Genomic DNA, 121,896 nt, shown 5'->3' with positions numbered 1-121,896 from the left:
GGTTTTCAGCATCATCATCTGGTAGGAAAAATAAATAAATGCAAGCAGAAAGACTAGAGCCATTCTCATTTTGGTAATTAGGCGAATAATAATAGAGATCATGGTAACTATTCTTTCGCGTTTATCAAGTTCTGATCAATGCTAATTGATTTTTTGTTCCTTTTTCTTCTTTTCTTCTCTTTTTTCATTTTCTTTTAGGGCATGACTTGCCTTAAGAGTTGGCAAGCATTAGTCCCACGAGCCTTGAATACAGACCTGCAGCCAAGACTGGCCCTTGATACTAATCGTACATGTTCCCCGGGATTGGGGCACGGTTGGCATTTGGTATATTTTGTAATATTCCTTTCATCATTTGGTGTATACTGTACACGATTGTACTCGTATCGTAATCATATACACAAACAAAATTCACATGCATAACAAAGCAATATGAATGTATTATCATTTTCTTATAAAAAAGTACAACTACTGTACCCAAAATCTCGATCGTCGCCTGCTCCAAATCGATGCTCCCCTTGCCCTGGCAGATATACCATAGCGCAAAACTTCACTGAAGTTAACATCATGGTGAAAGGGGAGCTGGATGGAGGGGTAGGTGGGACTCGAACTCTCTTCCTTCATGAATCTTTTGAGGTTTACAGGTAAAACTGCTCTGGCTCCTGTGTTGATGATTTGATGCTATGCTACCTCGTCTTGCCTTTTTCTTTATCAATGTGCATTACAAGGTTGATGTCAAACTCACATACTACAGGTGCATGGTTTCACGTAGAGTGATCAATTGGTAATCAATGATTGTTCAAGGACATGAATTCATCTACCTCCTTATCCAGTGTCACTGCTAAACACTGACGCTCTTGCTTGTACGAAAATATTACGAGTTAATATCCGACATGATTGTTAATTAGTAGGAGATACTTGACATTTCCGCCAAATTTATACCATAAATTTCCTCAAGAAACTTCATCTAGTTCAGAAATAAAAATTCTTTCGTGTAGAATACAGTATATATACTATTACATTGATGATGCAAAAGACAGGTAAGCTTTTACACTACAAAATTCTTTCCTTGGCTTCTTAATAGTTCAAACTTTTAGGTGGATGGTAATCAAGATCATTGGTTTCTTGGATCAGAGAAGTACCAATAAAGGGGTGGTGCTTGATCAACTGAAAAGATGTTGCACGAGTCATCGGCATAACTTGAATGATTTTGGTCTTGCATTTTCATAAATTGCTGCTGGTAATCCTTCACCCTTGAATCCAACAAATGAGGATGGTAAACTGGGGCAGATAGAGAGAAAGCATACTGATCCAATCCATTGAATGTAGGGTTGCATGAACTTAATTTTGATACCAGTGGCTGCACATTCAGATTGTTGCTATCTTCATTCAAGACTCCACTTGAGTCACTGTCTGATAAGCCATCTTTCAAATCAAGAATCCTTTTAGTCTCAGATGACAAGTGCAAGTTTGTGTAGACTTCATGATTTGCATGTGTTGGCCCGAATTCACTAGAATCATTACACTTTTCTGAGGCCATTTTTGGGGAACTCTGTAAAGTTGCCACCTTTTCAATTGAATGATTGGTTTCTGTATTATCCTCTCCCAATTTTTCCCTTAGGCCCCTTAACTGCAAGATAAAACACAAGACAGTAAATAGTGATACCAACAAGAATCGAATATAGCCCAGTAGTTAAAACTCAAAGGGCTTTTGTTCTCTGCTCATCATCCTTATCTACTTCCTGTTTCTTCCTTCCCACCCTCCTCTGCTAAAAGATTAACAAAAAGATGTTAAATGTACAGAACATACCTCGGCAACTAAACTTTCTTTCTCTTGTTCAACTTTACTATAATTGAGTTGAAGGGCTTCATAATTGGCCTTAAGAAGGTGATAATCCCTCTCCAGTTGCTTAGTCTTCCATCGGGCGCGGCGGTTTTGGAACCAGATTGCAACTTGTCGTGGTTGGAGGCCTAATTCTTGGGCTAATTTTATTTTTCGCTCAGGGTCAAGCTTGTTATCAACCTCAAAAATCCTCTCGAGTGCTTGGACTTGATCAATTCTTAATCTCTTTTTCTTCCCATTGCTGCAGTTGTATTCTTCTATGCTGTCTTCATCATCTAAACCATCTAGCATTGCCTGGAACTCATTGCTGTAGCCCACATTTTCCCTTGTATTGTTCTCTACTTTCACCAAAGCATGATCCAGTCAATAAGATTCCTCAGTGGATGGTCAGAAAAACATGCCAAGAAACTATAGAAGAAAACAAAGTTACCAATTTCTGCTGAAGCACAATAATACTCTAGCTTCCATAATTCTGTGAGTAGCATGCAAATTAAAACGTTGTAATTCTAGTTTTCTGTTTCCTTTCTGATTATTCTTTTAAGATTTTCCTAAGCTGGGAGTCCAAATTATTGAGGAACATAAGAGGAACACCGTTGGAGAGCAGAAAACTTTGCAGTAACTGATAGAATTCATAATGCAAAATTACCTGAAGAATCAAAGCAACTGAACCTGTTCATAGCTGCTGTCAGTGATAATCTTCAATAAAGAATACGAAAAAAACCACGCTTCTTCCTTTTGGTTCTCCAAGGAATGCACTCAGAATGCAGGACTAACTCAGAATTGTCAACTTCATAGTTCACATGTACATGACATAAATTGATGCATCTTCCTGAGTATTCTTAGAAGGCTTCTGGACTGAGAGCTGATTTTCTAAGGTATGGACATAGGTCAAGAGGGCCTATAAAGTAAGAGAAGAAATTGGTGTTCGTGATTAGCCAATCAATCCCAATAGAACAGACGAAAAGGGCGAGGCATTTTGATATGCTTTTCAGAAGTCTAAAGGCTCTGAACAATAGTAAAGTGTGGTTGTTGCTAACCAGCTATGTGTCTCCTTTTATCTGATGCGAAACGAGTCATTTGTCCTTTTGGATTCAACCGTTGTTTGGTACTTTTGTTTCACTGTAATGCTTTAACGAGTGATTATGTGAGATAAAAAATGGTTAAAAGGATTTTAAAAAAGGGTAATTGAAAAGGAAAAATCACTCAAAATATTTTTTATATTTCGTCAAATGGAGTTTTTTATCCTTCACTTTTAAAATGACAAATTTATGTCTCTCACAAAATTAAGTTGATAAAATTTGGTCACAATTTAGATTTTTTTTTACCATGTTTTACCCTAAATTCATCATGTGAGCAATACATAGTCAATTTTTTAGGAGAAAAAAAAATAAATCTCAGTTATAGTTAAAGAAATAATTTGATTTATATTCATTTTTACCCTTAAAAAAAATATAGGATTTGACTTGAATCATATTCATTTTTTCTACTAAAAAAGTGGGATTTGGGTCAATTTTTATTCATTTTTGCCACTAAAAAAGTGAGATCTGACATTTTTATACATAAAAAATGATTTGCATGTTGGTTACATGGTATGTTTTAGACTAAAAAGTGAACGGAAACTTAGATTGGAATCAAATTTTGTAACATTGAATTTGAAAATGATGCAAAGTTAATATTTCAAAAGTGAAGAATGAAAAAATTCATTTAGTGAAATGTGAGAGACGTTTTGAATGAGTTTTCTAATTGAAAAATACGTATAGAGATTCTCAATCAAATTTTGCTCCAAATAATTGTTTTCCAAAATGACCCAAATTATTATTTTTCTTCTTTCCTTGAATATCATTTCTCATTTTTTGAGGGGGAAATAATTTACTGTGTTTTATTCTTTGTTGTTATTCGGATTCTAAAGAAGCAATCGAGCATCAAAGTCTTCGTGTTTTTTCCCCTTTTTGAAAGTAAGCATCGAACTATTTGAACTATATTTTGAGGCTAGGAAGAGAAATACAAATTCCGTGACAGCAATTTAACTTTTGTTTACGAAATTTTCCAACCAGGGATGAGAGTAAAGCTTGATCCTTGATTAATCACGTACTGCAGAACCAAATAATCAATCAATTAAATGAAGGTGAAGTTTTTATGATTAAAAACAGGAAACATAGAATTGCCATAAGCTTTCAATATGTGTCTGATTTTCTTCAATACATTCTTGATCATCACTTTCCAATTAAACATGTGGCGAATGGGATGATATTAGTGAAGGAAAATCATCATCAAATAAATTACATTAAATGGATGTATAAATAAATAAAAAAAACTAGTTTACCGCATTGAGTTAGCAGGAAAAAGGATAACAAAATTGATGGTCAGTTGCAAAAATAGGTAGCCTTAAAAGGCCACCATAATAGACAGTTTGGTCAATGCATAATTGGGATTTTAAGAACATGTTCACATCTGATTCCTATCATGCATTCATTCATAATCCAAGCTCACATTTGCAATAGAAATCCTTACACCAGTTGAGTTCAGAAGCCAGGCTGTATGCATGGCTTGGTAGAGCAGAATACAGAGAGAGAGAGAGAGAGAGAGAGAGAGAGAACTACATTACTTGCTATTTGCCAATAAGCCATCTGCCAAAACTGAACTTTGCTACCAACCTCACATGGTGTGTTATTCTCTCTACACAATGTTTCCACCTTTCACTCACACTGCAGTGCACCACATGGTGTGCCCCCTTTTCTTGTATATTTTGCTTATATTTTCATGGCTGCCAGTTGGATAGAGTCTTTTGTAGCAGATTTTTGGCCATAAAACATTACCCCAATGGCATCCTTTACGTCACAATCAATCGAAAGCCTACTAGAATCTTTGAATTTTAAGTAGCCAGTTCTATAGTGTTCATTGCAACAGTTGAACGGTTGATTTGGATCCTTTTCCTCCAACACAAATTTTTTTATTCTTGGATGTTCGCATCTTTTGGAAAATGCATGATGCGTGACGCAATTGACGTTTCAAGAAGAATGAATAGGGTTTCCAGTGACGAGCCTAATGAAGCAACTTTAAAGGGTCCATATTCATTTCGAGCAATTGCACAACTATTGTAGGTTTTGGATGTTTAAGGATATCTGTATATCCTTCTTACCAAGAGACGTCTAATTGCGCCTTCAATTTTTTGTCGACTACTAATTCATTGCTCTATGATTGATCAGGGCCAGATTGGATTACTAACACAGCAGTGCTATTCATGGTTCATTCTTACCTTATATATCCTGCATAATTTTTTATTATCTGTTTGCTACTTGGTCATCTTGTTTGTGTGTGTGTGTGTGTGTGTGAACATTAGAAAGTCCTAAATTCTCAAGAACTGGAATTCTCGTTCAAAAGGCAAAAGATCAGCCGAAGAAGTCTTGTGTGTGGTAACCCGTGAATCATGTTGAGTGGATTACACACACATTTTTCTTGCATGGTAAAACAGTTTAAAGTTTCTGCCATCCTTTTGCTCCTTGTCTCATATCCTTCACTCAACATGTATGGCCTCATGTCAGAGTTCACTTTGCTTTTCCATTGCCGACCAAAATATAAAAGAGAAAAGAAATGAAATGAAAAAGGAGAGCAAGAAAAGATTTCACTTTCGTTCCCATGGCTGTGAATATTAGGTGACAGGATCGTTACCTAACCCTTGACTATCCGTATTAATTCTTGCACCTCCTTTTCTCTTCATGGAAGACTTCTGCTGATGAGACTTTCTTCAAATTCTGCTTCCAAAATCGTTACACCACCCCAGTTGAACTGACCAAAAATGGTTCTTTGCGTGAGGGAGAGATGAAATTTGCTAGAGAAAGGAAGACATGCATGAACTTCAACAACATAGTTGGGGATTCAACTAATTAATGCTGCAGCATTAATGGTCCAGAAACCATAAGAATCTAGACAGCAAGGAGCCGGTTTTTCTTCCCTTTCCTTGCAATTTAGTGCTAACTTATTTGCATGGTCCTGAATACGATTGAAAATTAGGAAATCAATGCATCTTAAATGCTGACGATTGACCACAACCGGATTCTTTCAAAATTTTGATTAGCCATGAAATTGGTGCAAGCATAGACTTTTTCTTTGGTTGTGCCTTACAGGTCTGGAATAATTACACAGATGGGGTTCATCTGCACTAGTTTTCTATATGTGTTTAGACGAAGTATTATTTGAAATAATTACTATACTAATACTTTTCCTGTTGTCATGTATATGAGATAAAAAAATAGTTCGAAATATACAAATATAGTTCGAAACATGATTATGAAACAAGCAAAATAATATAGGGAAAAAAAAAAAATTTGTATCCAATCTCTTTTCGGTCGGTTTGTGACTTCACTGTATTGATACATGAGAAATTGACAATGAATTGAAACCCTTCAGATCAAAGGATTTGAGCATAATCGAATTTAACTTCTTCAGTGAAAGTTCCGTCCATTTAGGAGGCTTAAAACGCAGTACTGCACATTTCTCCGTCGCAAATCTACCATGTCGGTTCTCCAGATTTCAGAAGGGAAATCCAACTAATAAGTTCATTTTGCATTGTAGAATTTTTCTAGGTCATGATGCAATTCGTATATAATTGGGTTAAATCCACACAGTCTATACTGAATTCAGGCAATTGTCAATCAATTAGACATGAATGCTCGGTGCATGACAGATTAGGTCGATCATAACAGGAAAACTGGTGCTTCAATATGAAGCAAGTGCTAAATTTCTATCTTTTAGTTACGCATTATATATATTGTAGGTATGGCTATGGACAACAAAGTGGTTGACTTGAGAGAGAAATTGGAAGTGAAGAGGGAAACGACAACGATGCATGTACTGATAGTAATATGTTCGCATATCTATCATCAATTCGGCAAATTTTGCAGTAAGAAGCGATGTTTGATATCTATATATGTCAATTCCTTTTTCTTTTAAGGGTATCAGCTGGGTTCTAAATTTAACCAGTAAAAATCCCACAAGCAACGAAACACTATTTGAATTATCAATTGTATATGGAAAAGATAGCATGCTTTCATATATCATCCCAACAAAGTTAAGTGGTCTGAAGGACGAAGAAAGTGATGGGATATGTCGTCAACTTGTAGCTGCAAAGCTTTGTGGTTCAATGCGTTTGGACTCCTCTACTGATTGAAAATGTTGGGTGTTTCACAATTAACTTACCAAAAAAAAAAAAAAGGGTCTAAATGGTTCTGATAAAGTAGACTTTTATCAGGCTCCCAATTAAAGGTTCTGATAAACTAGACTTTTATTAATCTGTCCTCAAAGAAATGTGTTTGACTTACAAAAAACTATGCATGCTTACCTTTTCTCTTTTCATTTTGTGTTCTACTAGAGGAAGGAAGAGATGAAATTTAAGAAGCAAGAGAGGAAGGAATATTTGAATCTAAAATCTCTGGATTCTGGAATTTTGAACCTTAACTATTAGAATAAATCCTCTTTAGTTAAATGTCCTTACCTAAATTTCAGAAATTAATGCCGGAGTTCAAATTAACTGAAATAAATTTTGACTTCCTGTGCAGATTTTTCCCATCAAATCAAGTTTAGCGACCCATCCTTGCATGCATAACTTACAAACATATGCATTCTCAATATTTTTTTTTTCTAGTTGACTCTTTCCCACAAAAAGTGCAGTGTGTTTCAGCACCATGCACAGAAGAATGACCACGAATGCAGTAAACTAGGACACACTCTTCGAAAGCACAAAAATCTATGCTCGAAGCTGTATAGAATTGAGGATCAAAATTTATCAATTCATTTGCTCCAAGGGAGTATATACCATCCACCATTTGTCTGCTCAGATCAATTAGAGACAGATGCTCCTGCATTCAGCAGTACATCACAGTGCAGGAGCGTATTGGCCAGAAATTTGTTTCCACCGTACTGTCACGAGCATGTATCTAACATCTGTATCGGTTAGGTGCTCAATGAAAAGTCAATACCAAAATTTTTGAGCTTTTTCCAGCATCAACTACCGTATAATCACTTGCATGTGTCTTAGCAGCTATATTTGCTTGAACTGTAGAATATGTACTCCTACAATGTTGAGCTTTTATCAACATCAAACCTTCATCTCATGACAACATGAAGAAATGTCGATTCCTGCAACCTCCATGGCATTGCAAACCCATTCAGGCACATCACCTTTTGGGAACTACATGACCAAATTAAAAGATGTAAGAACTATAAACACAACTCTGTGTCAAGAAGCAGATTTGAAAGCACTCCTATGGATTGGACAAAATGTGCAAATCTCAAAGTAAATTAGCTAAAGTCATAAGTAGCAAAATAGTAGATCAACGTTATTCTCAAAGTAGCAGAATCGAAAAAGAGACGACGAGAATTCAAATAATCCACCAGGGTGCTATTGAATTCTATTTGACCAAAGATTGATCTAATAATCTTCACATAATTGTGGTGAATAAATACATATATCAGGCCTCCTAATAATTGGGTGTAGTGACTATGACGTAACTATCATCATGAGGAGCATCTGGTTCATTGGTATCCCCAAATTATAATTGTATCAGAAAGTTACTTTTAAGGGTAAATGGATTGCATCCGTATTTGTCTGTTATATACGTTTAAGTACTTAATCACTAGATGAGTATGAGAGAGGGTTCTCAGGTCACTGATGAAATTACTTATTATCCTGTTCTCTTCCAGTCCCTTAACCTTTGTTTCTAATGTACCATATTTTTTGTTAAGCACGAATCCCATTATTGGCCAGACTTAACAATTCTATCTGAGACACAGTACCAAGAACAATGCTTTTGAAAGAGACAGGAGAAAATATAGTAAATGTGGAAGACTAAAGTACCATTGTCTGCAGAAACTTGCAAACAAACCTGCATTAGCAAAACGAAGGAACAGCGTAAATGTATTATAAGAGATGGATAAAGGGAAAAACAAATAAAAAAGAAAAAAACCAACTGAATGCATCAAGTCAAGGTCTTTTCCTGATCTTTGAGGAATACCCCAAAAAAGAGACCATAAAAATAAGTAAAATAGTTTAAGAAATTAAAAGATCACATACTCTGGAAACCGTCCTTCAACAATTGATGAGTGTAGATCTCTGCTAAGCTACAAGATTCGAATAAACTTCATTATTTAGTCTTCAAAGTGATTGTTCACGGAAATAAGATGACTTAGTTATCTTATAATTGATACCTTCATCATGTAATATAAATTGTGATATGAAAGAAGTTGAGATCCCATAGCATCTTTTGTTACTAGGCAATGAATGTAAGCCCTTGTGTAATTTTTACAGACCTCCAGCAAAGAGACAGAATACCAACATTAGAGACAACTAAAAGCAAGAAATTAAGCATCTCTCCTGGACATACCATACACTCGCACATGGGATCAATAGGACGTATATCATTAGCCATTGCCTGGTGTTTCAGTTTCAAAACTCCCTGGATCAATGAAATATATAGAATCAGTACCAAAGATCGAGGAGGGGACTCATTTCTCCATTGAAGATAACAGCACGTTTGTTAGGCAGGAAGGAGAAACACAACTTTATCACAACCTTGTCAAATTTGTTAGGCCGAGAAAGAAAATCAAAAACAAAAGACTTCTTAGTTCAGTTAAATATTTGAATGACCTACATTTCCTTCTCAAGAAAAGCATCTTCAAGTCCAATTATCAGTATACCAATGGAAGGCTTTGATAACATATTACACCCAAGCATCTCAAATATATCCTCAAGGGAATTGCATAAGCCACATGGTAACAGAAATTATTTACTTGGAACTGAAAATCGTAAATTGCTAGTCTCATAAAGGAAAACCTAGACATTTAATGATGGTTTAGGATATCCAATTAATGGGAGTAAAAAAGAGTCCTATTACATGTTTCAAGTTCATCAACTCTGCCATTCTTGACCGGAAAGACATTCTAACTTCATCCCTGGAAGATTTGACTACTGATTAATAAGACAAATTAGATAAAAATGAAACCAGAACTATCCAGATTCTGAAGTCGATATGAGAAAAAAGAAAAAAGCAATTTTCAAACAGTAAGTGCCAAGCTTAAGTAAGAGCGAATACTTCTTTTAACTTGATAAACTGTTTGAAATTGACTTGTTCTTGTATAAAGGAGTTGACGTTAGGGTCAAAAGAACATATGCTCACAAAGGCATAGAGACACCAAAGCTTCTTGTCAGTGACAAAAAGATAATACAAAACTGCACAGAGTTCACATAAAGGTCAAAAGAACACATGCTCACGAAGGAATAGCACCAAAGCTGCTTATCAGTGACAAAGAATAATGCAAAAAGTAGCAACACTATGACAAATCTGCTGAAAAGAAAAAGAAGAAATTTTTTATCCACACAAAGCTACAGACTCCTGAATAAGCATATGTGGGACTTTCTGTTTCAATCATATGTACCAATGCAGAATTAAATGAGATAAGAAGCAATCACCTCTGGAACAAGAGCTGTGCCAAAGCGAGCTGTACGAGTGGGATACACGCAATCATACATGTCAGCACCTAAAGCACTACAAACAACAATATCTAGAGGGTAACCAACACCCTGTGGGAAAAAAGTAAACCAGATTTAGTTCACAACGAAATTAAAGTGGTAAAACAAAAATCATCTCTGGATGAGTTACATTGCGAAATCTAATTTTACCATGACATATCGTGGCTTATCCTCAGGCAATGCAGCAGTACATTGAGCAACAACACGCCAAAATGAATCTTTATCTTCACCGCCTGCAAGACCACCAATAGCATAGCTGTGACAGAATTAAGTGAAGTTATTTCAACCACTCGGCCATTGAATTCCAACTTCTTTAGTTAGATATAGTTGCAAAGACAACAATTGTTTCAGAAGATATTGTGACCATGTTGAAAGGGAGCCTAAGATACAAACTTGCAGCATGACAGAATAAATGAAAGGGGGAAACAAAAATAGATTCACCTAAAATGATGATGGTCACTGAAAAAGAAAAAAGAAACTCTGTAAATTTCTGATCAGAACTAACCAACCTAATATGCAAGTTTTGCTGAGAAAAAGTAGCATTTTCAATAGGTTGCCAAATACAGAAGGCTACCATTAGTTACATTTTTAGTAAAATGAAGAGACCTCTAGATAAGTAATGAATACAAAAAAAAGGTGCTTACATACCCAGGCAGATTACGTTCAACCAAACCTCTGACACATATATCCCTGACACAAACAAAGTTATCCAGAAAGCTCAAGATTAGATTAGGCTAAAATCATATGACAACTGAAAAAATCGAAATCTTGCAAAACTGTTACTGATTAAACTTCAAGTCACCTTAATACTGGATCTAAACCACCCTGAACTATCCCAAATAAATTTTGTTCATTTGGCCTCTTGTGAGCTGTCAATTGACCACATTGTATTAGTCTGAGCTTGAACAAAATTAAAATTCTTGACAAACACACTTGACAACGACAAAGCAAATGTCTAGCTATTTTTTATACTTCCCCCTTCACCTTCTTGCAAACATATTGTTTGTAACATCTGAATGTGGTACAGGAGATGATAGAGGAAAAACATAAATATTGGAAACGTTAGTCAAGAAAAACTACATAATCAAATTGATTGGTAAAAACATGCAGAATTCAAATTCAAAAATGTTGATTAGCCTAGCCAACAGATAAAAGGTATGTAGATGAACTTGACATTCACAATCAGCTTGTCCGCCACAATTTGACATAATTTCTAAGCTTGCAGGAAAACCAATAATATTTTAGCTACTTAGACCATACAACTTATATTGACAAAGGCTATGCGTAAGTAGAATAGGCTCATCATATGCTGTCAAGCATATTTACCTGCTATGCACCTGTCTATCCAACGAAGAGTGCGGTACATTGCTTCTTCAATTCGAGGCCCTGTGATAGTGGTTCGCACAACATCATCGAGGGCCATGATAATATCTGCTCCAATTCTGTTCTGCAATCAGTTGTATGCAAAACACAGTACAATGAATTAGCAGTAGCCTAAGGGCCACCCAACTGCATGAAACAAATCAACTCCTAAAAGTCCAACAGCAGGAAATTACAACTACAATTCCTCACATAAATCCATAAGCAATAAGTAGAAACTAGTACCATCCTGCAATGATATTGCACATGCAGAAAGAAGCTCATGTGCTACTATTGCATGTACCAGGAATTGATCGTCCTATAAATCTAGAACAGAAAAGCTGTTAAGAGCTCAAACATTTATTGTGCGTGCTATTAAATCTAAGTAAATCAGTCCACCCAAAAACTGGATTCAGTAGTCTAATCAAATTTCATGTCTTAATGCAAAAAGTGCAAGCATTTATAACTTTGTACAGCACACAACAAGATAGGATGCATGCCAAACTTGCTTCTCCTGCAAGTCCTCGTTACCAATAAGGGAACTTCCTTAACAATATATTAACAGTTCATAGGTATCAAGCATCACATATTAAGTGAGCATAACCTGCTACATAATGAGCCAGAAGAAGAAAAAGTGGACCTACTTGAATTTGTATTGATTCTTCGGGTGTAAGAAGCATCGGTTTCCCATCGACAGGTGACTGCAACAAGCAGGAGGGAGAAAATGAGACACCACTTAACAAGCAGGGAGATCTCTCAAAGCAGTCAAATAAGAAATAACAAACTGCACTTGTAGGAAGAATAAATTGCAGGCAGGGATGGTTAATTGAAGTTTTGAAGGGAATAGGCTATACACAACAACATTGGTTAGGAAATCAATTTACTTCAGAATGACTGACTCTAGCACATGAGTATGGCAGTGAAACATGGAAAATCAATAAAAAGAAAATATATGAGAAGATTTTACATACATAGTTCACATGAATAGGCTCCTGGTATGTTAACACAAAAGGCAGTGAAAACTAGTGTTACAGAAAACAGGAAAAAATCAAATGCTACAATCGAACCCTGTTGGAATCTCTGGTTCATCATGAATCATTATTGAAATAGGGAAGCAACAAGATTTACCTGAAATGTGACACCCTTTTCTGTAATGTCAGCCAAATGCAATAAGGATACCTGAAAACAATGCTATCATTAGTTCATTCACCACATAAGGATGGTTAGTCATACATCCTAGAAAGACCAGCAGACACCAGAAATAATTTTGCCTTTCTGATGATAGTGCATCAAACATACTCAGATCATGCACTATGCATGCATTGCTCCAAAAGCAAATATATTCAGATCATACATAAGGAATGTGCAAAAGCAAGCCAAATTCAGAAAAGCTAGGAATGCCATGATAACACTGACAAACTACAATAATTGCAAGTCAGCAGAACAGGCCAAATAAATGCCCATACATGCATATGAGAAAGAGATACTAAGACTGAGACTGAGACTACCATTTGGAAACCACCAGAGTCTGTAAGCAGTGCCCTTGGCCAGTTCATGAATTTGTGGAGACCGCCCAACTCATCAATGAGCTCAGAAGTCGGACGTAAAGCTAGATGATATGTGTTCCCAAGTATAATTTGACAACCAATTTCCTCCAGCTGATTCTTCGTTAAACCTTTTATAGTTCCTATAAACGTGAAAACTCCATTTCTTACATCAATCAACCAGCAGCTTCCTCTTGTTAGCATAAAATAAAGTTTCAATTGAAGAAAGTTGACTAGGACAAGAAGCTAACTCATTCATATCGGCGTAACTGTATAAAACACAGATTTGGAAAATGCAAGTGCTATAAGATATATGCTGTTCACTTCTCCGTATTATTTGTACTAGAACTTTGATGCTGCAAGTTGAAATGCAATGCAGGTATTGACAAATGGATCCTTTAGCCTTTTCAACCATAAATTTCAGAAAATAATTTCTTAGACTTGCACGCTTGAGTGTGTGCGCATGCATGAGAGAGAGAGAGATGTGTGTTGCAAAAGTTTGAGGTATAGGTCTAGAGGTACTATCAACATGATTTTAAAATAGAAGACAATAGTATGATCACCCCAAAGTCGAACCTTGGGTACCCACTGGCATAAACAAAGGTGTCTGGCACAGATAGTGAGGGAGAGTGAGTTGAGCTGCACGGGCACGATTAAACCTTCCAAGTACCTGATTAGAAAGAAAAAAAGTGCAGATGCACAGCTCCATAATCAAGCCCAAAAAATAATAACAATAATAAAAGAACTATATACACCAAAAGGGAAAAAAAATTCAGGAGATCGATAACACCTATCTGTAATGCATCTCCATCTAACCATCAAGCAAAGATGACAACCAAGATCACTAAAGATGCTGTTTGGATCATTTTTCAAGTAACAAGCCACTATCCAGCAAGTAGATAGAAACTTATAATTTGGCTTTTTAGCACAAACAGTTTTGATCTTCTACCAGTATCTTCCACCTGACGCCTCTTAATCTAGATGTATTTTCCATAAGAAAGGCCCTCTTATAGTCTAAATATGCTTATGTACCTGAAGAAAAAGAGGCACAGCCGGTATAGAACAAGCTGAAAACCACGCCATTCTGATTGGCAGAGTTTAACAAGTCATAGAAACAACTGGAAAACAAAAAGTATATTACGAAAGAAAATATTCAAAAGAACTAAATGAGCTAGCGAAGTATACCCCAGAAGAAAAGAAACAACCAAATACCAACTACATTGTTATCTGATTCACATATAATGTCGGATTAGATAACGTGCTAAATTACCAGGATAAGAGCTACTTTCAAATAATACAACATACACTTCGAATTTATGTAATGGATTTCCGAAAATTAGACAAAAATTCGTAAAAAATGTATGGCGTTCCTTTTATATCTTTTTTTTCTTCGTAGAACTAAAATGTAAAAGTGAGAGACAAAAGAGTTACCTCAAACTTAAGAGCCATTAAAGCACCAGCTTCCTTGTTCTTCAGTGTGCAGCAATCTATACAGAAACCACACGAATAAAAAGTAACGACGAAGAAGAGTTGTAAACTTGAAATTTTAATTGTGATAAAAAACTAATTACCGAACGTAATAGATTACATAATGCTACTCGCAAAAAGGAGAAATAGCTTAGTTTCTTGTGAGATATGAAAACGCAGGAGGAAATTCAGCTGACGGAATTGAGCGGCGGACAGGGAACAGGTGGCGGCGGCGTTGAAGTGAAGCGCGAGTTGACCGTTAGCAAGTGCCCTAAACTTGGTAGACCAAAGCGCGCCGGCGGCAACTTGATTTACGTGGTTTATATACGTAAAATACATATTGCTTTCTGCACTCTTGCCCCACAAGCTATGGGTATTTCGTTTTTAGGAACTCCCGGCAAAATGGGCAATTCTTCTTCCAATTTATTTGCATCTATGGCCACAAAAATGGTAAGTTCTTTTGGTTCAAGACCTTACAAGAGAGCGGGAAGGAGGAGAAATGAGAGACTTCTCATGAATTGAATACATGCGTGACCAATGTTCTATATTAGGTAAAGTAAATTTTAGGACACAAATAAAATGTTGAGATGCATGTACCATAAGTATCTTGAATTTTTAAAAGGAACCCTTTTGATTCTTTTTTAATATCTGTATACCTTATATAAAGTATTAGTACCATTACATTCGCACATTTCAATATTTGATGATTAATACAAATTTACATATTGTTTTGTGCTCTTTTATTTCTTAAATGATTTTTTATTACGTATAAGTAAGGATAACTAAAGTTTGAAATTCTGAAATTTAAGAGGTTTTAAGTTCAAATTTTCTTTTTTTTTTCCTCACTTTTAAAATCTCGTTCCTTTCCAATTAGAATCATATATATATGTTTTATAAAAATCTTATTCCAAAAGAATCGGCTCTGTTTGGATAAGCTGTTTTTGGAGATATTTTTGAAAAATTTTACTATAACAGTATATATGAATTTTTTTTGAAATATTTGATATATTGTATAGATAAAATGTATTTTGAATTATTATGTATTACTGTAATATTATATTTAAAAAAATTATTTTAAAAAAATGACCGATCCAAACGGACATTTTTCGCTCTATTTTTGGCCTAAAAATGCACGTAAAGTGGAGCAAGCGAAGTCAACATTAGAGTAAATTTAGGCATTCCAAAAGATATATACTTGCTACTTGTTATGTGATGCTCCTAACTAGTTTTTCGTAATTATAGGAAATGGTATAAAAATGTCGTTACAAAAAAAAAAGTACTAGTACCATTTCTGATTTCTTGGCCAAATTGGGCAATTACTAAATTCAGAAAGGACACGAAAATCAAATCACGCCACTAGGGTAAGAGTAAGGCCGTAAGGGTAAGGGATTCTGACAGTAGTAAAAAGCATGGTGGCTCCACAGCTCACTTATTCAATTCAAACCCACCCCTGCTGTTTAATAGACAAACAAACAACTAACCAGGAAAAGTATTTAGTAGTACTACTCATAATAGACTACTATTCTCAAAATTCCAGCCAAATTAATTCAATTCAATCTCTTCATTTCCTACTCCTCATTTAACTTCCAGATCTTAAATCACGAAATGCTTGAACCTTTTACCTCCAAACCCTAGCTCCGATCCACCAAAATTTGGAGCTCAGGTGAAATTTCTTCCCATTTCGCATTCTGATCGATTCTGTCGTGATCTATTCTTTGCCATTGTCTTGTGCAAGTTTACAATGTTCGAGATATTGGATTGCGTATGATTGTGATTTTTGTTTCGTTATTTCCAGGTTTGAAAAGGAGCTCAGTTATCAGTGTTTGATCAATTACTTAATCAGAGAAGTGAAAATGCAGCGTCTGCCGGCGACAATTGAGGAACAGTTGATAGTTAAAGCAATTAAAGAAGAGTGCTTGTGGGATAAACTCCCCAAGAGGCTTCAAGCCACTTTCAATTCTAGAGACGAGTGGCACAGAAGGTTTATTTTGCTCAATAACTCGTGGTTTTGATCCTTTTTTTTTTTTTTTTTTTGAAGTTTTAATAGTTACCGAGGTAAATGATCAGAGAAAAGGTTCCATATTGCTTTCTCATTACCAGGTGAAGTACTTATTTTTGTGAAATTGTTCACTTCTTCGACTAGCTTGAGGGAAACTAGTTACGTACTGCATGAATGTGTGTTTATCGAGACATGGTAGTAGTGGAATGCAATGATCAGAAGTGCAAGTCCCGCAATGCAATCAAGGAGCTACTTATTGCATTAGATGTTGGCCGATATTTTTGGCAAATGAGTTGCGTGATTTTTTTTTTTTTTTTTCAACGAATGGACTAAATTTTGAATCTTGTGATAGTTTAATCAACAGCTGTGTCTGTACGCTTTAGAACTCTAGGGAGTGGACTGAGTATGGGCAACTGAGAATTGGTAATATTCCATGTGGTTCAAGAGCAAATTGAAGGACAAGAGTTTGCTGCATTTTCTGCGTCCTGGTGGTTGATTGATCCCGTCTAGCTTTTTACGTTGTGTGTTTTACATGGACTTCTTCAGCTTAAGAAGATTCTTGTTGGTAATAAGTAGAGAACATGCTCAAGGATACTTAGCCAACTTAGATATTGTTCTCGACAGCTTGTGATATGCTAACAGCAGATTTTTTGAAAGGGAAAAATACTGGAGCAGGCCTTAGAGTTGCTTTTAGTAACAGCTTTTAGCTTTCAAACACAAAGAGCAAAACCAAAACAAGTTTTTTAAAATTGTTCAATATATTTTCAAAGTTATCTTTTTAATTTCAAAAGAGGAGATGCTGAGAACATGACCTTAAATTTATGGCACTAACATTTATTCTCGGAAAAAAATTTCTGAAAATTTTTGTCTCAGCTGGGGGCATGACTTTCTAACACATGTTTAATAACTTGGTTGATGTTTGGCATCTGTTGGATAATAAAAAGTTGCAGGATACAAATATTTTGACCCATGTTTTGTTTTTTCCCTTCCCATCACATGCTTAAATGAATTATTTTTTCTTTTTTTTTTATGTTATCGTTTTGCTTTCTGCAGGGTAATTGATCACTGCATTAAGAAAAGGCTCCCATGGAATACTTGTTTTGCTCGGAAAGTTTGTAAAGAAGGTGAATACTATGAAGAAATGATGCGCTATCTGAGAAGGAATCTAGCGGTGTGTATGATGAAGGATATTCTTCAGTTCTTTGCGATAAGATAAAGCCATTAACATTTAGCTATTTATTGTACATTTAATTGTCTATCACAAAGTGATCTTGGGTGATAAAATAGCTTGTCTAAGTAAATAAACAAGCATTAGTAAGAGCACATAATTTAGTCGTGAGAATAGCTTGCAGAAAATTATGAAAGTGTACTTTTTTAAAGTTTAGAGTCATATTTGTTAAAGGCTGTCATGTCAATTTTGGGATGTGTGGTTCATATTGCACTGTTGATCTAAAAGATTATCACAATCCCCAGTTGTAGTGCTATGCGAGAATTTTCGAATTTAGGATTGATTCTCAAGAGATGTCAATTACCTTGGAATATTTCATTTAGATAATAGGTCTTATGCAATTGAACTTTTGTTTAAGTTATTAGTACACTAAGTAATATTTAGCTGGGACTGTGGATACTGCATTAGAAACTTTACAACTGACCTTGTGATGTGAAGGAATACATCGCTATTTATCAGCGTTGAAAAATATTCTTAGTAGTAGAATAAAGGAAAATTTTCTGTATACTACAAATTTTGAGTTCACAATTTGCTGCTTTTTTTTTTCCTGTAAGTCTTAAAATTAAGCTGTTCATGTTGTATTTGCAGTTGTTTCCCTATCACCTTGCAGAGTACATTTGCCGTGTAATGAGGCTGTCACCTTTCAGATACTACTGTGAGATTATATTTGAAGTCATGAGAAACGGTACTACCCACTAGAATCCTGTTTCAATAACCTTATATCATTGCTATTAGATATTGAGCCCATGGTAGTTGTTCAATGTAGTTGTTTTAACAAGTTATGAGTTGGATATAAACTTAGCGCTGAACTGAAAGTGCATCTGGTGGGAACTGAATATTGAAACTGTAATGCAAGGTTTAGTCTCCTTGATTGCCAGTTCTCTTCCTTGGAGGTAGTCAGCTTGATGTTCTCTAACTTGAATTAAAATCTGTTTTACATGAATGTTAGTTTTTAAGAGTGCTCAGTATCAATCTGCGCGTCCAATCTAGATTTTTTTTTTTTGGGTATCTCTTTTAATTTCAGCTTATTACTGGCTTTTAGTAGCATGGTTTTGAGCATTTGTTAAATTAGATATTTATGTTGAACTTTTACTGTTGGTATTGTTATTCTTTGTGGACTACAATACTTATCATTAGCGTTCGAAGTAGTCAAAACATGAACTGTTACTGCTACCTGTACTTGCTTATATGCCTAGTGAACCAATAGGATATCTTTGGTGGCCACATATAACCAGATCACCTGCTTTCAGATGTAGTTAGCAAACTATCAGGTTGGTGATATTTGAGAGTTAACCATCATATTGTACCTCTTGATATTGTTTTGATGCCTGACTATGATCTTTTGTGTTACCTGTTAATGTACTGGGAATAATTTTATACATACTTTGCTGAGAGACTGCTTAACACTCTCAAGCAACGCAATAATGAGAGACTGGTAATGTACTGGGAATAATTTTATTCATACTTTGCTAAGAGACTGCTTAACACTCTCAAGCAACGCAATAAGGAATGCTTAGCATGAGATTTCTTGGCATTTTTCATACTTATGCTTAATTATTTTCCAAATAAGCTGCACAATTATCATGCTTAATATCTAATTTTTCCTCTTTTTCCTTTTCCCTTCTGTGGCATTGCTTTATCTTGATACTTTCATTATACGTTTGCTCAGTCTCTTTCTTTCTTCTATCTGCAGAACAACCATATGACAGCATCCCAAATTTTAGTGCTGCAGATGCCTTACGACTTACTGGCATAGGAAGAAATGAGTTTATCGACATTATGAATAAGTGCAGATCTAAGGTAATTTCTGGAATAAGTTGCTCACAATATTGTACTTTGTAGTATGATCTTCTGTACATGTTTGCTCACCGTGGAGAAAACCGAATGTTCAATTTTCCCGCCTTGGTGCAGAAAGCATTGGTGTGGATGCATGAAATAAATTGCTACTATGAATTGTTTGGAGTCTCAATTTTGTCTCTTATCTAATTTCACTATGTTGATTCCATTTTGTATATTCGTCTTGGCACAGATAGTTTTCAAGCAGCTTGTCCTAGGTGAAACATGGTGTTGTCAAGCTGAGAAACATTTTTTTCCAGGATATTGATGTATGTCAGAGTACAATTTAGTTCTGTGCAGCTAATGAGGATTTTTAGCTTGCTTAATACTGTGTTGGGGATTCTAAAGATGGGATACAAGAAAAGGGTGAAAGGAAGAACTTTCTTATTTGATTAATCTTCTAACTGTAGTTTATACAACCATGAGAATTAAGAACCCTTGTTCTATAACTGAATTAAGGCTCTTCGTCCCAAGTTACCCCTTTTATCTCCTCAAACTAGATGCTTTCTGTAACTTTAAAATAAGCAATTATCATGATCTAGAGAGTTAAAAAGGAAAAAGATGATCAAGTTTGTGCATTAACTGACTCCTCTTTGCGTGTGTTTCCATCTACATGAAACTTTGAAAGTTAAAGACATGTTGGGTGAGTCTTTTGACGAGTTTGCTATATGTTATGAATCACTATCACACTTAAGTTTGTAAGTAACGTTAACCAATAGGATGCTTGTTTTTAATTCCTTTCTGCAGAGCTAGATTCAGTCATTTGTTGTGTTCTGACCCTGAAAGTGATGTTTAGAATCAGATGAAGCACCAAATGGTACATTATACCTTTTCTGTCAAAGGTTGTGAAGAAACATCACCATGATGGTGAATCATGTAGAATAAGTTTATAGTAAGAATGATTTTTTTGGACACTTAGACAATTGGTGAAAGATTAAAATGAATAAGAGACACTGTGAAAAAGTTAGTCAGTTCTTGATTGAACACAGATTCTTGGGTACTTGTAAAACTTTTCTGCTGCTGCTTATGGTATTGCACATCTCTTGTAAGATTAAAATGAATACGAGACACTGAAAAAGTTAGTTCTTGATTGAACACAGATTCTTGGGTACTTGTAAAACTTTTCTGCTGCTGCTTATGGTATTGCATATCTCTTGTAAGCTTGAATTGTTCATCTTTATTTTCTTATGTAACATCTGTTAGTACTTTTGAAAATTTTTTAAATTCACTTTCCCCGGCATAAAATATTAAATAACAGCAGTGAAGTACTTCTAGTCTTGATTGTTACAGCTTACATACTTTGATTGGGCCTCTTAATCAGTTTTTTTGGCCTTCAAATGCAATCTTTGATGCTTCTGCATGACCATATGTCTTATGGAGTGATTTGTTGCACAAGCAAGTAGCGAAGAATGTTGTGAAAACAATAACATAGGGATAAAATTTTCCAGCTCTTATTAGTGGTATGGCCTCTTGTATAGAATCACCACAGCCGGAATTGGTACTCAAGAGTTATTTACAATCTTCTTTTTAAAAGGCATGTGCTTCTTTACGTGGATTAAATCCTCTAACTTGATTTGGGTAAATTTGGAGTATTGCAGAAGATCATGTGGAAGCTTAACAAGTCAATAGCGAAGGAATTATTGCCTAGTCAGCCGGTGGACTTCACCATTGAGCCATGGTGGGGAGTTTGTCTCGTCAACTTTACTTTGGATGAATTTAAGGTGGATCTATGTTCAACTTCAGCTATAAAAAGGAGTTAATTTTTTTTATTTATAAGTCATTTCTTTGTATGAATGTCTGAGGACTGAATTAAGTCTGTTTTTAATCAATTTTAATTGCATCTGAAATTCTCGAATGAAACTAAATATCTATATGATATACTCTCTAATTCGTGATGTAGAAACTTTCGGAAGATGAGATGGCAACGATTGATAAAATCTGTAAGGAAGAAGCAAATTCATTCATCCTTTTTGATCCTGATATTGTAAAAGGACTTTATCGACGAGGACTTGTTTACTTTGATGTTCCCGTTTTCCCTGATGATCACTTCAAAGGTAATTTTTTATCTAACTCAACTTCTTTCTCTTAAGTGAGTCATCAAACTCGTGTCTTTGCATATTTGGATCACCTATTTTCCATTGATTGGACAACATGTAATTTAGGCCACCATTAAATAGACACTGAATCTTTGACTTTATATTTGATAAAAGGATAAATGCTGCCCACTTCATGTGAAGGACATGTTTGCATCTGTACTTTTGCTAGCTGTAGAACTGTAAGATGTGCTTTCAAATTTGAATTTATCGAATGTTATAAAGACACGAGGCTTGGGGAGCTTATGCTCTTGACTTGTTTTAGTATGTTCTGAATGTGATTTTTCTCAATTTAGAGTTCTTAAGTTTTTGGATTTGCAAGTCTTCTTCAATGACAATTCCTTGATGAGTAGGTTTGGAGATGGGTTTTCTTCTTGGCATAACTGTTTAAGACAAAAGGTGGATGAGGCACTTTAGTGCTTACTTTTTTATTTGTATGGATACTATCATGTTTGCACACATACTGAAAAGTAATGGGGAATTTTCATATACCGCTGCTTGTTTGGTAATGACCAAATTGCATACTGGAAAGGAGGGAATTTCAAATCTTTCCTTGTCATGGTTGTTGCATGAACATAAATCAGATGTAGATAGAGTTGTATCCTTATGCACTCAAATAGAGCCAACTCCTTTTCCATTTTATCTGATGTCTAGAGCTTTGTTGGCCCAGAATGGTCTACTAGAGTTAATGAGAGAATGATCAGGGCAGTAAACCTTGGTGCATACTTTTTGAAAAGAAACTATTCTAAGATGTAATAGCTCTTTTTCCCTGGACATACGTGAACAAGAAAGTATTACAGTAATCAGCTTAATTAACTTGTATCATCGTTGAATTAATTTAGAATTTCTTTTACATTTATGTCAACATTTTAGGATATGCTTTACAAGCCATCCTAAAGATTACATTCCTCAATCTAATGGGGCTGTCTGGAACCAAAATCAGATGACTTTTAATTCTCTTCTATCATTTTTTTATGCTCATCTGTTTGAGATTTTGAGTGTTGATATATGTCGTTGCAGTTTCCAGGCTTGAAGGTTTTGTTTCAAATAGAGAACAATCTTATGAAGATCCTATTGAAGAGTATGGAACTCATTTTTCTAAAAGGAGATATTGTCTACCATTTTGATTTGATTGACTCAGTATTGACCTCAAGATCATATGATCTTTATCAATCCCATCACACAGGTTGCTTTATGCTGTTTTTGTGGTCGCGAATGAGAATTCTACTGTTGCTGAATTGGCTGCAACACTACAGGCTGATCTTTCTCAGCTGCAGGCAGCTGCATCTTTTGTTTGCCGATTGGGATGGGCTGAAAAGTTAATAGATCCAGCATCTATTCTTCAAGATTCAAATGTACCTGGCTCTCCTAAAAGTCTGCTTAGTGATGAAGAGGATGCTATCATGGGCTCAGCAAATATGTCAATTGATGGCAGCGCTCCTCCACCCGGAGAAGTTTTATGGACTGATAATACTAGCCAAGCTTCCGGTTATACTCGTGTTGCTTTTGTGGTTGATGCTAATATCACATCTTACTTGATGATGGGATCTGTATCACCAGGTTTGATTATTCTTATGCTTTTGGTCTCTTCTTTGCTAGATTCTCACTAAACCCTGACCTGAAATCTTTTACTCCTCATGCTGTGTGCAGGTCTAAAATCTCATGCCGTGACATTATATGAAGCAGGAAAACTTGGTCATGCTAGCATTGTGGATCTTTGCAAAGATTTGAGTACATTAGAGGGTGCAAAGTTTGAAGGAGAACTTCAGGAATTTGCCAATCATGCATTCAGCCTACGTTGTGTCCTGGAATGTCTGACCTCTGGTGGGGTTATTTCTGATGAAAGAGACAAAATTGACATGTCATCTTTAAGTGCAGAAGAGGATGCTTCTTCAGTTATTGAGGCATTGACTACTGATGAGTTAGGAGGTTCTGATACAAAAGAATTTGCAAAAAGTACAGATGATTCAACTAATTTAAGCATATCGATAGAGGAATCTGGTCCTTCTGAACATGTATCTGAAAGTACTGGTAATGACATCTCCTCTGCTGTTATATCAGAAGGGAATGATTCCTTAATTGGGGATTCTGTTTCAGATCATAGCTCCCAGAAAAATGAGAAACCAGCATGGAGTGAAAGTTCTGATGGTGGAAAAGAATTGTCAAAGAAACAGAGGAGGTATCGAGTGGATATTCTTCGGTGCGAAAGCCTGGCTGCTCTTTCGCCAGCAACTTTAGATCGTTTGTTTTTGCGTGACTATGACATTGTGGTGTCAATGGTTCCACTGCCTCCTTCCTCAGTTTTGCCGGGACCAAAAGGTCCAATTCATTTTGGTCCACCTTGTTACTCTTCAATGACTCCTTGGATGAAATTGGTCCTATATTCTGCTGTGGCTAGTGGACCTATATCAGTTATTTTGATGAAAGGTCAATGCTTAAGATTGCTTCCGGCACCATTAGCTGGTTGTGAGAAGGCTCTGATATGGTCTTGGGATGGATCAACTGTAGGGGGTTTAGGAGGAAAGTTCGAGGGAAATTTAGTTAAAGGTAGTATTCTTTTACATTGTTTAAATTCGCTACTTAAACATTCAGCTGTGCTGGTGCAGCCTCTTAGCAGGGATGACCTTGATAAGGATGGAAAAACCATTACTTTGGATATCCCATTGCCCTTGAAAAATTCAGATGGTTCACCAGCTTGCATAGGTGAAGAGCTGGGGTTATGCCCAGAAGAGTGCTCAAAATTAAATGTAATGTTAAATGACCTTGCGAAAAAGATAGATCTCCTGACCATTGGTTATATTCGCCTGCTAAGACTATACAAAGAACAGGAACCTGAAAGCTCTATTTCTGATGATGAGAAATATGAGTGGGTTCCGTTAAGTGTAGAATTTGGAATACCACTCTTTAGTCCAAAATTGTGTAACAACATTTGTAAACGAGTGGTTTCTTCACAGTTACTTCAAACAGAGTTACTTACTGAGCATCATGATGCTATGCAAGACACGAGAAAGAGGTTGCGGGATATATGTGGCGAATATCAAGCAACTGGTCCAGCTGCCAGACTTCTTTATCAGAAAGAACAACCTAAAGAGTCATCTCGGCAACTAATGAACTATGCAAGCGGAAGATGGAATCCGCTTGTGGATCCTTCTTCTCCCATTTCTGGAGCCTCGAGTGAGCACCAAAGACTAAAACTTGCTAACCGACAGCGCAGCAAAACAGAAGTTCTGAGTTTTGATGGTAACATCTTGAGGTGTGTATTTAGCATTTTACTGTCTCTGTCCTGTCTGAATATAAAGTAACTTTTATAAACTCTACTTCATACATATTTTTGCTACTTTGTTTCTGGCACTGACATTTTATAAATGTGCTGAAAATTTTAAAGCAAAATGCTTCTCTATGGCATGTAGTGTATGGTCATTCAACTTTGCTGGTTAGCAAAAATCCTCTAAACAGCTGTCGATAAAATGCTGCAGAATAACAGGAGTTTGAGAATGCACATAACAATCTGCAGTAAAGCCTAGTATATGCCCTGCATAGTTTGGTGCGAACAATGTGAACAGCTAGGAATGCATAACGTATACATTTGCAACTTAATGCTTTTATTTTTTAATTGAAAAGTGAGAATAAGAGAACATAGAGTGTCAAAACATCCAGTGATGGCTGACCCTAAGGAATCTTAAATTTCCCATCCAATATTTGAATCTTGATGGATAATAGGATAAAATCTTGAGTTTGGAAGCAGTTTTTCCCTCATTTTTTAGCCCTAAAAAGAATAAATTTTGTATGGCATCCTAGAGCTGATTTATTTTAGTCCCTCTGACAAGAACCAAAATAAAAATGGAAGTACAATAAACTTATTGAATTTGAACATTTCCAAATGGCTTTGCAGATCTTATGCTCTGACTTCTATTTATGAGGCTGCTATCAGGCCTGATGAAGAATCACTTATTTTAAGCACCTCTAAAGTTGAATCAGATGAAGCTGACAGTAAAGAAGTTGTTCTGCCTGGTGTAAATCTTCTCTTCGATGGATCTGGATTGCGCCCTTTTGATATAGCTGCTTGTCTGCAGGCTCGCGTACCTGTCTCTTTGGTATTTGAGGCCTCAGCAGCATCTGCTAGTTCTATGGTCAAGTAAAACTGTGGAATGTGTTCTTTCATGGTTCTCTAAATTTGAATTTCTCCCAACAATGAGTAGGTGGGAGTGTTAAATACATCATGTGCTCATCACTGTATCGATCTGCTCAGTGTGCTTTGGATGGTGATGATGCAAAAGGTAGTATGGATGTCAAGGTGAGGACAGATGTTGTCTTTGGACATGATGTCAATTTTTTTGGGTGATACTTCTTTTAGAAGAGTATATAGACTTAAGTTCAGTAATGCGTCTTTTTTTGAAATGTTAGACAATAATGTGTAAGTGGCTCATTGTCAGTGCAAATGCATGCAACCGCACACATGCAATAGATCATAACAAAGTAGTTAAAACTGTGCTTGTGCAATCTCATAGCTTTATGTCATTTTCTATAACCAGGATTTTATGTAAAGAATTTGACACCAAACAAGGAGCTTATTCTACCTTTACTCTCCCTTTATCTACTTCTTGGTGCAAACAAGGACGAACAGAAGAGTCTATTTCAACTTTAATAGTGCACAGCATTGTTCCACTTCCATCAAGTAGATTATATAGAAGAAAAAAAAAGCTTAATCATTAAAATTTACATCCGCCTTTTCTTTTTGATAAAAAGATTACTGCTATTGCTGATCACAAAGTATCACAGGAAAATAGGGACATACCCTTATATAAACTAGAAAGAATAAAGAAATAACAAGAAAATTGAACAAATAATATCCAAAATCTTCTAAAATAAGTTGAATGGAGCTATTGTTTGCTAAACACTTGTTCTAATGTGATGAAGGTATATTCTTGCAAGCAGCAAGAGTGAATCTAATGCAGAAATGATCTTAAAAAGATTAGTCTGAGTAGGCAGAAGAACCATTTGATTTCTTGCCAGCTGTAGTTGATAACATAGCAGTAGCAAGGACTACTTGTCATTCTTTTGCCTAGCAATTTTTTGAGTTGCAAATGTGGTAGCTTTGTAGTTAGAAATGAACTTTTGGCTCTTGGAGTGTGTGCTGGCTACTGCTGCACTAAACCAGTGTGTGTCTCCTAGCATATCTTCTTGATTGAACCTGGAATATGTTCTTTATTGATCTTCTCATATGCTTATTATCCTTGTAACTTTGCAGGTGGTTATGTTTTCTGGCTGCATTAGTATAGGGTGATAATGAAGAACAGATCAGTATCCGTGCACATCTTATTTTAGGGGGGGTGCCCTAAATACATACACGTTTATAATATAACAGACATTTTGCTGAGCCAACCGGAGATGTTTTTACTTTTTTTTTTTTGCACGTATAATCCAATTGGATAGAATGCCATTCATTTGTAAAAAACCTTTCAATTGTTTTACATAGATAAGAAGAAGTGCTTTGCCTTGATCTTTGAACTGACATTATACTCTTTCAACTTTCTCAGATGGTAATCACTCTCCCAGAAAGGAAAAAGAGAAAGTATGATGTAGTTTTTTCACTAGACTATTTTGCCAAGTTATCATGTTTCCACTTTCCAGGCGGATGTCTTTCCAGCTCTTTGCTGGCTGTCCCATGTAGCAATTGATCTCTGAAATTAAGGTAATGCTAGGTCATATTACATTTTGCCTCGTAGCGCAAAAGATATAGGTTGAAGCATGTCTTCAAAATCAGCTTCCATGCATTTATGGGGTTTAGCAGTTGCCTCTTTCAATCTTTTAACGACAATGTGGTATTTGACTGTTTGCCTTGGGTCGGGAGCTGAGTGGTCAAAGTAATGCATTCTATTCGGCAATTCTATTCTTCTGGAGTTGAAAGATAGTCTGAGGTGTATTCATCTACTACTTTTTAGCTTCTGCATTTTGCATGGATCTCGATTTAAAAACTGGAAACTAGATGTAAGGTGCTTTCCCAAGTGTAGAAAACCACTTGCGAAATGATAAATATCAACAAAATACCTGGACATGCTAACCCTTTTTTGTAACTCTTGAGTAGATTATGAAAGGCTTGTTTCTATTGTAACCAAACCTTTTACCTTTTTTTTTTTTTGGTCTTTTTTGTTCTATACAATTATAGGGCATTAACACTATGATGTGCTTTCTCTTAACTCATTCCTTGGAGATGCAACCGATCTGAGGATCTGTTGAATTCCGGCAAAATGACTATTGAGCAACTTCTGACGTTCCTGCCAGTCCTTAGATACATAATGAAATGCGTCCGCACTAAGGTCAATTTAATAATCTAATTCAACACTTAAATTTAATGAATTCAAATTTTAACATATTTAGTGTATTTGATAACAAAAAATAAAAGATGCAAATCAGTTAAGTGATATTGAATTTCATAGATAAAACTTGTTTCAAAAAATAAAGTGATAACGATTCATTTATCATTTAGGGTCCGTTTGTTTCGGGTGAAAATATTTTCCAGGAAAATACTTTCCTAATTTCCCGTGTTTGGTTGCACAAAAGTTGCTGAAAACATTTTCCGATGTAAAATATTTTCACTCATCTTATGGAAAACAACTTCCCTTCCAGACTTACTGAAATTGTTTTCCGAAATGCATGCATCCCGCCTGTAGTATGTTCCAAACTTACTGAAAACATCTTGTAGTATGTTTTTTTTTTTAGTGTAAACAGGAGGACTCGAACCCAAAATCTCGTCCTTACACTCCCTCCTTCGTACCACCCAACCCAACCCTCCCCCTAGTATATTCAAAATAAAAAAAAAAACCTCATCCTATTCATCCTATGCTAGTAATTAATTATGTATAATAGGGACATTCTTTTCTAGAAAAACTTCCAGCAGTGAGAGTGCAAGATATATGTCACAATAAGCATTGCATGTGATTGATATTTGACACTAAATGGCCAGCAATTTGTTTATTGCTTAAGGAGATATTTTTTATTTATATATACATTTCTCCAAGATTTTTTAAAGTTAAACAATGAGATAAATTTTTTTATTTTGCATGGGAAGAAGTATGTAGTTATAATGTGTAGAAAGTAAAGATAGAGATAAAAGTGAAAATATTTCAAAAGTTAAACAAACACCAAAAAAATGAAGTAAGAAAATATTTTCAATAAGCTAACCAAACACCTGAAAATGATGAAAGGGAAATGATTTTCATAGAAAATTATTTCCACGGAAAATATTTTTCCAAGGAAAACATTTTACTTCCAACCAAACAGACCCTTAATGTAAAATATGTTCAAATTTTAAGATTTTAATACTTAATAATTTAATAATAATAATATAGTAAATTCACATTTTAGATCTCAACTTTCAGATTTCCTCTGAATCTCTATAAAGACGGTATTAATTAAACCATGCTCTAGTTCTTAAAATTCTTTCGACCGCTTCGCTAGAGAATAGAGATTTCATTTCTTGGTACCGTGACTAATGGTTTAGTAGATCCAATCATTTTGGGACGATGAATTAGGTTGGATTAGAAGGAAATGGAATAAAGTGGCACACTTTCTTGCAAAAACAGCAAAGATAGTTGGTAGCGGTTTTTGGAGTGTTCCTCCAGACTTTTTATGTACTGCTTCAGCAGCAGATTGTCAGTTGAATGATTTGGTTCCCATCCGAGACAACACCACATTAATAAGTTATCCATCAAATAACTTATACTATTTGATTTAACTGTACAATACATGTGCGACTATGTACAAGCCTGCAAGGACTAAGCGAAATCGTACCTGGTAATGTAGCTATGCAAGTCAGTGTAGCTTGGCGCCGAGTCCCACAGAGCTAACCTTGGAAGTGGCACCTCGAACCCGTGATGAGGTAGTTAATCAGCTTTTTCCTTCATTTTCCGGTCGTCAGAGTTTAACCGCCGGTGGAGAAAACCTCCCGGAAGTCTCCACTTTCAGGGTCCCACAGGTGGACGATATTTCCCCATAAAAGGTCTAATCAAGCCCACGTGTCAACTGTGAAATCTCTATGCCCCCCCAGACTCACGTCTCCGTTCACGTGGCAGACACCAAAAACTTCCTTCCGTGCCGCTCTCGAAACTTACCCCCCAAAAAAAAAATTGGTAATAATAAAAAAGAAGAAGAGGAAGAAGAAGAAGAAACAAAAAGGAAACGTCCAATTCCCATTACATCACTCGAACTGTCTGCTCATTCTAAGAAAAAGTACGCTAAAAAGCTAGTTCTAAAAGCCAGTTAGTTACCTCTTCCCTCCGTTCATAGATGCTGTAAAACTTTTTCAGATTCTTGTTGGGAAAATAAAGATGATGAAGAATATGATGGTGCTTTCCAGTTCTGCTACATTCATTTCTAGTAATATCTACCCTTCTTTCCTGTTGCCATTTCACCACTCCTCCTCCGTCATGGGGTTGGTAACGCTTTACTACTCTTTTTCCAAATTGTCTATCTTCATGTGTAATTAGCCTGGAAATGGAACTTTTGTTTTTAAAAATTCCTTTAGACAAAAAAGAGTAAATTTTTTTTGTTTTGGGTTTTCTCAGTTTGAAGTGTTGTAAAAGAGCATCGGGGGAAAATTCTTCCCACAGATTTTCTAGTAAGGTGAAAACGGCTTTGCTTATCTTGGTTTGGTCGATTATTGGGAATATAACATTGAGTTTATGTTATGTGATGGTGCATGACTCTACACCTCTTGGCTTAGGTTAGATAGAAGATTATGGCAAAATCAGATTTCCTGATGTATATGCTCCTCGAGCCCAACAACAACAGCAGCAATTGATTGAGGTACTCATAAAGTTTTTAACTTTATGTTTCTGATATTTTCTTTCAGTGTATTCATCGAGAGTAAGCTAAATGTTGATATTAAAAGATGCTATTCATAATTTCTGCATTTTCTTACCCTTCCCCTGAATTTACTCGAACCAAAAAAAATAAAAAATAACAATAAAAGGAGATTGAGAACTGTTATTAACTTGACTTTGTAACTGTAGGAAGAAGCTCCACCAATGACAGAGGTCATTCCCTCACTACGAGTTTCCCCAGGTCAGGCACATCCACTTGGAGCATCAGAGCTTGAGAATGGTGTTAATTTTGCCATTTTTTCTCAGCATGCAACTTCAGTCACGCTTTGCTTGCAACTTCCTCAGAGGTTGGGTCCAATATTGTTATTGAATTCCAAGGCTCCTATGTTTCATTCTTTTATTTTGGCTTTTGTAAACAGGACCTGTTCGCTTGTCTGGCTTCAGATTTGTCTATTTATATCTAAAGATTCTCGTCAATTTTGTATCTTGATGCTTAGAGGTAGACTGATAGTTGTAGTCAGTTGCTGGAGAAAAGGATTCTAAGATTATTAAATTTTTTTATATATTTGATCCTAAAGCAATGCTGCCCTTTTTCAGTATAATGATAATTTAAGTCTATGTAATCTCTGTTCTCAATTACTTGTATGCTGAGCCCTAAATCGCGATGCTGATATCTTGAGTGCAAATGATTAGGTTCCTTTCTTCTGCATTTGATCTGATTTAAGAACGGTTTCCATCATTTAACAAGATGACTGATATTATTGATCAAAAGTGAAATAAGATAGATAATGAAGGTTGACTTGTATATTTTCATGCTGGATTATTGATGGTATGATCCTTTCATTTAGTGCTGATTCTTACTCGATTGGCATACTGTTTAAAAGGTCAAAAGTTCTTTTATCTACTTCCTTTTTTATTTTCATAATCTTTCATGTGATTAGTCGGGAAATGCTTGACACCTTGCATGGAGAGATGATTGAATTGACGCTGGATCCTCAAGTGAATCGAACTGGAGATATATGGCACATTTGTGTTGAGGTAGGCTATGCTTCTGTTCCTGCTGCTTCTCTTTCTTATCATTAGTTGCAAGTGAATGTAATAGTTCATTATGCTTTCTTAAGCATGGTATTAGCATTAGGTTTGACTCTTCTTAGTAGTATTTGAGCTAAGGTGATCTTGTGTCGTAGGCTAACTGTCTAAGTTTTCCTCTATCCCCCTCCTTTTACTTTTAAAGTAGGGTGTAACTCTGTGCGCAGTATGGTTTATGGGATAGAGTTTACTAAAGCAGAAAGAAGATCCCAGGCAGTTACAGTGGAGAAGAAGAAAATATGGGTAGGGAGAGTGGGTTTGCACCATTTTCCAATTAGGTCGTATGTGTAAATATCCTCCTTGCCCGATCTAAAAGAAAATGACAGTTGACTTCAAAGTTGATGGACCATTTAGAGGGCTTCTCTATGTGCATTCTCATGAAGTCTGTCATATCAAAATCTCTGTTTTATTCACTCTTTTCCTTCTCCAGTTCCTTGTACCCTTTTTATTTTTTTTTTGGTATAACATCTTATGTCTGGTGGGTGCCACTTCATGTATCAATTTGCATATGTAGGATTTGCCTCGCAGCAATGTCCTGTATGGCTACTACATGGATGGTCCTAAAGATTGGAGTCAAGGTCATCGATTTGATAGAAGCATTCTGCTGATTGATCCCTATGCTAAGCTTGTTGAAGGCCGGCGAGTTTTTGGAGATCTTAACAATAGAGGGTCACAGTTTTTAGGAACTTTTGACTTTGATACCTTGCCATTTGACTGGGGTGATGGTTACAAGCTTCCCAATATACTCGAGGTAAATTGTAAGTTGCTGCATAAATAGATTAAGCTAATGAGATTTGAAACATGAGTTAGAGCAACAAGTGAATAGCTGCATGTTTATCATGTATAACTGTGAATTTATCCATGTTAGCCACTGTTGAACATTCATTCATTATGAGCTTGTACATTAACCGAGTTTTTTGTGGGTATTTAAACTATGGAGCAATGTTTACTGTTGTTAACACATGTTAATCCACTGAAGGATTAATCTTTGTTAGAACTTTGTGTAGCCATTGACAGAGAAATTTTGTTGAGCTACCTTCTATCATGGACCATTGGACCTTACATATATGCCATTGGATTTGCAGAAAGATCTTGTTATATATGAAATGAATGTCCGGGGTTTTACCGCTGATGAATCTAGTGGATTGGATCCAAGCATACGTGGCAGCTACCTTGGTGTGATTGAAAAGGTAATGTTGTTAAGCTAAGAATTTTGTGTAACAGCCAGGAATTTTGTTGTCCTTTCTTCTGACCTGATTTCTTGTTCCCTTTCTTCCCATGTGCTAGCTCTGGGCTTTCTTTCAGTTCTCCATCACTGTTTAATGTTGATCATGTAATCTGATCACCAACTAGTACTTCTGTCGGAATATATTCTGCTGATGTTATAACTCAAATTGTCCCTTAATTTGGTTCACATCTGGTTGTGTTAATCAAATTGGCGTGGTGATGGTAGTCTCTGTCGGAACTAGTGGCTCTTTTTGTTGTTGACTTTCATTTTGTCTCAGGGTTTGTAGTCTTAAATTATTTTCATGTTATGTTGTGTATTCTAACAAGCCTTTTCTTGTGAAGATACCTCATCTCTTAGAGCTTGGCATAAATGCTGTGGAATTGCTGCCTGCCTTTGAGTTTGATGAATTGGAGTTCCAAAGGCGCCGTAATCCTAGAGATCACATGGTGAGCTACTATCACCCTACCCTTGTGGTTTTGCTGAGAAAAATTGTCATCAGGTGCACAATTGTATATCTGCTTTATCTTTTTACTTGTCAGAGAATGAATTTGGCTAATGTATAATATTCTCCTTGCTATTATCTCTCATGTAAAGTCAAGCCTTCAAATATTGGTTGAGCACCCAGTTTGGTGTCCTATATCCTTACATCACCTACTTCGATTTATGCTTCATGCATTCTGAAAATTTTACTATTAACAAGTCTTTTAACACCCTCAGCCTCCCATGTTCCCATGTAATGGAACTGCTAGAACATTTGAGCTTTGTAATAAGTTGAATGCTACTTCTGTTTTTGTTTTTGGTTAACTTAATTATTGTGATTTTATGTCTGTTTGGTTGCTCTTAGTAACAGAAGACCGATGTCTTGTGATATCTGGGGATGACTGTAGTACTAGTTTATGTGTATGGTATTAAGCATATGTTATTGCTGTTAATGGACATGAATGCCAAGTTTCAATGGTACTTATTGACTTATATTTCTTTCAAGATCAACACGTGGGGTTATTCAACTATAAATTTCTTTGCACCTATGAGTCGCTATGCAAGTGCCGGTGGGGGACCTGTCAGTGCTTCTAGAGAGTTCAAAGAAATGGTCAAGGCACTACATGGTGCAGGAATAGAGGTATGGTCTCGTAATATCTTTAAATCTAGCAATGTGACGCTAAATTTCTTAGGTTTCTCTGTCTTGATTGCTTTTGTACTGAAGTCCTTGGTTCGCCATATACTCATCCTTTTACTTTGTACAGGTCATTTTGGATGTTGTTTATAACCATACAAATGAGGCTGATGATGAGAACCCATATACTACCTCTTTCCGTGGGATAGATAACAAGGTGATTGCATGGTGGCATCATAAAGTTTGAGAGGTTATTGCAATTATGACATGCCAATTTCATGGCATGCCTGATGCCAACTACATTTTCTAACTGCATGAGGAATGGCTAATTCTTCAAAACATTTACAGTGGAGACTTGACACCAGAGATATAAATACTGTACTAGGATTGTGGAATCATGGTTGAGATTTGGAAAATGACAAGACCCAGTTGTTTATCTACAGAAACACTATGCTGGTTGACAGGACATCCATTCAACAACAAATACTTAATATAGCAGATGCACAGCTACATGGAATCATGTAGCCTTTGCAGCGAACTTCTAGTTGTAGTTAATTATTAAGTTTATACAGTTTTTCTCATGAGGATTCGCTATTTAGGCTTTTGTCCCTTTACTTGGTTGCCCACATTTTTCTTCTATTCTTACCTTTTTTGCCTGATAAATTGCTTGCAGATTTATTACATGGTGGATTTGAACAATGGTGGTCAGCTGTTGAACTTTTCAGGCTGTGGTAATTCCTGTGTCTTTGTAATGATTTTGTGAAAGGTGGATGAAGGGCATCTATAATTTAGCATCTCTTTCTGTTTGTTCAGTAATTTATGATGGCGAGTTTAGTTTTTCCTACCCAACTTTTGCATGATATTTTTTGATGCAGAGACATAGGTGTCATTCCATATGACCCAAAGGGAAGTTATGCATGACTTAAGTTTCAGAAGTTGGAATTCTGAGTAATTAATATTATTGTAATACTGATGTAAGTAACAAATTTGCTTATTATCTGCAGCTGAAATCAAGAATAACTTACTTTCACACAATCTCCCCTGTAGTTTAATCCTTCTTTTTTTTCAATTCGTTTGAATCCCATGTGAGTGTGAAATACATGAGATTAATCATCATACTGCTACCTAGACATGAAATAGCAAGATGATTAACAATGACAAGCATATAATGGGGCATCATGACACAGAAGATTCCTGGACGCTTTGCAAAATCACTCTGATATTCTTTTCAGTGATGACATTATTAACTAATTGACAATTGGCAGATCCTTTTTTTTTTTCAAAAGGGGTGGTGGGTTTGGAGGCTGGGGACTTGATGGTAAAGGATTCTCCCAAAGTATGACCACTGTAATTGAGTCATGGTATAAGGAGCCTTAGAATCATTTTCTGATGCTTGTTTGATTGGACAACTGGTAAGGTGATAAGAAGAATTTACTTTCTACTATATTATTCTGGCTATCAATTTGCTATAGAACCTTATTCTATCTAAAACCTGTAACTCTTTGTTTTTAAGCTTTGTACAAGCTCAAGGAATTAGAAATCATTGGGTATTCTCTCTTTTTCTGTTTGTACTTGGTTCCTGTTTATATTATAATGCTTTTCTTTGTGAACGCCTTATTGTGTGTAGAAATATAACAGATACATCATATGCTATTTATCTGTGGAATACAGGGAACACATTCAACTGCAATCATCCTGTGGTCATGGAGTTTATACTTGATAGCTTGAGGCACTGGTACTTTCTCATTCTTTTCTTCCTCCTGGAATTTTTTTTTAATATTTTGTTTAATCCCTATTTCCAAGGCCTCCCATTAGACATCAGGCTGTCCGCCTAATGCAACACCAATATTGTTGTGGCCAGAAACTTTCAGATTGAAATGTAGTTGCATGACTCAGCAAAATGTATTCTGAAATTCTGTTCTTTGTTATAATAATTATAACTATTCAAGGGTCACAGAGTATCATATCGATGGATTTCGCTTTGATCTAGCCAGCATTCTTTGTCGAGGAGCTGATGGTTCTCCACTTAATGCTCCCCCACTTGTTAGAGTAAGTCAGTGGTACATATCTGATTTTACTTAATGTTAGCCCATCCTGGTATCTCTGATTTTTTGGGAGGAAATCTTTGGTCCCAAAAGTTTGAAATGGCAAATGTACTTTGAGAATTGTTGTATGAGCTGAGTAGCTAACTACAAGATGGCACTTCTTTCTCAATGTGTATACATGCTCATATAAGAAATACTTCAAGATAAAATCAATATAGTTCCCGAATGAATCTCTGCTGTGTGGTAATAGTTTGTGTCTTTTTCATGACACATCCATTTCTTGTGCTTCTGAAGGTAATGTGAAAAAAAAAAAAAAGAAAAAAAAGAGGGGATTCTGTACCTATCCACGCACTTCATTATAATCCTTCTGTGCAGGCAATTGCTAAAGATAGTATCCTATCACGGTGTAAGATTATTGCAGAACCTTGGGATTGTGGAGGTCTTTATCTTGTTGGAAGTTTTCCAAATTGGGATAGGTAATTGTACATAACCTCATCAACATTTAGTGGATTGCTGCAATTGCTGAACTTGTGACCCTGTCATAATCACTATATGAGACAGCTTTTAACCACTCCTGGAATTAACTGTACAAAATAGTCTCAGAAGATTCAAATGATGATTGTTGTATGAAAATTTCGAAATTATAAGGGTAATTGCTCCATATAGAGAACACTATTCTTTTTATTGGACTGAAATGTTGAAATTTTAGTGAAATCTATAATGCATTCTATAGGAATTAATCATCAATAGCCTGAACATTGATGAACTGGACTTCAGTTGTAAGAACCTGACTGCAGAATATCATCTATAAAGCATTCATTTCATATTTAACATAGCTTGAATTTTCTTAATCTTGTGCCTGTATCTGTTCACATGGATACTTCATTTGCAACCATATGCTTCTCGCTGGCTTGACTGTACTGGCAAAGCTAGTCTATTTTCTTGTATTGTATCCTTTATAAATTTCTGATTCTCATAGATCCTTGCTTATCTGTCTTTGTGTGAACTGAATCTCTGATAAATTTATCTTACTAATTTGTCTTCATAGGTGGGCCGAGTGGAATGGTATATACCGTGACGATGTTAGAAAGTTTATAAAGGTAATTTAGTGCTAAAATCTTAAATATTTGTCAGTAAACTTTTTGATGTCAAGCAATTTACTCAATATTGGTGGAACATGTTTCCATAATAAAGTACAGGAAATAATTGAAAGGGGATGAACTTCTGGTAAGATTATTGAAAAACTGCATGCATTCAACATATTTTGATTAGGTGTAATATGAGAAACTTTTTGTTTTGTAATTAGCATAATTCTTCTCATAGACATGCCCATATAAGTGTTCATAGTCTATAAACAATTTTATGCTTGTATTCTTCAGATTATGAAGGCCAAATACACCAACTTCCATATTATCTTTTTAAGTTCGAATTATGCTTATAAGTAACATCATAGACATAATTAAGCTCCCAGATGCAAGCAGTGTATGATATGCTGATCCAATGTTCCAAAAACCTAATATGCTTTTGTCCTGTTTCCTAACTTTATCATCTTCACTTTACCAGGAGAAGACATCCATCTACTTTTCATGCTTTTCCTTGTATAAAATGTATATGCACATGCATGCTTTTTAGTGGAGTAACAATAACAGATGAGGACTGAAAATGACTTGGAGGGTGAAAGTCCTTTTGCACGTTAGTTCTCCATTAGTTTCAAGAATTTCCATGACATGCTTGTGGGTGTTTCCCTGGTATATTCTTGATTTGAAATAATGGTACTTTTGCTTCATTTGTTATGACAGAGTCATTATTTGTCATGGAATTAAGTAGAGGTGAGGCAGGATGCTCCTATCTTTTTCCAGGCTAGATGGTGGTTTCTTGTAATGTTTTGCCCTTTTTGATTTTGGCCGTTGAACTAGCTTGAACACTATCTGCTATATTACAAAGTTTATGTTTGAAATCTTCTGGGAGTACAACCAAATAGGTGTATCAAGGTCCAAAGTTTACATATGCAACTAAGAGTTTATTGGTTTGCTTAAAGTTTTATTCCTTAATTGTTTATGTTTGGCCAGAACAATGGTCCATGTGTGGAAGAAAAGAATCTCTATGGACTTGATACATTGCTTCTTTGTTGAATTTGATACAAGATTCTGCTTGGTGTGTTTATTTGTAATCGTATGCTCTTGCTCTTTTGCTGAGGCTTTTTATTTTCAAGGTCTAGATTTCTCCATGTTTATGATTAATTGTTCTGCATATTTTCTTTTAGTACGGCATCTGTATCTTTGCTTCTAATCTTGCATTCTCCAATTGGAGCCACCAAATACATATGGCAAAAGAATAATTGATACTTGAAATATTTTGATATTCTGTTATTTATATTCTTGAACAATCATAATCTAGGGTGATGCTGGAATGAAAGGGAGTTTTGCAACTAGAATGGCAGGTTCTGCTGATCTTTACAGAGTGAGTGCTTTAACTTTGCCAACATAAGTCCAGTATAGCAACACACATTTATCTGATGTCTATGAGCACCTGTGCAGAATATAGTAAATGTCTTGCTTCTGCTTTGTGCAGAATATAGTAAATGTCTTCCTTGCTTCTGCTTCCTGCTAGGTCAACAAGCGCATGCCTTGTCACAGCATCAATTTTGTTATTGCACATGATGGGTTTACGCTATATGATCTTGTTTCATATAACACTAAGGTATTGGTGAAGAAAGTTGAGGACTATCTCTCTTACTTGTTCTGAACTTAAAATTCGAAGCTAATTCCTTCTGAAATTGCAGCATAATGATGCAAATGGAGAAGGTGGCAATGATGGAAGCAATGACAACTTCAGTTGGAATTGCGGAGCTGAAGGTAAAGTTCATATTTGTTTTTTGTACTCCTGTTTATGCTTATATTGGCCAGCATACAATTGCTGTTTATGCTTATGCCCGCATTACCAATATCTACAATTGAGGTTTGCTTTGTGAGGTGCAGCACAATTAATATCAGGAGGTCATTTGACGCTGGCCATTTTCATTTTAAACCAAAAAAGTTTTGCTGCAAATGCTGCTACTTGAATAGAACACACGTGCACACACAAGTATGTACTGTTTTATGTATGGTCTGCATTTCTATGGAATGTTGTTGCATAAAAACATTTGTGTACATAGTTAATTGAGCTCCATCTTTGTCATCTATTTTCCTGCGCTGGAATCTACTTTAGGTTTACTTGGAAATCTCTTGATAAGCAAGCTAGTAAAGAGAAAATAAAATGTTTTTACGAATACTGACGTCAAAAATGCTTGATCTGGTAGGAAGACCAGCCTAGATGTTGCATAAACTTATGTTAGTGATTAATGAGAGAAAATATCTCCATGTTTAGAGCACATTAACAGAAACACCTACATCTCTGATTTGTTGTCTAAAGATTATGTTTTGATGATTTCAATAATTCTTTGGTTGCCATTGTGAAGGTAAAATTAGTGAATTCCTACTTTCTGAGCAGGAGAAACTGCAGACCCAAAAATTCAGGCACTACGTTCCCGTCAAATGAAAAATTTCCATTTAGCACTAATGGCATCACAGGTACACCTTTTCTTTTTTGCAATAGTAGTTTTTAAATATTAGTGCTGGCTTAACCACTACACTGGAGTTGTAAGCTTTCTGGATCAGGCTTTTCACAAAGGTTTAGTTTGATATAAAATGGACGGTCCAGAACAGAGTTACCTTTGATCAGAATTCATTCAACTTACAAGTTTTCAAGTCGTGCATTCTCAGTGAGCTTTAAGAATATGATTTTGTCAAGCACCTGTTTTATTTCTCTTGGAAGATAATTTCTCGAGTGAATAGTTTTAGGGTTAATCACAATTAATCCCCTTAAAGCATACCTCATTTCTCACTTAAGCCCCTAACAATTTTTTTGTCTCACTTTATCCCCCATTGGACAAAATTATCCCTCTATTATTCTAAACTCTTATTTTTCTCTTTTATTTTTTTTCCTTTTCCCTTTTGTGCTCCTTGATTTTCTTTGCCTCTTTCTTCTTTCTTTAATTCTTCCTCTTTCCCACAAAAAATCTTCATCTTAATGATTGAAATTAAAAAAAAGGAATTGCAAAGATCAATTTTCTCCTTAAATGATTACAAAATATTCAAATCACTTCCGTAAAATACAATTTTTTTAGCCTTTCAATTCTTTTAATTTTGGTTTTTCCTCTTTTCTTTCTAGCTTCTCATTTTATTCTCAAGAAAATATCATAAGATGAAATTGTGACCTGATTAATAATCATCAATTGAAAATTGTGACACGTGGCATCATACAAAAAATCAAAATTGGTTTTTGATACCTTTTAAACCTTCACCCAAAAATGCAATTACAAATTCAAGATAAAAATTTCCGTTGAGATGGAGTTTTCTATCGGGAAGGATGAAAGAGAGAAGAAAGAAGAAAGAAGAAAGAGAAAAAGAAATAAAAGAGAGGAAAAAGGATAAATGAAAAGTCAAAATAATGGAAGGGTAATTTTGTCCTATACAGGGTTAAGTGAGCAAAATTAAAGGTTAGGGGGTAAAGTGAGAAATGGGGTATACCTTAAGGGGATTAATTGTGATTAAACCTTAGTTTTAATATCTGATTCCAACTTGAGGTTTACCAAGGCTGAGGATTGGGATTTAAATTTACATTATAGCTCTAGGTTTACCAATGATTATGGGTATTATGCCCTTGGGTCAGGTTTAATTCATTTTACTGCCAATTAAAAAGCAAGATGTGTTCAATTAATTCATGTTCAATGCTTCTCTGGAAATTTAGTGTTCGTATTGACTATTAAAGCTAGATGCTGTAAGATTGAACTGTAAAAAGGTAGAAATTTGTCCTCAAATTACTTGGCCCCAAGATTATGCTTCTTACAGAACTCAAATCTTATTAGTTACAGATTTACATGGTCTTGAAATTTTTTTATCTCCAAGTATGTTTTGCAATACTTTGACCAGAGTCATGAGGTCCACATTCGGTTGCTGACTTTTTGTCGTTCTTTAAGAAAATTTAGATGACAGAGTAAATACACGTTGTTAATCATGTTCCTGGACCCTACTTGAACTTTCTGTTTTTCATCTGCTTACTTTGCACTAAATGATATTCCTGTATATCATGTATGTGCCCAAGGCAAGCATTGTTCCATAACACATCGAATGCAACTTTTTGGTTGAGTTTGTGGGTGTTGATGCACTTCTTTGGTTGCATATAACCAGGGGGTACCAATGATGCTCATGGGGGATGAATATGGACATACTCGTTACGGTAATAACAACAGCTATGGCCATGATACTGCTATCAACCATTTCCAGTGGGGACATGTATGTTGTGCAAAAGACATCGTGGGTATTGTTAATTAATCTGAGGAAATATTACTAAGCTTCTAAACTCTTGACAAAACAGTTGGAGGCCAAGAATGATCACTTCAGGTTTTTCTCGGAGTTAATAAAATTTCGCAACCGGCATCATGTTTTTAGAAGAGAAAATTTTATTGGGAAGGTAATTCTTTCCAGTCTGGTGTTACTCGCTTTTCTCATCTGCTCATAACTTTTTTCTTCTTTCCATATTACTAATTCTGAACCTCTTCTCTTGCAGTATCTAACTTCTGAAGTTAATTTTTATAGAATTCTATGGATTTTCAAAATAGAAATGCTCTTTCATGTTTGACAGGAATCTTTTCTTTGTCTCTTAGTTATTTTGCATGTTGGATGTGTGGGGGAGAGGTTGGGGTGCTTGGGGTAGGTTAGGAATAATGCTATTAGTTTCATCTGTAATCTATAGGATATTCAGTTCCTTCCCCTTTTATAGGAATATAATTAAGTACACAATTATCAATCTTATACTTCTTTTTGCCCAAAGGAGAATGGAGTGGGAGCTGAGTATTTTTCAATATTGATCTGAATTGTCAATAAGTTTATTTGAGGGAGTGGGTCCGAACTTTTTGGCACTCAAGAATCTCCTATCCTTTCCTGACCTGTTTTTTGAGAATTACAGAACTAGTTCATCTATAAATTCAACAATCAAGGTATTTTAATATTTGATGAGTTTTCTCACATGGATGTTGCTTCACTTATTCAGATAGATTACTGTCAATTATGTACACGAGGCATCATATTTAGTTGATATGACATTTACTATTTATCTTTTCTTTAAAGCATATCAAGTTGTTATTATATATAGTGGACCTGTATAAATAGCACAAGTTTATCTGAATTATGTTTTGAAATTACTGCAAAAGATCCTGTTTGTTGTTTAACTACAGTAACAGCAGGAGAAAGGCCATACAGTTTGGATATAATTTCTTTACATTCTCCTTTCCTTCCCCCCCCCCCCCCAAAAACCTTATTGGAATTTGGGGAGTGGTTTCTTGGAATTTTTACCTGATGTCTTACTCCAAACACATTAATCACTCTTCTGTGCAGAGTCAGGTGACATGGCATGAAGACAACTGGGACAATGCAGAAAGTAAATTTTTGGCATTTACGTAAGAAATACTGATTTCATCCTTTGATGAAGCGGTTTATATTACCATGAATTCTTTGTGCTATTATTCCTTGGATCAGATTGCGTGCTTCATAAATACCATTTTAAGACTTGAGTGTCATTGGTGTTGGAATGTTTTATCTATGTAAGAAATCTTATTATAACCTTTTCACTTTTGAAAACATAATATACTTTTGCGAGATTTTTTGTATTTTTTATACCAGAACTTCAGCATTTTGTTTATTTTCTGAAACATAATATACTGCTGTAAGATCTGTGTATTTCTCTTCTTGCACCTTTCTATTTCCATCTTTTTGTATCTAACTGTTCCTTTCTGTTCTGTCATTCTCTTGCTGCATATGACAGAGACGAGTGATAATTTATCGCTCTGTTTTTGTTATTTTTCGTTTACTAGCAGGTTCTTGAACTTGTGAGCATGCATCTCTCAGACTTGGAATATGTTGGAATAGCAAGATGCAACTCTTGCATTTTTAATATTTTTGGTTTTCTTCTTTAATATTTTACTTTTTCCATATCATTAAGAATTTAATATATTCATGAACGGTTTCTTGTTATGATTGGATGACCAAAATTGAAGCACATTTTTTGTAGGCTTCATGATGAGAATGGAGACGATGTTTACCTTGTATTCAATGCACATGATTATTTTGTTAAAGTTGGAATACCATCTCCACCACAAAAAAGACAGTGGTTCAGAGTGGTTAGTTTTCTTTCCTTCATTGAGTTCGCATTTTTTACACTTTTGCCTGAGTATAGGTTTCCTTGAAAATGTTTTGTCCAATTTTTCATCATATTTATCAACATCCATATGAGCATTTTTGTTGGTAATTTCGAAGCCTTCTGTGATCGAGGTTCGGCACTGCTGACATTTGCAATCGACTATAGTTATAATTTAACTGCTAAATGCTTAAACTGTTTTAGTGTCACTTGATGTCTCTTCAGATCAAAGTACTGCAATGTCCCATAAGAATGAAAGTCAAATAAACTTAGCCCTACATAGCAGTACGACAACTTATTTTCGAAGGGAAATAGTGGGTGAATATATATTGAGCCACATTTATAAGTAACCCTTCGTACATCAATAACTTGAAGATCCCAAGACCCCGTAGTTGATCTTAAGTTTGTCAGAGCTCCCATAAACATTTATTATTACTATTTTTTTACACACTGGATAACTCAGTATTAGTAGGCTGCCTATTTGGATTGCTGGAAATTAATTGTGTCTAGTCCACTATGACAAGAGTAGTCTGTGCGTTGAACATGATTGCAGGGATGTGTATTTACTGGCACATCCACTGCATTTAGTTGCTAAAAGTTAGTGGAAGCCCGAAACCCCAATACTCCCAAGATCTCATACTACAAGCAATTATGTCGCAGGTAGACACAAATCTGGAATCGCCAGATGATATCGTGCTCGAAGGTGTTCCGGGAATTGGGGCTAGATACAATGTTGCACCTTACTCTTCGGTGCTTCTTAAAGCAAAAAAGAAGTGAACGGCAGAGGTGTTGGTCAAGAATGTGGTTGCCCCACACTTGAAGTTGCTTGGGGGTGGTTGATAGCTGCCAGAGATCCAGAAAAATAAGAATAAGAGACTGCAGTATCTTAACCAGGTGGAGAATAAAAACAGGTAAAACTTGGACAGGATTATACATGGGTCATCAGTCATCTGATCAAACTCAGGGAAAGCATCCCCCATAGTGGTAAACTACAAATTTTTTATAATACAGCCAGGCCATAAAATAAAGGAGGACGCGTCTAATAAATTCTTGTCCATGGTGCAACACAGGAGTCGCAATTTTTTGGTTTTCAAATCAATATGTTCTTGCACTAATAAAATGTCAGATGCACCACATTGGCAAGTTAATGTCCTGGGATCATCTTTTTTCCTGGGCCAATATTGCCAGTGTTGTGATGTGTTTTTCTTTCTCTCTCATTTTGGTAAGCTTCTCTTCTGGTAGTGAATGAAATTAAATTAACAGCAAGTGAATGGGTTACAGTAATGTTCCATTGAGTCTTGCTTTCCATTTTACAATCCTTCCCTTGCCTTTAGTTCCAAGAAACATGATGTGGGCTTGTGCACTGCTGTCCCAGAAGCAAAGCAACTGAGAAATGTGAGGGATTCCCCCCAGCCCAACACCAGTCAATTGTGTCCCTTTTCAGGAAAGAAAGTAAAGTTGAAAATCAAGGGAAAAGGTGGCCTAAAATGCTAGTTAGTAATAGTATGTATTTGGTGGTGGGTGGGGGATCTCTCCATCTCCAGGTGGACTACAGTTGTTAAAGCAAAGATTATTGGCAGAGGCCACGGGTTGTGGAAGCCTTGAGATATGGGACCGCAAGCAAACAGTACACCCAAAAAAATGCGACCACTTCAATGTGTAACTCCGTTCTAAGTACTAAAGCGGCGCCGCCCTCACAAGCAAACAATAATCTTTGTACCTTAAAGAATTGAATGCTTTGCTATGTTGGATATAAATTTAAGCGCTGGCTCTTTTTTCTTGTCACGCGGCGTTGGGTGTGATTCTGACGTACCTAACTTGAAAATCCATGCCATAGTTGTCGCTCTCCATTCTTTATTACTATTCACTTCTGATCTCGGCCCGCAAACAGGAAGAGCAAAAAAAAAGCAGAGAATGAAAAAGGGGACCATTTCGTAGAGACTCCACCAGATCAGAGCGATGCAGCGACGTTTAACAATCTGGTGGTCTATTACCTATTGCTGTTAGTGGTAGTTTACCTCAGCCTGAACTGCATCCATTTTCGGAATCGCCTAATACCCTTCAGGCTTCAATGAGACCTTTAACTTAATGATATAAGAAAAAAATTCATGATTCATGCCTGCGACTGTGCGAACTAACCTTAAACTTGAAAACTTCCAATAAGAAGTCGAGGTGTTTTGGTAAAAATTTGCCTATCAGGAACTATTAGCGGGATATTAAAAGAAACTAAAGCAGTGTGAGCTATAAATCTTGATTGAAGATCTGCGAAACAAGAGGGATAGAATGAACTATGAAGGATGTCCATTGCCCAAATGGCAAATATTGGGCAGATTATATGTTTTCTGAATCTCTAATAAATGACCACAACCACGAAAAGACTTGGAAATGGTTTTTTTTTTTTTTTTCTGGATACGATAAATTCTATTCTACTCTACATCTATTCCTACTCTATATTAAGGAAGGGGGAGATCCAAAGGAATCAACGGAAAATCCGGCGGAAGTGAGCCACCGCTAGTCCGTAGGCGCTCGCTGGCGAAATTTTTCTAAAAAACTTGGATTTAGACCCAAGTAGGTGCATTTGATAAAATTGAAGTCTGAAATCTGAATCTATTAAATTATTAAATTGTTAAATATTAAATCTAACATATTTGAGAGCATATCATATTCGGTGATAACTGAATAGTTTATCACTTAATTTTGAAAGCAAGTTTTGCCTCAGTGCCACTTAATTAATTCAGATGTTCAATTTTTAGTTAGCAATCGGTTTGAATATATTAAAATATGAATCCATTAAATTTAAATATTGAATTGGGTTATCAAACATGGCCTTAAAACTTTCTTGGTGGCCAACGACTCCATGAGTAGCTGGCTGGTTCCCTGGAAATGGTATGGGCTTGGAATTAATATATCTTTCAGTACTAAGTAAACGCGTGAAACAAATGATGAACAACACGCTTCCTACCCTAACACGGAAAGGAACAAGTGTGGAGTAGTGGTTGACAAAACTCTAAAATCAGCAGCAATTTACGCTAAGAGAAGTAAACCCTTATCTTTCCTTCCTTCAACTTCAAGGGTTTGTCGAGAACCGGAAAAGTGGAGATAATTATGTTCAAGCTTTCACGACTATGGTAAAAGTTATACCTTCCATCTTTTCCTTGGGTTTTGACAATATTACTTAACATGGAAACTTGGGCTCGTTCATATGACCAAAATACTATGGACTTACGGAGCTTAATTAGCTTAAATTGAATAGTTCACCATTATTATACGGCAAGCCAAATTCACAGCATGCTAGCTTTAAGAAGCTCAATCAACTAGCACAAGACAAGACAAGATAATATAGTCTTAAAGACGAAATATTCATAATTTTAACTAAAGAAGTTGGCAATATACATTTTCTAGGGTCCGATCCGGCCTAATCTTCAATTTTTTTTTTTGTAGACTTTGGAAATTAGGACATTCTCCAGAAACCCTTTTCTTGTCAAGAAAAAATCCCACAAGGAATTCTATAAAAAAAGGTGGTGTGACTTGGTTCTGATAGAGTAACCCGGCAGCAAAAAATTTGTGATCCCTGAATCAAACTCTCTATTATACGGACGTCTCAAACCATTCCATCTAGCAAGTAGCCGCTATGAAGTTACTATCGTATCAGCATTTATTCGAAGGATTTCTTCAGTGAGCGTTGATTAAGCACTCTTTAGCACATCTGATTTATATACTACACTTATCATATAGATACACACAGTCGCATTTGTTATCCTCTTAAATTTAGACACTTTCTGAAATTAATAAGAGTTTTTTTTTTTTTAATGGGTTAGTATTCCTAAATCACACTTAATCTATCATATTAAGAATTTTTCTAATGAAAGTAGGCGCTCGTTAACACACCTAAATCATTGTCACGGTAAAAAGAATAAAAAAAAAAAAAAAGCAAGCATATTATGAACAAAATATTTCATTCCCGACAAGCTTGGCTACTTACAATCAACCATATGATAGCTGGTTTGGCAATGTCGTGTCCTGTACTAGCGTGCCACCGGCATGCTCTTCGTGGCTTCGTCCCCCTTGCGATGGGTTATAGCACATGTTTTGTGGGAATTTATTCTACTATCTGTGCATTCTTTCCGCAAAGCACAATTGTCTAAGGCGATTCTTGAAACAAAGACCAAACACTTGTGCCGTCTTATTCATGATTGACAGTTGACACACCAAATTGGCCGTTCAGAACAACTGAGTGTTGATTTATGCATCCCCCCACCCCAAAAAAATTTATATATATTTTTTAAGAAACTGAAGCTTGTGAATTTGGAAGTTGAACTTAACCAACAAGTTTTGGATTTTCATTCCACTTGTTTAAGCTTTTGAAAACCTTACTCCTGGTTTGGATTTGTAATTCAGCTCTTCAATGCATGTCTTTCAACTCTTGAAGTCTTGATCTACATCCACATCCATTAGTTTGTGATTCAGCTTAACATTTTAATACGAGGGGTTAGCAAGTATAAGAGCCTACTAGATCAAAGGAGTGTTCCGACACTTGTTTTGGAATTTTTTCAGGTCAGATAGGGTTTCGAACTTCCGACTCAGGGAGACATTAATAGTTCTGTTTTTGGTGGCCATCGGGCCAAAGTTCAGTGGTTGGCTATATTACTTTTTGTCTGTCCAACGATGATATGAATGTTAAAGAACTTGAATTACAGCTAGTATTTTGTTTTCTTTCAATTAACAACCCCATCCACACACAGTCATATAATAGTTTTTCTCAGCTGCTGCTAATACAATAGTAATAATAATAATACCAAGTGTAATGCGTATATTTTTTTTAATTCTAACTTTACAACACAAATTAAATTAATACATGCATGCAAATGCAACGAAATTATTGACCATCCCTGTCACAGAAAACATCATTTAAATTTAAACAAATCCATGATCTGTAATTTTCCGTTGGAAGTCGTAATCATAATCATTATTAATTACAAAGAAAAGCATTGTCCTCCCTGTCCCCCTCATCGCCCTCTGCCCAACGTGCCAATCATAACGGTAACCAGAATACATTTGTCACGATAGTAGTATTTATTTTTTAATTTAATAATGATCCAACGGTCCTCAGAATCTTTCTTTCCCAAACCAGCCTCGCCCGTCCGATGCACACCCCCTTCCACGCGTACGCTAAAGATCACTCCAAAAAAGTAACCCTACCGCGTCTCCAACTCTCCCCCGACTTTCCCCAGCCTGTGGTCCAGTTGTCATCCAATCATTAGCTCCCAGGTCCAATTTACGGCTTCCTTAAAATTTCCCAACATTTATTATTGTATTTCCTTAAACCGACTTAGTTTTCTTAATTAAAAAGTAGTCCTGTTTTTCTCTCTCCTACCACTATATATATCCTCCTCCTCCCCTTTACGACTCCTCAGATCCCCGCTACAGAAAGCCTCGTCTCTCTCCCTGTACTACGTGCTAAAGCTGCTCTCTCTCTCTCTCTCTCTGTCTTTCCTCTGTTGAGAAAACCTTTGTTTGTTCTCTCCCTGTTTACAACATGGCTTTTTCAAGAGTAGTTTTGGCTTTGATGATGTTCGCTGTTGTGGTTGGAGCAGCGGTGGCTCAAGCACCGGGAGCATCACCGGCGGCTTCACCGAAGAAATCACCGGCTCCAGCAGCATCACCAAACAAGGCAGTTACCGCACCGACTCCCTCCGCTGCTGCGACGTCACCGGTTTCCGCTCCCAAGACCGCGCCAACCGCCGGTCCCGCGGCTTCTCCACCATCGCCTCCAACCGTTGCTACCCCTGCCTCTGGTCCTTCTGCTACTTCTCCGTCGTCCATCGCTGGCAATCCTTCTGGTGCCCCAGCTTCCGCTCCTAACGGTGCTCCCGCTTCCACTCCTGGTAACGGTGCTGCATTGAACAGAGTCACCGTCGTTGGATCTGCTGGCGTAGCATTCCTTGCTGCCGCCTTGTTGTTCTAGATCTTCTCCGATCCGGCGAGATTTGTTTTCCACTAGACTTTCTTTAGCATCTATATTTATTTTTCTTTTTTACAGTGGTAGTGATGATAGTAGCTCTGGAGACGGTGATGATGAGTACATTATTTTGATTTACTCTTTTTTTTTTTAATTTTTTTGGCCTTTTGGTTTGTGCACTTGATTTATTATCATTATTGTTGATTTATTATTATTATGGATTCTTTTTTTTATAATATTTTGTTACTAATTTTTGATATTCGTGTTATTAGAGTAACACAGTTCTTTTACTAATTCTAGTACGGGAAAAAATAATTATTAGTATCTTATTTTGATTTTCAGATAATTAATCCCGTGAAACAAATATATACAGTAATCGTCCGTGCTTTTTTATATTAATAATAATTGTCATCATTATCTAACACTTATCGAACAGATCATTATTTTTGGGTAAGCTCAAATTAACTTCCAAGTATTATCATAGCTTTTGTGATAATTAAACTTTTTTGTAAAAAAAAAAAAAAAAACTTTTGTGATAATTGTACAGCGTTAATATTTTCAGAACAGTAATAATTAAACTGTTCGTTTGACCCATAATCGACAGTGTGTGACCTCGCAATTTGTCTCTAAGTAGAGACCAAGGCGTCATCAAAATATCTAAAAGAAGTCTGCACCCGTTTCTGGGTGTCGTACTGTGGTGAGAGGTTTTTTTTTTTTTTTTTTTTGAATTTTGGTGCCTGTGTAGGTAAATGATGAAGTATGATTATTTATGCTTTTTATGAGTCTGGAAACTGCTTTAGTGTATGTGTCACGTGGAGAGAACAGCTGTTGGGGAACCTTATCGTACAGAAAAGCCCCCCATGTGCTCCTCCGTCGTCATAGCGCCGAGGGTGGGAGCCCCCAAGGATTACTAGTATTAAACAAGTTTGCTGCCTTGTTTGTTTTGGTGTCAATGCCTAAAGATAGTCGTCGGATTTTAAACTGTTGTCACAAAATACACCAACCAACATTTGGGGTAAAAACCGACCTTCCATGACGAGTCTAGTAAACAAATACTAGTAGTTTTTTTTTTTTTTTTCGCCTTTTCCGGACACCATAGACCTAAATTTACTATGTATTAGGTGAAGGGAAGACTTGAAGAGACTCAAGGAGAATTTGAAGGAATCTGAACTATCGCCAATTCAGACGGGTGTATAGGCATTCGTTAATGATAAAAAGTCTAAATTTTTAAAACATAGATAAGGGATTTAATCTCTTGACCTACGTTCAAGTAAAAGTTTAAAACTCTCTCGATGGGGTTAACTATTGTAGGAGTGGTAGATTAAATACTAGTAGGTTGTATACGTTGCATGTATTATTCTCTCCTCCTCCACAAAATAAAGCAAATTGTAGTGGTTCTTGTGTTTGCTCCAAAAGCATGGTCACGGTGAAATTGGAAGAGAAGGAAATGTGAAATTCAAATTCAAATTCCTTGATCCAAACACAACACCACTACATTCATAAAAGCACGTGAATTTTTTTTTATCACAATTCGCATATTTTGAATGTTATTACAATAACTAATTTCGCAATTTATACATCAGGTGTAGATTTTAGCCATTTTGAAGTCTACGATCAATTGAATCAATCACCCTCACTTATATATATATATATATATATATATATATATGGATCGTTGATCAATAAAAAGTATGTGATCGCACGGCCTGGAGATTTTCATCAATTAAATAAATCACCATCACTTTTGAGGACCGTTGATCAATAAAGTAATCACATTTTTTTGTTATCGAACTGGCAACATTTCATTCATAGACTAAATCATATTACAATTTTTGGAGCAACTGCCCCTATAGTCTGCTTGTACCAACTCAAGCAACCAAACTAGGAAGTCTGACTTCCATTCAGCAGTTTCTTCCAAATTTGTAGCAAATTTAGCTACCTGATGACTAACAGAGTTGCTTCTCCTTCTAGTGAAGGAAAAGCAACATTCATAAGAACTGGACTTCAGCCTTTCTATATCTGATAGCACAGTTGCGATATCTATATCATTTTCTCCACTATTTATCCTATCAATAACTTGCTTACAATCTGTCTCAAACTTTACCCCTCTCCACCCTTGACGTTTGGCCACAAGCATGGCTGCTCTTAGAGCCAACGCCTCCTCCATTTTTGGATTTGAACAACTTGTGCCTGGCACTGCCCAGGCTCCCACTAGCTCCTTCTGCCAAGACCTCGCAACCAGTCCCCACCCTGCTCTAACCTTGTTCTAATGAACAGCTGCATCTGAGTTTATCTTGACCCATGCCTCCCTTGGTTCTTTCCATTCACTCAGCTCCTCCTTCCCCACCCTACTACCTCTAACTGGTTCCCCCTCTTCCACCTGAGCATCCTGATACTCCCTCCATTCCCCAACAGCTTTCTGGACAACTGTCATAGGGTCCCTAGCCTTAGCTTCAAACTGCCTCGTATTCCTAGACTTCCATATCTGCCATAACAGATTTATTGTCAAGGCAATCCGCTCCTGTCCCTTTTCCTTATGCACTGCATCCTTCAACTCCTCCCACCAGTGCCAGAACTTATCTTTATGATTCACCAGACCCTCCTAGCTTACTGGTGCCACTTCCCAAATAGCCTTCGCATAGTCACAAAAAAACAGCAAATGGTCAACAGTCTCTAGATGCTCCCCACAACAAAAGCACATATGATCCCCTTTAGAACACCTTGCCTTTATGATTGCATTCACTGGTAGGATATTTTGTAAGTATTTCCAGATGAAATGCTTCAACTTTTGCTTCAAATTCAACCCCCACAGAAAGCTCCAGCTCTGAGCTGAACACTTCCTGCTGCTGCTTGACTCAACATTGCTCCTATCATAAACCACTTTCTTCCTAATGCATTTTGCCAGTTTATAACCTGACTTAACTGTATATTCACCCGTACTAGACTTACTCCAATATATCCTATCTTTCATATTACATACACTCAGAGGTATCCTCACTATGTCCTTCCCTTCATTTTCTTCAAACACCTTTGCAATTAGCTCCCTATCTCACTGCCCATCTTTAATGAGCTCACTTACCCACTGGACAGCCACCCCTTCAGCCCTTTGAGTTTTAACTTTCCCATTCTCAGTATTTGGTAACCACCTATCCTCCCAAATATCAATTGATTTTCCATCCCCCACCCTTTTCCTTATCCCCTCCTCCAGTAATTCCCTTGCTTTCAGTAAACTCCTCCAATACCAGGAATCCGTACTCTGACTTTTCATTGCCCATATTGAAGTTCCCTTAAAGTATCTTGCCCTCGTAACCTTACTCATCAGCAAATTTGGCCTAGTTAAAATCCTCCAGAGTTGTTTTGCCAGCAAAACCAAATTAAACTCATGCAGCTCCCTAAACCCTAGTCCCCTTTCTGCCTTCCCATCAGCCAACCTTCCCCAGCTCAACAAGTGGATTCTGTGCTCCTTTTCCCTTTGACCCCACCAGAACTTTGCCATCTCAGAGCTAATTTTCCTACACAAATCCTTTGGAAGCATACAACATGACATTACATAGATAGGTAATGCCATGATAACTGACTTAAGCAACACCTCCTTCCCAGCCTGGCTCAAAAGCTTCTCTTTCCACCCCTTCAGTCTGTCTATTGTTTTCTGCTTGATAAAATCAAAAGTCTGCCTTTTGGACCTTCCAATGACCAAAGGCAGCCCTAAGTACCTACTTTGTTGAACTTGCTTCATCCCTTGCAGTTCCCTCATTACTCCTGCCTTATGTCTACCCATCACATTCCTGCTAAAAAACAAAGAAGATTTCTCAATATTGATCAGTTGTCCCGAAGCTTCCCTGTATCCTCTAGTATTCTTCTTAGCTGTCCAGTTTCCATAGTAGTTGCTTTGCAGAAGATCAAGGAGTCATCTGCTAAAAATAGATGAGACAGCCTAGGAGCTTCCTGTGCAATTCTAACCCCAGTCAGCTTACCCTGCACAACTGCTTGCTTCAATAGTGAAGAAAACCCTTCAGCACATATCAGGAAAAGATAAGGACACAAAGGATCACCTTGCCTCAATCCTCTTGTTGGCCTAATAAAACCTCTCTTCTCTCCATTAAAATTTATGGCATAAGTGACACTAGAGACACACTGCATCACCCACTGAATCCACTTTGGACAGAACCCCATTCTCAACATAACTTTGGCCAAAAAATTTCATTCTATTCTATCATAGGCCTTAGACATATCAAGTTTGATTGCCATATACCCATCCCTCCCTGTCCTTTTATTTTTGAGGAAATGAATACACTCATGAGCTATCAGGACATTATCCAAAATCTGCCTCCCAGGAATAAAGGCAGACTGAGAATAACTAATGCAATAGTTTAGGACATGCTTGAAAATAAAGTAATCATATAGATCGAAGACGGTAACCACATAAATACAATTGTAATTCTATCTATAAAAATTTTAAGCATTTATTGACAGTAATGTAACATGTAATTCCTATCTCAGCATTCATATTCTGGTTATTGGATTTTATCCTTCAAAACTACTTTTAAAAATTTGAATTTTATCCACAAACTATTCTCAAGGTTGAAAAATTAAATGGTTAATTTTTAAAGTCGATCCATTTCCATTTTACACTTTTCATCTGTTCTAAAAAATATTTATATTAATTATTAATTTAGTGCCTGTTGTAGTTTTGAATTTCGTTGAGTTTGTCTGTCAGTTGGGTTATCACCACAAAAGAAGAAAAAGGGCAAAATTAGTTGCTATTGAACCTGGCATCAATTCATGTTGGCAAATCTCAATTAAGAATTTCAGAAAAAAGTTGTTGGAAAGTTGTATACAGGCAACCCATCTTTTTAACACCAACTGCAAATCAACTTTTTTTTTTTGTCGTCCATGCAAACAAAGTATGAGGTTGCAACGTGGAGTTTAAAGTTTCATGATGAACCATATATATATATATAAAATGATTTGTTATTACATACTTGAATATGAACGACAGACATGGCAAGTTAATAATCTGTGTTTACAACATCCGTTCAGTTCAGCTGTCAATTGCATCAGATCTTACAGTTTTCACGCAAGGACACAATTGCCATTCACGCTATAGATTGAAAATTAAGAATTATTAAATATGAATGATAGAGCAAACACATCATCATTTTTTTTTTTAAAAGAAGATTCCAAAACTCAAAATTAGTTTACATTGAACATGAAAATTAATCATAGATAGATATTGGGCTTTCAAATATTGGGTCAAAGAAAGCCCGATGAACTGCAGGACTGACCAAATTTTTTTTCACAAGTCCATCACTATGTGCCATCCATCCTGGATACACGTACTATTACTAACTAGAGATGCACGTGACATTGACATTAAGGACGTGCAAAATCGAAAAATTTCGATTTACCGAATTCAAATTAAATTTAAAATTTTTAAAATTGATAAATCAAAAATCGGAATCGAATTCGGGTTTGGTACGACTCATGGTAGATTAATTCAAATTATGGCTTACTTAATTAATAAATGGCTCAGCAAAGAAAATATGACGTCAAACGGCAAAGTCTATTTGCCACTTTCAGTGCCACCACATGCCATAAAACCTATTTGCGGTTCTCAATGACCGGTAAATTATAATGCCTCGCTAATGAGCATATATCAAAGTTAAATAATGGGATAATTTCACAAACCTCCCCTGAGGTTTATAACAATTGCAGCCACCTCCCCTTAATTTTTAAAAATTACACCTACATCCTCTATTTTTACTATTTAGGTAACTATAGACCCAATATACCACATTTCTCTTCAAAAATCCTAATATGCCCTTATTGACATAAGTACATAACAACAAAGAGAAAAAGTTAGTTTAATCATGTACATTTTCTTTTTCTAAAACGACCGCAAACCTGCTACCATTCCAAATCAATCGAGCAAACTATTATTTATAACTCGGTCTTCATTCCAAGTGACTTTAACTCAGTCTATTTGCAATTTTGATTGCCACTACACACCATAAAGCCTATTTTTGCAATTTTCAATGACTGGTAATGCCTCGCTAATGAGTATATATCAAAGTTAAATAATTTATCAACTCTAAATTAGTGGTGATCATGCTTGGTTATTGTTTTTCTTTGCTTAAATTAGATTACTGCTTAAAAAAGAAGTTAAAAAAAAAGACCCTTCGTGGCATCTGTGCCAAATTCCTCGAGAATGAGTTGCACATTATATCATTCCATTTGTTTAAATTATTAGTTTACCACCAGGGAAAAAAGAATTAAACATAAAAGGCCCCATGGTGATATCTATGCCAAATTCCTCGACAATGAGGTGTGTATGCATGAAATTTGTAAATTATGGGGCGACTATAGGGCTGCAAACGAGCCGAGCCGAGTCGAGTTTTGAGCTAATCGAACCGAGCCTTAGCTAAATTTTATCAAGCTCGAGCTCGAGCTCGACGAGCTGGCAATTTTCGAGCTCGAAAAAAATAAAAAAAAAATTCTATTTTAAAAAAAAATAAATAAAATAATATTTTTTTCTGAATAAATAATAAAATATTAAGGATATATCCGTAATTTCACTATAAAAATAAAAAATTTAAAAAAAATATATATATATATAATATACGTAATTTTATTATTAAATAAAAATAAAAATAAAAATATATATATATATATTCAAGCTCGCGAGCCGGCTCGCGAGCTAACGAGCTTAATATTCTGAGCTCGAGTTCGAGCTCGAGTTTGACTCGAGCTGGCTCGAGCTCGACTTGAGCTCGATTAATGTCGAGCTCGACTCGAGCTCGACTCGAGCCGCTCGCGAGCGGCTCGATTCGTTTGCAACCCTAGGGCGACATGTATTTTATTTAGAAAAGTAAAAAAAAAATCTTTACTATTATTATAAACTAAAGGTTAAATTGCAGTGCCTCTTAATCTTTATTTTTGAGTACTTTGCCCCCTAATCCTTATTTTTGAGCACTTTGTCCTCTTTCGTCGGTCAAAAGTAATATTTGACCATTGCGAATTACTGAACTCCTAAAAATGCCCTTATTCTTGCTAGTTGAAACTTTTTTGAAAAATTACCCTTGTCCTAACATCAAGAAATATACAATACTTTTTTGGACTTGGGATTATGCATGTACATATACATAGCTAATGAAATTACAAATAAAAAACGTATATATATAGGATCTCTCCTTCAATGTGTTCTTTATTCTTGTATCCATGTTGTTTTTTCAACTGGCTTTGCAATGTGCTACCAATCTCCTTTGACTTCAAGATTTTTGGATACACCAACTTGAAAAATTTACATGCTTTAGGTGTCTATAAAAAAGTTAATTAATTTTTATGCAAAAGTTTTCAAAAAGTAACACTAAAAAAAAAATACCAAATCAATTACTTTTTATGTAAAAGAATTTCAATAAATAACACAAATAAAATAGTACCAACATTTGACTAAAAAATTTTGGGACTTTTTTTAACGGTACTGAGCCATTTATTTGTCAAAAGAAAAATGATATAGCAACCCACTAGTGTAATTTTGTCTAAAAATTCCAACAGCTAGAAACAGGGGCATTTTCAAAAGTACAGAACCCTTTTGGATTGTTAAATTTTTGGACTTTTTATAGAAAAGTTTACCATACAAATTTGATTTATGTCAGACAAAAAGGTAATTGAAAAATATATTAATGAAAAACGTAAAAAATTTTCTTTAAATATTTACAATCCAAATAAGGCCTATAAGTAAGTTGTAACAGTCAAGCGTTGCTTTTGACTGATGGAAATGGGCAAAATGCTCAAAAATAAAGGTTAGGGAGCAAAGGGGTTTTGAGACCAAAACTTTAAGGGGATTTATTACTACTTACCCTAAACTAAAGAAATCGTGTAAGAGTAGTGTGACAATAGAAGTAGAAATGCCATTACCAAGAGGAATTTTTATCCAGGGGTTGCTGATGGAGCTTCGTCGCAGGAACCAAGACTCCTGGGATGTTATGCAAACCACAAAAGTACGTATAATTTATCTTATTGAACTTCCACAACAAAATTTCGGCCTTCATATGAATTTTGAAATCTTTGCCACCCTTCATAATATTCGTGCTTTTGGTAATACTAAAGAGTATTTCTAAATTTACCAAAATTTGCTTGCTACAAAGGAGTTAGAAGGATTAGACAGAGTCTACCAGCTAATTGAATGACGCCCAAGGACCTATTTTTGAATATACATTTGCCTCATTTCCATGATTCCATCTCAATATTATCCGTGGCTAAATGTTCTTCGTCTTCTTCTTCTTTTTCGGTGGGTAGAAAAGAGAGTTCATTGCACAAAATAAAATTTGTCAATAGCAGCCATCCATGGTAAAATATTGAAGGTTTTCTTGAAGATCCACCCCCCCCCCCCAAACAAAATCTGAATGTCCAATTGCAAATTGTTCACTATAAACAACGAAACCAATAAATGGGACAATTATTAATTAAGCTAATTAATCAAGGACAAAGACAACCTCAACAAAAAGTACAAGAGAAAAAGCAAGGATTGAATGACACAAAAGAACAGGAAAATGGCACTGCCTCTATCCTGGCTAGAGTAAGTACTACTAGCCCTCTTGCTAAGCTTTTAAGACATAACCAACTTAGAAATCAGAGCTACCAAAGTGAAAAACAGGGCTCCAAATGGAGTGAGAGCTGCTGAAGACGATGGCTGGGCAGTAGTTGTGGTGCTTGAAGGTGGTGTTAGGGTGGTTGTAGCGGTTGCCGGAGTAGTAGTGGTGCCAGATGATGGAGAAGTAGTTGTTCCGCTTCCAGCTGGTGGAGATGCAGAAGGTCCTCCTCCTGTCACGGTGACGGATAACTTCATCCCACCGCCGCAGTGGCCAACGACACCACAGATGAAATAATGTGTCCCGGGAGTTTTGAGAGGGATAGTAGTTGCGCCTGTGTTGTCTGTACTAATGGCATTTCCCGCTGCGCATGTGCCATAATCGCTTTGTGTCACTTCATCCACGGTATGGCTAGTTGCATAATTGAACACTGCATATTGAAAAAATAATAATAATAAGAAGCGCAGAAGAAGAATAAATACAAATTTCAAGACTTGTACATGCACAAGAAAATACCAGGATCACTACTGCTAGTAAGATCGTGAAATGTAGGATGCAAAAGTTGGCTAATGGATGTCCTTACCAGGTTTAATTGGGTATATTCATTCCCAAAAAGCAAGGTAATGTTGTAAAATACGAATTGATTTGGTTACAATAACAAAATGAACAACGCCAATTTCAAGATCCATGCTCAACAAACAAATTCCTAGAATGGACGTTCCTAGCTAGCCTGTAAAAATAGGACGCAAAGGGCCAGTGTGGTTGTTACTATAATTTAGTCGTTGCTCTTTCTAGGATTTGATCCTCACCTCCTTTATGCTTTCACCATGTCCAAAATTAAGAAAACAAATGTAACGCAAGTTGTTCCTGGTTTGAAAGCTGAGAGAGTTTACCAAGGTTGTCGCCAACTTTGAAGGTCTTCCCACCAGTCCATGAGGTATAATCAACCCCTAGTGCCCAACCAGAAGTGTCTCCAACTGTGTAATCAGTTGCCCAACTTGGAACAGCAGCAAAAGCGATCAGGATCAAGCATAAAATCCCAGAACTTTGTTTTGCCATGGTACGTGGATGAATAGAAGTGGTGGGAGAGGGATCCAATATAGGTTTTTTCGACTATGGTATTGGTTATTGATGATAACTGGGGGAAATGGGAGTTCCCTTATATAATGACACAAAAGGAAATGGAGTTGTTCACTTAATTTTGTAAGGACTATGTGCATGGTTGTAAAGGAAGTCATTCATGGGGATAACTTCGGTCAGACTCTAAACCTACTTCTTGCATAAAATGGCTATTAATTTCGTCATTTTTCCACCTTCAAAGAACATGGTATATTTTGAAGTATCCAATATTAATTCGTGGAGTAATTTTCGTCTTTACTGTATTATGCAAATAAAGACTTGTGCCAAAAAAAAAAAAAAAACTCCGGTCTCCAGAAGAGACACAGGAAAAAGAGAGAACCAAAACTGGACGTCTGATGCTTCAGCAAGCAAATTACCACCCTTAGTTATTATTGGTTATCTTTCTCTGTCTTCTTGCGTATGCATCTTGCCTGATGCAATTACAAAGTTCAAAGGCCAACATTAGATATTTCTGAAGTTGGTGAAAAGAAATTCTCTATGCCCAAATTTTTTTTTTAAAAAAAAAAAGAGAGAGAGAGAGAAAGGAAAATGATTCCCTACACTCATCATTAGATGAGAACATAATCATGCCAAGGGCCAAATCAAACATACTCGCGAGCCCTACTCGTACCAAAAGATAAGATAAGCAAAAAAAAGGGGGGGGGGGGGGGGGGGGGGGGGGGATGGAGCTCTCAGAATTCAGACCATAAAGCTATTGTCATATGATCAGGATTCGAAAGTTACATATGATGAATAAAAGACGGAAGTGGTAACTAAGAAAGTGGAAGTCTTTATCCTGTTCAGCTGGATACATGGATGCTGGTCATTATGACTCATGAGTATCTTCTTTGATTTTTCATTCTCTGCTTCTTTTTTTTTTTGAGCTTCATTTGTTTCATTGCTACTACAACTTCCAACAGGGGATTCCACATTTTGACCCTAACAATTAACCTCACCCCCCCCCCCCCCCTCTTTTTCAATTTTTCAACAAAAGTAAAAGGTGAAGTTTTGTGGCTAAGAAATCCATTTTTTCCCTGCAAGAAAGCTTGATTAACCTCTTTGAAAAATTCTTGGCTAAACAGTTGCACACTGATACATTTAACACAACAGACCTCACCTAACAACGCACTTACAGCATCAAATGGTCCCGCCACATCCCATGGTATCCTATACTTTTTGGTGAACGCGGAAGTATGTGAGTGGTTGGGGAAGTTAGCTAGCCTCTGGGGCGGAAAAATTTGGAGCAACTGCTGCTCTTTTGTTTCATGCATACCTTTCTGGTTCCTAGTTCCTACTTTCCTACCATAATTCTCATTCTTTTTGAATTAAATCATCTGATTCTTCCATCCCTCTGCCTATTTCTAAAGTTCTTGGCCACCTAAGCGTGACAGCAGAGAAAATTACCATGAAAATGTAAGAGTGGAAATCCTGAAAGCGCACCTATCATCCATAAATGGCATTCTTCTCGGATGCAATGCTGAAATATGATTCACAGGTTGAGCCCCAGTAGCTGGAAATCCATTCAATGGGATGACTTTGAAAAAAAAAAAAAAAAGACTCATAAATATGCATGAATGCTGATGCTTACTTCAGTAGACAGCAAATTTTAATCAACGACGAAGGACAACAAATTTCAAAACAGAGATTGCAGCTTTGTCTAACGCCATTTCTTCTAGTTTAGCGGCATTACTCGAATGAAGTTTCCAAGTTCAGTAAAAATGATAACTTCAGGACCAAGAATAAATAGTCTAAGACTATCAGAATCATTATTACCTTTGAAAGAACAGTACGAATTTAGTTACAAGACTATGACATTCTAACTGATTTCGTATCAGCCACGTAGTAGGAGAAGAGGAAAAGGTTGCTATTCTTAATAGCAAACTGGCATTAAGCATGGTTGGTTCTTGCATCATTTAAGGAAGGAAAATTAATAGGGGGATGAGGGGTCGCTTTAGCATGCACGAAATCAGAACTCAGCTCATTCCTGGTGAATGACCAGCCTGCCCTTCCTACTTTGTTAAATCAGAGACTTTTTTTAAGTTTCAACAAATTACTGCACAGGAGCTTTGTTGATTTGAGAGTAGTGATGATCTTTTAACACGACACCCAAATTTTCATGACTAGTTCAAGAAGATAAGCAGAAAAGCATCATTCTGGAAAACCCACCAAGATGAGCAAATAACAGAAGTGATATTTGGTATGTTGCTTGTACATATTTCTGATGACAAATGAATCCTATTTTGAAGATAAGTGACCCTTGTAATGAAACTTAAAGAAGCTCTCCAATTAAGTTGCAGTAACAACACATATCAGTAGTTCAAGGTCAGGCAATACGTAAATGTTTGACAGAGTTAAAGTGATAGTAGTTATTAGTCCCACCTCAGACAAGCTCAGTTCTTCTACACCCTCTCCTTGTCTGTGCATGATTTCCTTAGAGACCTTAAATCTGCCAAAATTTGGTAATTTGGAGACCTTAGTTTCACTTTCCTCTAAGAAAAGAAACTTTTGATTTCCTGATGTAAATGCCAAGTGCCAGCAAATAATCCTTGTTTACTCAAAAGTTATCTACATCTATAATACCCTAAACAGAGTGCTCAAGCAAAACATCTATCAGATACAGACTAGAATCTATTATCCTGTACGGAGTAGATAATCCAGTTCATGCATGATATATAAGCTAATTCATAATCAACCTCTCAAATTCTTATTTCCAACAAGCATCATTTGAGAGGGGGGGAGGGGGGAAGCGATAAAGGATGACACTTTCAACAAGAGTATCTAAACTAGATAGGCCTTGGAAAAACAATCAAATCATGCATATTGCCAAAAATCACCAAAGCAAAAAGCAAGTTCTATTGAAGTTCAATATATGAAAATATCATAACCTAAAACAGCAAATGCAAGCTAATTTAAGTAAAAATCCCAAACAATGCACGGCTGAAATGCAAAGACCAAAACTTAGTCACATACAGTTCTTTGACACCACCTCTCCCTTCCCACTTTGGACAAATAAAGTTAGTAAGGGACAGAGGAGACACAACAAGAGCAAGTAGCTTTTCAAAGTCTCCTAACACTAGTCATCTTTCATAAGCATAGAATCAAATGTCATTCCAGATTAAGGCTGGGTAATTATTTGAAACAAAGTTTTACAATAACAGTTGTCATTTCACAGGGAGCACATTGCCTATTAACAACATGAACAGCACTGGTTGAGCGTATGGAAGCATGATTGAAACATAAACAGAATTTTCTTACACTATAACAGGAAAGTGTCAGAACAGATACATCTCTAACTGGGCGCTGCCTCAAGGCAATTGCTAAGGTCAGTTTTTGACCCTGATTGAGCCACATCAGCTCAGACCAATCTGAGTCTTCAGCCAGCCTCAGCAACTGTGAGGCAGGCAATTTTCTGCAACTAGTGTAATACAGAAACATTGGTGTCCCTTCAGCTATTCCAAACCCCCTTAGATAGTAACCCCAGAAATACATGCTGTTTGTTCTCCTGCTTTTAACTGGCAAATGTGTGTGTGTATGTGTATATTCTCGCTCCATAGACAACTTTCGTAATTTAATATGCCATATTCACAAGTCTACTTCATCCAAATAATGAAAACAAGTCTTCCATTGAGTAGTACTTCATAATCAATTGTCCTTCAGATGCTTCTTGCGAAGAGGTAATACCATAGCAAATACAGTTGCTATTATTAGTCACAGGGAGAGGGGGAGAGAGAGAGAGAGAGAGGCAACAGCTTTTCAGTGAGATTACTTCCTTTTTGCTGAATTAAGGACAATACCATCATAACGCAAAGTTTAAGATACAAACTTAAATTGTTTGCAAAGCCAGACAGAACCAGCAGTTTCAGCTGGTCTAACTAGGAATCTTATTTCGGTAATGACAGAAAGCAAGAGAATTAGAAAGCAGCCCAGCCCAACCAATCCTAGTCACTGCTGGTTGACAATGGTAAGGAAAAGTAAGAACCAGACTGCAAGTGCCAGTTTCTATGATATTCAGAAACTTCTCCCCCTTGTTTAGTTAGTTGATTCTAGAGAAATGGAAATGGGTATAAGATCACAAACATTAATGGAATTTGACAGACGCAGATCACCTTGCCAATCTTCTTCCGCTCTTTCATCTGTGGATACAATCTTCTTGTTCTTTTCAAAGGACATGGCCACTCAGAATTTCTTATCTCATCAATTTAATTCAACTTTATCAGTACATGCTACAACTCTGTTTCTGTAGTTTCTAACTTCCCTTTCTAATAGAAGAAAAAGTTTCAGTTTAATGCAAACAAGTAGAAGTGAAGAGGGGATTCAAGCTCCAGTAGACAATTGGCAATAGTTAGGGATATAGTACAAGCTATACCACCTTGATGGCAAAGTATGGAGTGCACAAGTGTTAATTTGAATATCCTTTCCACTTGCCAATTAGGAAATTTAATATCCATTTGCCTGTATGAGAAATTAGAAAAATAAAAATGAACTGAACATAGACTTTTAACACCATGCTTATGACTGGATGGCATGCTAAATTGCATGTGCAAGCAAACACAATTAGCTCATAAGTTGAGGAGAGTTGACGATATTTTTTTTCAATGAAAGATTACTCCAGGCCAACCATTTTGGTAACACAAGGAAACATCTGCATTCCTTTCCCCCAAAAGGCCACTAGAAAAGATTTTTTTTTTTAAAAAAAAAGAAAGAAAAGATAATGTATTTTGAATACAAAACTAAAAGAAAAACTAACTGAAACTTCAAAATTCAGCTCAAGATGCTTATACAAAATTGAGTGCATCTAGCAGTTTGTAAGTAGAATTTTACAAGAAATATAAAACACATCTATAAACTAATTAACCTTCATGCTCCATTAGGGATCTCTCAATTCTCTAAAGAATTTGAGTTAGCTGTGGCAATATCAGATTGAACATCAGCTTTTGTTTGTGGTCTTAAAAATCGTCTACTGCGTGCCACTCGAATTGGCCTCCCCATAAACTCCTGCAGCAAAGGACTTTCTCAGTGTTCAACAAGAGAAAAGGCTCTTCACTTCAATATAGATTAGAGAAACTAAAAAACATAAAAAGAAATACAGATGTGCAATAAACCTTCAACATCAAATGACATCAGAAGAAATAAGCAAAAAACCTAAGATTACCTTCCCTTTAAAACCTACTAGTGCAGCCTCAGCCTCCTCCTTAGTATTGAAGGAAACAAATCCATAACCAGCAGACCGTCTAGGATTATCTTCAAAAATAATCTCAGCAGAAACAACATTTCCATTATTAGCATTGAAAAACTCTTTGAGATCTTTGGCACGGGCTGCAAAGTGTAAATTTGCCACAAATAAGTTGTGTATTGGCAATGTCTTTGGCTTTGGAGGAGTAGCAGGTTTGATTTTCTTCGGCTTAGCCCAATTCAGCTTTAACACTCTACCCTGATAATCCTATTCACAACATAACCAGAATTTTACATAATCCCATGAAAAATAGAATGTCCAGAAACAGCCAAGATTTATCGAATATGCTTACATACGATTCGAGATTCCTGAAAGCAGCCAGAGCTTCCTCATGTGAAGCCATTGTAACAAATGCCAAACCCCTGTTTCTGGTCTTGTTATACATTGACAGCTTAAACAAACGAAAAAATAAAAACAAAAAAAAAATCATTCAGAATATTAACATTTTGCACAATTCAGACATTCATTCCACTGATTATCAAAAAAATCAAGATATAACTGGAGCCGTTATGTTTAAAGCAAACAAAACAACCTAAAAAGAAAAAAAAAAACACAATCTAGATTGAGCATAAGTTGTATTTTTTGTTTTTTGGAAGTTGAACAAAAAGCAATGAAAACCAACCTCAATGTCCACAACAGTACCATACTTCTCAAAGAGAGGGCGAAGATCATCTACAGTGGAGGTCCATGGAACATTCTGAGCCAAAATTCTGGTTTTAGATAATTCTTCTTCTTCTCCTTCGTCGTCTTCTTCTTCTTCTTCTTCTTCTTGATTATCTTTTTCTGCATTTTCTGAATTTTGAGTAATGGGTTGGGCTTGGGCTGAAAAAGGGACTTGGAACTCAAAAAGATTGAATCTTTGGGACTTAAATGGGAGTTTGAATGAAAGAGAGGGAAAAGAGAGAGTAGCGTTGAGTGTGGGAGGTCTGTGAGTGGCGGGTTGTGGTGAAGCTGAGGAAAGGTTCTGGTGGAAGCAGAAGAAGTTTGTGGGACATGATGGCAAATGGAGAAGACGAAGAAGTGCCATTTATGGGTAGAGAAATCAAAGTTGAAAAGAAAAATCTAATGACTTTTCATGGTTTGTGGGGTTGGGTACCCTGTTTCAGAAGGGGAGGAAACATAGGAGTTGAGGAAAGGAAGGGAGACTGACGAGAGAACCAGAGCGATTGGATGAGGGGGAACATGACAAAAAATTATCTGAATAACAAATAATTGTATTTATATAATGAAAAATATCCTTTATTTTATATACAAGCATATATATAATGAAAAAAAAATATCCTTTATTTTCTATAAATAATTTGAGCATTTTTTTTATCTCAGGAATTAACTATTGTACAGCTAAATAAACGAAATTTCAGGTTCTTAATTTAAATGACGTGGCAATGTTTATGTATGAAGATCTGAAACCCTTTTTTTTTTTTTAGATTTTTAATTTTTTTGCATTCTTGCCTCTTATTGTTAATTTGAATGGCTACGGACCACTGGGAAGTATTACGATTTAGGACCGGGATTGGTAAAATATTGTTTTGAGGAACGATTGAGATGTACTTAACCAAACACATTTTATCTGAGAAAATAGGAAAGGAAAACAGTGCTAATGTACAACCCCAAATTCTTACATGTTATTGTGCTGATAGAAAATAGTTCATCACAAATAAGGTGGAATTACCAGCTAGAGAAGTGTAACTTCAGAAATGTGACAAAATTAATGTCGTACCATAAATGCAAGGACGGATTGAAATTTTAAAAAGCAACTCACTGTAATTGAAGAATGGTTAAGTTCTGTTATTATAAGTAAGGGTGATGTTGAGCCAAATAAGTCGACTCGATCTCGCGAACCATTTGGTCAATAACTCGATTTGAGTTCATTTTGACCGAGTTCGAACTACTCGTTTGAGCTCACGAGTCAAGCTCGAACTCTAATATTTTCTATTTGAAAGGTCGACAAGTCTAATTGAGTTTTTTATAATATATATATATATGTATCTTTTAATTTTTTAATATTTATTATTGTGAAATGTCAATAATATCATTTATTTAAAATTTTATATAAAATATTAATTTTTGTTACGTGAGTTTAATTAAACTCGAATAGGCTCGATTAAACTCGATTACATTTGAATAGACTTGATTAAGTTCAATTTGACTCGATTAGATTTAATTAAACTTGAGTTCGAGTAAGGTAAACTGAAGTCGACCTTGAACTTGACTTCTAAAAGTTTAACGAGCTCGAGCTCAATTATTTTAGCTTGTTGTTCGAGCTTGACTTGATCTAAAACCGTTAGCAGAACCAAGTATAGCCAATTAGCCATGATAGAATACCTCTACCGTCACTGACATCTCTGCCATTATTTGGTCAAAAAAAAAGAAAAAGACAATCCCAAGTCTACTTTCAAGATTTTAGTTCAATACACTGCGCCAACAATCAACATAACCACAGAATGAAAAATATTTCCATTGGGCTGCAACATAATGATTAAAAAAAATTTTGTTTAGGACAGAAAAAAATAACTTTACAAGCATGTGATTTATCAAGTATGAATAGGTTCATTGAAACACATTTTAGTAAGATGAACGGTATTTCTGATACAATAGAATCACAAAGAGATTTTACTAAACAAAGGCAAAAAAAAAATTTTGCAACAACATTGTCAAGAAACAGTATGTTTGCTACTTTTTGTGCATCCTGCTTTCAGGCGAGTACTGTTGCAAAGGTGATAATGGTTGTCTTAGTGAATCAGCATCACCGAAATCAATTTTCTTCTCAACTTGGCTGCACATCTTGGGGCTGGACTTTCTCTTGTTACCCTGTATAGAAAGAAGAAATTCAATTAATCATTTCAACACTACACATTATAGCAAGTATATAGGTGCCAGCAAGCACTTGTTTTGAGCATCTATCACCAATCATAGTTTTGGCCTACAATATGCAACTAATTTTCTCTAACCTTTGAAGAAACGCTGCCAGAATGTTTTCCGCCAGAGCCATGTAGATTTCGTTCTCTGTGGAGTTGCCTCATTAACTTTTTGTTCTCCTCATCCAGGATGTTGTTTTCTTCAAACAACACCTTCACCTAAGGTCAGAAAACAGAGCTTCGTAAACAACACGCTGACATGAACTTGGCACACCTTTCAAACGAAAGCTTACCTCCTCCTCAGCCCTATCAAGGTTGACTCTTAAATGTTCCTTGTGTTTCTCCAAACTCGTCAACTCAGCCACCAAAGCTAACACCTTCTGTGTTGACGGTCTCAAGCTACCAATGGAAAAAGAAATATCAGTCAAATCAGAAAAAAACTGCAACAAGATTATTTTATTGGAATATTGTAAAGTATATGATATAGCAATACCATCATAGATTTGATTGTCAATCTTACCTATTCCACAGGCTCAACATCCTTTCAAACACATCAACTCCACGATTAGCTTCTAGAAATGAATGCGCAGTTGACATGACATTGTCTTTTCCAAGTGCAGAAGCCAATAGTGACTCAAGTAACATTTGTTCTGTCGCTGCAGCCTCTCCTGATGTACCAACCTTCAGGTATGACAATGAGCCTCAATGTGAGCTTTATTTGGTTTAGATGCTTACATTAACAAATTTTCATCTCATAATACTATCCACATAAAAGAAGACAGATTTATCTGTGCCACACACGTCCACTTTTAAGATTCACAGCAACACACAAAAATTACTTTTGATAAGCAACATTTTGGTAATTCTAAAACTTAACATCTCAAGTATTTAAGATTTAATTATCTAGATTAACTCTAACCATAATGTGAACCAATAAATTAATACCAGATATCAAGTGCAGATTCATCAAACATGTGATACACCACCCCAGCTTTTGCCCAGAATAAAGGGCAAAAGATAGCTCCAGCATTTGAAGTAATTAACTCTAAAAGAAACAGTAAAGAAACACATCCATGCCACATAAGCTACATTGAGTAAAAAAATCATCATACTCTACAGGTAAGCCTTCTGCTCTGAGAGAATCATCAACCATTGCAAGGATGTTGTCGAATAGAAGCTTAATTTTCATTAAGTATACTCTAAATTGTCGAGATTGTTTCAATTTACTCTCTGATTGCTTAATCCTGGTATTTCATTCAAAAGACAACTTTGAACCGGTAATTTTTATCAACTAGACAGGTATACATTTATTAAGCTACATATATTGGATAAAGACGTAACTCGATGGGAAATTTTGAACGAAAGAGATCAAGGCAGCAAAGATGCTCAAATAAGATATTAAAGCCTTTATCCAATTAAAAAAAATAAAGATGCTGATGATACAAAATGAAGAGCCACATAAAATGAATGTTTACAATAAAAAGTACACATCAGATCTATAAATAATTAGAGGTGCAATTTTTTGAGCCACAGCACACAATGTGAACTAAGTTAGTACTATTTGATATTATAAAACTGCACATTGTTTCCACATTTTTGGCATCAGCTGCCTGGTTCCTAAATTCTGCACAGATTACACACCTAGAAAACCTTTGAGAAGATAATTCAGTAAAACCAAGGTATCATCAAAGCATACAAGCTAAGCCAGAAGGGTACATGAAACAAAATCATCACTACACCAAAGGCCAATTTTTTACCCATTCAGCAAGACTAAGATCTTTTCATTTAATCAGCCAGCCAAGAAATCACAGGGCAACTTAAAAGCATAGTCAGAAGGTATCATCAAAGCATACAAGCTAAGCCAGAAGGGTACATTGAAACAAAAGTTATCACTACACCAAAGGCCAATTTTTACCAGTTCAGCAAGACTAAGATCTTTTCATTTAATCAGCCAGCCGAGAAATCACAGGGCATGCTTTTCATTTAAAAGCATAGTCCTGTTGCAAAAGGTGATCATATAGCTGCATGCTTAAAAAAAAAATCTAAAAACCACTAATACGTAGGGGGATCAAGGTTCAACAGTTGGTGTGCTCTTTTAAAGTCCTTTACAGCAGGTAGACCTCTATTCTGGAGAATCATTATAATCAATTATTAGATAATGCAAAAACCTCACAATACTTGATATGTTTCAAAAACTCTTTCAGGCTTCATATAAAGATTGACACCTTAAATCATTCCATAATTATTGAAAAATTTTGGGAATGATTAAATTCAGCATCAATATCAAGTTCAAAATTCAGCAATAAAAACCCAACTTAAAACAGTTTCCTTTTCAAAGTCGCTGTTGGATTTCAGCTAAACTAGTTTGAAGTCTTTATATCCATAGAAAGGAAAACCAAATAAATCCATGCAAAACATCAAAACTACTATTCACCATGCAAATATTATTCATCAACCAGCAGGCAGTCGGTTACAGCAAACATATATAAATTATTGTCATCCATTAAACGAAGTACAACAGAATCTTCAAGCTAAACATATACAAAACAATTTTGCATTTCATCATGTCAATTCAAGATTATTCAGTGACCATACCAGATGAATAGGTAATAATCAATGAAGTCATAAAAATATTTTACAACTAAGAAGGATAAAATCCCATGCCGTGAACAAATAAAAACATAGTTCCATGTTAAAGCAATAGATGACATTCAAGTTTCGGGCCAACCCCATTTTTGTCTTCTTTAAGAATCCAAATACCAGATAAACCTTTTACAACTGAAATTAATTACTCCATTGGATCCTGTTACACAAAATGGAGGGAAAGGATCGAACTTTTACCGATTGTTCATCATACTGATACTTGTAAGATTGCAATTCCTCTGATAACGTCTTCACCTCGTCTTCCAACTCATGAACTCGAACCTCAGCCTCTTTAGCTCTCTCATCCGCCTCATTTCCAAAATCCATCAATGCCTCGCGATCGTGATCATACAACGAGCACTCTCTCTCCCACCTGTTACACTGCCCCAACAAATTGGCACATTCCATTGCCAACTTCTGATTCTCCTCCACAAATTTCTTCAACGCCTGCGCATTCAGAGTAGCCTCCGCCTAAAAAGTTCCACAAGAAACATCAATAAAACCCTAAAAGCCCCAGAAATTTGCATTATTTTCCAATTAATCAGGGGAAATAACAAAAATTAAAAAAAATTACAAACCCTAGCTCGCTCGATGATTTCATCTTTTTCTCTGAGTTTCGATTGGAGAAGAAGATACTGATTGCGAAGATGATATTGGGCTTCTTCCGCGGCGCGAAGCTTTAATTGCAGAGTCTGAGTCGAGACCGGCAAGCTGAGGGTATATTCCACCGATTCTCGAAGGAAGTCTTCGGTTTCTTGAGAAAGATCCATTCTTGAACTTTTTAACAAGAATTGAAACCCCAGAAAAAACGAATACACGATGTTGGATCAACTTTTTCAGGGAAATATCAGATAATATGGAGAAAAAAAGAAACCCTAGGGAATAAAAGCTAGGGTTTTGGGTGTGAAGAAGAACTGTGGCGGTGTTCTTGGGAGGTTTTGCCGAATTTGAATCGGAGGGAGGGAGACGGTTTGGTACTGTGGGAGAGCCGTTGGAGAATTGGGATCTTTTGTTTTAATTTCGATGGTGAAGATGGTGGAGAAGTGCAAGTGGGCGCATCACAGTGGACGAGGAGTTTTTTTTTGTTAGCGAGCGAAACTATTTCTTTTCTTTTCTTTTTAATTTTTATCCTTTTTCTTTCCTTAATTGGTTTATTCCCCTTTCTAGAGGCTCCTCGTGTGTGTGGTTTTTTTTTTTTTTATTTTAAAGTGACCTATTAATTGATTTTTTTTTTTGGTAAATAAAGATGCATTAAAAATAAAATCAAGTCAACAGAGTGCAAATTAAGGTACAGTCATCCGTGGGGTGGAAACCCCCTTTAAGTCTTGCAAAAGTAAGGGAAGTACAAAATTAGGACATAATTCAAAAAAAGTGAAGTCTTGAGTGTTGCTTCTTCCCCAGTTGGCAAGGATGTCTGCACATTTGTTTGCTTCTCTATAATTATGGTGAAAACATACTTTCTGGAATGTAGTCAATAGCTCCCTGCAATCAAGAATAATAGGTGCAAGTTTATGAGAAATAAGATTATTTGACTTACACAAGGAGATGATAAAGGCAGAGTCCATCTCCACTTCGAGAGAGTGGACGTTGAGATTTTTTGCAAGTTGTAAGCCTTCTCTAAGAGCCCAACATTCAGCAGAAGGAACTGAACAGAAGCCTAAATTTCTTGCAAAGCCCGCAATCCATATCCCATTTGAGTCACGAATAATGCCGCCAGCTCCTGCCTGATTTGTTGGTCCAGAGACTGAACCATCAGTGTTGAGCTTGGCGAAACCTATAGCAGGGGGGATCCATCTGATGAATTTTTCTTGTCTAGGGGATCTGGAGATGTGAGAACCAGGCCCTAGTAGGTAAAATTCATGAGCATGGTGTAGGCAAAACTTGATAGGATCATCAATTTTGTTTTTTTGAAAGATCTTGGCATTGCGAGCTTGCTAGAGGCTCCAACAACCAAAGCTAAAGATGGTTCCCCAAGGAATAAGGTTGAAAGGGGAAGGAATGTTGGACGAGCATCCATCCTTGATCCAGGAATAGAAATCCGAGCTGGTTTGGAGGGAGTTTTGGGAGGGATGGGTGAGTTTAAGCCAGAAGGAGGTTGCTTGGGGACAAGATCTTAGTACGTGATTCGAATCTTCAGAAGGAGCTTCACAAAAAGGGCAAGAGGCTTCGGAAAGAATTGTGCGATGTGTGAGAAGACTTTTTGAAGGGAGTCTATCCTGGGATGCTAGCCAAAGGAAATGCTTGACTTTTGAGGAGGTATTAACTTTCCAAATCCAGCGGAAGTGGGATGGAGCTCTAGAATCAACTGGAAATAAGGGAGGATTTTTGCAAAGGTTATAAGCAGATTTCGAGTTGAAAACCCCATTGCTGGAGTAATTCCACCTAAAGAAATCATGGGACGGATTGAGCTCTTGTCTTGGTGTACCCTTGATCTCCTTCACGAGCTGAAGAGAAAGCTTGAAGGATATTCTATCAAGGTTCCAACTGGTGGGGGAGTGAAAAAGTTGAAAAACTCTTAAGTCCTCTTCCCCCTCAGTTAGAGGTCCTTGGATCTGACTTCTGATAGAGCCTGATTGAAGCCATTTGTCTCCCCAAAATCTGACTAAATGCTCATCTCTGATAGACCAAATTAAACCTTCATTGAAGGTTTTGATCCCAATGTTGAGGCTTTTTTTATTTATGGAGCCATTTACATTGTTGAGCTGGAGCATATGGGTGTCAGCGGAAAGAACTTCATTCACATAACAGTACCTAAGAACTTTCACCCAAGGTTTGTTACTCTCTTGGGTGATATTCCAACAGAGTTTGATTTTAGCAGCCTTGTTGAGCAAGGCAGTCGGTTTGAGTCCAAGTCCCCCTAGGTGCTTGTCTTTGGTAATATTATCCCAACTGACAAAATGAATTTTTTGCTTATCCTCTGTGGAGCCCCAGAGGAATCTTCTTTGCTCTTTGTCAATCTCATGACAAATTTTTTGTGGTAGTGGCAGACATTGAGTGTAATAGGCTGGGATTGCGGAGATGGATTGCTGAGCAATTGTTTTTCTGCCTGCTAGGGACAAAAGTTTGGATTTCCAACCTTGAAGTTTATTTTTGACTTTGTCAAGAATAAATGAGCAGTTTCTCACAGAGGACTTGGAGATGGTGAGAGGGATACCCAAATAGGTACCAAGGTCTTCAGTGGTGTTGATTTTGAGCATGTGAGAAAGAAGAGTTTTCTGGGCAGAAGGGGTATTGGGGGAGAAGAGGACTTTTGACTTCTCATAGTTAACGGTAAGTCCGGAATTGAGGCAAAAATCATTTAAGGCAATTGTGACTGCCTGAATGGAGGAAAATTCAGCAGTGCTGAAGAGAATTACATCATCTACATAAAAACAGTGGGAGAGGGTGGGGCCTTGTCTACCAAATTTAATTGGTTTCCACAGCTTTTCTGAGCATAGGAGTTCTATTTTTTGAGATAGATACTCCATGCAGATAATGAAAATGTATGGGGAGATAGGGTCTCCCTGTCTAATACCTCTAGAATGGGTAAAAAATTCTGTGATTTGGCCATTTATTATTAAGGCCAGCCTAGAAGAAGAGATGCAATTCAGGATTAGATTGATGAAAGAAGGAGGGAGTTGAAAATGGTAAAGGGCTTCTCTAATAAAACCCCATTCCAGTTTATCAAAGGCCTTTTCAAGGTCAAGTTTGATTGCACAAAGGCCAGTTTTTCCACTTTTCTTTTTCATCCTAAAAAGAGCTTCTTGCACAAGCAGAATATTGTCCGAACAGCTTCTGTTAGGAAGGAAACTTGCTTGAAGCGGGGAAATGATATCAGAAAGGATAGGTCTTAGACGATTGACAATGATTTTGGCCAGGACCTTGTAGGCAGAGTTATTTAAGCCTATAGGTCTGAACTGTTTCAGGGTTTCTGGGTGTTCCACTTTCGGAATAAGGCAGAGAAGTGTATCATTGACACCAAGAGGGAAAGGTTTGAGCTCAAAGCAATCGGAGATCATTCTGATAAGGGATGGTGAGGTTTTATCCCAAAATTTTTGAAAGAAATAGGGGTGTAGCCCATCTGGTCCTGGGGATTTGAAAGGTTTGAGTTCAAAGAGGGCTTTTTTTTATTTCTTGAGGAGTAGGTTTAAGTGCAAGAGTCCTAAAGAGTTCAAGATTTTGGTTTGCAAAGGGGATGGGGAAAGGCTCAGGTTCTAAGAAGTTTGAGGTGAAGTCTGTGGTGAAGAGATTGGCAAAGTAGTTTTTGCAGATGTTTTTGATAAGAGAAGGATCAGTGACCCAGTTACCTAGTTCATCTTTAAGACGAGATTTTGTTCTTGTTTCTCCTACACACTGCAATGGTTTGGAGAAATTTAGAACTAAGGTTGTCCCAACAGAGATAATCCATTCTAGCTTTCATTGCCCAAAGATCTTTTTCTTGATTAAGGACATGATTATAATTAGCTTGAAGAGAAATTTCCAATTGGGCGAGAAAGTTTGAGTGATGGTTTTGAAGCGATGATTGAATACCCTTCAATCTATTAAGAAGCTTCCTTTTTTTTTTTGAAAAGATTCTCGAAGGTCACAGAACTCCAAGAAGACACCAAATCAGTAAACTGTTTAGTGGTATCAGGAAAGGGTTTGTTTGGGTTATTCCAAACTTGATCAACCAGGGAGGCAAAAGAAGGGTGTCTCAGCCAAAATCTTTCAAGCCTAAAAATCTTTTGAGCAGGACAAGAGAGATGGGGTTTGAGATTAATCAGGATAGGACAGTGATCAGATCTAGTGCGAGGAAGGTGCAACACATTGGCAGTATCAAAAAGGGTGCGCCAGGAGTGATTGCAAAAAGCTCTATCAAGTCTTTCATGGACAATTTTTCCATTGAATTTTTTTCCAGTCCATGTGAACTTTGGACCGGAGAAGCCCATGTCCATGAGACCACAATAGTCTAAACAGCATTTAAACAAGGCAACTCTACTATTAATTAAAAGATTCCCACCAAACTTGTCAGAGGGATTAAGCAATTCATTGAAATCACCAATGCAAATCCAGGGGAGATTAACAATATCAGAGGTGATTTTAAGATTTTCCCAGAGAATTTTTCTATTATTCAGAGAAGGGCTAGCATAAATAGCACTAATAAGCCAAGGGGTATCATAAGGGTGTACCTTTGCCGTAGCATGAATAACCTGGAGGTCATTTGATATGCTTTCAAGCTTCACTTGAGCATCATTCCAAAATAGCCAAATTCCTCCTTTGAAACCTTGTACATCTACAATTTTGTAGTTGCTGAAGAGCAGGCTGTTACACATGGCAATAGCTCTGTCTCCACTCAATTTGGTTTCAACCAAAATGACAATACCCGGCTGATGGGTGTGGATGTGTTGAAGAAGGTGGTTTATAAATGCGGTACTACCCGCACCACGAACATTCCACATTAGTATCTTCATAGATGAGGAGTCATATAGTTGAGTTGGAGAGAACAGAGATTTGTTCTTCCGAGATGGTCTTTGACTAGGTCCTACCAAAGCAGGAGTCCAAGTGTGCAGGCGAGATGCCCTTGGTTGAACCTCCATTTTGTAATGGAAGTGTTCTGGCAGAGGAAAGTGTAGGGGTGTGGGGCATGCAACAAATATCCTTGCCCCTTCGACCTCTCTTATAGGAGTGAGAGCCACCACCTTTTCTTCTGAAGAAGGGAAGTTTAAGACTAAGTGGGAGATAGAGAGGGTGTAATATTATGCCTGCGCTAAAATGAGGACATCGTCTTCTACATGCGATTGCCTTAGAAGACTGCGATTTTGTTCTGGCATTTCTCTTATCCAAAGAGAGTGGTAAATTGGCAGGTCGTCTGTGGAATTTGATCCTGAGAGGTTTGAGCTGTTCAAGTCGAAGTTGAGGATGATTCCTGCACTTGAATCGTTGCTCCACATCTGGAGGTGACCCACGGGTGAACCCAGATCCATGGTTTCTTGGAATTTTTCTGGTCTTTGGTTTGAGACTGCCATTCTGTGGATAGGTTGAGGGGTGGGAGCAGTCCCCAGCAGATAATTTCTTGGACGCCAAACTTGACGCATGAGAGGTCGATGTTGAGGGCGAGAGACCCAGTGTCTCCCTGGGAGATAGTATGGCCCGTTTGGGAGTCTTTCCCCTCTTCTGGCTTCTCGACTGGAGGGGAGAGTGGTAGAGAGACGATCCATTGGATCTCTTCGGTGAAGTGGATTGAAACTATTTCTTTGTTGGTGACGGCGATGAGAAAATGGAAAAGTCATGGTTGGCTTGAGTGTTAGACGTAATTGATGCGAGAAGATGCAGGTTGTGTGAAGGTGAAAGCTTATGAAGAGTGTTTTGGTTTTGTTTTGAGAGGGGTGAAGGAGGAGCCGAGCAGGATTTTTGATGTAGCATATTGTATGTTTTGCAGGTGGTTGAGAGGGTGGAGAGAGAGATTCTGCTTTTTGTCTCAGGCAAAGGTTGTCTATTTTGGTGTAAAGTGCTAGCTGGAGAGGATGGTTTGGGTGCAAGAGAAACTTGGGGTTGAGAGTTTGACTTAGAAATGGGTGGGGTATTGGTATGCGTAACAACAGAGTCAGAGACTGTTATAGTCGAGGAAAGACAATTTTGTGTAAAGTTTGGGATAACACGAAGACAGGAGTGAGATAGTGAAGAGAGGTCATTTTCAGTTGGGCCTGATGATTTAAAATTTGAGTTCAAAGAACGGAATGATTTTGAACCGTTTGAATTGGCTCGTGAAGGTTTTCGGCCCAAGATCGGAAATATTTTTGGTTTCGGAGGGAGATGGTGGTGTTGTGAAGGAGAAAAGGCCACTGAACGGGAAGGCTCTGCAGCCTTTGTTGAGAAGCTAATGCATATGCCTTCATCATGTCCCAATAACCCGCAAATAGAGCAGAAATTTAGGCCTTCATAGAGCAGAGGCTGAAGGAGTTGATCAATTTTTATGGAATTTTTCAGGGGTCTGTCAAGGTCAATTTGGATACAGATTCTCGCATATCTGCCTCTTTCGGAATTTGCGGTTCTGGCATCAATTTGGATAAGGAGACCTAGAGCATTTCCGATATGGGTGAGAACCTCAGAATCGAAGTATTCCAAAGGAAGATGAGGTAGGCGAACCCAGATCGTTGAGAGTCGTGGAGTGTTTTGATTTGCAATGAAATTAGGCTGCCAAATGCGAACTGAAAGAAAGGACTTGTTAATAAACCAGGGACCCCCGACAAGAGCTTTATTATAATCCTCTGGGTCTGAGAATTTAACAATAAAGTAATCCCTGCCAAGATCCACGATGTCAAGCCTGCCTTTGGGAGCCCAAAGTCTCCTGATCATGACATCGAAAAATTTGAAACCTAGACTTTTTCCTAGAGATTTGACTATCACAGCCTAGCTCCATTTGCTACGAATTCTGGTTTTGAGCTCTTCTGAAAGGAGAATAAGGTTTGAACTGCAAGCTTCAGCTCCACTAAAGTTCTGATCAGAGGGTTGAGGAGTGGGGAATGTTTTTGAAAGGTGAGAATCCAAAGAGTTTAAGGAGGCTTGAAGGCAATCTTTGTAGGAGAGTTGAGAGTTGTTGTGGATAAAGGGGGGCTGAGGCTCAGGGAAGAGAGGCTTGATGAGGTTGAGATCTCTGTCTTGACGATGTACGGATGGGAGGTTGACGGAGGAGGTGTGGTGCACTTCTGGATGCACTTCAGAGGAAGTCTTCATCCGTAGTGGCACATCCCGTTCTTGCCACTCGGTTGGTACTATACGAGGATTGAGGTTGTTTGGTTCCCTATTAATTGATTGTATTTGCATGTCAAATTGTCAATAAATGTTATGAGATTTTGAACTAAAAGTTTGTGTTGTAATTTTGTCAGTAAATCTCTACAAAATACAGGTTATACTTTTTTACGTTGGATTTGTCTATTTAGTGTCCTGAAATAAGAAGTGAATCCGATGTTGTATTTAATAATTTAAGTAAAAGGTAAAATTTCATGTGCAAAAATATTGCAATTCATTATGTGAGTAATAACTTTAAAGCATTAATAGTTTTTTTTTTTTTGAGCAACCTTTTCACTTTCCATGGATCAACCAAGAAAGAGTGTACACAGAAATGCACATTCCAATTATATTAGAAACACACTAAACTAAGGGTTCGTTTGGTTCATGGATTGAATAAGATGGGATGACTCATTTTCGGATTATTAATCCAAGGTTGAATCATCCTTGGATTAATAATTCAAGTCATCTAGTGTTTGGTTGATTCTAGGTTGTATAGCATATATTGGGAAATAATCCTATCTTGTGTTTAGTTGAAAATTGGATGAGATGTGGTTACTACTTTAATGACCAAAATACCCCTTAATTAGTAGGATTGTTCTAATAAAATAATTTAATAATTTATAACTTTTATTAAAATAAAGTAATTTGAGACTTTAGAATTATGAAGTAAATCAAGGATTTTGATATATAAAAATTTGCATTCATTTAAACTCAGTCCATTCGGTCCCTTAAAAATAGGTTTTAACCTAGTTTTTTAATCTAAAATTGAAATTCAATTAAATAATGGATCAGTTTTGGTTAAGTTAGGATTCAATTGAACAAAATCCAACCCATTTAAAAGTCTTAAACGAACCAAGTTCAAGCCAATATAGAATATTTTTTTTGGACTGAGTTTGGGCTTTATTGAAACCCTCATTGGCAATACCCAATTGACAAGGTTATGTATTTATATAGAATTTAATTGAAAAAATAAGGCTAGTAAGGATAATTTAGTTCAGGGGCAATATAGTCATTTTGTTATGATGTAAATAGGGGCAAATTAGTCAAAAAAAATTAAATTAATAATAGGGGTAAATTTGTCAAAAATTTTAAAATAATTAATAGGGGCAAATAGTCAAAAAAATTTAATATAATTAGAAGGGACAAATTAGTCAATATATTATCATATTATTATGTAAGAGTATGGTTATATAATATTCAATATGAATTTATATCATTCGTAGGACAAATTAGTCCAAATATTGTTATGTTAGTAGTAGGGATAAATTAGTCAAAAAAATTAATTAGTAGAGGCAAATTATATTTTAAATTAATTAGTCCATTCATGTTATATTATCATGTGAGGGTAAGGTTATATAATTATGAAAGTATAAATTTATATTATTTATAAGGATAAATTAGTTTAAAATTTCATCATCCTGTCTCTTAGTCATCTTAGGATGACTAATACCGCCTCCTCCATTGGATTATTTTATCTCATGAATAGAGAATTAATTCAGTTAGTTGGAAAATGTCATTCCGTATGTAAAATACAACCAAAAAAAAAAAAACAGGATGATTAATTCAATCTTGTGTTAACCTATGAATTACACGGACCCTAAGGGCTTGTTTTATAAGACTGAAGTTTGAAATTTGAATTATGAAAAATAAATGCTGAAAGTATTAATTTATTGAATTGATTAAATTATATTTGTTTGATAGGTAATCGAATTATAGTGCTGAATTGAAATATAGCATAAATAATATTTTTTTTATCTTTAAAAAGATTGCCTTTATTTGTGCATCTAGAGAGAAAGAAAAGTATGTATGTGTGTATTTGAGAGAAATAGAAAATAATGAAACAATTTAGAGGTGGTGTTTAAATGTGAATATTGCGTAGGAGAGTGTGTATTTGCATATGTGCGCGCACGTGAACAGAAAGAGAACATATGTATATTTTTTGCAAGAACATATATGAGAATATGTTATATGTACGAGAGTTATATAGTATGTGCAGCCAATTCCAAAAATTCAGTGAAAATTTTTCACTAAAAAATTTGTACACAAATTAAGCAGTGCTTAATATTTAAGTGGTAAGACATTTCTATTATCAAACATACTGAATTCAAAAAATTTTAAATGAATTAATTTTTAGCATTAAGTAGAGTTATCAAACTAGCGCTAAATACAAAGAGTCAGCAACTAAACTATATAATTGACCGCCAGTTAAAACAACTACACGGCAGCCCAAGTTCCATAATTAGTTCCCAATTATCTTTGGACAATGGAACTTTACTGAATCCTGCTACAACATCTCGAACAGCAGAGAGAGTTGAATTGAATGCAAAAATAGCTACGGCAGCCATAGAGGTTTGGCGAAATGCAGCTTGGTTCCTAGCCCTCTATAGATGATAAATTGCAGCACTAAAAACCAGCCTCTTCGGATGTCTCGAAACTTTTTTCCTACTCCAAGCTTAAATATACATAAAAAACTACTCGCAAGTCACATCTCAATTGAGAGGCCGGCAATTAAATGCTTAACAAATTTTCTATATCCATTGACCTTACCTACTATTAACCACCAGCCTTTGGGTTGGTAGCCACCACCTAGCTTGGTGGGGTGCCTCCCATCAAAATGCCACATTTAAATGGTTTGCTTAAATATACATAAAAAACTACTCGCAAGTCACATCTCAATTGAGAGGCCGGCAATTAAATGCTTAATAAATTTTCTATATCCATTGACCTTACCTACTATTAACCACCAGCCTTTGGATTGGTGACCACCACCTAGCTTGGTGGGGTGCCTCCCACCAAAATGACACATTTAAATGGTTTGCTTCAAAAACATTCAGACGGGTGTGTTGTGCACTCGTTTGGTTCGGTGGTGGTTCAATCCCCTCCGAGTTATCCCTGGGCCTCCTTAGGTTCACCCTCTCCCCCTTAGTGTAGAATAAATTAGGTTATATAACTGTTGTCGTTTCCGAAAAAAAAAATTGACCTTACCTACTATTAATAGAAATGAACACGGTAAATTTCAGGATAAGCGTGAAAATTACAAGATAAGAAGCAGTAATTAACACTATCAACTAACAAATGTGACTTTCTATTATGTACCATTTACTTACAATTTAGATTTGTAGGTTCCTGTATAGTTTATGCATTTAAATATCTGTAGGTTTGGTTTTCTTCTTCCGGGCTTTCGCTTCTTTGGCTTTTGCAGATTCCTTGGCTTCATCAATTATTTTTAGTGGGAATAGTCGTATATTATTTGTAAATGCTTTAATTAACCAAGTGTCTTAGGCCAAACCCTTTCAACGAAATTTCCAACAAGATGAGCATCTTTATCCACGGCTTCGCCAATCTTTTCAATAGAAATCTCAGTTTTTGGCTTTCTGGAAGTTGGTCAATTATTTGGTTTGCCACTTTTTCCACTGCTTCTGCTGTCTTTTCTACCCGTCTCCACAGCTCTTTCAACTTTGTATGTTAATTAGTTTTTTCTTTTGACAGAAAAGATCATTTCATTTAAACAAATCTGTACTAATGGCAAAAAATAGTACAAACAAACATGACATAGATACATATAGATATGAAATTAACAGATATAATAGATCTAAAAAAATAATATAAATAAAAATGACATTGATGCTCCTATATATCTCCCATCCGGATGAATCATTGTATCCCAATACATCAGTGCATGTCTGCTGATAATCAGATCCGATTAAAATTGATTCAAGTTTAAAGAGAAATTTAGATCTGACAATAATAGAGAAATTGTATATCTGAGAAACTAGATTATAAATTTACAAAGTCTCAAATTTCACAAAGATAAAAACCTAAAAAATTCTCACAAGAAAAAAAATCTAAAAAGAGAATAAAACTCTCGTTAGAACAATTTAGGAGAGAAGAAACCCTCACTAGGAGATTTTAGGAGAAAAGAATATCTTATTAGGAAATTTTATGAGAGTACTTATTCAAATAAGATAAACTAAAAACTATAAAATGTACTTCCTCCCATGGGAAAAAACTAGATTTGGTCTCTCTCCCATGGGAGAGATGAAAAAGATCTTGATTTGAAAAGTTCAACAGAGAAGGAAGAGAAACTTCCTTCCAATTAAGCACATAAGTTCATGAATTTCTCAAATCTCAGATGGAGTATTACTAATAAAGTAGCATGTACATGTAATTATAGGTGGCAAACCAACTCATTTAACTAAATTTATCCATACCCGCCCATGAATAAATGTGTATGAGTATCTTAAATTTTTATATATGGGTATAAATGAGTATTATTGGGTAACCTAATTAACTCATTTAGAATTCTCTTCCCCTAAGTTTCTTCTCTTCCCCCACGCATTTTTTTCAGATTTTTTATTTTGTCATGATGTCAACTACTTTTGTTTCATTATTATTATTATTATTTGTTGGTTTTATCTTATTATTTTATTTTCTCTTAGTTTGTTAACTTGCTCATTTTTCAGCACTATAAATTTATGATAAGTTTTAGTCTCTTTTCTTATCTTTCTAAAATGAAATTTTCAATTTATATATGAAAAAAATGTTAGGGGTTCAAAATTTTTAGATTAAGTTTTTATGTTAACTTTTATAGTTAAGGGTTAAAATTTTTATATTCTTATTATTCAATTGTTAAATAATATGTAATTTTGCGACATCGAGTATAAATGGAAAAAAATTGGTAATTTAGCTTATTGAGCATTATAAGTAAATATTTAAAACTAACGATGGGTACAAAGAGCGGTATAAATTGATAACTTAGTTTGTAAAAATGAATTTAAATGAGTTTACAAAAAATTAAAATAAATGGGCAATTGAGTTACTCAATTCATTTTTTGATATACCCATCTAATTAAATGGGTATAAATGAGTTGACTCACTTATACCCATTACTCATTTTACCCAACTCAAACCCGCCCAAGTCACCCATTTTGACACCTCTACATGTAATGCAGTACTAGAAACAAAATTCTGTGGCTTAATAGCAAAACTAAGGAAAATGTGGTGTTGATCGATTGCAAAACCGAGGGAAAGCAATTAATTACTCCCATACTTTTAAGTTTCAACAATGGCCCCCATTTATTGGTGAAGAAGGGTAGAACTACTGTGAAGACAATAGCCAGAGTCTCCTTTTCCTGCAAAGATGTTTTCAAATGCAACCCCACCATTTAAATTAGCAAGAAATTAATTCATTGTGAGCAATGTCACATTCCCTTATTCTCTCAGGTAGCAGAAGTGAATTTCAAAATACCAGGAACTTGGAGGTGGTTGAGGAGGAAGAGGAACCCCTGGCTGAACACTGCTGTAAACAACTAGTGAGTTCCTCGATGCAACAAATATAAAGGCAATCAAACAAACAATTGCAAAACCATCTTTTAGCACTCAATAATAACCAGCATACGATCATCAGCGAAATTAAAACCTGCTCCTGCACACAAAATTAATCACAAGCTAATACCAACCTCTTAGATTTGTTTTGATCATATGGCGACAATAGTTGGTTTTGTGCTTGAGTTTTCTTACTAGATCAAATTCCACTAAAGTCCATGACACAAAAAAGCAAAAATCTATAGGACGACTTTTTGATATTAAATCTTGGCATTGGAGTATTTTTGGACCACTCTCATATCCTGTCAAAGCTTGTGAAGAATTCCACTTTCCAAGTGCTTCTTGTCAATTTGCAGCAATGCTTTATAAATAACGGGTTAGTCATGCCTTGCAACACTTAGTTGGTTTTCTTCCATACATCGGAAAAGCTAACAACAGGTTTGGTACAAGAATTTCTAGTGCCAAAAGAACTAACAAATCGACTAACAAACATGAATTATCTCAAGGATAGAGTGACATAACTAGATCTTATTATTATTAATTAATGAGCTAAAAAAGAAGACTTTACTAACAAAAAGTAGTGAATGACTTTACAGACAAAAGTTACAACATGCATGCATGTCCGGCCCACTGAGCAGCTGAGGAATCTGTCTACTTTTGATCATTTGCTGCTGCCTTCACAGTGCCTTTTGATCCATTTGTGAGCATAGATTCCACTTGCTCATCCACTTCCTCAACCTGAGTTATCGATTTCATTGAGAAAAATTTGTATGCAAACTTCGAAGTTTATAGCAAAATTAAAAAACAATAATAATAAAGAAAAAGGGCACACAACAAAAAAACAAATGCTAGAGAAAATCGAACTAAAGATTTTTATCTGATCTTCAGATCTGTAGTACCCATTCAACTTATTTTTATCGGATCTTCAGATCTGTGGTATCTGTTCCTCAGATCTGTTCTTTTATATCTGTGTATGTTTGATGAGGTAAGTTTTGCCATTAGTACAGATTTTAATAAAATTATTAAGTACTTTCCACAATTCATATTCAAGACATTTGCGTCCACAGATAGGTACTCCCTCGGCCTAAAATTGAGTACCCTCCTTTTGTTAATGGGATGTAAACCAAAAAGTCAATAACAAAGATAACTTTGAAAATTTGAACGGAAATAGAAGATAACCTATTCCCTGAATTGAGTGTTATTTAGCAAGTGAACTATATAGGACTCTGAACACAATCAGAGGAGTAAAAGAATGGCATCAAGACAAACCTTGTCCATCAAATCTTGAGCCAGTTGAGCATCCTTTTCCATTTCTTTGGCAGCATTTTCAACAAAAGCAACAACTTGCTTGAGTTTACTGCCTTCTGGGAGCTTCTCGGCAACATCCTCCGCCATCTTCTCCACGTCCTCCGCCACGTTTTCCACGGATTCTGCTATTTTCTCCACCGTCTCAGCCACGGTTTCCACTTCCTCTGTGCAATATTAAACCATTAAGAGTCATAATCCATCAAGCCCCCCCCCCCCTCTCCCAAAAAAAAGAATCCACACCATCTTTCACTCTATATCCTTTTTATTTATTTTTTACGTGGTAACACTCTGATCCTTACTGGTCAACGTTAACAATCTTTGGGCAGCCACGGGTACTAATGCCACCAAGCCTAGTAGCCAAGTCCTGCAAATTAAAGATTTCTGATCTTAATTAGTTGTTTGCAAAACTTTAATAATACAAACAAAAGTATACTCTTAACAAATTTACCAAGAATTTAGTTTCACATACCAAGAATGTTCTGTAGGGGGCCAAAAGTTCTCTGTAAGGGGCCAAAATGGAAAGATCCCGCCTGCTTCTGGGGGAGTGCAGTAGACGGCAAAGTCCCTGCATGGCCGAAACAGTTCCAAATGTTAGCAACATGGATCTGGAATCAGAGCTAAAGGAAAGAAAAAGATTCCTATAGATTTGGAAGTTTAAAGGGTAAAGCAAGTAGTTCTACTTGTTTGATCTTCTGTTAATTGGTGCGATCTCCAAGCTGGTCCCGAGGTACTGCAAGCTTCCATTTTTGGGTAGTGATCTTGGAACCTCATGTTTTGGTAAAGGGTGCTGGAAGATGGAAGATCGAGATCTCTTGCATGACTTGATGTCAAGAAGACTGGTAAAAAAGTTAGTATAAAGAACAGACGATGATGCCATGGATGAATTAACAAAGGTCTTCGGTCTTCACTAGCAATTAAGGTTTTCTTTCTTGTTTAATTATGAGAGAAAGAGAGAGATAGGGAGAGGCAATATAATATGCATAGTTTTTCTAACGGGGGAATGGTTTAAGTTATCTTTTGCAGCTGTGGGAAGGATTTGCTCCACTTCAATGAATTCTTTCTCCACTTTTTGTAATACACATTTCAACTTGCGACGTGTGTCATTATTTATTAACAATGATTAAAGTTAACTAAAATTAAAATTATCATATTTTTTAATAAATAAAGACATATATTATAGATCTAGATATCTGTCATGTGAGAAATGAAGGGAAGGTCGACAGGACTAATCCGCTCTGAAAATATCCGTACTATTGGAATTATTGCATCCAGCATGAAAAATGTGTGTCCGAGTCTGGTTAAAATGGAAATTGTCTCTGTAGTAAAGGGTCTCTAGTGGGGTGGTTGGTCTGGTCTGGTCTGGTCTGGCACGGTGTGGACCTGCAACGTATTCGGAGTTTATCATGAAAAGGGGAGAAAGAAATTACTATACGCATTTGAAGTTTATCAATTACCATGAAAATGGCGAAAAAAAAAAAGAAAAGTCCACTTGTCTCTTTCTTTTTTTTTTTTTTACAAAAAATAAAAAGCAAATTTCATTAATCAATAGTCTTTTAGTACCGATGGTCAATAGCTTTTTGTGCATCTACTTATAAGATTCCTTCTTTATTTTTATTTTCTTTCGGTAATAAAAAAACGTCTACATATAAATGATTTTTCAATAAGTACTCGTTAATATTTCTATATTTCAGTCACCTTACTATGTATTTGGATAGAGTATTATTTGAAATATTATTTGGAATAATTACTGTAGCACTTTTTGTAATGTGATATATATGAAATAAAAAAGTGATTGAAAATATAAAAAATTCGATTGAAAGATGTGTTTATGATACAAATTCCGATATCGATCAGATTTGTTTGGATAGAGTATTATTTGACATATTATTTAGAATAATTACTGTAACACTTTTTGTGATGTGATATATGTGAGATAAAAAGGTGGTTGGAAATATAAAAAGTTCGATTGAAAAATGTGTTTATGATGCAAGCGAAATAATATTTGAAATAATTTGCTATCCAAACACTCGACAATTGCTGATCTTTTTTACATTTACACACTTTTTCTAATTAATTTTATATTTTAAAAGATTTAACATCTAAAAGTACATCTTTATAAGTGCATTTTTACAACAATTTGTCTCGCTATAAGTAGTGTTGTTAATTGAGTCGAATATTTAACTGCCGAACTCGAATCGAGCTTAACTTGAGCCAGGCTCCATCAACTCATAAACGAGCCGAGCTTGCATGAGCTCGAACTCAAGCTCATGCAAATTAATCACAATAAAAACCTATAATTTTCAATTTTTATTCTTTTGAATTGTGAAATGACATATATGCCATTCTTTATTGAGTCTAATCGAGCTACTCCGATAATAAACGAGTCGAGTTTTCTTGACTCGTTAATTAAACGAGTATATCTCGAGTTCGAACTCAACTCATTTATCACAACTAACGAGTCGAGTTCCAGCCTTATCGAGTCATCTAGCTCAATTGAACTTTCGAGTTGCTTGTTCCATTTAACAGCTCTAGCTATAAGTACGTCTAAATTGGAGTTGCTGGAATCTAGTAAGTAAAGGCTTGGAATCAAAACATAGAGGAGCAAGATCATGACTCATTTGATTAGCATTTTCCAGAAGCACAAATTTTCACAATCAAATTCAACAATGAACTGATTAATGTAAAGAGATTGTGCAAGTTCAAATTCATCTCTAAGTCCCCAACATTCAGCCATAAGATTAAGATCTGTCGTGTGGCACAAATCTCTTGCAAAGCTTTAAATCCAGCCTCCGCCAGCTCGGTCCGGGTTGCCAAGTGAAGAGTCATTCTTGGATTTTGTTATAGTAACTCTGAACCTACAATTGCTAATTTGTCCCCATGATTAGGAGCAAAATAAATCGCATTGTCATTGATCCGAGGACTTTAGACTAGTAATAAGGCTACTAGTCATCGTCCATAACGATACTTATTCGGAGTTTGTCATGAAAATGGAGGAAAAGGAAACGAAAGAAAAGAAAAGTCCAGTTGTCTCTTGATAATGTCTAAAGAAAAGTAAGAGGAGGAGAAATCTAGGACTAATTCAAAATGGGGTTTCCATTACTTCGACATCAAACCAATAAATGCTATGGGAGATTGCTTGAAATATGATAACGGTCCAAATATTAAATATAAAATGGCAGATACGTCTCTCTCTCTTCTTGAGTCTTGACTAATTGGATATACATAAGAAAGATGCGAATCCAGCTAGCTCGATCGGTGTGCCACCGAAACGTGACAAAGTCATACTTACCATTTGTTTTGCAACGGATCTTTTTCTCTTATTTTATTTTATTTTTTATTATATTACTATTTTTTCTTCATAAGCATCATATTTTATTTCTTTTTTATTTCCTTCAAATTCAATAACTATTAACTGAGTAATACACAAAATTTAAAAAACTCAAAAAATCAAAATGCGTAAAAAATGAGTTTTTTTATGAATTTTCTCCTGTATTTTTTAATATTCTATTATATATTATTTTTTTGAAACTATTGTATTTATTTATTACTTAGTTAATAGTTATTGAATTTTAAAAAAATAAAAAAGAACTAAAATATGATATTTATGAATGAGAGATAGTAATATAATAAAAAATAAAATAGAGAGTGACACAGAAAATGAAACAGAATCCGTCGTGCGTTTGCTCGCCCACGTGGAGAAATGAAAGTCGCCTAATTTTATCGTCGAAGCACAGTTTCTTAATCAATCAATCTCCAAAGGTATAGATGAGAAAGTAGAACAAGAAAATGATACTTTTCAATGTACCTTTTAACTTTTGACCTTTCTACATAATGTTTTCGTTTTAGTATTTTCTTTTTTTATTCCAAGCTTGTTTGCTTGAGCCTGAGGCCTTTCAATCTCAACCCAATCAGCACCTTCATTGTTTTGGCCTGAGGGTGTGCGCAGTCAACACTCGTTGACTCATCCAGAAGCGAAACTTGACATCATCTAGAAACCCAATTAGCTTCGCAAATGGCCAAATTCTGTAAAATAACAAAGATATCATCTAGCAGAATTCCATAGGCTGAATCATCGGTTTTTAAGCATATTGATGATTTTCAAAGTCTCCCTCTAAAACAACAACCTTAGGAACTTGCAAGTGATAAAGTGACTGCTAATTTTGAAGCATATGCTTCAATTACTTCAGGAGCAAAGATACTTAAAATGTTGTGAGAAATACCAGCAATAATAAAATAATTATCACATTCATCCCTCGCAACAACTTCCACTCCAGAGCAGCCGCCTCCATAGAATATTGCACCAAAATTGGCCTTTAGAAAAACTATAAAGTTATTGGAGTTGCTCAATGAAGTTGGAGTTGGACATTGGGAGAACGCGTTGAATTGTTTGGGCATCAGAACAACTCCACATGGAAAGTTTGACGGACCAACTAACCAATTTTTTTTTTTTTCCCGATTAGTTAAAGGTCTCTAGTTCTATTGGAATAAGTTATATATATATATTTTTTGATTGTCTTAAAATTGTGGGCATTACGTGTTATCCTTTTTGTTCTTAAAGGGATCCAAGGCAGTTGAAAATATGATCATCTCGACCTCATATTTGCAATATCAAGACTAAAAAGTTACAACAGCAAGTATAGCAAGTGATTTTGATTGAAGAAAATTATTCATGAACAATTGTTCTCCTTTCTAGCAAATCTTGTGCAATTACACTAGGGAATATATTATACGTACTTAACATTTGAAAATGTGCATAATCAATAGGGTTGACAAGGACGAAACCCCTGTTGCAAACAATAAACAAATTTTGATAGTAATTCATGAACTATTTCCGTCGACATTTACAGGCTAATTAATTAATTAATTTGGTGCATGTGTCATTTCTTTCTAAGCGTTCAAGTCTCAGCTTTCACTTCTCTGGCAGGCTCCTTTGCTTCATCAGGGATCGCTTCTTTTTCTCCATCAAGAGCTGATTCAACAGCTGATTCCACCTGTTCTTCAACTTCTTGAACCTGCATTCACTTTTCAACATTAGTTTTTAATTTGACCTCAATCGCAAACACGACACAGTAGGTACATTGTCTAATTTTTATAATAGCATCTTTCTGGGCATTTTCCTTCTGGGGCAGGTAAACCAAAGATGTTTGCATTTTACGATTCAGACAACAAGAAGTAGGGTAATTTTTGTAGCCGCCAGCCTAAGAACAAGTTGCATGGCACTGAATTTAATAGTAGACTAAGATTTCAATTATATTAGTCTGATCAAACTTTGATGATAATGAGATTTGATCAAACCTAATTGTATCATTAACGTACTAAAACAATACTGAAACGTAAATTAATCAAGTATATTAGGCTGACCTTATCAATGGCATCACCAACCACTTCTGCTGTATCATCAATCTGATCAGCTACATTTTCAATGAAGGTAACAAAATTTTTAAGTTTTCCAGCTGGAAGGCCTTCGGCTATATCTTCCGCCACCTTTTCCACTTGCTCCGCCACCTTTTCTACAGCGTCCACTACGTTCTCCACCGTCTGTACTGCAGTGTCAACTTCATCTGTAGGTGACAAAATTTCAATGCGATTAATTGCTTAGGAAGCCAAGTACGAGCCGTTACTTGTAAGACAAGAAATACCAAGACAGATAAACCACTTAGAACTTAGAAGAAGAGCCTTACTTTTGATTTTCAACAATGGCCCCCATTTGTTAGTCAAGAAGGGCAAAACGAATGTTAAAACTGCCCCCAGAATCCATCCATTCCTGCCAGTTCATCAGGCAAAAATGATTCTACCATCAGCATTCGGTAAGTCAACCAAGAAAGCGGAAGAAAATTCAAAATGCATCTAGTTCTTTGAACATCGATCCCAGGAAGTTTCCTATTAAATTGTTTTTTCAAACAGGAGGTTTCCGACTAGAGGTTGGATTTTATCATTTTAATGAACTTACCAGGAACCTGAAGAAGGGGGTCCTGAAGGTTGAACACTGTTGAATACTGCGAATTTCCTAATCAAAACAAAAAGAAATGTATATAGTTGTTAGTAAAATTGCATTTTGTGTTCATGTTGATCAATGATCATGGATTTTTCGAAACGGAAACAATCAATGAGTATATATATATATACCTGTTGCTCTTGTTCATTATTTGCACTCCATGGCTCGGATGAATCAAGCTCTGGCAACCCGCAAAAAAGAGGGACCTTTTCTGAGCTAAGATAGCCAAGTCCAAAGGGCGATTCAGTGTGAAACCTCCACGCCTACGAAGGCCAGTTGGTGTGGAACAACACAAAAGGATGGATGTACTCATTTCTCAACCTTTGTTCAGCAGGTTCTGCAGTAGTATATTATTTGAACCGTAAAATATGTCGACTTGAAGAAGACCTATGCAAAAATCTTGATGCAAGTTTGGATTCCTTGACTGGTGGTTTGGTTGCTATTACAATAGATGCTGTGTATTTATAAAACAAACGACCTTAAAAAGGAAAACAAAACATGGATGGCTTCGTTGACTATCCAACGGTCGGCGGAGAACGAAAGTACCTCCCAATAACCTAAAAATAATTTTTTGGTATTTTTGATACGAGTAAAATTTAAAGGAAAGGAACCTTTTGAAACGCAACGGATCTTCTGTCTCACACCATGTGCCACTCTCTGTCCCACTTTTTATTATATTGCTATTTCTCATTCATAAACATCATGTTTTAGTTCTTTTTTGCTTCCTTATGATCCAATAACTATTAATTGAGTAATACACAAAATTTAACAAACTCAAAAAATCAAAATGCATAAAAAATGAGATTTTTTATGAATTTTTTGCTGTATTTTTTAATTTTCTATTATATATTGCTTTTTTGAAGGTGTTATATTTATTTTTTACTTAATTAATAGTTATTAGATCATAAGGAAGCAAAAAAGAACTAAAACATGATGTTTATGAATGAGAAATAGCAATATAATAAAAAATGGGACAGAGAGTGGCATAGAATGTGGGACAGAAGATCCGTTGCGCTTTTGAAACGTTTTTCTTCTAGGGATGTTACATTATTGATAGCACGGGCCAGTCAATAAACGGTGGCCTTCAAAAGAATATTATAAACGTTGACAATTGCGACCGAAGAGCAATGAATATTATAAACTGATTGGTCCCGAAGAGCAACGAATCCCAGAATGAGCATCATCCATTATCAATTGTGACCGTTCTCTCTTTTTTCTCCTTTTCTTTTTTTTTTTTTGGAATATTTACCTTTGAATTATTCTCGCGGCACCTTTTCGAATATTGCTTACTCACTGCGAGAAGATTGACATTTAGCAATCCAAACTTTGGTAGCAAAAATTTTTTAATTTTGTAGCCAAAAGTCTTTAACGACGACAAAATTTTATGGTGACTGGATTGTTAAAATTCTACTCGTTGATTAAATTTTAGCTCCCGTTTTAGGAAATAGTTGTTTTACGGCACAAGATTAATTAATCCGCTATATATATAATGGTAGAGGTTTGGGAAGGATCAATCCATGCTACATAATCATCAAAAGAAGTACTTGTTTTAATTTCCTTCACTACCTAATCATCAGATTATTCCTTATAAAATTTTTTCTTTATCTTTTTTTTTTTCTCGTAGAGAAGTTTGTTCCTTTTAGAATGAATTCAAAGTTCTCCTTTGGCTCGGTATTCAAATAGAGTATAGGTTTGTTAAAATTGTTTTAGAAATTAAATAACTTTTTCAAGAACTTTGAGAAAATTTCTTTTCTATGCTTTAATCAACAAATAGCGAACAATTATTTCAGATTTGATCTGAAATAGTTTGGTTCAATTTTTAGCTCTACCTCAACAAAGTACAGCATTAAAACTCGTGGTGCTTGTCAACATATAGTTTTGCAATGAAAAAAGATAAAATTTTGCTTCCTATAATTGGAAAACGTACATAAAAAAATTGAACCTTTCTCGTATTGGAAACCAAATCACTGCCGCTCGATCGTCGAATCGCGTTGTCATTTGTATTCAAATTCCATTGTTCACTAATTATTGTGCGAAAAATCAGATTACTAAGGCTAAACAATTTCGTTGTTACTTGCCCCCCCCCCCCCCCCCCCCCCCCCCCCCCCCCCCCCCCCCCAAAATTCTTTAACTAAAGTAAATGATTAGAACCTGCAATCCTCTATTAAATCCTAGAAAAATTGACACGGAGGATCAATTTTTTCTTTTCTCCATTTTTTTCGTTCAATCAAGTATAAGAAATGCTGCTTTCTTGGCAGCTGTGCATTATCGAAATATCGATCAAACATTCTTGCACCTAACAGTTGTGTTCTATTCTGCCATGCTCTTCTAAAACCGTAGTTGAATAAGCTTTATAAACTAATCTCTACAATATACAAATTCTAATGTAGTAATAGCTAGCTCCATTCTATCCATCAAAAATTACAGGCAAACTTTTATACTTGCGTCATTTGTTAACCAACTGAAAAAGTAATTTGTCGGTTAATTAATTAAGTGTTCAAGCCTACAACTTTCACTTCTTTAGCTCTTTGGCAGTCTCCTTTGCTTCATCAGGGACTGCATCTTTTTTGTCAAGTGCTGCTTCAACCGCTGATTCTGCCTCTTCTTCCACTTCTTCAACCTGCGGTCACATTTCAACATTACTTCTTAGCCTCGACAGCAAAAACTTGCATTTCTACGGCTAAGACGAGCAATGGAGTAATTTTGTCTATAGCCGCCAAACCAAGGATAAATTTTCCCTACAACTAAAACTAGAATAAGGATGCAATTATTTATCTGATCAAGGGCTTTGTCAGACACAGAAAAAGAAACAATGAATAGCATTGACCAGCTACTTGGGAGTTTGGATGCTGTAAACCAATAGGAAAAAGTTAAGCAATCAAGTGTATTAGGTTAACCTTGTCGATGGTTTTTTCAACGACTTCTGCTGTATCATCAACCCGAGCTGCTACCTTTTCAACGAAGATTGCAGCATTTTTGAGTTCTCCTTCTGGAAGATGATCGGCTACATTTTCCGCTACTTTTTCAACTTTCTCCGCTACCTTTTCGATTCCTTCCACTGCATCCTCCACCTTCTCTACAACTGCGACAACTTTATCTAGTAGGTGCCAAAAAATTCAAAAGATTTAGATAGAAATGTAAGTAAAAGTTACAAATCCAAAAAAAAAAAAAAAAAAGCAAAAGAAAATTACAAGGCTTAAGAGAAATTTTAATGGAAGCCGACTTTGGATCGAGGTCTCACTTTCAAGTCTCAAAAATGTTTTCCCGCATTTTTGCACCAAGAAAGGTATAACCACGGTTAATACGATTCCGATAATCCAGCCTTTCCTGTTAGGTCATCAGCAGATAGATTTCCATTACCAGAAATGAATAAAATGGAACAAAAGAAGAAGCGCATCAAAAACTACTACGATTATCCCAAAAGAAGAAGCGCATCCTAGAGGTGGGATTTTAATGAACTTACAAAGGATCTGAAGAAGGTGGTCCAGAAGGTGGAGGAACTCCTGGTTGAACACTGTTGTACACTGCAAAATTCCTAACATACAAAGAGTGTAGAATTAGAGAGGTTGCTACTGAAACATTTGTGCCGACGGTCGGGTGATCGTGACTCCTTCGAAATCTGAATCCGACTAAGTACTCAAAAATAAAATCCGACCAAGTACCTCTGCCTCTCATTCTTTCTTTGCACTTCATGGCTGAGATGAATCAGGCTTTGGTGACCAAGAAAATACATGGGATTTTTTTGGGGTGCTAAGATACCCAAATTGGAGCCAGGATTTAAAAAGAGGCCTCGACGCCTAGTATATTCATCACAACTGGAGGGCTTGGTAATAAGCCCTCTCGAATTTAAACTGCCCAAAAAGAAGGATCCACTCATTTCTCAACCAGGGATTCAGTTAGAATTGGAGTAGCGAGTGACTTATTTGTATGCAAGAATTGGATTTCTTGAATCGCAATTTTTGTGTTAACTTGTCAAGGAGATGAGCTTGTTCTTATTGGAGGAATGTTAAAACGAAACAAAGGAAATTTGGTCCAATAGTTGAGGAAACCAATTGTTCGACGTACTTAAATATTTTCCATTCATTTAGCGTGTCTTATAATCGTTTCTACCATCGACGTTTTTGACTTGTTCTAAAACAAAGACGGAAACGTGTTTCCATAGAAAACGTTTGCACGCATCAGCTTCATGAATAGTAACTTTGAATATTCTTCCCTTGGCTATTTGCAACTTAAATTTGTCTTATGGATTTATCTTCTCCCTGTCAAAGAGATTTTTACTTCACGTTCTTCACCTGCTAATTATCAAAAATCAGTTGTTAATCTTGGATTAGCATATTTCTTTTTCCAGAAAAGGATGATGGAGGGTGGAAGATTAAAGAATTTCTCGAATTTTCTAGAAGTAGAAATGTAGAAGACACAGACGGATCAAGAATTCAATCCGTGCTACATTGTCTGATTTGTTTCATGATGAGGGGTACTATTCATTTGCAGACTTCATAGTTCATAATAATTTATTTTCTTTCAACTTTTTACTTTTTCTTCTGATCATAGATAAACTTCATAAGTGTCTCGTACTTATCCCAACAGATGAAATTAATCCATAAAGTTGAAAGGTTTAAAGGTTTATGGGGTAATAATCCTATACTCTTCAAAGTAATCGTTTCATAATCTCTTAATTCACCATTAAGCACATTGACTAATTGAGAGTTCTAAAAATTCAGATAATTGGAAACTTTAGGAATTTCAATAACTGCAACAATGGCAACATAACGAGGATTGAGATATTATACATGATTGAGACTTCAATATTTATTTCAGTAACAATTAGAATTAACTTTTTACGCACTGACAGTGCAATGATTTTTTTTTTTTTTTACACTAAAAGCTAGCTATAGATGTACACTACATCTACATGATTTAGATTTTAAAGCTAAATTCATATTATTAAGCATGACCTAAATTTGTTAGTATGCAAAAAATTTTACACTTCCGGTGTATAAAAAAAACTTACTATAACGTTGAACAAATTTTAGTTTGATGATATGAGAAGGTATATATCAAAATAGATTAGAAACTTGTGCAAGAATCACAAGATGTGCATTTTATCATTTAATTGGCGCACCCACTAGGTTTCACATATTTTCAATGCCCCAAAAAGTGCACAAAAATATTTAAATAATTATGTTGCATTTCTCGCAATTATTGAAATATAGGAATATATTTTCGTCAAACAATGCATGAATATGTCTTCTCCACAGGCTCGGTCCATGAATCAGCTCCTATATTCTGGCCCAAGAAAGGACAGACTTAGTCCCGTCCAGTGGGTCGCTCAGAATGTCCAGAGTAGGAGAAGGTTGCTTTATTGATTCACGGAGAACTATTGGGCTTGGGCTGACTTTCATATCAGAGCGAGTGAGCAGCTCGAGGCCTACTTCATATACATACGCACGCATATGTCTTGCGAGTTTATTGCCAAAATAACTCTTCTCCCAAAACATATACATAAAGTAATCTAAATTTAAAATTCATTACTTTTATGATCTTTTTTTTGCTACTTAGGCTACATATGTGCCATGATGAAGATAAAGACACCCTCCATTTCTTTTTCCCATCTAATATCTTCTTCAACTTTTTCTCTAAACCTTTATGTATTTTTTTTTCTTTCGTTATCTTTCTTTTGTCAAACGTAATTCTAAAAAATCAATATTTATGTTAACAACATCTACAAAATACGCTTCTCGAGTCAATAATGTCCAGGTAAATGAAGATTATTCTTTTGTCTTTTCAAGGAGTAGGAAGGATATAAACAAATATAATAGACTTAAAGTTTTTGTAATTGCTTACAATTTTTGTTGCAATGTTTGTATTTTTAAAATTTATTTTTTGAAAAAATATATACAATAGGTTTGATACATTTAAAAAAACTTAGAGATCAATAATAGCAAGGTCAATAATGGTAGAATTTATTTTAAATAATTATAAGGAAATTATAAAAGTTATGTAATCTTTTTGTGCCTCTATAAGAAAAAAATTTAAATTTTTAGTTCATGTTAAAAACTATAAACTACAGTAGAACTTTCATTTTTCGTTATCCTACATGACAATAAGGATAGTTAGATGACAATAATAACATTATTATGGGAATAAAATTTGAAAGTGAATCACATTGAAAATATTTTTTAGCAAGAGTGTTATTTTGGCAAAAAACTCTGTATCTGTATCTAAAAGGGAGGGTTGGCTGAATGATCAGTAAAAGAGTGTTTTGGTATTGGTTGATATGTTTGGGCTATTACGGTCCATTTGCATCAGTCCCTTGCCAATTGCTCATCTGATTAGCATTAACCTTAGTATTTCTTCATTTTTCGATAGTACCATTTGCTGTTAGGATGCTAGAAGATGCATGCTCTACTTGTGTGGTTCCTTTGTAATTTATTTGTTCTTTGTTTCTCTTCTGTTTGCATCATTGTTGCCCCTTGTGATCCGTAGAGATGGGCAACCTCAGCTATTCATGAGTATTAGTTTAGCCTTGAGTGTTTGTTTTATTTTCCAGTTATGCCATTCATTTTTCCCTTCATTCAACATGTATGTTATATTTGCTTGGTTGCTTTGTAATTTTATTGTTTTTTGACCCTAATTTTTTGTTGACTTATTGTTCTCTTTTGTGAATCACACATATGGGTCACTTTTTGTTTCTATGCTTCTTTGAAAGCAGCCTCTTTTTCATTGGAAAATGCTCATTTTGAGTTTGCCTTTTTTTTGTTTCCCATTGATACTTAGGGGCTGCGTGGTTAAAGGGTTTGAGAATTATAGAAAGGAATGAACTCCTTATTTGTTGCTTGGGTTAAATCTATTGGAATGCAAATTTTGGAATCATTTCTAAAAAATCGGACTTATCCTATTCCGGAGCAAATTAGGAGGTTTTGGACAAAACCCTTAACTGATTCCCTCAGACAATATTTAATTATTTATAACGGACCTACCATCTCTTTCCCTCCATCACTCGCCGCACCTTCTGTTCATCTTTTTCATCAGATTTTCTATCTCTTCTTCTTCATCTCTTATCCAAAACTTCTTCTCCGTTGTCTCTGTAATTTTCTTCTCCGTTGCCTCTGCAATTTTCTTCTCCGTATGCAAGCTTTTTTCTTTCTTCTTCTCTATTTTTTTAGGCTACTCACTGGCTAGCTAAAAATAAAAAAGAAAAGAAGGGAATCTGATACAATAACACTAACTGGACCAAAATGCTATGCTCTGGACCCATCACCTTCTCACTTTTATTCCACTCACACTACTCACTGTGTTTTCTTGAATTATGCATTCAATGGAAGCTCAGAAACAAAGGGTCAATCGATTCTTGATCTTTTGGTTATTTGATCCGTGAATACTGGTATAGTTTGGGTGGGCTTCTAGTTACCTTGTACCTATTTGTAAAATTATTTGCCTGAATACCTTTCAATTTCATAGTTATGGGCAATAAATACAAAACCTGCCAGTTTCCCATAAAGAGTTGATATGTTATGAGCAAATTTTTTTTTTTTTAACTTTCACATATTTAGTTTATGTTAAATACAAAACATACTACTTTTCCTTTGGGCGCTATTTAACCAATTTTTCCCATAAAGAGTTGGTATATTTCTCATAAAGAGTTGTTACAAAACATATTACAAAATCTGACAGTTTCCCATAAAGAGCTGGTATGTTATGCACTAATTAACCAATTTTTCATATTTAAACAAATTTATGAAAATTAAAATAATGTATTTGAAAGTTGCGTTTTTATTTGGAAGAACGCATTTCTTGGATGCATTTTTCACCCTTTGGGAAGAGACTCAAAAATCGCCACCCTTTGAGAAATTAGTTTAAAAACTCCCTCTTTTGGGAATTTACTCCTTGTTAATGCAGCAACTATATTTATTTTCTGTTATTAATTTTTTTTATGGTTTATGATTTTCTTATATTTTATAAAAAAGTTAATAACTATTGTAGTTACAATTATGGAGATGTTAATTTGTCGTATGTGTAATTCTTTTGTTTTATAAGAATTGTTATATCAGGGGTAAATTGAAAATTTAATTGTATTTAATTCTGAAATACTCATCAAACCAAGCATTAGGAATTGGCATGATGCTAATTCCAATGTGTGAACCAAGTTAGATATTGGAATGAAAAATTTAATTCCAAAACCAGAGTCTATGATTCCATTTCCATTTCCGATTTCAATCTGTGAAACAAGCACTCCCTTAGTATTTGTTTTGTTAGCTCGATTTTCTATCCCATATTCTGTGCTACTTTTTATTATATGACTATTTTTTTTTTATAAACATCATGTTTTGTTTCTTTTTTATTTCTTTAAAATCTAATAACTATTAACTGAATATACAAAATTTAACAAACTCAAAAAATTAATATGCATAAAAAATCTCATTTTTTATGAATTTTTTGCTGTGTTTTTTAATTTTCTATTATATATTATTTTTTGAGACTATTGTGTTTATGTTTTAGTTAGTTAATAGTTATTGAATCTTAAAAAAATAAAAAAAAACTAAAATATGATATTTATAAAAGAAAGATAGTAATATAATGAAAAGTAAAATAGAGAGCAGTACAAAAAATAGTACAGAAGATGTGCCCCCGTGGAGAAATGAAATTCGTCAAATTTTGTCGTCAAAGCACAGTTTCTTAATCAATCAAATCCCCAAAGCTGTAGATAAGAAAGCAGAACAAGAAAATGAATACTTTTCAATGCACCTTTTCAACTTTTGACCTTTCTACATAACGTTTTCTTTCTAGCAAATCTTGTACAATTGCACTAGGGAAAAGTATTTTCTAAGTGTTCAAGCCTCAGCTTTCACTTCTTTGGCAGGCTCCTTTGCTTTTTCAGGGATCGCTTCTTTTTCTCCATCAAGGGCTGATTCTATTTGGTCTCCCACTTCTTGAACCTGCATCCACTTTTCAACATTAGTTTTTAATTTAACCTCAATCGCGCAAACACGACACAGTAAGTAAATTGTCTAATTTTTATAACACAGAATTGGAAGTGTTTTTCAAAAATTAATTTTTCAAATACAATTTCAATTTTTAAAAAGTACTCTAGTTTAAATTTTTAAAAAATATCTCTATATATATTTTAGAAACTCATCAACTCTTTAATATTTCAAAACATTTTTTGAAAATATCTCAAAATATAATCTAAAAACTCTATTACAGTCAAATTTTTTAAAAACACGCCCAAAATAGATAATCCAGCGGAGCAAGATTCCTACGTGACTGGGGCATTTTCCTTCCAGGGCAGGTAAACCAAAGGTGTTTGCATTTTACGATTAAGACAACAAGAAGTAGGGTCATTTTTGTAGCCGCCAGCCTAAGAGCAAGTTGCATGGCACTAAATTTAATAGTAGACTAAGATTTCAATTATATTAGTCTGATCAAACTTTGATGATAATGAGATTTGACCAAACCTAATTTTATCATTGACGTACTAAAACACTACTAAAACGTAAATTAATCAAGTGTATTAGGCTGACCTTATCAATGGCATCACCAACCACTTCTGCTGTATCATCAATCTGATCAGCTACATTTTCAATGAAGGTAACAGCATTTTTAAGTTTTCCAGCTGGAAGGCCTTCGGCTATATCTTCCGCCACCTTTTCCACTTGCTCCGCCACCTTTTCTACAGCGTCCACTACGTTCTCCACCGTCTGTACTGCAGTGTCAACTTCATCTGTAGATGACAAAATTTCAATGCGATTCATTGCTTAGGAAGCCAAGTACAAGCCGTTACTTATAACACAAGAAATACGAAGACAGATAAACCACTTAGAACTTAGAAGAAGAGCCTTACCTTTGATTTTCAACAATGGCCCCCATTTGTTAGCCAGGAAGGGCAAAACGAATGTTAATACTGCCCCCAGAATCCATCCATTCCTGCCAGTTCATCAGGAAGAAAAAATGATTCTACCATCAGCATTCGGTAAGTCAACCAAGAAAGCGGAAGAAAATTCAAAATGCATCTAGTTCTTTGAACATCGATCCCAGGAGGTTTCCTATTAAATTGTTTTTTCAAACAGGAGGTTTCCTATTATCATTTTAATGAACTTACCAGGAATCTGAAGGAGGGGGCTCTGAAGGTAGAGGAACACCCGGTAGAACACCGTTGAATACTGCGAATTTCCTAATCAAAACAAAAAGAAATGTATATAGTTGTTAATAAAATTGCATTTTGTGTTCATGTTGATCAATGATCATGGATTTTTCGAAACGGAAACAATCAATGAGTATATGCCTTTACTATACCTGTTGCTCTTGTTCATTGTTTGCACTCCATGGCTCGGATGAATCAAGCTCTGGCAACCCGCAAAAAAGAGGGACCTTTTCTGAGCTAAGATAGCCAAGTCCAAAGGGCGATTCAGTGTGAAACCTCCACGCCTACGAAGGCCAGTTGGTGTGGAACAACACAAAAGGATGGATGTACTCATTTCTCAACCTTTGTTCAGCAGGTTCTGCAGTAGTATATTATTTGAACCGTAAAATATGTCGACTTGAAGAAGACCTATGCAAAAGTCTTGATGCAAGTTTGGATTCCTTGACTGGTGGTTGGTTGCTATTACAGTAGATGCTGTGTATTTATAAAAAAAAAAAAAAAAAAAAAGACAAAAAAAAAAAGGATGGCTTCGTTGACTATCCAACCGTTGGCGGAGAACGAAAGTGCCTCCCAATAACCTAAAAATAATTTTTTGGTATTTTTGATACGAGTAAAATTTAAAGGAAAAGAACCTAGAAGAGTTTCTCGTTTGAAACGTTTTTCTCCTTGAGATGTTACATTATTGATAGCACGGGCCAGTCAACACACGGCGGCCTTCAAAAGAAATATCACTTATAAACGTTGACACGTTTCTCACGGTCATGCACTGATTGGTCCCGAAGAGCTATGAACCCCAGAACGCGCATTATCCAGTGTCAACTTTGAGTTTGACCGTTCTCTCTTTTCTTTTTTTGGAATATTTACCTGTGAATTATTCTCGTTGTACGTACTTTTTTGGATATTGCTTACTCACTACGGGAAGATTGACATTTAGCCATGCAAACTTTGGTAGCAAAAAAATTTTAATTTCGTAACCAAAAGTCTTTAACGACGACAAAATTTTATGGTGACTAGATTGTTAAAATTCTACTCGTTGATCAAATTTTAGCTCCCATTTTAGAAAATAGTTGTTTTACGGCGGCACAAGATTAATCCGCTATATATATAATGGTAGAGGTTTGGGAAGGATCAATCCATGCTACATAATCATCAAAAGAAGTACTTGTTTTAATTTCCTTCACTACCTAATCATCAGATTATTCCTTATAAAAATTTTTCTTTATCTTTTTTTTTTCTCGTAGAGAAGTGTGTTCCTTTTAGAATGAATTCAAAGTCCTCCTTTGGCTCGGTATTCAAATAGAGTATAGGTTTGTTAAAATTGTTTTAGAAATTAAATAACTTTCTCAAGAACTTTGAGAAAACAGTTCAATTTCTTTCTTTTCTATGGTTTAATCAACACATAGAGAACAATTATTTCAGATTTGGCCCAAACAGGAAAAAAGGTAAATGTTCAAAGTTGGAGGCATAACCAGGTTTATTTGGGTAATAGTCATGGGCTCTGTAAATAAATCATATCTTTTTATAATATGTCTCCATTTATAGTTGGACACAAAGAAATTAGATGAAAACAATTCGTAGCTACTCTAAAGTAGGGGTGCAAACGAGTCGAGGTCGAGTCCAGTTTTGGCTAATCGAACCGAGCTCGAGTTAATTTTATGAAGCTCGAGCTCGACGAGCTCAAAATATCAAGCTCGAGCTTAAAAAATAAAAAAATAATAAATATTATTTTATTTTTAAAAAATAAAAAATAAATATTTATTTTAAAAAATGAATAAAACAATAATATTTTAACAAATAATAAAATATTAGGGATATATATGTAATTTTACTATTAAAATAAAAAATAAAAAATAAATATATAATTGAGCTCGCGAGCCAACGAGCTTAATGTTTTTGAGCTCGAGCTCGAACTCGAGATCGACTTAATTAGCTCGAGCTCGACTCGAACTCGATATTGACGAGCTCGAGTCGAGCTCGTATTCGAGCCGCTCGCGATCGGCTCGCGAGCGGCTCGATTCGCGAAACACCCCTGCTCCAAAAATCTGATTTTTGATAAGTATACTATCCACATTGAAATACACATAATTAATTTTCAAAAATTTTGAAAGTCAAACAGAATTATATTTCTTGGAATAATCAAGACAAGTTGCCTCAGGCATCATTGCTCATGGTTGAAAGGACAAATTTGAAATAGGGACGTCATTATTTTGGATCTCCTTTTTTTAAAAAAAAAAAAAAAAATCAAGCCAGTGTTGGATTGAAATCAATGAGAAACACATGGTGTCCGGAAGGTAAATCAGCACACCTAGAAAAGCAGAAAATCAACCCTAACGAAGATTTATTTATTTATTTATTTAAGGTATAGGATTGAACGCTAGAAGGATATTAAACGAAAAATGAACTAAAGAATTTTGGTCAAGTAAATTAAGCATACATTCAGATGGATTAAGTATAAAATGTGTATGTGATATGATCTTTTAATATCTTAGTAGTTTCATATTTTTTTAACTAGAGATATAAATGAATTTACTCAAGTCAAATGCTTTAGAGTTCAAACTTATTTGTTAATTTTAACGAATTTGGAATTATATTCAAACCTGGTTTGTTTATCTATCGAGCTAAAAGCTTGAATATTTTTGGGAAAAATCTCAAATATTATGCTCCTTGAGTCAAGTCAAAGGCAAGTATAAAATTTTTTTTGAATGCAAAATATTTGTTCATGTTTAATTTGATTAATTGGTGAACTAAATTTGAACAAACTCTACGCGAGTTGAACTCGATTTGGTCTTTTTGGTTCAATTTTTAGCTCTACCTTTAATGGTTTAAAGAGGGGGGGGGGGGGGGGGGGGAAGGGAGGGGAAGGGCACAACAAAGTACAGCATTAAAATTGGTTGTGCTTGTCAACATATAGTTTTGCAATGGCAAAAGTTAAAATTTTGCTTCCTATAGTTGGAAAACGTATTCAAATACATAAAAAAAATTGGAAACCAAATCACTGCCGTTCGTCGAATCATGCTATCATTTGTATTCAAATTCCATTGTTCACTAATTATTGTGCGAAAAATCAGATTACTAAGACTAAACAATTTCGTTGTACTTGCCCACAAATTCTTTAACTAAAGTAAATGATTAGAACCTGCAATCCTCTATTCAATCCTAGAAAATTTGACACGAAGGAACAATTTTTTCTTTTCTCCATTTTTTTCTTTCAATAAAGTATAAGAAATGCTGCTTTCTTATAAATTTTATAAGTAGGAAAATATAAGGGTAGTATTAGAATAAATGTTTTATCTTTCTTGTGTTTCCTCCAAAATGGGTTAAAATATTACAAGAAATATCAATTCAAGAGAGGTAAGTGTAATTTTAAAAACCTCAGAAGAGCTAGTGATATTATAAGAAACCTCAGGGGAGGTTTCTGAAATTATCCCTGAAATTAATCCATAAAGTTGAAAGGTTGAAAGGTTTATGGGGTAATAATCCTATACTGTTCAAAGTAATCGTTTCATAATCTCTTAATTCACCATTAAGCACATTGACTAATTGAGAGTTCTAAAAATTCAGATAATTGGAAACTTTAGCAATTTCAATAACTGCAACAATAGCAACATAACGAGGATTGAGATATTATACATGACTGAGACTTCAATATTTATTTTCTCTTTTTTTTTTTGAGAAAAATCAATGTAGTAAATAGTAGTAATACTTTTGTTTTCTTTTCTCTTGGTTGGCAGGATAGGGTTGAAAGTGTATTTTTGAATTAGCTATATCATTAATTATTGCCTTGAAAGCAATGAAATACACGTGATCCGGAGGAGGAAGATCGATTATATATATTGACAAAAATTGTAGCACTTGGTTTTCTTTTGTCTAAATGTTTTTGTTTTTTAAAATAAGAAAGGTGGGAGGAGATCAACACATACTAAGAATTCATTTACCCCAATTAAGGATTGAATACTGGAAGAACCCTATGTGTGAAATAACATAGTTGGTAGCTTGATTCTTTCCCCCAAATCTGTAATATTTTTACATTATTCCTACTCTAACTTACTTTATCACTCAAAATTTCAGTAACATTTAGAATTAACTTTTTACGCACTGACAGTGCAATGATTTTTTTTTTTTTTTACACTAAAAGCTAGCTATAGATGTACACTACATCTACATGATTTAGATTTTAAAGCTAAATTCATATTATTAAGCATGACCTAAATTTGTTAGTATGCAAAAAATTTTACACTTACGGTGTATAAAAAAAACTTACTATAAGGTTTAACAAATTTTAGTTTGATGATATGAGAAGGTATATATCAAAATAGATTAGAAACTTGTGCAAGAATCACAAGATGTGCATTTTATCATTTAATTGGCGCACCCACTAGGTTTCACGTATTTTCAATGCCCCAAAAAGTGCACAAAAATATTTAAATAATTATGCTGCATTTCTCGCAATTCTTGAAATATAGGAATATATTTTCGTCAAAACAATGCATGAATATGTCTTCTCCACAGAGTGTAGTAGGCTTGGTCCAGCTATATTGTGGCCCAAGAAAGGACATACTTAGACCCGTCCAGTGGGTCGTTAAGCATATAGCAGAAGGTTACTGTATTGACTCACGGAGAACTATTGGGCTTGGGCTGAGTTTCATTTCAGAGCGAGTGAGCAGCTCGAGGCCTACTTCATATATATATATATACACACACACACACGCACACACACATGTATATTGCCTTTTTTGGTCAGGAAAAGCATTTTGAAAATTGAGAAAATTTATTTTTGCATCCAAAAATTTGTTTTTTTTTCCCCTTTAAATCTTTAATTCTCTGACTATATGTTTACACTAAAAAGTGACTTCTCCCCATTATACATTGTAAGATAAGATGTTTAACTTGTTATATATAGAAGAGAAAACTGGTCATTTCTCTTGCTAATTATTTGAGTAATGAATTTTTCTGAGTATCAGACTTAGATGCCAATTTGAGTATCCCCTACCTCTTATCCGAAAAACAAGCAAGTGAAAAAAAAAAATGAAGTAGTAATACATATTTTTAGATACATACGTCCAAAATAGATGGGTGATAGCAAATTGGATTCCTCGGTAAGGTAATGTCTCAATCCATATACTTTTTTTTTTTTTTTTGTCAGTTACGATTCATTTGTATAACCTACTTAGAGCTGGCAATTTGTCCCAAGTCCCAATGGGCTACCCATGCCCAAAGGAACTTTGGGCGGGATGGGTATTATAATTTGGTATTGGGTTTAAGTTGGGACACATCCCAACTATACCCATTAATGAATGGGAAAGGATGGGAAATACTTGGGTACCCATTGGGCTCAAATGGCAAGGGCTCCGTTTGGATTAGCTGTTTTTTGTAGGTGTTTTTGAAATATTTTATTGTAGCCGTGTATATGAAAAATTTTTACTATAAAATTTTTTTGAAATATTTGATATACTAATATGGATGGAATGTTTCTTGAGTTATTGTATATTACTGTAACATTGTATTTGAAAAACTTATTTTTTGAAAAAATAGTCAATCCAAACGGAGTCTTAGATTCAAAAATTATCTTTAACAATTTTTATAGTCATACCAGCGAATATAATCTAGTAATCTTCTTAGTCATTATCCACAAGAATTTCCAGCATTTCAGTTAGTTTAGACCTGTCATCCTTGGACAATGATGAGGATAAATATTCAACATCCTAAGGACCTTGGCCATCTTGATATATGTTGGAATATGGCTGTATATCTATCTTTTCCTTTATTTGTTAATCCAATTTTTGGTGGGAATCTTGAGTATAAAGCACTTGCATGTTTATTTAATAAAACTAAAAGAAATTTAATAAATCAAAAATATTAAAATTATATAAAAAATAAAAAATGAATTAAAGGAAAAAAAATATGTAGAAAATGAATTTGGGTATTGGGCGGGATGAATCTAAACCCATCCCAAAATGATCCCGCCCAAGTTAGTCCCAAAACACATATGGGTAAGGTTGGACCCAAACCCATATGACTCGGTTCCATCTCAAACCCAAGCAAATCCCGCCCATCCCGCCCATTTTGCCACCTTTACCTACTCTATTCTAATCTAGAAGGAGGGGAGCCTAAAGAGGCTGTCTCAATCCATATACGAAACGTCCATTGATGCATTAACGTTGTAGGTGAACAAACACCGTCTATAGGATAGATCAAGCGAAATTTGGATAATCATTGAAGATACAAAGTCCATTCCGACGACGGCCACCGACTGACCATTTCGTGACATATACACATATTTTTTTGTGGGTTGTGTCATGTGTGTGTGGGGGAAGGGAAGGGAAGGGAAGGGAAGGGAAGGGATCGTGACATATAATTCACCGCCTGATTAGGCTCACTAACTTTTTGATTTTCACCAACCAAACAAATTGTTGCGTAAAATCTACATCTGATGTGGACTTATCACCAAACAGGCAAACATCATGAAAGTTGAAAGGGCTGTCTCACTGTTCAATACTCAATACCCACCTTAATCACTCCTCCTGAGTCCTGACCTCTCCACATCGAACAACAACTACGTAACAAATGACCCCAAAAAAAAAAAACTAGGAAAAAAGGACTGTTATTGCATAAATCCCATGAAAGTTCAGAGCAGCATCCATGAGTATAACACTAATAACAGTTGGCTCAAAAGATAAAATTTATACACATTGTGCACATATTGAAATTAAGCTTTGCTCCTAACAATCCTTTTGTTTGTATGTAGTCAGTAGGCAGTAGTCAGTCAGTTTGTAAGAGCCACTCATATTTTTTTTGGATTAATTTTTTATACACTGACAATGCATATACTTTTACTATTAAATGCATGACACATAATTCAAATTTAAATGCGAAAGTTAAATTTTGCATATATGTCGTATATTCAACCGTGATAGTGTATACATCGTCAGTGTATATAAAATTTATTTTAATTTTTTTTCATGTGTACATGTAGCTGTTTTCTTTGCACCAACATCATACATAGACTTGACTTGGCGAGTGGTTTATTATTATTATTATGCGTGGAGAAAGGGGAGACAGTCAGACAGGGTGAGCAGGTGATAATTTTCAGAGGTTCGTTAGTATATTGTGCTACGTAGAGTTGCAAACGAATCGAGCCACTCATGAGCAGGATTGAGCTCGAGTCGAAATCGAGCTCAAAATATTAAGCTCGTCGAGTATATATATATTTTTATTTTTTATTTTTTTATTTTAAGTATATATATTTTATATTTTTTTAATTTTAATAGTAAAATTACATATATATCCTTAATATTTTATTATTTATTAAGAAAAAATATTATTTTATAAAAAAAAATAATTATTTTTTAATTTTTTTCGAGTTTGAGCTCGAACTTCAAATTGTCAACTCGTCGAGCTTGAACTCCAGTTCGAGTTTAATGAAATTATGTCGAGTCTCGACTCGATTAGGTCAAAACTCGACTCGATTCGGCTCGTTTGGAGCCTCAGTGCTATGATTGAGGCCATGACTTCTTGTGAGAATATTGGAAAAATAATTAAAGGCCAGAACCGTGCTATGTTTTGCACGATGGCAGGTTGGTAGTTGGTAGTAGTGATTTTCTGTGGCTAACAATTTGAGCTGCAGAATTTCCAATTTGACCAGAGACTTCATTCTAAACAATAAAAAAAAAAAAAAAAAGAAAGAAAGGAAAATGACGAGAGAGCCGTCATCAGTTGATGAATAATACAATTAACTCAAACACAGAAAAGTCTTCCACCAGAACTTGAAAACAGATTAGCATATTATTTTCTTCACCTATGAACACAACGTGGCAGCTACAGTACGAAGTCCGGAGTTTCTTTAGTCTAAAACACTGCCTCGTTTCAACGCTAATGCAACCAAATTTCCTCTTCATTGTTCAAGAAAATCAACTGACCAAAACAATAATAATATTCCTCGTCTCCCTCAGTCCCTTCCTATCTTCTACCCTGATTTCTTCCCCCACACAGCACTGATATGAGGCACAGAAAATTACATCCATTTACGAAAGGTAACGACACCATTTCTTGTCCAGAGATTTGCGGTTCAACATGCCAGGAGGGTTGCTATCCTTATACAACAAACTCAATGCCTCCTCCGGCAACGGTGCCACCACCAATAGCTCACAATTCGTCAGCTAAACAAGGCCATCACGTTTCCCCTCTTGTCATAGTCTTAGGAACGTCGTTTGCTAGCTGCTTCCTTCTTGTCTGCTACTATTTTATAGTGGTCAAGTATTTCTTGGCATGTAATCGTTCTAGGCCGCGGCAACAGCAGCGAGGAGCTGCTGATGAAGAGTTCCTGGATGAAAATCGTGGCCCGGGCATTGATCATCCCATTTGGTACATAAACACGATTGGTCTACAGCCATCAGTTATTGAAGCTATCACGATTTTCAGGTACAAGAAAGGTGATAACTTCATCGAAGGGACTGAGTGCTCGGTTTGTTTGAATGAGTTTCGAGATGATGAAACTCTTAGGTTGTTACCAAAATGTAGCCATGCCTTTCACGTTTCTTGCATCGATGCCTGGTTGAGGTCTCACACAAATTGTCCCGTTTGTCGTGCTGGTATTGTTTCCAGTGCCGCAGCTACTCCTGTGGTGGCTTCAGTTGGGATTAATTCTCATAACATGCGCCCGGGTGAAGCTTCCCAGGTGGAGAATCCGGAAGATGATGAAGAATTGAGTACTAATCATGCAAGGGAAAATGAATTTCGTGAAAACGGGGGAGGTCCTACAGGGGAAATCACTGAATTTCCAGAGGTTCATCAGGATGGACGGGTTGTGGAAGCTGCAAAATTTTGGGTAACTGATGATTCACACGATAAATCGATGATGGAGGGAGGGAAATTTGAGATGCAACCAATGAGAAGGTCTGTTTCAGTGGATTCTTTGTTGGCTGCAAATATCAATGGTGCTGTTGCTAACATGCGGTTGGCTGAATTTGAGGATACCCCAGTGGATCAAGATGTTGAGGCAGACCATGTTTCCGGAGAGAACGTCGTCGGTGAAAATTCTAGGACGCCTAGGATTAGCAATGGGAGTTCTTCAATTACACAATTTCTGCATATGGGACCTGTTAGGATGAAGAGATCGTTTTCATATGCTGGGAGGTCATTTTTATCCAGGCAAAGTTCAAGAACCAACTCATCACTTCCCTTGTGAAGATGGCATATTCCTGAAGAATTTTGGCTCAATGCAAAACAGAGTGATGATACCCATTGGCTTGTAACACTAGCAAGAAAAGTACCGTACGAGAGCTGTTTACAATTTCGCCAATTTCAAGCTGCGGAAAAAGTTATTCCAAATTATACCAAGAGGTAAATGCAGAAGTGTAATATGCATCACGAAAGGGACGGGGACAGTCTAGGTCTGAAATTCATTTGACTCTGTCAAGATATCCAGTCAACTAGCAATTGGATTTACCAATTGATACGGTTCTAAAATTGCTTGTAAATTGTTGAAGATTTTTTGAATTAGCCATCTTCTTCTATTTTGTTGCAATCATTTCAAATTTCTATGTGCATACAGGGTGGATAACATCATATGTTCTTCGAACTTGGCTTTCAGGTGCTAATAGCCCATCACCTTCTTGCGTGGAGGAAATCCAATTTGCAATTCATTTCCTTCCTGCGATGTATTGGCAAGAATGCTGATGAACGATTAGGCTCAACTCTACCTGCAAGATAATCAACAATGGTCTTGCCACCATCACCATTTAATCATACTTTGATCGATGCATTCTAATACCGCGAATATCCCACCTCTTACTAGTCTCAATCATTGGTGTGTGATTGCGAGTAAAAAAAATTATGCACCTTCTCTATTTAATTTTCACAGTGCACTAACACGAATTCTTTTAATTTTTTTTTTCTTTACGTCATGATTATTAGGTGCAATCAGTGGTTGTGGTGTGATAAGATTTTTGTGTAGCAAATTGGTAAGAAAATTATTGAGATCTGAATTAGGAAGTTTGACTAGATTTAACTAAAGTTAAGACCATCATTAGCTATAATCGATTTCAACCCTTGGTATTTTATAAATACATGTGTCAACTGTCAAGCATCTAAATGTGGGGAGTATCTATAATCACTTTTGGATATCATACTCTCAAGTTAAATTCACCATTGCATGATGAAATTAATTTTTTAGACTCTTAAATTGTTTGAACTTTATTTTTTTTAATTTAAAGTATTACTATTATTAAGAAATAGAAATTAAGGGAATGATTCCTTAAAGGAACTATAGACTTTTCTCTAAATGTGCATTAAGGGAAATTGGGGAGAAACCCTACCGAAGAAGAGCTCACCCATGTAAAAGTGATGCATATCCCACACAAGACAATTTTACTATAGCATTGTATTTCAAATACTTACCATCATATGGATTAGGTGTTTTTGGAAATTTTTGCAAAATTTTACTATAACATTGTATTTTAAAAACTTATCACTACAGATAGTTCGTATATATCTAGTGTTTTTCGAGATATATTTTTAGGCGTTTTTGAAATTTAAAATTTTTTGAGATATTTTTAAAAATTTGTTAACTCTCCATTACCACTACCGCTCCCTCTTCTCTCCGTCTTCCTCTCTCCTCCATAGTCACCATTGCCCCTCCCTCTTTTTCCTTTCTCCTCCAGTTGTAAGGGGAGTTGCCAAGGAAGAGGAAGAGAGGTAAAGGAAGGAGGGAAGAGAAGAAAGAAGGGGAAGGAAGAAAAAGGAAGAGAGAGGAGGAGAAAAAAGGGAGGAGGAGGAGAAGGAAGGGAAAAGGGACGGTGGTGGTATGCAAAGGAGCAAGGAGGGTAGGAGGGGCAATGACAGTGAGTGGTGGTGTGTGGTAGGTGGAAGGAGAAAGTAAGTGGTAGGAATTGCTATATTTATTATTTTTTTTATTTCTGTGATTTTGTATATTTGAATTATTTTTGGAGTATTTTAGAGTGCCTCGCTGTATCAATGATGGACCAAATATTTTTCCATTGAAGATTGGACTCAAGCGTAGAGGGCATTTAATGATTGCTTGAAGTTTGGGCCTATGAAAGTGAGAGAATTCAGAGGGTTTTTGCATTGTAGAAGCACAAGAGAGAGTGGGTGACAGAAAATCTTCGGCTTGGGCTGGCTGACGCCTTGGGTCCAAAAATAAGTGAAACGTCTAGGGGTCCAAATTAAATAAAGGCTTGCCATATGCATTCTTTATCTTTAGTGAAGAATACTAGTACCATTTTAAAGGTTGGAGCTGACAACGTTATTTTGCACAAGCAATAAGGGATTTATCTTTTCTAAATTGACAATGTATCCATTAATGGGTAAGGGTGTTCTATAGCCTATAATCAATAATTTGAACATAAAAAGTTTAGTTTTTCTCTACAAGACTAACATCCAATCACCATTCCAAATTTTTTATTTGGTAATGTGGATATTAATAATTGAATTTCAGAAGAATAGGTGATATCCAAAATTTTAAAATACAATTTTCTAATAGAGATTAGTTAGAATATTTAATGTGTAATTGGCATTGTAGAAGTTATTAATTACTTAATTAATACTCATTTAAGCTTTGTGTAAAAGCACGAAATCTAACTTATAACACTATTCACATATAGATCAATATGTAATATGATATATTGGTAGGTATGCAATATATGAAACGTGTGTTTTACTAAAATGTGAAATTCGATAATTCGGTCGGTAATTGAGAATTTGGAAATTAAAATTTCAATTTTTTGGAAATATGTTTTACCGATATTCAATCTAAATTGAGTCGGTCGGTTATTTAGTTTTTTGTTCTTTTTTCCCGAAGGACGACAATTAATTTCCATCTAAATTTAAAACACTAGTTCTTAAATGCAAAGACATATTTTTTAAAGTTAAATGAGACATCTTCACCTTATTTCTGACGGATTCCAACACATGAACATTAATGCCCTAGTTTATTCGATTCATGTCATTAGACTTGCCCCCATCTCTATAAATCATTTAAAAAGCCCCACAGCTTTAAAAGACCATTTGGCGAAGATTTGATATTTGGAGACAGACAGAGCCGATTGCCAACATTGTCCAACTCAAAGTGAAGAAAACCAAGAGAAAGCGTAATTTTCTTTTTTCTTTTCAACAATGCGTGAAAATCAACCAACTAATTTGGACATTCTGAACTCCATTGTCCGGACGATTGCTCAAGAGAAAGCGTTATCGATGATCAAAAGGTTTAAAAGATGGAATGAAGAGAGAAGGGAATAAAAATAAAATACTAGCCGGGCTGCCACTCTGTGGGGAAGAGTTCAGAGATTTGTCAGAAAGCATGATACCTTTTTAAGCCTTTTACGTACAACTTTAAGTCCTATCACTGGTCATCTTCATTAATCACATGAGCTCTATCTCCTAAAGCAGGATTGCTTTATTTGTAGTAATATAATATGATACAATGAATGCATGAGTAACTTACTTGGAAGATTTGTGGACTTTACTTCCTTACTCTGTTCGCATATGAAGCATTTATACGTGACAAGAACATACGAATAGTTGAAAAGTTATTTGCTTTTGCCGGAGAAAGACTCACTTGTTGGTAGCATCAAAATGAACTTTTTCTTAAAAGAAATTATTAGCGTTTGATTCTATAAGGTCAATGCAACTACCCAGATGTACAAGAGCATCATCTTATACAACCTTGGATTAATCTTTCCTGCAGCATAATCTTCCTCCAAATTTTAAATTATAACTTTTGCACATGTTACATGCATCGTGTAAAAAAAATTCTTAGATTGACCGTGCTGTAAAGATTAATCTAATTATATTTATAAATTTAAGATGGGTTTGGTTTTGTTAGAAAAAATTCTTCTACTATATTACTTCTTATTTTTCTTAAAAAAAAAAAAATTGGGATCTATAATCGCCTGTTGAGAAATAAAACTGAGCTATGTTTAGGAAGAATGAACTTTCATGGCTGGTAGCCGAGTAGATTCTTGTGATCGATGCCGTGGAGAAGCACGAGAAAGAACTCATGAGACCGGTGATGTTGTTCCTCGCTTGGTTTTACATCAACCTGTTCAGAGGGTCAATCCCCTTATGATTGTTTGTGTGGTAAACAAATATGATGATAGTGTTCTCCCGTGTGCATTCTCTGTTCCCAACATTCATCGCTCCTGAGTTATCATTAGTACCTGATTTTACCTCTGATTCTCTAATGTGGTAATTAAAACAGAAAGAAAAGGAATGAGAGATTGAACCATCAATGTCAACATGTCCCAAAGAATATTTCATTTTGTACCAAAATTTGCTTAGCTATTTGAGAAGAAGGTAAGTATTTTGAAACTTAATTAGGAACACATCCCATTAAAATTCTAGACTTTCATATTAAAAATTACTATAACAACGAAATTCAGTCTAGTTGATAAGATGTTTGCCGACAGGTAGTAGCTAGGGAGATCACTATTGTTTTTGTTTTTTTTAAGGAAATAAAAAAAGAAAATAGCCATAATATCTTCTGTTTGGATTGAGGTATTCAAGTCTTGATAAATGTACTGATCAAGTACTAGCTGGTCGTCCTAAGATTTGGAGAAATTGACTCAAAACAGATCTAATCTATCATGAGAGTGCTAAATTTGCAACACTTGGGAGTCATTTGAATATGCTTTAAGCAGTGGAGTTCAGATTCTTTATCGCCTTTTCCAGTCTGCCAGAATGAGTGCATCCCTTTACATCTTCAGAAAGAAAAAATGTCAGCAAGAAGAATTCTAATAGCAGTCATCATCCAAATAAAGAAAAACCATGCATCACGGCCAGTCTGAACCCAAATCAAATGCTTTACGTTTCTTTCCCTTTTCAATTTTCCAAAGGAAACTCAAATCATTTGGCCAAAGAGGAAAAAGAATGTAAAACGTCAACATGATATGATGAGCAATAATAATGACAGTTTTAGTCAGTGTTAATTGCTGGGAGGGAGACGGCTGAAGGTAGCTAGAATTTTCCCTGCATCTCCTACCTGCTGATCAGGCCGTCAGCATCTGCATAGCATCATTGTTTATTCTGTGTACAATGTGAACGGATGCACGCTCGTCAACGTGGGGCTTTAACCCATTGCAAAGGAGACAAAGAGATGGCGAATCTAACACCTCATGAATCAAAGACAGAATCATGCCTACGGATACTAACAAAACTATCTAAAACACCCTTCATAGAGAACTAATTTCATGACAATTATATCTCCAAACTAATGGGTCCTTAGGTAGGTTTTTTTTTTTTTTTTTTTTTTTTTGGGTTACAAAGTTAGGTTTAAAATAGTCACAATATCAGCTTAGAGAATGATCTCCATTAACAATTTCCAACTTGTCGCTCGATCTCCATTAACCACTTCATAGAATAACAATTTCCAATCGGAGGATATATTATAATTCAATGAAATACAACTAGGTACGCAGAACATTTGATATCTCAATAAAATGTCATGTTGAGTCTCACGATTATGGTTTTGTTCTCGGTTGTTTAGATTTTATAATATCTAATTATAAAAATTGATTATGGAGAGTAATTAGAATCAGCGAAAAACTTTTCTTTTTGGATGGTTATAGATTTTTAGCTTTTTTGACCATTAAAAAAAATCTATAACTAGAGTATAAAAAGCAATCGAGAACATCACAAAAATTGATTATCTAAAATCAGAATATATAATCAGTTAAGATAATCAACCAAGAACAAGTATTATATGTTTAATTAACTTTATAAGATTTCTGCTTTGATCTACCTAGCTTGGAATGGTTTCACTTGTTCATCAACTGAATTTTTTCCCTTATATATCTTTGTCTTCTTCTTTCTTTTTTTTTTGAAGGAAAGTAGTACTACTTTAGTTTACTCTGAAATACGTTCAGTTTCTTAATTCATTCGCGGTGCTTGACTTGTTTGATGGGAACAATAGCAGAAAGAGAACTAGTTTGTGGCCCTCTAAATATTTCTATTAAGCCAATTTCTTTTCAGGAAAGTTGGGAGAGTACTTGTACATTGTCATCTAATAGCCAAACAGATGCGGTCGGCTTCTTTATTTTAACTGCTTCACGGTTCATATACATGTCTCAGCCCATTTATATTAGTATCTAATAATTTGTTACCAAATAGAAACTGTGTTGCTAATAATGAACCTCAAGAATAGCAAAAGGGAAAAAAAAATAAACAAATTAAAGGGAGACAAGCATTCGGTTTCTACCGTTAATTTTTGTTTTCAAAATCAAGAAATGATTTTTTTTGCGTGCCATAGACAAACCGCAGGGGAATTTACTATATTTTATCCTTAATTTTTGTTTCAAAATCAAGAAAGAAAGGAATAAAAAGAGAACATCAACGGCCCCCAAAAAAAAAAAAAAAAACAGAGAGAGAGAGAGAGAGAGAGAGAACATCAACATTTAACAGTGCATGACATGACATTCATTGTTCACCTACTTGAGAAAGATGAGAACGGTAAAAACTGGAAATTTGTATTTGAAAGAAGTCTTGTGGCTTTACTAGAATTTGGAAGGATTCAGGCGCTTTGTTGCAAATGATTTTCTTTTCTAAAATTTCAACGACAAGAATTTTGAACTCCTCCAGATTCATGTACGAGAATGTTCAACTTCCACTGTTCCAGTCATGGGACACCATTCTTGTAGGTCAAAAGAAAAAGGAAAAGAAAAGACAAAAAAAAAAATATTGGGACTTCAATCCACATCTAAAATTTTATTCATTTCAATCTTAAACTACAATTTTTTCTTCCCAGAAAGCCGTATGGAACAGAACAGGCACCACGGGATGAATGATCGGACGCCTGGAGGGCTAACAGAGAGTACTGCATGCACATGACAGAATATTTCGTCCCATTATAACCAACTAGCTAAGAGACACATCAATATTACAAAGACGTCCCCCCACTACCACCACAACCAGGAGAATTAGAAAATTATATATATATATAGATATAGATATTAAAAAGAGAAGTAAGTAATTAAGGTGGGGGAATGAAGCAAGAAACTAGAGGCCAGAATATCTCTTGGACAAAAATTCAACCCAACACATTAAAAAATTTCAGGGTTTCAGCTTCAAACAGCTCCTTCTTCAATTCTGCCCAGTAAGTGATTCACAGCATCAGCTATTTCATCTATTGTTGTTAGCTGGCACCCTTCCTCAAGCTGTTTATTTCAAGAGATTATAATAATTAGCCACAAATTGATTAGTACATTTTTTCCTCAAAAATGTTTAAATGGAAAGTTATCGTAGATAAGAAGCCAAAAAAAAAAAAAAAAAAAATTAAAGACGTGAAAATAGCCAGTGGGTTTGAATTAATGTATCTTTGTCAAGTATAAATAAATCATGAGTAAGAAAATGAACCAACCTTAACACTGATAGAGTAGAGAACCTTTTGGTCAAGTGTTGTTGTGACATTAAGGTGGAGAACAGTGAGCCAAAGCAACTGAAGCCCAGCGACTAGCTTCAAGAGCTGTCTTGGACGTCTCTTTGAAAGAATCTTGAGGTTGGCATGGCTTTCGGCCATTGTGACCTCGATGTCGGCTAGCGCTGACGGGTTCTGATCAGTTGCCGCCCTGCTAGGCTGTGGCTGATGATCACTTGTGGTGGTGGTCACTGGTGAATTGATGGTGTTAGAGTGAAGAGTAGTTGAAGATGAACGTGTTGAGTATTGTGGGAAGGTAAAGAAATCAGCAAAAAGTGGCGGTGACGTTCCATTTTCTTGTTCTTGTTGGCTATTTCTCCTCCTTTGTGCCTCTAGGGTTTGAAGATGCTGTTCAAGCTCCTTTACGAAATTAATTGCTCCTCCAATTATTGAGGCTTGGTCTCCCTGAAATAGGAATTTAAGAGGAAAAAGAAAAATTAAAGAAAGTTATGCTGCACTACTTACTGTAGTCCACATACTATGGCTTTGTGACTACTGAATCAGCTGTTTTATTTGAAAACAGATTGACAAGCCATATAGCACTAGTTTTTATGCATTCCGAAATGATAAGACAAACCGTTTAATTGCTTTTTTATCATGTCTCTTTCATGAAAACGATAATAAACATTGAACATGAAATTTTTTTTTTTTTTTTTGGGGTTATGTGACGCTTTTCACGGAAACAAAAAGAGTCCAATTATTTACCTGATGGGCTGCACATGTTTCTTTTAAAGACAATAACAGGATAAGGAATAGCAACATTCGTCCATAATTTAAGATTCGTTCTTCAAAAAGAAATTATTTTAAGTATCGATCATATTATTATTGGGCTGATTAGATTTTGAAGAATGAATTATTGTTACCCTTTGAACATAGGAAGGTGGCATCATGGATCGAATAACTGCAAGATAATCATTCATTTGTTTCCGTCGATTCCGCTCAACAGCAATGTGTGTCATCCTCTGATTCTCCAACTCTTCTTTGTTCTTGCAAGTTCTAGCGCGCCTTCTTTTTCTCTTGCCTGCAGCCGGGGTAGATGCAGACTCTGGTGGCTCTTCCATCGCAGGGGAGCCGCCTTCTAAAAGGAGTTGGTCAGCTGTGCAAGCCTCCGGTGAGGAATTCGGATCCCATTCCTTCACATTTTGCATCACAACTGATGAAGATGAAGACTCCCAATTCCCGTGTAAATTATGGTCCATGCCACTATCCAACATCTCTACAAAACCCTTTTCTTCTTGCAAGCCAAAGCCATAGCCATAGCCCCATCCACCATTTGCTCCTCCACCATTTGCTCCTCCTCCTCCCAACGTGTAAAATTCCTTGAAGAAGTAGCCAAATGAATCTTGCACATGAATTGCAGCATCAAGGGCCATTTTCTTTAATTTCCTTGGTTGCTGCTATTTTAGTTCCCTTGTGGCTTTCCTCTCAACTACTCTATTCTCTTCTCTCTCTCTCTCTCTCTTGCCACAAATAGACGAGCATGTTTGTGGAGAGGGTAGGAGTATGAGCATTAAGCAGCAAAAGTAGAATAAAGGGCCCAAGGAGAAAAATAGGAGGAGAAGAAGATTAAAGCTATAGTAATATGCTTACTACTAGCTTGACGAAAATTGACATCTTATTATATAGGAAGGTTCATGCATAAGACCAAGAAGGAGAAAGGCAAAAGCCCAAACAAATTAGGCTTTTATTCATTCCCATTCCCTTTGTGAGGAAAATGAATAATGGCTTTTGCATAAGCTCTTCTAGACAGAGAGAGAGATAGAGAGAGACCCTTAATCAAACAAGTAAAGTTACAGTGATTTACACGTGATCGACGTCGTAAGTTGGACTAGTCATAACTCATCAGAATTTTTATTTGTAAAGCCGAATATGGAGAATTCTCTTAGTACTACCATACCACGTACATAGCTTCATATATGCAGTTTCTCCTTTCTCGCCAATGCATACATAGATAGCACAGTAATAATGCTCATGACCCTTTAAAGATTCACAAACCAAGCTGTGGGGCCTTGTTGAATATAATACGTAACCTTTGAGTAAACAATCTTTTTTGCATATTATTCTTCTCTTAATACATGAAGCAACTGATCGATTTGGGCACTGTACTTTTCTTTCGAATTCACAATATTAATTCCTTAGTCTTAATATGTACAATTCGGACTACTGATATCGTGTTTTATATATGCATAGGTTAATTAGTATGTAGACATAAAAATGGTAATAATATATATTTTTTCCCAAGTTTTTGTTTGTTATATATCGTTTCTTGTAAATCAAGAATGAATTTCAATAATATGTAATTCTTAGCATAAACAAGAGTTATTAACAATTCTAATTTGTTATGAGCAAATTAATCATTGGAATAAACCGAGTACGTACCTTGGATTGGATGGAAAATTTTTTTTTGGATTAATTACAATTTGCCCCTCTAGCTTCAAACTTATAAACTCTGCCCCCCTATGTTGACTAGTCAAGCATTAATGATAACCTTTCCATCCAAAATTTTGATGAAATGACTTGAACACTCGTTCAGAATGCCTGTTGGATAATGCCACACTTTAGATCAAAATATGAAACGCCTTATTGAAAAGAAAAGCACCTAATTAATCACGTGATATAAAAAATTAAAAGAAAATTCCCAAAGCTTCTAACCGGTTTTTTGTCACTTTTCTTTTTGCTTTAAATTATAAACGAATTAGTTTTAATAATTTTCACTTACCTTGCAGCTCTCACAAGATTCTAATCATGGGTCAATAAGATGCTAATTAGTACTTGTATGACACATTCGTAACTTGCTTTAATATTCTATTTGGAATCTAATTTATTTGGTAAACAAATTGAGATTCTCTAAACACATTTTCTAAAACATTTATAGTTTCTTTATAATCTTTTTATTTCACATAAATCACATAAAAAAGTGATACAATAAAAAAAATTCTTACAAATAATATCTTCCCTCCGAATGTACTCACTAATTTTATATAATTTAAAATAAGCACCATTATCGACATTGAGATAAGCACTTCGAGTTGCTTAAACATTTTTCTTGTAGAAATTTATTTTATTTTTTACTACTAAAAGGTCAAGTACGTCGTACGTGTAGTTGTGTTGATAATGATTTAGCGATTGCGTGCTGAAAAAATATTCATTTATTAGGTTACAATTGTTCTATAAATGTGTGCGCTCAAAAATTAACCAAGAGTATTTTGGTCTTGCAAAAGGTACCTTTGTCTTAACCCTATTAACTATTAACTGTAAGTGGTAAAGTATACATGCCTATAGTTTTGGAAGACAAAATATAGTTCATCACAACATTTTATAATAATACTATAACACTGTTTTGTTATATTATATATGTCAGACAATATTGTGATTGAGAAAATAAAACGGTAATTGATAAATATATTTATAATACAATGGAATTTTTGGGTAGAAAAAAACTAATAAAGTAAGGGTGATTTAGTCACTTGAGTGGTGGCAGCAAGTAGGTGGTGCATTGCATTATTCGGGGGAGACGGACGTCCCCCGAGGACTGTGAAAAGCCCTAGTTTCATTTGGTAATAATATGGTCGGACACTGGCACGGAAGAAGAGAGACGCTGACGAAAAGTTGACACTGGCTCAGAGATTCTGTTGTAAGATCTGGAAAAAAGGAGTGTAGGTGTCGAAGTGTGTGTGAGAAAGATGACGGATGAGGACTAAGGTTTGGACATCTGCTGCAGAGGAATCCATGTGACCTTACGAACTCTGCCCATTCTGCTATCATCTACGATCAAGACTACTAACTACGGCCCTCTCTTTCTCTCCTTCTCTCTCACGCTTGCCTTCCCAAGACTACTGTCGTGTCGCTCTGTTAAACTAGCACTGCTGGTACTGCAGTCATTAGCATTAAGTTTAGCCAACATTGCCAAAGTTACACTAGATCTTCTCAATAGGACATTCTTTCTTGTTTCATTTCTTACCATGATGCATCTCTATTTTCTAGTTTCAACGAAATGTTGGAATCTTACTTGTTTCAATAATTTTAGTTATGAAGACAAACTCCCACATAAACAAAGAAAAATTGATGGGATGAGTACGCACGCGTTACTTGAATTTCACAAACTAAGAGGATAGTTTAAGTGGATTTGCATTCCTGCGGCATTTTACGTATTAACGTACCATTGGATAAGACATTTTGGCAGCATCGTTTTGTGCAGCCTATGTAGGTCTCCAGCGGAATACTTTATAGTTATCATTCATTCTTTACTTGACTTTTTTAACAAGATAAAAAGGAAAATGTTGGAGGAATATTTTAGAACTACGGTATTTTGTCCTCTGATTTAATTAATACAGGGGAAAGGGAGCATCCCATCTGGCATTATTTTGTATGTATCAATAACATTCTTGTCTTGTTTAAGACGCTCGATGTCTGATGAAGTCAATTAGAGAATGCAACTTGACTGGCAGTAATACCAATTTATTAATCAAATCTTGAGATTTTCCAAGGAAAGATACACGTAAACGAGTTCGAGATTATAAAATGTCTGCATTAATTAGCAATAGGAACACTGTTGTAATCAGCACCCTGTAGCACTTTTGATGCCAGTCTACAATGTTTGCCAGGGAAAAAGAGGAAGAAAAAAAAAAAGCACTCTATTTAGTTGGATTTATTCTCCCTCTCCCGAGTCCTATCCTTTTAGCTGGTTGAAACCATTAACAGAAGATTAATTGGAGGGCCCTTTTCCTTGAAGAAGATCTTGTATATTTCATCTAATTCAGAGTTTTAGTTCTAATTTGGTCAAAGCAAGTAAAGAAGTGAGTAGATATACAGCAGAAAAGACTGATTTCTTGTCAATGAAGGTGGGATCATTGGTCAAGTCTAAGCCCTCAACTTTAATTTCTGTCTTAGCTAGGCTGTGTCATTGTTACAAAGTAACAAAACCTGGTGGCTCCTACCCATGTCCTTATAATTACAACTCATCGTCCTATATAAAACCAAACTTAATCCTGGTTCTAGGCGATTAATCTAATGTTTTAAAATTCTAATGGCATGTGTTCCCAGCGTGAACTGCGGTTAAGTTCCGTACTCTAACCTAGACATGTGGGGAACCTTTCGTTCCATCCTTGGTTTTCTTCTTTTTTTCTTTTCT

The 121,896-nt window shown here is 35.7% G+C and overlaps 17 protein-coding genes across 29 annotated transcripts; 4 read left to right on the top strand and 13 right to left on the bottom strand.

The window, feature by feature from the left end:
• Positions 1–965: 965 nt before the first annotated feature.
• LOC113710973 (homeobox-leucine zipper protein ATHB-16) lies at positions 966–2,856 on the bottom strand. The gene is made up of 3 exons (XM_027234081.2): positions 2,487–2,856; positions 1,808–2,178; positions 966–1,627 (listed from the first exon to the last, which is right to left on the bottom strand). The coding sequence occupies exons 1-3, from the start codon at positions 2,515–2,517 to the stop codon at positions 1,112–1,114; spliced, it is 918 nt and encodes a 305-aa protein (XP_027089882.1). The 5' UTR covers positions 2,518–2,856; the 3' UTR covers positions 966–1,111.
• Positions 2,857–7,566: 4,710 nt separating this feature from the next.
• On the bottom strand, positions 7,567–29,868 carry LOC113711099 (uncharacterized). 8 transcript variants are annotated; one of them, XM_072067838.1, is made up of 17 exons: positions 29,682–29,868; positions 14,699–14,754; positions 14,300–14,385; positions 13,844–13,937; positions 13,232–13,410; positions 12,852–12,902; positions 12,368–12,424; positions 11,691–11,811; positions 11,167–11,233; positions 11,013–11,054; positions 10,515–10,620; positions 10,305–10,415; positions 9,220–9,291; positions 9,044–9,145; positions 8,910–8,956; positions 8,694–8,721; positions 7,567–8,027 (listed from the first exon to the last, which is right to left on the bottom strand). In XM_072067838.1, exons 3-17 carry the CDS (start codon positions 14,348–14,350, stop codon positions 7,935–7,937), a joined length of 1,221 nt encoding a protein of 406 aa, XP_071923939.1. In that variant the 5' UTR covers positions 14,351–14,385; positions 14,699–14,754; positions 29,682–29,868; the 3' UTR covers positions 7,567–7,934. The 8 variants fall into 8 exon arrangements, with proteins under 8 accessions (XP_071923939.1, XP_027090054.1, XP_071923940.1 ...); XM_027234253.2 differs by lacking the exon at positions 29,682–29,868 and adding an exon at positions 14,856–15,273; XM_072067839.1 differs by lacking the exon at positions 14,300–14,385.
• On the top strand, positions 16,183–27,801 carry LOC113712336 (uncharacterized). 2 transcript variants are annotated; one of them, XM_027235708.2, is made up of 12 exons: positions 16,183–16,397; positions 16,530–16,715; positions 17,787–17,904; positions 18,550–18,646; positions 19,655–19,761; positions 21,396–21,518; positions 21,698–21,851; positions 22,911–22,971; positions 23,077–23,450; positions 23,541–25,143; positions 25,783–26,184; positions 27,428–27,801. In XM_027235708.2, the coding sequence occupies exons 2-11, from the start codon at positions 16,588–16,590 to the stop codon at positions 26,027–26,029; spliced, it is 3,012 nt and encodes a 1,003-aa protein (XP_027091509.1). In that variant the 5' UTR covers positions 16,183–16,397; positions 16,530–16,587; the 3' UTR covers positions 26,030–26,184; positions 27,428–27,801. The 2 variants fall into 2 exon arrangements, with proteins under 2 accessions (XP_027091509.1, XP_027091508.1); XM_027235707.2 differs by lacking the exon at positions 27,428–27,801 and adding an exon at positions 27,139–27,390.
• A 193-nt stretch (positions 29,869–30,061) lies between the features above and the next one.
• LOC113712344 (isoamylase 3, chloroplastic) lies at positions 30,062–44,716 on the top strand. 4 transcript variants are annotated; one of them, XM_027235728.2, is made up of 24 exons: positions 30,062–30,321; positions 30,455–30,512; positions 30,618–30,695; positions 30,902–31,059; positions 31,654–31,750; positions 32,316–32,552; positions 32,887–32,991; positions 33,371–33,475; positions 34,015–34,149; positions 34,274–34,360; positions 34,817–34,874; positions 35,815–35,878; positions 36,093–36,192; positions 36,564–36,664; positions 37,237–37,288; positions 38,586–38,648; positions 38,799–38,888; positions 38,971–39,043; positions 39,678–39,757; positions 41,417–41,521; positions 41,604–41,699; positions 42,623–42,684; positions 43,296–43,404; positions 44,082–44,716. In XM_027235728.2, exons 1-24 carry the CDS (start codon positions 30,218–30,220, stop codon positions 44,196–44,198), a joined length of 2,334 nt encoding a protein of 777 aa, XP_027091529.2. In that variant the 5' UTR covers positions 30,062–30,217; the 3' UTR covers positions 44,199–44,716. The 4 variants fall into 4 exon arrangements, with proteins under 4 accessions (XP_027091529.2, XP_071923937.1, XP_071923938.1 ...); XM_027235730.2 differs by having other exon boundaries at positions 30,243–30,321; positions 30,613–30,695; XM_072067836.1 differs by lacking the exon at positions 30,455–30,512 and having other exon boundaries at positions 30,184–30,321.
• A 4,104-nt stretch (positions 44,717–48,820) lies between these two features.
• LOC113713069 (uncharacterized) lies at positions 48,821–49,594 on the top strand. The gene has a single exon (XM_027236789.2). It carries the CDS (start codon positions 48,958–48,960, stop codon positions 49,384–49,386), a length of 429 nt encoding a protein of 142 aa, XP_027092590.1. The 5' UTR covers positions 48,821–48,957; the 3' UTR covers positions 49,387–49,594.
• Positions 49,595–51,193: 1,599 nt separating this feature from the next.
• LOC113712657 (uncharacterized) lies at positions 51,194–51,547 on the bottom strand. The gene has a single exon (XM_027236155.1). The coding sequence runs from the start codon at positions 51,545–51,547 to the stop codon at positions 51,194–51,196; it is 354 nt and encodes a 117-aa protein (XP_027091956.1).
• A 99-nt stretch (positions 51,548–51,646) lies between these two features.
• Positions 51,647–52,351, bottom strand: LOC113712656 (uncharacterized). The gene is made up of 2 exons (XM_027236154.2): positions 51,992–52,351; positions 51,647–51,865 (listed from the first exon to the last, which is right to left on the bottom strand). The coding sequence occupies exons 1-2, from the start codon at positions 52,349–52,351 to the stop codon at positions 51,647–51,649; spliced, it is 579 nt and encodes a 192-aa protein (XP_027091955.1).
• A 78-nt stretch (positions 52,352–52,429) lies between these two features.
• Positions 52,430–53,158, bottom strand: LOC140015464 (uncharacterized mitochondrial protein AtMg00310-like). Its single transcript, XM_072068060.1, has one exon. The coding sequence runs from the start codon at positions 53,156–53,158 to the stop codon at positions 52,430–52,432; it is 729 nt and encodes a 242-aa protein (XP_071924161.1).
• A 4,652-nt stretch (positions 53,159–57,810) lies between these two features.
• On the bottom strand, positions 57,811–59,150 carry LOC113712922 (blue copper protein-like). The gene is made up of 2 exons (XM_027236560.2): positions 58,865–59,150; positions 57,811–58,401 (listed from the first exon to the last, which is right to left on the bottom strand). The coding sequence occupies exons 1-2, from the start codon at positions 59,028–59,030 to the stop codon at positions 57,989–57,991; spliced, it is 579 nt and encodes a 192-aa protein (XP_027092361.1). The 5' UTR covers positions 59,031–59,150; the 3' UTR covers positions 57,811–57,988.
• Positions 59,151–63,806: 4,656 nt separating this feature from the next.
• Positions 63,807–65,510, bottom strand: LOC113711801 (28 kDa ribonucleoprotein, chloroplastic-like). The gene is made up of 4 exons (XM_027235007.2): positions 64,946–65,510; positions 64,616–64,714; positions 64,243–64,530; positions 63,807–64,085 (listed from the first exon to the last, which is right to left on the bottom strand). The coding sequence occupies exons 1-4, from the start codon at positions 65,348–65,350 to the stop codon at positions 63,969–63,971; spliced, it is 909 nt and encodes a 302-aa protein (XP_027090808.1). The 5' UTR covers positions 65,351–65,510; the 3' UTR covers positions 63,807–63,968.
• Positions 65,511–66,853: 1,343 nt separating this feature from the next.
• LOC113711941 (uncharacterized) lies at positions 66,854–70,845 on the bottom strand. The gene is made up of 6 exons (XM_027235185.2): positions 70,403–70,845; positions 70,023–70,295; positions 67,702–67,862; positions 67,475–67,580; positions 67,275–67,400; positions 66,854–67,134 (listed from the first exon to the last, which is right to left on the bottom strand). Exons 1-6 carry the CDS (start codon positions 70,592–70,594, stop codon positions 66,997–66,999), a joined length of 996 nt encoding a protein of 331 aa, XP_027090986.1. The 5' UTR covers positions 70,595–70,845; the 3' UTR covers positions 66,854–66,996.
• Positions 70,846–83,282: 12,437 nt separating this feature from the next.
• LOC113712687 (uncharacterized) lies at positions 83,283–85,284 on the bottom strand. Its single transcript, XM_027236199.2, has 5 exons — positions 84,887–85,284; positions 84,676–84,771; positions 84,506–84,570; positions 84,168–84,370; positions 83,283–83,636 (listed from the first exon to the last, which is right to left on the bottom strand). Exons 1-5 carry the CDS (start codon positions 85,081–85,083, stop codon positions 83,550–83,552), a joined length of 648 nt encoding a protein of 215 aa, XP_027092000.1. The 5' UTR covers positions 85,084–85,284; the 3' UTR covers positions 83,283–83,549.
• Positions 85,285–88,841: 3,557 nt separating this feature from the next.
• On the bottom strand, positions 88,842–90,637 carry LOC113712914 (uncharacterized). The gene is made up of 5 exons (XM_027236550.2): positions 90,333–90,637; positions 90,157–90,213; positions 89,888–89,970; positions 89,568–89,767; positions 88,842–89,218 (listed from the first exon to the last, which is right to left on the bottom strand). The coding sequence occupies exons 1-5, from the start codon at positions 90,512–90,514 to the stop codon at positions 89,102–89,104; spliced, it is 639 nt and encodes a 212-aa protein (XP_027092351.1). The 5' UTR covers positions 90,515–90,637; the 3' UTR covers positions 88,842–89,101.
• A 1,796-nt stretch (positions 90,638–92,433) lies between these two features.
• On the bottom strand, positions 92,434–94,244 carry LOC113711034 (uncharacterized). Its single transcript, XM_027234169.2, has 5 exons — positions 93,864–94,244; positions 93,665–93,736; positions 93,443–93,528; positions 93,099–93,298; positions 92,434–92,821 (listed from the first exon to the last, which is right to left on the bottom strand). The coding sequence occupies exons 1-5, from the start codon at positions 94,076–94,078 to the stop codon at positions 92,714–92,716; spliced, it is 681 nt and encodes a 226-aa protein (XP_027089970.1). The 5' UTR covers positions 94,079–94,244; the 3' UTR covers positions 92,434–92,713.
• Positions 94,245–98,923: 4,679 nt separating this feature from the next.
• Positions 98,924–100,806, bottom strand: LOC140003878 (uncharacterized). Its single transcript, XM_072066647.1, has 5 exons — positions 100,495–100,806; positions 100,301–100,372; positions 100,043–100,125; positions 99,723–99,922; positions 98,924–99,137 (listed from the first exon to the last, which is right to left on the bottom strand). Exons 1-5 carry the CDS (start codon positions 100,674–100,676, stop codon positions 99,033–99,035), a joined length of 642 nt encoding a protein of 213 aa, XP_071922748.1. The 5' UTR covers positions 100,677–100,806; the 3' UTR covers positions 98,924–99,032.
• Positions 100,807–108,089: 7,283 nt separating this feature from the next.
• On the top strand, positions 108,090–110,224 carry LOC113712654 (RING-H2 finger protein ATL54-like). Of its 2 annotated transcripts, none has more exons than XM_027236153.2 (2): positions 108,090–109,681; positions 109,932–110,224. In XM_027236153.2, exon 1 carries the CDS (start codon positions 108,339–108,341, stop codon positions 109,524–109,526), a length of 1,188 nt encoding a protein of 395 aa, XP_027091954.1. In that variant the 5' UTR covers positions 108,090–108,338; the 3' UTR covers positions 109,527–109,681; positions 109,932–110,224. The 2 variants fall into 2 exon arrangements, with proteins under 2 accessions (XP_027091954.1, XP_071923743.1); XM_072067642.1 differs by having other exon boundaries at positions 109,893–110,224.
• A 5,805-nt stretch (positions 110,225–116,029) lies between these two features.
• LOC113711878 (transcription factor bHLH94-like) lies at positions 116,030–118,472 on the bottom strand. The gene is made up of 3 exons (XM_027235108.2): positions 117,629–118,472; positions 116,709–117,170; positions 116,030–116,505 (listed from the first exon to the last, which is right to left on the bottom strand). The coding sequence occupies exons 1-3, from the start codon at positions 118,136–118,138 to the stop codon at positions 116,416–116,418; spliced, it is 1,062 nt and encodes a 353-aa protein (XP_027090909.1). The 5' UTR covers positions 118,139–118,472; the 3' UTR covers positions 116,030–116,415.
• Positions 118,473–121,896: the final 3,424 nt, after the last annotated feature.

Source organism: Coffea arabica, chromosome 10e (assembly GCF_036785885.1).
Source record: "Coffea arabica cultivar ET-39 chromosome 10e, Coffea Arabica ET-39 HiFi, whole genome shotgun sequence".
NCBI classification, from domain to species: domain Eukaryota; kingdom Viridiplantae; phylum Streptophyta; class Magnoliopsida; order Gentianales; family Rubiaceae; genus Coffea; species Coffea arabica.
Note: the sequence above shows the minus strand (reverse complement) of the source record. Positions and strands in the feature narration are given on the sequence as shown.

Excerpts from the sequence above, each read along its gene's own strand:
- LOC113710973 (XM_027234081.2), bottom strand. The coding sequence starts at position 2,517 with ATGAACAGGTTCAGTTGCTTTGATTCTTCAG. Across the intron at positions 2,179-2,486 it reads CAGTTGCTTTGATTCTTCAG|AGAACAATACAAGGGAAAAT; the intron begins GTAATTTTGCAT and ends TGGTGAAAGTAG. Across the intron at positions 1,628-1,807 it reads AAGAAAGTTTAGTTGCCGAG|TTAAGGGGCCTAAGGGAAAA; the intron begins GTATGTTCTGTA and ends TTTATCTTGCAG.
- LOC113711099 (XM_072067838.1), bottom strand. The coding sequence starts at position 14,350 with ATGGCGTGGTTTTCAGCTTGTTCTATACCGGCTGTGCCTCTTTTTCTT. Across the intron at positions 10,416-10,514 it reads ATAAGCCACGATATGTCATG|GGTGTTGGTTACCCTCTAGA; the intron begins GTAAAATTAGAT and ends TTTTTCCCACAG. Across the intron at positions 9,292-10,304 it reads GCACAGCTCTTGTTCCAGAG|GGAGTTTTGAAACTGAAACA; the intron begins GTGATTGCTTCT and ends TCATTGATCCAG.
- LOC113712336 (XM_027235708.2), top strand. The coding sequence starts at position 16,588 with ATGCAGCGTCTGCCGGCGACAATTGAGGAACAGTTGATAGTTAAAGCA. Across the intron at positions 16,716-17,786 it reads AGAGACGAGTGGCACAGAAG|GGTAATTGATCACTGCATTA; the intron begins GTTTATTTTGCT and ends TGCTTTCTGCAG. Across the intron at positions 19,762-21,395 it reads TGAATAAGTGCAGATCTAAG|AAGATCATGTGGAAGCTTAA; the intron begins GTAATTTCTGGA and ends GGAGTATTGCAG.
- LOC113712344 (XM_027235728.2), top strand. The coding sequence starts at position 30,218 with ATGATGAAGAATATGATGGTGCTTTCCAGTTCTGCTACATTCATTTCT. Across the intron at positions 30,322-30,454 it reads CACTCCTCCTCCGTCATGGG|TTTGAAGTGTTGTAAAAGAG; the intron begins GTTGGTAACGCT and ends GGGTTTTCTCAG. Across the intron at positions 36,665-37,236 it reads AGTTTTCCAAATTGGGATAG|GTGGGCCGAGTGGAATGGTA; the intron begins GTAATTGTACAT and ends TTGTCTTCATAG.
- LOC113713069 (XM_027236789.2), top strand. The coding sequence starts at position 48,958 with ATGGCTTTTTCAAGAGTAGTTTTGGCTTTGATGATGTTCGCTGTTGTG.
- LOC113712657 (XM_027236155.1), bottom strand. The coding sequence starts at position 51,547 with ATGGAGGAGGCGTTGGCTCTAAGAGCAGCCATGCTTGTGGCCAAACGT.
- LOC113712656 (XM_027236154.2), bottom strand. The coding sequence starts at position 52,351 with ATGAAAGATAGGATATATTGGAGTAAGTCTAGTACGGGTGAATATACA. Across the intron at positions 51,866-51,991 it reads CTATTTGGGAAGTGGCACCA|ATATGGAAGTCTAGGAATAC; the intron begins GTAAGCTAGGAG and ends CTGTTATGGCAG.
- LOC140015464 (XM_072068060.1), bottom strand. The coding sequence starts at position 53,158 with ATGGGTAGACATAAGGCAGGAGTAATGAGGGAACTGCAAGGGATGAAG.
- LOC113712922 (XM_027236560.2), bottom strand. The coding sequence starts at position 59,030 with ATGGCAAAACAAAGTTCTGGGATTTTATGCTTGATCCTGATCGCTTTT. Across the intron at positions 58,402-58,864 it reads CAAAGTTGGCGACAACCTTG|TGTTCAATTATGCAACTAGC; the intron begins GTAAACTCTCTC and ends TTCAATATGCAG.
- LOC113711801 (XM_027235007.2), bottom strand. The coding sequence starts at position 65,350 with ATGGCACTTCTTCGTCTTCTCCATTTGCCATCATGTCCCACAAACTTC. Across the intron at positions 64,715-64,945 it reads GTACTGTTGTGGACATTGAG|CTGTCAATGTATAACAAGAC; the intron begins GTTGGTTTTCAT and ends CGTTTGTTTAAG. Across the intron at positions 64,086-64,242 it reads TAGTAGGTTTTAAAGGGAAG|GAGTTTATGGGGAGGCCAAT; the intron begins GTAATCTTAGGT and ends CCTTTGCTGCAG.
- LOC113711941 (XM_027235185.2), bottom strand. The coding sequence starts at position 70,594 with ATGGATCTTTCTCAAGAAACCGAAGACTTCCTTCGAGAATCGGTGGAA. Across the intron at positions 67,581-67,701 it reads ATGTTGAGCCTGTGGAATAG|CTTGAGACCGTCAACACAGA; the intron begins GTAAGATTGACA and ends TTCCATTGGTAG. Across the intron at positions 67,135-67,274 it reads CTGGCAGCGTTTCTTCAAAG|GGTAACAAGAGAAAGTCCAG; the intron begins GTTAGAGAAAAT and ends CTTTCTATACAG.
- LOC113712687 (XM_027236199.2), bottom strand. The coding sequence starts at position 85,083 with ATGGCATCATCGTCTGTTCTTTATACTAACTTTTTTACCAGTCTTCTT. Across the intron at positions 84,772-84,886 it reads ATTAACAGAAGATCAAACAA|GGACTTTGCCGTCTACTGCA; the intron begins GTAGAACTACTT and ends TCGGCCATGCAG. Across the intron at positions 84,371-84,505 it reads AAGATTGTTAACGTTGACCA|AGGAAGTGGAAACCGTGGCT; the intron begins GTAAGGATCAGA and ends AATATTGCACAG.
- LOC113712914 (XM_027236550.2), bottom strand. The coding sequence starts at position 90,514 with ATGAGTACATCCATCCTTTTGTGTTGTTCCACACCAACTGGCCTTCGT. Across the intron at positions 90,214-90,332 it reads ATAATGAACAAGAGCAACAG|GAAATTCGCAGTATTCAACA; the intron begins GTATATATATAT and ends TGTTTTGATTAG. Across the intron at positions 89,971-90,156 it reads CCCCCTTCTTCAGGTTCCTG|GAATGGATGGATTCTGGGGG; the intron begins GTAAGTTCATTA and ends ATGAACTGGCAG.
- LOC113711034 (XM_027234169.2), bottom strand. The coding sequence starts at position 94,078 with ATGAGTGGATCCTTCTTTTTGGGCAGTTTAAATTCGAGAGGGCTTATT. Across the intron at positions 93,529-93,664 it reads CCACCTTCTTCAGATCCTTT|GAAAGGCTGGATTATCGGAA; the intron begins GTAAGTTCATTA and ends ATGACCTAACAG. Across the intron at positions 93,299-93,442 it reads AACATTTTTGAGACTTGAAA|ATAAAGTTGTCGCAGTTGTA; the intron begins GTGAGACCTCGA and ends GGCACCTACTAG.
- LOC140003878 (XM_072066647.1), bottom strand. The coding sequence starts at position 100,676 with ATGAGTACATCCATCCTTTTGTGTTGTTCCACACCAACTGGCCTTCGT. Across the intron at positions 99,923-100,042 it reads GCCATTGTTGAAAATCAAAG|ATGAAGTTGACACTGCAGTA; the intron begins GTAAGGCTCTTC and ends TGTCATCTACAG. Across the intron at positions 99,138-99,722 it reads TTGGTGATGCCATTGATAAG|GTTCAAGAAGTGGGAGACCA; the intron begins GTCAGCCTAATA and ends AAGTGGATGCAG.
- LOC113712654 (XM_027236153.2), top strand. The coding sequence starts at position 108,339 with ATGAGGCACAGAAAATTACATCCATTTACGAAAGGTAACGACACCATT.
- LOC113711878 (XM_027235108.2), bottom strand. The coding sequence starts at position 118,138 with ATGGCCCTTGATGCTGCAATTCATGTGCAAGATTCATTTGGCTACTTC. Across the intron at positions 117,171-117,628 it reads CACCTTCCTATGTTCAAAGG|GGAGACCAAGCCTCAATAAT; the intron begins GTAACAATAATT and ends TTCCTATTTCAG. Across the intron at positions 116,506-116,708 it reads TCTACTCTATCAGTGTTAAG|CTTGAGGAAGGGTGCCAGCT; the intron begins GTTGGTTCATTT and ends TGAAATAAACAG.